Raw genomic sequence first — 144,179 nt, forward strand, 5'->3', positions numbered from 1 at the left:
TTATAATTAAATAAAAGTTATATTAAACATAGCGTAGACGTAGCTCACTTACAACAGGTTTTATAGAAAACCGAACTTCGCTTGGAGCAGCGTTTCCGAACCGAAAGACCCTTTTTCTCGGGACGCTGGGAGCCTTAGGGCTTCCTTCAGGTGCTATGGGGTTCCCTAGGGTTTAAGGGGGTTAGAATGGGTTAGAGCGAGAAAGTAGTTAGATAGAGAAGTGAGAAAGGTGTGAAAATCCGAGAAATCTCGCACCTTATTTATAGGCCGGAGGTCCTCAGAACGTTGGGCGTCGGAAGAGCAACATAGGGCGTAGCTTCAGATAAGGTCGACACGCATCGCTTCGCTGTTGGGTCATCTTGGCATGCTCCGGAACCGCGCAACCGAAGACCGTTGGGCATAACCCTCTTTGGCGCGAGGCGTACTCGTACGCGGGGTGTTCGATGCGAGCGTTGGGCATCCGAGATGCGACGTGTGAAGATCCGAAGCGAATCCGTGATCAGCAAGCGATGGCTAGGATTCGGCCACATCATCGGTTTCGCATCAGGTTTTGCAATTTTCCTTCCCGACTTCAAAAATTCGTAACTTTCACGTACGAGCTCCGTTTTCGACGTTCTTTATATCCACGCATAGGCGGGAACATACTCCACGACTTTCGTTCAGACTTTGTTGGCTAATTTTGAATTTATTTTAAATTTTATATTTTTAACAGGCCGGGACATGATTGGTCCGTTAAAAATCCATAACTTCTTCATCCGACGTTCGTTTTCGTCTGTCTTTTTACCGTTATGCTACTATTAACGACATCTTCGATTCTCGTTTAGGTTGTGTTGGCTAGAAACCGATCGATATAATGTTCGAACTTCGGGCTGTACATTGCTAAGCCGAAACTTCGAAAAACCATAACTTTCTCATACGAAGTCAGATTTGGGCGTTCTTTTCATGGACGCTCTCGGTTTAACGTATCCTACGACTTCCATTTAGATCACTAAGTCTAAAAAGTCCTCTATCGTAAATTCAATATTTACATCACACAGCGTCGTGCCGGTTTTGTCGTAAAACTTCGACAAGTCATAACTTCTTCGTTATAACTCAGATTTCGGCGTTCTTTATATGTCTGGAATCCTTGTCACGACCAATACAACTTTCTTCATCGATATTGGGTTTATCTAACACTTTATTTTTGACGCTTATTTTATCCTTTATTTATTATATCATTATAAACAAGTAATAAGCACATAAATTCACATAATTCACGTATTACTCAAATAATTCATCTTTATTACTTCAAAATAGGTTACAATGGTTGACCTGACTATTACATCACTATACTAATGCTTAGTCCAAAAACACGGGCATTACATTAATAGTCATCAAAACCTTTATCTTGTTTTAATGTCCAACCAATATCATTGGATTTAATGGAAATATCTCTTGAAGTATTTTAATTTTAAATTTCCAAACATGAAATCGATACATATTTCTATTGAAATCACTAGTAATTGTGTTCCAAACCATTATCATGTTCTTTGTATCTATATGGTTTCATTTTCCTTTTGAAACTTCATTTATAGCCTAATGGTTCGCATCATGGAGGTAAATCCACTAGATCCCTTGAAAGATAGAATCCATTTCACTTTTAAATTACCTCTTATCATTGAGGTATTTTAGATGCAGTAAATTCTTTTTGAAACTTTGAGGCTCTTTTTCAACCATATACGTGTAGAAATCATCTCCAAATGATTTCTTGACTTGTACCCTTTTACTCCATCATGATATATTTTTTTCCTTAATTTATTCTTCATGAGAAAAATTCCTTGTGCCCAGTTGTTTTGGAGCACTTGTCTTTTATTATCAAGACATGGAAATACATTTTCATAGTGTGATGCATTTGTTGATTCCATTAGTGTACAAGAAAACAATAAGCATTATTTTTTGTGCATAAGCAATAAAGATGCAACCAACAATCTAGTGTCTAATCCTTACAACCTTTGGGTTAGGTATACACCCTCTGCGAGACACTCCCACATTCGAATGTATGTGTAAGATGGTTTTATACCCGACATAACTTGTATGGTGTTTTATTCGTTTTCTTTCGGTTACCTTATTTAACATGTAATTAGATTACAAGATAGCTACCCCCACATTGACTGAGGAAACCATAACTTATAAACATGACATATCTTTTAAGATACGGTTTTTCCTTTCTGTGATACCGTTTTTATTGTGGTAAATAAGATGCAATAATCCCATGTCTTACACCATGATTTGCAAAAAATTCTTTAAATAATGATATATATATATATATATATATATATATATATATATATATATATATATATATATATTCACCTCCACAATCATCTCTTAGTACTTAAATCTTTTTGTTGAATTGAGTTTGAAATTCACGTTTATACACTTTGAACTTGTTTATCATTACTTTTAGGTAAATAGACATAGCATAGTTTAGTGCATTCGTCAATAAAAGTGATTAAGTACTTATTTCCACCTTTAGATGGATTCGATTTCATATCACACATATTTGTGTGAATTAATCCAAGGGTTTTAGGTGTCTTGTTAACAAACATGAATGATTGGCATGTTGAATTTGATTTAACACGTGTGTTGTGTCCATATTTTGACTTAAATGTATGTGATCAAATTTGATTAACCATTTTAATTAATGTGTCGAAATTAACATATATTAGTCTAGCATGCAACACACTATCAGACTCAAGCAAGTAAGCGGAAGAATTAATCATTTCATTTATTTTAGGTTTATTAGCCATTACATGGAATTTTAAACGCATAGCCCTTTTTGGTTAATACAAATTTATCGAATTAAAGCACCAAGCAAAATCCATGATTGTTCAACAACCATCCAAGGACTAAGTTCTTCCAAATCTTTGGAACATACAACACATCATTAGGTGTTTGCTCTTTTATGGGTGATACCATTTCTAGAATATTTTAAACACCAACTGTAACAACTCATCATTCTCAATTCAATAAGAGTCAAAATTACATTTCGATCCTTATGTGTAATACATCCTATATTATCCCAAGGGTTTATTCTAAGCTAATAACTAAACATAACTTAAGCCTTAAGTGAATTATGATATAATAACTTAATATATGTGGAGAGTTTAAGGTTTAAATCAATAAAATCAACCCCAAAAGGAGTTCACGGTCAAGGAGTAAACTCCAATTGGAGTTCACGGCCAAGAAACAACTCCAAATGAAGTTCACGGTCAAGATAAAGCAAAAAAAAGGGTTCACAGCCAAACATGACCGTGAACACCTCTTAATGGGCTGAAAATCCCATTCAACGTCCATTAGTGGACCGTAAACACCCCTTATATATGTATATATATATATATATATACATATATATGTATATGTATATATATATATATATATATATATATATATATATATATATATGTATGTATATATATATGTATGTGTGTGTGTGGGGGGGGGGGGTGCTTACCCGTAAATCAATTCATTTCCCCACTTTTCAACCGTGAACCACTCCCAAAATCCTCTCAATTTCCATCTATGAAACCCCCTTTTTCTCTCAATCTTCAAGAGGTTACGCCCAGATTCCTTCAAATCGTCATATTTCTACCAAGAACATTCATAATATCTTCAAATATTCAAACATTCACCCAAGAACACCAAGATCCAACCATAAACCCCTAAGATCCAATCGTAAACCCATTTTGTCAACCAAAAACACTTTGCAACATTTCCAAATAATTCCAATTAATTTTGTAAGTATTTCTTGCATAATTAATTTATTATTTAAATCATTATTTAAATTAATATAATATTAATTTAAATACGACATCGAATATAATTATTTTTAGGATAACGCATACAAACACACGAAAGACAATGTACCTATCGATTAGCAGTTTAGTTAAGGTAAGTAGGGTATCGAACACAGGGAACGATAAACAATTAAAATAAATGCTAACATTATCTAAATATATATATATATATATATATATATATATATATATATATATATATATATATATATATATATATATATATAAGGGGGTTTTCTTTACTTTTGCAAGACTAGAAACTTAAGCAAGCAAATAACAATCAAACAAAGACAATTAACAACTAAAGATAATAGAAGGTAACTAGATTCAATGATAAAAGAGACTTATGTTCAGATTTGATTCACTCATTCCTATGGTTGATTTCATGGAAAGTGCAATGGATTAATTTAATAATGGTTACCGATTTCTAATGTGATTAGGTTCATGTTCACTATTACTAATCCTTTAGCAAACAAGTTAATTCAAACAGGATCAAGTGATTAAATTAACAAGTTTCCTAATGTTTAGTTCGAATCAACTAAGACTTGTAATATTAGTTAACTAAAATTTTCAATTCAATCAACTCATATGTGGTTGTTCATCACACATGCTCACACATTAACTTATTTATTTTCTAGTTAACCCACACTAGTACTAGGCACACAGTCTTGTTTTCACAAAACTATATGATTCAAGCAATTAAGAAGATGTTCATACAACTCAATAAATTTGAGTATTAACAGAAAATAATTATCATTAACACATAAGATTCTTTAACAAGCTTAACAAAATAAATAACCAAATCATATCAATCCATGCCACTCAATCAAAGCATATTCACAAGATCATTCAGTCTAACCAGAAGTATGAAGCTTTTAGTTCATAACTACAACAAATAGCATCCTAAAATCGAAATCTAATGATTCAAAAATTGTTCACAAAAAATATTAAGATAAAAGTAATGTTTATTTGCCTTTGATCTCTTCAAAATTGACATCTAGGTTGAATTCTCAAAAACCACAACTCTAAGAAGCCTTCTACCCTCCAAAAATCGTCCAAAGCTTCTAGAATTAGTTAGAGTTTCGAATGCAAGAGATCATGTATATAAGTTCTGAAAACATATCCAACTAGACGAGTTTTTTGGAAAAACTCGTCGAGTTTTTTCATTTAAATCGCGTGTACGGCAAGTAAATGTCAAGAATCGTGAAACTTCTATTCAACTCGTCGACTTGATGGCCAACTCGCCGAGTTAATTTGGAACCAACATTTTCTCAAAACAAAAGAGTCATCCGAAATTGTATCTAGTTTTCAGAACACTTTGAATCTCATCAATCGGAGTTTCGGTTCATGAGATATGGCCAAAACACTGACGAGGGGTCAAGCTGTCCAGCAACATCCTTCTTTCTTCAAAATCCAAGATCCAGGCTTCCAATCGCCAATTCTGCTTCCTTTTCCATCTGAGCATATTGTTGCTGAAAAATGAAATTCTTAAGTAATTAAGCACATTTTTTTCATTAAAAAACAACATAAAATATTAAGATAATGCATGAATTTTATAACTAAATATGCCCTTATCAATTACACTTTCATAGTGTTTACATAGCGTAAAAATAATTATACTTTTAAATAATTATTTCTTTATCCAAAAATGGTAAAATAGTGTGAATGCCCCATAAACTATACCTATTATAGTTTAAAAAAAATTGTTTCGCTGAAATTGATGAATCATTTGTATGTACCATATATATTGACAAAACTTCAAAAATGGTCCCTGTGGTTTCCATAAATATCAAGTTTAGTCCCTAAGTTCAAAAAACCTCACAGATGGTCCCTGTGGTTTCAAAACTTTTAACAAATGGTCCCTCCGGCTCACTCCGTTAGCATTTCACCGTTAACTCATTTTTTAATAAAATATTACAGGGGTAATTTCGTCATTTCAGTTGTAACCTCCTCTCTTTAATATGAAATGATTACTTGCTTGCACATCACTACCCGTCCCTCTCCCAAGAAGATAACCAGTTACAGGTTTAGTCATCGGGTTCATTCCCATCGTAGAAGCAAGAACAGAAATTGGGATTTAGGGTTTTAAGCTGCAGAAATTGCAATGGTGCTATCAATATGGTGTTTTCGAGAAAAATTTGTAACCGTGGAGGACTTAGGAAAAACATACGGTACAATACTACAACAAAACTTGTTTTTTCTTGGTCTATTGTGTTGACGTAAGGAAATCATTGATTTTACTCTTTCTTTTTTTTGTGTTTACAGAAGGTTATGAGAACTATTTCACGTTGAAGATACACTACAGTGGTGTCTTCACCAAAGCACCTGGAAGGAAATACGTTGATGGTGTTGTAGCATATGTAGATTATGTTGACACTGATTTATTTTCAGTTCATGAGCTTGACGACATGGTTCGAGAACTAGGGTACAAAACTGAGCAAACCCTTTACTACCATTTCTGTATCCCTGAATACCCTTTGGACTATGGCTTAATGCCTTTAGGTAATGATCAAGATGTACTTAAAATGGTATCATATGTCCCTAAACACAGACTTATTAGGGTGTATATTGAAACTGGTCAGACAAGGGTAGGTAGTTATTACAAGTCTCCTTCTAAAGTTGTTATTGAAGAGTTGGAGCCTGATAGTGTGTCACCTGAAATGAATAGAAAGAAACCTTGTAGGAGAGAAGCAGGCTCATGTAGTAGAAAGCTTGATCTAAACAAGTCTATGAACCCTGATTATGAGCAGTCACAAGTGTTAGATGTTGATGAAGGCCATGATTACTCAAAGAGTATTGTACCATTTATAAGGTCACAAGGTAAACAAAGTCATGTCATTCAAAAGGAAGTGGTGAATCATGAAATTGAAACTCAAGAAGAAGTGATCACTAGTGCAGTTGAAATTGAAGAACAATTGGGAACTTACCATGTACAGGAACCAAGCTGCCAAGCTGATAATGGAGCTAATACTACAACAGTTGATGACTATGAACCATTTGTAGAGGATTACTCACTTTATGCTGATTATGATGCTGAGTTTAATGTTCAAACTTCATTTGAAAAACAACCAGAAGTGGATTATCTAGAGGGTATGGTGAGTGATGATAGTGGAGATGCTTTCTACTCTGAGAGTGGCCATGGTTCTGAGGATAGTGGAGATGATTCTGATGACAGTGAATACAATATGGATGAGTCTAACATACAATTTGATGTAGATGTAGACATGAGTGAATTCCATAATGTTGTTGATGTAGATGAACATGGAATCTTGAACAATCATTCAAAAGATGATGGGATTGGAGTGGTTGACTTTGATAATGAGTTGGAAGTTATTGCCACTGATGATTATCAATTTGCAGGATTTCATGAAGATGATAGGAAGAGACTGCTAAAAGAGTTGAGTAAGTCAAGTACATGCTCACTTGGAGAGGTTCATGTTAAACCATTTCAGATTGGTCAGGTCTTCAAAACCAAGGTTGATGTTAAAAACTACATGAACTCACATGCTGTAGCAACAAGGAGGTCTTTATACCTAGCCAAAAATGACAAAATCCGGATTAGGGTGAAATGTAAAGGTGTTGTAAGTAAGCCTTCTACAGGAGTTGATAGTGGTGGGCCCTCAACCAGAAGTAGGGCAAAGTGCAAGGGTAAAGATGTAATTGCCAATAAAGGTACATGTCCATGGGCAGTCCAAATATCGAGGGCTAATGAAAATCAGGATTGGTTGGTGAAAACAGTACAGGATGAGCATAAATGTTTGCAAACAAGGGCGGTTAAAGCTTGCACTTCCAGATACGTAGCAAACTTAATTGTTCAACAAATACAGAGTAACCCTAAAATTCCAGTGAAAGCTTTACACGAAGAGTTGTGCAAGAAACTGGAGGTAGGAATGTCATTGTAAAAGGTCGCTAGGGCAAAGTCAATGGCTGAGCGTATCATTAGTGGGGACTACCAAGTACAGTATGGATTTTTGAGGGATTATGTGTTGGAGCTACTCAACACTAATCCTGGTACAACAGTTAGGATTGATGTGTATCCAGAAACCTCCCTGTCTGTTACCACAAGAACTTTTAGAAGAATATATGTCTGTTTAGGTGCATTGAAGTTAGGATTCAAATCTGGATTAAGAGATTTTCTAGGTCTGGATGGTACTTTCATGAAGGGCCCTTACCCTGGGCAAGTGTTAACTGCTGTAGGGTTGGACTCAAACAATGGCATATACCCTGTAGCATATGCAGTGGTAGAGACAGAATCAACAAGTAGCTGGACCTGGTTCTTGGAACTGTTAGGAGAAGATCTGGATCTGGGACCAAATTCAAACTTTACCTTCATTTCAGATAGACAAAAGGTGTGTACCACCTAACTTTTTTATTACCTTTACTAAATACATTTGGTTAACTAATGTTGATTACATTGACTTTTGTTTAGGGAATAATACCAGCAATGGAGAAAGTATTCCCTAGTGCAGAACACAGGTTCTGTTTGAGGCATATCCAGGAAAACATGAAGAAGCAATGGAAAGGAAAAGACTTAAGTGACCAGCTTTGGGAGTGTGGTAGAGCAACAACAGTCAATCATTTTAACAGAGCAATGGATGAGTTGAAGGAGATCAATGCAGAGGCTCATGCTTGGGTGTCTAAGATCCCAACAAACACTTGGGCTAAATCTCACTTTAGTGGTAAGTTTCTAGAAATTTATTGAGAATTGTTAATCTTCCCTTTTGTGTGTTTACTATATGTGTAATTGTCTTCTGTTAATATATATTATTCAGGAAGGGCACATACTGATTGTTTGTTGAATAACCTTTGTGAGGTATTCAATTCAAAGCTAGATGAAGGTAGGGATAAACCTATTATCACTTGCTTAGAGTATATTAGAGAGTATCTCATGAAGAGGTTATGTGTGGTGCAAAAGGAAATAGATAAGTGTGAAGGACTTCTAACCCCTACTGCAACTACACTGTTTGAAAAGATTAAGGCTGATGCATCAAAGTATGTGGCTAAATACAATGGGGTAGGGAAGTACCAAGTGGCAAGCACATGGCAAGACCAATATGTGGTAAATTTGAATGATCACAGTTGCAGTTGTAGGTTTTGGGAGATTACAGGTTTCCCATGTAGACATGATGTTTGTGCTATATGGGACAAAATTGAAAATGGTGAAAATGCCCCACATGTTGATGAATGGGTCCATCCTTGCTATAGGTTATCAACATGGAAAGCCATGTATTTCAACAAAATTGATCCATTGAATGGACGTACAATGTGGCCTAAAAGTGACTTCCCATTCACTTTACTTCCACCAAAACATAAGACACAGGTTTGTATTTAAAGTACACAAAATATATAGTATACATGTGAACATGGAATGAATTCAATTTTAACTATAGTATATCAACATGTGTAGGTTGGGAGGCCTAAGAAGAAGAGAAGAAGGGGTGTTGATGAGCCAAACAGCCAAGCTGGTAGATTGAGCAGGAAATATTTGGCAGTCACTTGTTCAAAGTGTCATAACAAAGGGCACAATTCCAGAACATGTAAAGGGCAGGGAGGCAGTGGTGAAGTTGGAGGAGGCTGAAAATTGACTTTTTAGTGGTTATTAGGATGTTGGTGTTGTAGGTATTTAGAAACTTATTTAATGTGTACTTGTTTGAAGATGTGTTAAGAACTTGAAAACTTTGCATGTAATGGTGTGTATGCACTTTTTGGATCATGGTTGTGTTAAGAACTTTATAACTTTGAATGTAATGGTGTGTATGCACTTTTTGGTGATGAATTAATATGTTTTGTGTACTACCCTTCACTTCACAGATCAATTAATAACAATGTACATTTCAATTGCAAATGAAAACCATCTTCAAGATGCAATTACAATACACTTAACAATTACATTTCAAAAACATTCAAGAAATTGAACAATGAACTATAACAAACTACATTCCATTACCATTACCATTACCACTGCATTACACATTAATCTGATACATAAACCAAATACAACACCACCAATTCCAAAACCACCTACATAAACTGAAAGCAAAAAAACCCCTATCCGATTAAAATTAAAAAAAAAAACCCTGCAATGGTTACAAACCAAAAACCAAAACTCCATTACCATCCAAACCTTCAGAAGATATTTAGAGATTAAAATAATACCAAAAAAAAAAACCCATGAACAAAACAACATCAGCTGGTAGTTCCACAATTTTGCAGTTACAATGGCGACCCTCTCCTCCAATCGATTCATTGATCTTATCAAACCTGGAATCACCACCAATGCCCTAGCACACATAGGGGGATCAGACCATCGAATGAAACCACATCTTTTACAGTTCCAAAATTGCCTTCCAGGGTTACGATCCGTCCATGAAGTGATCTTCGTTGCTTCATTCCCACATCTGCAAGTCACCATCTTTGAATCAGAAGCGATTGGATGTCGTGAAGGGTGCAACGGTCGAGCAACAGTGGAAAGGAGGAGAGATGATCGACTGATGAAGCTAAAGGATTTGCCCAAAAATCGGACATGCAATTTCTTTTAAAGAGAGGAGGTTACAACTGAAATGACGAAATTACCCCTGCAATATTTTATTAAAAAATGAGTTAACGGTGAAATGCTAACGGAGTGAGCCGGAGGGACCATTTGTTAAAAGTTTTGAAACCACAGGGACCATCTGTGAGGTTTTTTGAACTTAGGGACTAAACTTGATATTTCTGGAAACCACAGGGACCATTTTTGAAGTTTTGTCATATATATATATATATATATATATATATATATATATATATATATATATATATATAACATAATGTATTTGTACTTTGTTTTTCGTAGCGTTGCGTCTTAGTCGAAACCTCGTATGTATTTGTTTCACAGATTAGGAAATAAAGCTATTTCATAAATCTAACATTTTGTATAACAAGTAATAAAACATTTTTAACTATTTTGTATTTTAACACAAGTTCTATTTTGTTTTAACTTGTATCCCCCCCCCCCTAAAACATTGAAAAATCTCGAAAAATATGGGGCTATGAACTCACCTCGAGTGTGTTCTTGGATGGATAACAAAGTGATGGTGATGATCTTCAAGTTAGAACACTTGAATGTGATTGGAACCTAATAGTTTTTTACACACAATAGTGTGTGTAAATTAGATGGACTAATTTTGCAAAGTAGGATATTTTTGTGTAGCCTACATAACAGCAAACATGATGCTCAAGGCCATTTTTTTTTGGGGGGGGGGGGGGGGTGGGGGGGGGGGGTGTTGAGGCGGAGTGGGTATCTAGCCCAATTTTTTTAGGGGCCCACTTTTTTATACTATAATCAGGAATCAGGCTAAAGCTTAAGGTGATTCTTTAAAATCTTTGCAAAAACATGGTATAAATAAAACATTTTTTAAAGTAGGATACTTTTGCGTAGCCTATAGAAAATCAAACACAATGCTCAAGGCCAGTTTTGAAAGGGGGGGGGGGGGGGGGAGTGAGCATCTGGCCCAATTTTTTAGGGACCCACTTTTTATACTATATTTAGGATTCAAGCCAAAGCTTAAGCGATAGTCCATATCCACTCCTACTAATCGAGTGGTCCACCACACACCTAATCGATTGGTCCACCACGCACAACAAGGTAGAAGCGACAACGGATCACCTGTTGAACATACACGAGCACTCGATTATTCATTCAGTCGATAACCTCTAATTCTATGAATAATCACTTAATCAACATCTCGGGTTCTCAATCTCAATAGTCAGTGACACTACATAAGGTTAAAGTTTTTTAATTTCCTTTTTGTTCCACTTAGCAGATTATGTTTATCAAAAACTGAATATTAAATCAGAAATCATAAATTTTGAATGTTGAATTAGAGTATACAGATTATTAGAAATTAGAATGTTGAATCAGATTATGGTTTCTAAATGTTGAATCAGATTATAGATTATCATAAACTAAATGTTGAAATTAGATTATAGACTATGTTTAATTGAATCAAAATTTTGAATGTTGAACGTAAATTAGATTATTAGAAATCAAAATATGTTAATTGTTTATCAGAAACTAAAATCAAATTATCAGATTAGGTTTATTGTTTACTTATTTATCAGAAATCAGTTAATCGGATTTACAAAGAGTTTATTTTTACCCTAATTACATATTAATATATTATATATAAATCTATTTATTAAAATAATGAATTAAAACTTATATATTATTTCAAACAAATTATTAAATTAATTAAAAACAAAAATACACTATAAAACTAACACGAAATTAAACTAAAAAATAAAAATGAAACTCCAAAAATACTCGGAATTAATAATTCTAAGTATGAATTGTCTTCGATACAAATGAATCCAAAGCAAAAAATTGTATCATTCTTCATCATAAACAATAACAAATAAATAACTACATGAACTATCAAATCAATTCTATTCAAAATAAAATTTTACATTATAAATTTGATTACCATTAATTAATTTCGTCCTTACATCACCATTTATTCTAATAATAAAGATTTTTTTGTCACGTTTCATACTTTCGTTCATTTTGTCACATGTAACTTTGTGGTTCTTTAAAAAAAAATTCACATGACATTTTATGGTTTTGTTTTTCATTTTACTAAGTTCTACATAATATTTATATGTAATAATTGTAATAAATATTAGAATAAAAGGATATCAATTTTATTAATGCTTTCCTTTCAATTCTAAAATTCCTAAATTAGTTTGATGACATAATTTACTATAATTCACTAATTACCTATGACATGATAAAATTCATTTTTGACTTTAATTTTATGTTATTTACAAATTACAAACAATTCCTGAACAATTAATTTAATGACATAATTTACTATAAATTATATCGAGCTATAACATGTTAACTTTTTTACATTTTAAGAGTTGTAAACTACCTTAATAATTTAATATTAACATGCTTTTTAGTGTGGTTTTACTTTAGATTACCTGCATCGCTCCAAATGGAAACAAACTATTAGCTTTAGATATAAATAAAATGGAAAAAGGTTAAATGTCGTTTAAAAATACTAGTTTCCAAATTTTTGTATTTAAAAAAGGATATTGAGTAAACTAACCATTATAAATGAGCATTTAAAAAAAAATCATTTTTCGGTTTTTGAAGAATGACCGATTACTCCCGAATGTCCCATTCTGGATTTGATCTTCAAACTTCGAAGTTCTTTTTTGTTTTTTCGATAGAAATCTATCTGTTTATATCCGAAATGTTCATTTTAAAGTGGTAATGCCATAATTTTTCAATATAATGTCTGATTTCATGCTGCTAATATTGTATATAGTTTACATTACTATATTTGTTTTAATTTTTGACAAATTTAAGTAAGAAATGAAAATTTTGCTGCAAATTCTAGAACTGTTCATTAGATTTAAGATTTGTTTTTGAAATTCTGGAGTTTTTGAGACAACAATGTTCACTTATGGGTAGTTATATGTTGAATTGTTTAGAGTTAAAAGTAGAAATGAATTAAAAATATTAATTTTAGATAATGACAGTAATTTAAAATATATATTCTTAAATTTAAATATTATTTTATTATTAGTAGATTTTTAAAATGATTATTATAATACGCTTATTTGTTAAATTCATAACATAAATCATATTATTAAATTAACTTATAAAAAATATATCCAAATACTAGTTTTCAAAATAGTTAAAAATGTTTAAATGTTATAAATATAGAATGAAAAGTCAAATTAAATAAAAAAGATTAAAAAAAACTATTTTTGTTATAATTCAATTTTTTTTCCAAAGAAATGGTTTTTAATTAATTAATAGAAAGAGTAACATTGTGTTAACTTACAACCAATGGTTTATACATCAATTAACCATCATGATCGAAATTAAAAAATATATCCAAATACTAGTTTTCAAAATAGTTAAAAATGTTTAAATGTTATAAATATAGAATGAAAAGTCAAATTAAATAAAAAAGATTAAAAAAAAACTATTTTTGTTATAATTCAATTTTTTTTCCAAAGAAATGGTTTTTAATTAATTAATAGAAAGAGTAACATTGTGTTAACTTACAACCAATGGTTTATACATCAATTAACCATCATGATCGAAATTAATATATATATATATATATATATATATATATATATATATATATATATATATATATATATATATATATATATATATATATATATATTAGATAAGTAATTTCTAAATAAACATTGACAACGTTAAATTGTAATATTAAATCGTTAACCATGTTTAGTTTTAGTTAAAGACAAATCGTGAGTAGATGCCATTGAATTATATGACTATATTATCTACGTATAATTTATGGTATATGATAATAATTTCTCTTATTACTTAATTGAACTATTCACTTATTTATCATTCTGATCATATTTATTTCGAATTTTTATTTTAAAAATGTTTAATCTTTAGACTTTCATATATAACTTTTTGTTTTAATGAATTCCTCTCATCAAATGTATTCTCGGTAGCATCTTTAATTTTGAGACTCTACTTCATCACTTAAGCATAAGGTACCTTTTCAACCGGTTACCACCGAGCATATATGTATGTTGGCTTACCCATTCGATCTCTTTCAACCGGTTACCACCTAGCATATATGGATGCTAGTCTACTCATTCGGTCTCTTTCAACTGGTTACGGGGTCTATTTCACCCTTACCACTACCACAGAATATTCTAGCATATAAGCACATAAATTACATACTGCCTAGCATATCTGAGTGCTGGCCTACCTATTCGGTCTCTTTCGACCGATTACACGATCTACTTCACCCCTACCACTACTATGTAATAACATAGCATAAACGTACATAAATCTCAACATATAATGGCATACCATACAATTATCACAAAGACAATCATCTCTACTGTAAACAACTACTAGTGGGCTCACCTCGAAAACTGGAAGTAGCTGAACAATCTCCGGCTCCAAATATCAATCTAACTCAATCCCCTACACATAAAAGATTTCCTTAATTACCCTCTCCGAATATCAACCTAACTCAATCCCCTACACATAAAATATTTCCTTAATTACCCTTTCATATTCATAACTGTAACAACCCGAAATTTCTATCTTAGATAGTCATTCAATTCAATAGAAAGTCAGACTCGTTTCTGCTACCTTTTGGTGTTGTAAAGGGTCTAATTGAGTGTTCAAAGCCTAGTACATTTAAGGATTTGATATTATGAAGTATTTACTAGAGTTCATGGTGCAACATTCAAGCCGGAAAACTCCATCATTTGGAGTTTACGGCCGTAAACTCTTGTTTGGCCGTGAACTCCACCCTTAGATATGATATTTCCTCATTTTTTCTTCACTTCTCACACTTCCAAGTCAAGAACACACATCTATCTCTCAAGTATCATCAAGATCTTCATCATTTCTCTTCAAAAATGTAAGTGATTCATCCTTTTCCTAGTTAATCTTCTTAACCTTATGAATCCTTTGAATCACATCTGCAAATTTCACACTTTTGTCTTTACCGGGGCTTTGGCCTCTTTCCCAAATTTCACACTTTTGGTTTATATCTTCAAGATCATAATCTTTCACTAAGAACACCAAGAACACACACTTGTTCTTAGTGACTGTGAACACCCTTTCTAGCTTCCAAATCGTAAGTCTCTTTTCCAAATACTTGATATTCAATAGAAGCTCTTGATTAGCATACAAGAAACAACCTTTTTGACATGAACATCAAGAGTTTACGGCCGTAAACCCTTGCATGGATGTAAACCCTCCTAGATTTATGTCATGGCTGTAAAACTCTAGCTACTTCATGTGTTGACCGTAAACTCTCTGGTCGTAAACACACCTAGGGTCGTAAACACTCGTAAGTGTGACCGTGAACTCCCTTTTGTCAATCATATGTGATTGATACAATCTATTATGAGTGATTCCTAGTTCCTAAGGGTGTTTTCCATACATCATTAGTTGTTATATACACTACTTATATACATATATGTGTCAATATATGCTTAATACGATCCGTTTGTGCTCGAGGCTTCACTTGACACTTAGCATCCTATATCAATTCTTCCTTTCAGACCACTCACTGCAGGTGAGTTCATACCCCTTCAATCAACATTTTACATGTTTTTAATGCTTTTAGAGGGGGGGGGGGGAGGAGGAATACAAGTTGAAACACAATAGAATTGTGTTGAGCTTTACATTTGAATTCTAACAAACATAAGGACTTTACTGTTTTCAAATACTGTTAAACTTCATTTTCAAATTCCTTTATTTTAAACTACTTATAAAACCATTTTTCTTTCAAAAACATATTCATATAGATATTTAAGTATAAATATATTTTAATGGACTTAGGACTAATGTTAACAACCTTGACTCTTGTTCCTTGTTTAATTGTGGGCGTAGGGTAGGTTTCATTATTTTGATTGTCAATTAACTTATACTTATACTTACTAAATACTTACATGAATAGTTAAACCTCATTATGATCTTGACTTTGACTTTGACCATGATCATCAACAAGGCTGTCACAGAAGAGTTGGGAAGTTGTTTCCCAGGCAAAACTTGTAACAAGAGAGAGTTTTTCTAAAACTTGAATGGAAAGATCTCGGGTAGGGTCGTGAGTTTTTTGCCTCTGCCCAAATGATTGTCTTTTGATGTGGTTACTGTATCAAGTATGTTTTGATTCTTATCAGAGAAAAAGCCTCTAAATGAAGATGAATGCAAGAGAGAGATGTTGGAAGCTCCAATGAAGACCAAGTTCTTTTGAAGAGGATCTTGAAAGTTATTCACAGGAAATACATTTGTGTCTTTTGATGATCTGAAACAAAAACAAGAATAATTTTTAAGCATATCAGATATCACACGCAACTTTTTTTAAGGAAAGAGATGAATTTTCTTGGGGTTTTAATAATGCAGCTTGAACATGAAAATGAGAGAGATGAAGAAGACACAGGCAAAACGGTCCATGTTGAAATATTTAATATCTGTGTTGTTAAAGTTGAAAACACATGGATCAAAAACTCTATGGAACCATGAAACAAGTACCAAAATTTCAAAAAATATTCTTTTTCTAGAGAATCTTTTCAAGGATTATTAGGATATAGTTATTATGCTATTTAAATGTATGACAGATAATTTTTAAAAAAAATTGATAAATTTTGTTGGGGGTAAGTTATGCTCCTTGAACATGGAAATGGAATGAGAAACTCAGCATATGGGCTGTTAAAGTTGAGAACAAGAGACCAAACACAATATTATCAAACAATGAAATGAGTGCCATATTTTCAAAAAGATTCTATTTTTAAAGATTTAGGGTTTAGTTATGCTCCTTCCGCATATATGACAATAGTTTCTAGGGAAAAGAGAAAAATTTTGTTGAAATTTCTTCATGCTCCTTGAAAATGAAAATGAAAGATGCCAGGGACAAAATGGTCATTTTCATAAAGTTAACATCTAAGGGACGACCCATGTAGCAAAAGCGGTTTAAAAACTATGAACTAAGGACCAAAATTGCAAAAATATTCCCTTTTGGACCTAAACCACCAATCTGACAATAAGAACATGTTTAACTTTAGAAAGAAGAAACTCACAGACTCCTCCACTATAGAAGTAAAGAGCATGGAATGCTAGACCAGAAATTAGTAGATCACATTTTAAAAAACCATAAATATATTTTTCCTTGTAGAATAAACAAATGCAAAACATGAAAAACTCAGAGATGTTAATGACAAATAAAAAAAAATCAAATTATAGCACAAAAGAATGTAACAATTTATCCGATGATTAAACAACAATAACATACTGCCACTGATCAACTTCAGACGCCAATTGATGGCATATTGATGAACCCTTAAACATACCAAAAGTAGGTATAACCTAAAGATAATAGATGCGGGTTTCTAAATAAATTCAATGTATAGCAACATGAACTGATTAAGTAAAATACTACTATTTGTTATTATTTATAAAGTAGCATCCAGAAAGAGCAAGAGAAAGACCACTGATTATATACCAAAAATCTATGCTCTCCAAAACCCTAACAAAAAAAAGAATCACTCAACTACGAATTTCACATCAATAACTTTTAAATTACGTTAAATTTTAACATAAAAATAGATTGAAAATAAAAGCATTTTTATCAAGTCAAACATACATAAATACAGAATATATAAGACATCATTACTCTTATATCAGAAAATATAAGGTTATGCGCCTCATATCAGGAATAATACATAGTCTGATCAAAGCTATCTTTCCAAAATTTAGTTGGATATGCAAAGATTTAAGAACCTGGATGGAAATTCATTGAGGAAAACGGTGGACTAAATCTGATAGAATTCATAAAGGAATTGTAACAGTGTCTAGTTATGGCATTTGTTCCTATGGAACTTGTTCCATTTTAATATATGTAATAATTTATGGCATGCCAGGTATCATAAAGGAATTGTAACAGTGTCTAGTTAAAATTATAAAGTTGCATTTTGTACTGTTTAAGAATTTACCATTTGATCAACTTCTTTGAGCTTCTCCTTTATCTGCTTTAACAAATAAAGAATCTCAGGTGTCTGCACATTTAACAAATCAGAACATTAGAAAGATAAAATGATATGAAGATGTATAAGGGAAAATTAGGTAAGTTCAATGAATCCAACTGTGTAACTTCTGATACAGAGATAGCAAGAGCTGCTTTAGCATTTCCTAAACTCCATTAGGTTACAAGTTAAAGTCCCTCTTTTATCAGACATAATCATCTCAATCTAACCAACTTCCTAGCATTTCATCTGTATTGGTTGGATTTCAGAGTAGCAAACTTCAACTAAAAATTTCATATGGAGGAAGCCAAAATATTTTCAACATGACAAAAATAAAAAAAAAATCAAAACCCAAAATTTACAAAACATGTGCAAGAATCTGAACAAAATCTGTGAAACACGGCAAAACATAACATAAATGACCATCAAAGTACATCTTAATAGGAAAACAAACAAAAGTACAATGCTAAAGTTGGTAACCAAAATAAAACAAGTTTAGATTTTAGAAGTATAATATAAATATCTTTAAAGGTTAACATTCAAAATAAAAAGTCATAATAGAAAGAAAATAAAAAAGGTACATTGTGTTAAGTGTGGGTTAATATGTTAGATTTTAAAGGTATAATATCATAAGGAAAAGTATCATGTTTAAAGAAACAGGGTCATAGACTCATAGCTACCTGCATATCGCTTCCATGCTTTGTCAGCTTGTAATCAGTGGATAGAAGGTGGTAATTTGATAAAGCAAGTTCATAATTTTATAAGATTCAATGATAACAACACCCACCCTTATTTGATATCCAATGGAACTAACAATGTACCTTGTTATTTCCTGTTGAACATACTCGGTTATTCATTCAGTCGATCACCTCTGATTCTATGAATAATCACTTAATCAGCGTCTTCTCAGTCTCAGTAGTTAGCGACACTACATAAGGTTAAAGTTTTTTAGTTTTTTTTGTTCCACTTATCAGATTATATTTATCAAAAACTGAGTATTAAATCAGAAATCTGAAATTATGAATGTTGAATTAGAGTATATAGATTATTAGAAATTAGAATGTTGAATCAGATTATGGTTTTCAAGTTTTCTAAATTTTGAAATTCTGAATGTTGAATCAGATTATAGATTATCATAAACTGAATGTTGAATTTAGATTATAGACTATGTTTAATTGAATCAAAATTTTGAACATTGAAAGTAAATTAGATTATTAGAAATCAAAATATGTTAATTGTTTATCAGAAACTAAAATCAAATTATCAGATTAGGTTTATTGTTTACTTGTTTATCAGAAATCAGTTAATCGGATTTACAAAGAGTTTATTTTTACCCCAATTACATATTAATATATTACATATAAATCTATTTATTAAAAGAATGAATTAAAACTTATATACTATTTCAAACAAATTATTAAATCAATTTAAAACAAAAATACACTATACAACTAACAGGAAATTAAACTAAAAAATAAAAATGAAACTCCAAAAACACTCGGAATTAATAATTCTAAGTATGAATTGTCTTGGATACAAATGAATCCAAATCAAAAAATTGTATCATTCTTCATCATAAAATATTCTTCATCATAAACAATAACAAATAAATAACTACATGAACTATCAAATCAATTCTACTCAAAATAATTTTTTACATTATAAATTTGATTATCATTAATTAATTTCGTCAAAACATCACCATCTATTCTAATAATAAAGATTTTTTTGTCACATGTCATACTTTCGTTCATTTAACTTTGTGGTTTTTTTTAAAAAAAATTCCACGTGACATTTTATGGTTTTTTTTACTAAGTTCTATATAATATTTATATGTAATAACTGTAATAAATATTAGAATAAAAAGATATCAATTTTATTATTGCTTTCCTTTTAATTCTAAAATTCATAAATTAGTTTGATGACATAATTTACTATAATTCACTAATTACCTATGACGTGATAAAATTCATTTTTTACTTTAATTTTATGTTATTTACAAACAATTCCTAAACAATTAATTTAATGATATAATTTACTATAAATTATATCGAGCATAACATGTTTACTTTTTTACATTTTAAGAGTTGTAAACCATCTTAATAATTTAATATTAACATGTTTTTTAGTGTGGTTTTACTTTTAGACTACCTACATTGCTTCAAATAGAAACAAACTATTAGCTTTAGATATAAATAAAATGGAAAAAGGTTAAATGTCGTTTAAAAATCTTAGTTTCCAAAATTTTGTATTTAAAAAAAGGATATTGAGTAAACTAACCATTATATATGAGTATTTTAAAGAAAATAATCATTTTTCGGCTTTTGAAGAATGTCCGATTACTCCCGAATGTCCCATTCTGGATTTGATCTTCAAAATTCTTTTTTGTTTTTTCGATAGAAATTTTATATCTGAAATGTTCATTTTAAAGTGTTTAATGCCATAATTTTTCAATCTAATGTTTGATTTCATGCCGCTAATATAGTATATAGTTTTCATTACTTTATTTGTTTAAATTTTTGACAGATTTAAGTAAGAAATGAAAATTTTGCTGCAACTTCTCGATCTGTTCATTAGATTTAAGATTTGTTCTTGAAATTCTGAAGTTTTTGAGACAACAATGTTCACTTTTGGGTAGTTATATGTTGCATTATCTAGAGTTAAAAGTAGAAATGAATTAAAAATATTAATTTTAGACAATGATTGGTAATTTAAAATATATTCTTAAATTTAAAATATTATTTTATTATTAGTAGATTTTTAAAATGATTATTACAATACACTTATTTGTTATTTTAAATATTATGTTAAATTCATAACGTAAATCATATTATTAACTTAACTTGTAAAAAATATATCCAAATACTATTTTTCAAAATAGTTAAAAATGTTTTAATGTTATAAATATAGAATGAAAAGTCAAATTAAATAAAAAATATCAAAAAACTATTTTTGTTATAATTCTATTTTTTTCAAAGAAGTGGATTTTAATTAATTAATAGAAAGAGTAACATTGTGTTAACTTACAAACAATGGTTTATACATCAATTAACCATCATGATCAAAATAAAAATAAAAAAAAAATCATTAGATAAGCAATTTCTAAATAAACAGTTACAACCTTAAATTGTAATATTAAATCGTTAACCATGTTTAGTTTTCTTTAAACACAAATCGTAAGTGGATGTCATTGAATTATATGAGTATATTATCTACATATAATTTTATGTTATATGAAAACAATTTCTCTTATTACTTAATTGAACTATACACTTATTTATCATTCTCATCATATTTATTTTGAACTTTTATTTTAAAAATGTTTAATCTTTAGATATTCATATATAACTTTTTGTTTTAATGAATTCCGCTCATCAAATGTATTCTCGGTAGCATCTTTAATTTGAGACTCTAATTCATCACTTAAGCATAAGGTACCTTTTCTTGTTTGAAATTTTGTATATATTTTAGTGGATCAATTATTACACACTTATCTTTTTTACATATTTATTGTTATGATTTTAAACCGTTTTATCTTAAAAGGGTAGATTTTGAAAATATATAATTTTACTATTTGGAGTATAATGTTGCATGTACTGGTTAGATTTTGAAAGTAAACTATCTTAATTATAAAAAATTTGATGCTATGATGCTATAATAGGTATCCAAAACCAAACATGTTTAGTTTTTCAAAGTGAGTTGATTTAATAGGAAAAATAACAAAATTACGATGTCTTCATAGGTTAGATTGTGTAAGTATGATGTTTTAACAGAATGTTTCATACCTTAGCCTCTAAATAGCATTCAACTACAACATACAAACTTATGAGGCAATATAAATATGGAAAAGATGATTAAACAACAATAACATACTGCCACTGATTATTATTACCTTATTAGACATTTTGCATGTACTTTAATATTAACAATCAACAAAATACGATTTGGTTGTTTACCTTGCATCATAAATTGTCATTTAGCTTTTTCTCTAGATTTCTAGTTGCTATCGATTGCTCCAATTATCCAATCAAATAACCACAAATTAGTAATTGAAATACATAAATTAAGATTGGTATGGAAGCTTTTACAATCTTCAGAAATTAACATAAAATGTGGCAGATTATGTGACCCTAATAGTAACCCGTGATGACAGTGTTTTTAATCAGCCAATATTGCAAGAAGATTTAGAAGCGAGGAAAAAGTTAATAGATAGTCAATACATAATTTAACCTCCTCATAAAGAAACCAACAAACTAGGATATTTTATACCTAATACATTCAAACCAAGACTAATCCAAGATTTTGACCAAAGTCATTATGACCTTGACTTTAACCATGATCATCAACAAGGCTATCACAGAAGAGTTGGGAAGTTGTTTCCCGGGCAAACCTTGTAACAAGAGAGAGTTTTTCTAAAACTTGAAAGGAAAGATCTCGGGTAGGGTCGTGAGTTTTTTTTGCCTCTGCCTGTTGTTTTGCTGCCCTCTGCCCAAATGAATGTCTTTTGATGTAGTTACTGTATCTAGTATGTTTTGATTCTTATTAGAGAAAGAGCCTCTGAATGAAGATGAATGCAAGAGAGAGATGTTGGAAGCTCCAATGAAGACCAAGTTCTTTTGAAGAGGATCTTAATTGAAAGTTATTCACAGGAAATACATTTGTGTCTTTTGATGATCTGAAACAAAAACAAGAATAATTTTTAAGCATATCATATATCAAACGCAACTTTTTTTAAGGAAAGATATGAATTTTCTTGGGGTTTTAATAATGCAGCTTGAACATTGAAATTAGAGAGATGAAGAAGACAAGAAAAAAACGGTCCATGTTGAAATATTTTAATATCTGTGTTGTTAAAGTTGAAAACACATGGATCAAAAACGTTAAAAACAATGAAACAAGTACCAAAATTTCAAAAAATTTTCTTTTTTTTAGAGAATCTTTTCAACGATTATTAGGATATAGTTATTATGCTATTTAAATGTATGACAGATAATTTTTAAGGAAAGTGACATGGAAATGGAATGAGATGAAGAAGACATTGGAAAAATGGTCATATCATAAATTTAACATATGGGCTGTTAAAGTTGAGACCCAGAGACCAAACAAATAAATATCACAGCATGAAATGAATACCATATTTTCAAAAAGATTCTATTTTTAAAGATTTAGGGTTTAGTTATGCTACTGCAACATATATGACAATAGTTTCTAGGGAAAAGAGAAAAATTTTGTTGAAATTTCTTCATGCTCCTTGAAAATGAAAGATGCCAGGGACAAAATGGTCATTTTCATAAAGTTAACATCTAAGGGACGACCCAGGTAGCAAAAGCGGTTGAAAAACTATGAACTAAGGACCAAAATTGCAAAAAGATTCCTTTTTGGGCCTAAACCACCAATCTGACAATAAGAACATGTTTAACTTTAGAAAGAAGAAACTCACAAACTCCACTATAGAAGTAAAGAGCAGGGAATGCTAGACCAGAAATTAGTAGATCACATTTTGAAAACCATAAATATATTTTTCCTTGTAGAATACACAAATGCAAAACATGAAAAACTCAAAGATGTTAATGACAAATAAAAAAAATTAAATTATAGCACAAAATAATGTAACAATTTGTCCGATGATTAAACAACAATAACATACTGCCACTGATCAACTTCAAACGCCAATTGATGGCATATTGATGAGCCCTTAAACATACCAAAAGTAGGTATAACCTAAAGATAATAGATGTGGGCTTCTAAATAAATTCAATGTAAAGCAACATGAACTGATTAAGTAAAATAATACTATCTTTTATTATTTATGAAGTAGCATCCAGAAAGAGTAAGAGAAAGACCACTGACTATATACCAAAGATCTATGCTCTCCAAAACCCCAACACAAAAAAGAATCACTCAACTACGAATTTCACATCAATAACATAACTTTTAAATTACGTGAACTTTTAACATAAAAATAGATTGAAAATAAAAGCATTTTTATCAAGTCAAACATACACAAATCCAGAAAATATAAGACATCATTATTCACGCAACACTTTATCAGTGCAATACGTATTGCCAAAAAAAAAAAGAAGAAGAAGAAGAAGAAGAAGAAGAAGAAGAAGAAGGCTATGTACCTCATATCAGGAACAATACATAGTCTGATCGAAGCTATCTATCCAAAATTTAGTTGTATATGCAAAGATTTAAGAACCTGGATGGAAATTCATTGAGGAAAACGGTGGACTAAAAGGTAAGGAATTAATCTGATAGAATTCTTATTTTCTTTCCATTTTACAAAAAGAGAATAAATTGAATTTCGTTCCTATGGAGTTTGTTCCATTTTAATATATATGTAATATTTTATGGCATGCCAAATATCATAAAGGAATTGTACCAGTGTCTAGGTAATATTATAAAGTTGCATTTTGTATTGTTTAAGAACATACCATTTGATCAACTTCTTTCAGCTTCTGCTTTAACAAATGAAGAATCTCAGGTGACTGCACATTTAACAAATCAGAACATTAGAAAGATAAATTGATATGAAGATGTATAAGGGAAAATTAAGTAAGTTCAATGAATCCATCTGTGTAAATTCTGATACAGAGATAGCAAAATAGCTGCTTTAGCATTTCCTAAACTCCCTTTGGTTACAAGTTAAAGTCCCTCTTTTATCAGACATAATCATCTCAACCTAACCAAGTTCCTAGCATTTCATCTGTATTGGTTGGATTTCAGAGTAGCAAACTTCAACTAAAAATTTCATATGTAGGAAGTCAAAATATTTTCAACATGACAAAAAATCAAAACCCAAAATTTACAAAACATGTGCAAGAATTTGAACAAAATCTGTGAAACACGGCAAAACATAACATAAATGATCATCAAAGTACATCTTAATAGGAAAACAAACAATAGTACAATGCTATAGTTGGTAAGCAAAATAAAACAAATTTAGATTTTAGAAGTATAATATTAATATCTTTAAAGGTTAACATTCAAAATAAAAAGTTATAATAGAAAGAAATAAAAAAGGTACATTGCGTTAAATGTGGGTTAATATGTTAGATTTTGAAGGTATAATGTCATAAGGAAAAGCATCATGTTTAAAGAAACAGGGTCATAGACTCATAGCTACCTGCATATCGCTTCCATGCTTTGTCAGCTTGTAATTAGTGGATAGAAAGGTGGTAATTTGATAAAGCAAGTTCATAATTTTGTAAGATTCAATGATAACAACACCCTTATTTAATATCCAATGGAACTAACAGTGTACCTTGTTATTTCCCACAATTTTCATTGAAAATTTAACATAAGTTGGTGATATCCATCATCATTGGTAAAGAAACTTGTTGCATCATCTCTGCCTCTTTTGTTGCCATTATTCAAAAAAGAATTAATATTTTTAATCTGAAAATAAACACAGAAAACATTACATGACTAATCATAGTAATTGCAAAATGATGGTTACCTTCTTGGATCCCTTCCAGAGGACTTTAGGATGATGATTACCCGAAAAACCATCATAAATATATTTCATTCACTTAAAAAAAAAACTGACTGAGATTTGATTCACTGGAAACATGCAACTTCCGATAAGAGATGTGAAGAATTTGAAAGTATATTTATTACTCACTAACACAATCAAAGCCTAAAAAAATTGATTGCTAATGAAATGAACTCTCTTATGAACGTCTTGTGGAAACTAAAACCAAAAACTGAACTACAATGCTACACCAACTTACCAAAGCTTTAAATTTCCTTAATCATGTCTTTTCTGAAATGAATGCTCAACATGCATAGTAAGAGACCATTTCATATTGTGGAACTTGATTCGGTTCTTCATGCCACAATGTTACACGAATTTTAGTGGAAACTTGAAAGATTAAGGCAGAAATAAAATGTTTTGTAATCCAAATAATACTCAATTGGGCCACTAACCCAAAACCAAAAGCCGACTGAGAGTTCTGACATAAGTCATCCATTTGTATCTTTAAAAAAAGCAGATAAATAAATTATAAAGTATTTCTTTTGTACCCAATCCGCCTTAAAAAATAATAAACTACTCAACATACTCTCCTCCATCTACTTGTAATCTCGGAAGGCTTCGGATGCATACCTATAGTGGAAGCAAATTATTGATGTGTTTTTTTGTCAAATATATACAGTTTTAGTGAAGAAAGTATAATGCAGATGCGTACACGAAATTATGATGTAAACTGTAAGGTACCAATTTCCTTTCTTCAATTTCTCTGGAAGAATGATATTGTACCCTTGTTCTACCACTAGCTACCACAACAACAAAATCAGTAACTATTGTGATGAAATGTAGAGGGTTTACATTAAGAATGTATATTATACATGAATATGAAATCTAGAGTTGATAAAAACAACCAAACCATGGAACAACAAAAATGTACACTGATTTAGGCAATATTAATCCCATGTATGTAAAACGTATGTATCAACTACTCACATCTTATTTGAAAATCTTCTCCTATTAAACTAATTTCATGCAGAGTTTTTAGAAAGCAGACAACATAGTCGCATTGAATCCTAGATTTGACATGCCATATAAAACTTTTAGGCGTTTAGCTAATTCCAAAATAAGCCAGATGCTAAACTAGTTTCGCACTCATAACACAAACACTGTTGCATGCATTAGAAATCCAAACCACCGACGATAAATGATTCCCTTATGGATATGCTATGCATTTGAGAGAGAGAGAGAGAGAGAGAGAGAGAGAGAGACCAGTGGAAAACTCCCCTGCTGTTTGGTTTTGTTGCACCATTGAATTAGGTGGTAGAGGTGATGTGGTGTCACACCTTTTTATTTTTCAAAGAGATCAGGCTATTAATTAAACAATGAAAAAAGAGTAGTTAGTTTAGTTACACTTGTTAAATAATGAAAAAATTACCTCGTGTCTATCAGAGTTTGTATTCATCAACTTCTTCAGTTGGATGTTGTGCATAATCCTGAAGAGCACCAGGATGTTAGTTATGTTGAATACATCATTGGACGTTGGAAAATTATACATGTCTACACAATATTAATTTTACCTTGGAAAATCATACACGTGTTGGGTCCCGGGTTGCTGCAGATAGATATACACTATTATTATGCCTTAAGTTGCTTGCCAACAAATCTAAAAAGAAAAACAATCTATCATAGTCATATCATATGTAAAACATTGACCAACAAATTTGCACTTGGCATATGATGTGTTCGCAAAAAATTGTAGTTTTTCTTGTCGTCCAGTAAAAGAATAATAAGAAGAAAAAAAAACCTGTTAGTGTTTCTTCAAGTTAAAGTTTATTTACATTGCTATTATGAGTAAATATTAAAGGAAATTATCTATTAAGTACTAACAGTAAAACAAAATTATCAACTAAAATATTTACAAAAATTGCACTACCTGCTCGCATTTCTTGTATAGATCATCAGAAAAAATGAGATAAAATCCATACTTTCTTAATATAATTGGTTTGGCTAAAAGGTAACAGCAATCCAATGTTTGTTCAAGCATCACAGCTGAACGAAGAGGTTCCTGCAAAAAAAAAAAAAAAATTGAAGTTTTTCACAAAATTCACATATTTATATTTTTATTCACAAAAGAGAATTGATTATTACCTTAAACACAAGCACCCTCGTTATATTAACCACTTGTTTCCAACATTTCAACCCACCAAAGACCACCACCATGTGTCATTTCCCTTCCCTGATGTCTCAATTTGCTTAAAAAGAAAGCACACTTTTTAGATAAATAACAATTTGAGTAAATAATAAATATAAGTTGTAAAGAACTACCAGGCATACTAAATAAGTGCTGAAGGCATTTTCCATGCAATATTTATCATCTTCTAAATAAATAAGCACATCATATCCTGAGGATATAAAATAAGCACAAGTTTTTGGAACAGAGGGATATTTCTGGAAATACACAAACAGGGTCATAGACTCATAGTTATAGCTACCTGTACACCTGCTATCGATTGCTCCAATTATCCTATCAAATAACCACAAATTAGTAATCATAATACATAAATTAAGATTGGTATGGAAGCTTTTACAATCTTTAGAATTTAATATAAAATGTGGCAGACTAGGTGATGACAGTGTTGTTAATCAGCCAATATTGCAAGAAGATTCAAAAGCGAGAAAAAAGTTAATTGATAATCAATACATAATTTAACCTCCTCATAAACAAACCAACAAACTAGGATATGTTATACCTAATACATTCAGACCAACACTAATCCAAGATTTTGACCAGAGTCATTATGACCTTGACTTTGACTTTGACCATGATCATCAACAAGGCTGTCACAAAAGAGTTGGGAAGTTGTTTCCCGGGCAAACCTTGTGACAAGAGAGAGTTTTTTCTAAAACTTGAATGGAAAGATCTCGGGTAGGGTCGTGAGTTTTTTACCTCTACCTGTTGTTTTGCTGCCCTCTACCCAAGTGATTGTATTTTGATGTAGTTACTGTATCAAGTATGTTTTGATTCTTATCAGAGAAAGAGCCTCTGAATGACGATGAATGCAAGAGAGAGATGTTGGAAGCTCCAATGAAGAACAAGTTCTTTTGAAGAGGATCTTGAAAGTTATTCACAGGAAATACATTTGTGTCTTTTGATGATCTGAAACAAAAACAAGAATAATTTTTAAGCATATCAGATATCACACACAACTTTTTTTAAGGAAAGAGATGAATTTTCTTGGGGTTTTAATAATGCAGCTTGAACATGGAAATGAGAGAGATGAAGAAGACAAGGGCAAAACGGTCCATGTTGAAATATTTAATATCTGTGTTGTTAAAGTTGAAAACACATGGATCAAAAACGCTATGGAACCATGAAATAAGTACCAAAATTTCAAAAAATATTCTTTTTTAGAGAATCTTTTCAAGGATTATTAGGATATAGTTATTATGCTATTTAAATCTATGACAGATAATTTTTAAGGAAAGTGACATGGAAATGGAATGAGATGAAGAAGACATTGGAAAAATGGTCATATCATAAATTTAACATATGGGCTGTTAAAGTTGAGACCTAGAGACCAAATGCATTATCACACCATGAAATGAGTACCATATTTTCAAAAGGATTCTATTTTAAAAGATTTAGGGTTTAGTTATGCTCCTTCAACATATATGACAATGCTTTCTAGGGAAAAGAGAAAAATTTTGTTGAAATTTCATCATGCTCCTTGAAAATGAAAGATGCCAGGGACAAAATGGGCATTTTCATAAAGTTAACATCTAAGGGACGACCCAGGTAGCAAAAGCGGTTGAAAAACTATGAACTAAGGACCAAAATTGCAAAAAGAGTCCCTTTTGGACCTAAACCACCAATCTGACAATAAGAACATGTTTAACTTTAGAAAGAAGAAACTCACAGACTCCACTATAGAAGTAACTAGCAAGGAATGCTAGACCAAAAATTAGTAGATCACATTTTGAATAAATCATGAATATATTTTTCCAAATGCAAAACATGAAAAACTCAGAGATGTTAATGACAAATAAAAAAAATCAAATTATAGCACAAAAGAATGTAACAATTTATCCGATGATTAAATAGCAATAACATACTGCCACTGATCAACTTCAAACGCCACTTGATAGCATATTGATGAACCCTTAAACATACCAAAAGTAGGTACAACCTAAAGATAATAGATGTGGGCTTCTAAATAAATTCAATGTAATGCAACATGAACTGATTAAGTAAAATACTACTATTTGTTATTATTTATGAAGTAGCATCCAGAAAGAGTAAGAGAAAGACCACTGATTATATACCAAAGATCTATGCTCTCCAAAACTCCAACACAAAAAAGAATCACTCAACTACGAATTTCACATCAATAACATAACTTTTAAATTACGTGAACTTTTAACATAAAAATAGATTGAAAGGAAAAGCATTTTTATCAAGTCAAACATACACAAATCCAGAAAATATAAGACATCATTATTCACGCAACACTTTATCAGTGCAATACGTATTGCCAAAAAAAAAAAGAAAAAAAAGAAAAGAAGAAGAAGAAGAAGAAGAAGAAGAAGAAGAAGGCTATGTACCTCATATCAGGAACAATACATAGTCCGAAAGAAGCTATATTTCCAAAATTTAGTAGGATATGCAAACATTTAAGAACATGGATGGAAATTCATTGAGGAAAACGGTGGACTAAAAGGTAAGGAATTAATCTGATAGAATTCGTATTTTCTTTCCATTTTACAAAAAGAGAATAAATTGAATTTCGCTCCTATGGAATTTGTTCCATTTTAACATATATATATATATATATATATATATATATATATATATATATATATATATATATATATATATGTAATATTTTATGGCATGCCAAATATCATAAAGGAATTGTACCAGTGTCTAGGTAATATTATAAAGTTGTATTTTGTATTGTTGAAGAACTTACCATTTGATCAACTTCTTTCAGCTTCTGCTTTAACAAATGAAGAATCTCAGGTGTCTACACATTTAACAAATCAGAACATTAGAAAGATAAACTAATATGAAGATGTATAAGGGAAAATTAGGTAAGTTCAATGAATCCAACTGTGTAACTTCTGATACAGAGATAGCAAAATAGCTGCTTTAGCATTTCCTAAACTCCATTTGGTTACAAGTTAAAGTCCCTCTTTTATCAGACATAATCATCTCAACCTAACCAACTCAACTTCCTAGCATTTCATCTGTATTGGTTGGATTTCAGAGTACCAAACTTCAACTAAAAATTTCATACGTAGGAAGCCAAAATATTTTCAACATGACAAAAAATCAAAACCCAAAATTTACAAAACATGTGCAAGAATCTGAACAAAATCTGTGAAACACCGCAAAACATAACATAAATGATCATCGAAGTACATCTTAATAGGAAAACAAACAAAAGTACAATGCTATAGTTGGTAAGCAAAATAAAACAAAATATATTTCTTTCACTTAAAAAAATTGAGTGAGATTTAATTCACAAGCCTAAAAAAACTGATTGTTAATGAAATTAACTTTTTTATAAATACAGGTGATTTGAGGTCATCGAAGATAACTCTCTTATGAACATTTTGTGGAAACTAAAACCAAAAACTGAACTACAATGCTACACCAACTTACCAAAGCTTTAAATTTCCTTAATCATGTCTTTTGTTAAATGAAAGCTCAACATGCATAGTAAGAGACCATTTCATATTGTGGAACTTGATTCGGTTCTTCATGCCACAACGTTACACGGATTTTAGTGGAAACTTGAAAGATTAAGGCAGAAATAAAATGTTTTGTAATCCGAATAATACTCAATTGGGCCACTAACCCAAAACAAAAAAGCCAACTGAGAGTTCTCGCATAAGTCATCCATTTGTATCCTTAAAAAAAGCAGATAAATAAATTATAAAGTATTTGTTTTGTACCCAATCCGCCTTAAAAAATAATAAACTACTCAACATACTCTCCTCCATCTACTTGTAATCTCGGAAGGCTTCGGATGCATAACTATAGTGGAAGCAAATTCGTGATGTGTTTTTTTTTAAATATATACAGTTTCAGTGAAGAAAGTATAATGCAGATGCGTACACAAAATTATGATGTAAACTGTAAGGTACCAATTTCCTTTCTTCAATTTCTCTGGAAGAAAGACACTGTAGCCTTGTTCTACCACTAACTACCACAACAAAATCAGTAACTACTGTGATGAAATGTAAAGGGTTTACATTAAGAATGTATATTATACATGAATATGAAATCTAGAGTTGATAAAAACAACCAAACCATGGAACAACAAAAATGTACATTGATTTAGGCAAAATTAATCCTATGTATGTGAAACGTATGTATCATCTACTCACGTCTTATTTGAAAATCTTCTCCTATTAAACTAATTTCATCCAGAGTTTTTAGAAAGCAGACTACATACTCGCATTGAATCCTAGATGCTAAAGTACTTTCCCGCTCATAACACAAACACTGTTGCATGCATTAGAAATCGAAACCACTGACATAAATAACAAAACAATTATTCCCTTATGGATATGCTATGCATTTGAGAGAGAGAGAGAGAGAGAGAGAGAGAGAGAGAGAGAGACCAGTGGAAAACTCCCCTGCTGTTTGGTTTTGTTGCACCATTGAATTAGGTGGTAGAGGTGATGTGGTGTTGCACCTTTTTATTTTTCAAAGAGATCAGGCTATTAATTAAACAATGAAAAAAGAGTAGTTAGTTTAGTTACATTTGTTAAAAAATGAAAAAATTACCTCGTGTCTATCAGAGTTTGTATTCATCAACTTCTTCAGTTGGATGTTGTGCATAATCCTGAAGAGCACCAGGAAGTTGGTTATGTTGAATACATCATTGGACCTTGGAAAATTATACATGTCTACACAATATTCGTTTTACCTTGGAAAATCACACACGTGTTGGGTCCCGGGTTGCTGGAGATATATACACTATTATTATGCCTTAAGTTGCTTGCCAACAAATGTAAAAAGAAAAACAATCTATCATAGTCATACCATACATAAAACATTGACCAACAAAATTGCACTTGGCATATGATGTGTTCGCAAAAAATTGAAATTTTTTTAGAAATACCCTTGTCATCCATTTAAAAAATAATATTAAGAAAAAAAAAACCGTCTGTGTTTCTTCAAGTTAACATTTGTTGTTTTTTGATGAAAAGCTATAAATACATTGCTATTATGAGTAAATATTAAAGAAAATTATCTATTAAATACTAATAGTAAAACAAAATTATCAACTAAAATATTTACAAAAATTGCACTACCTTCTTGCATTTCTTGTATAGATCATCAGAAAGAATGAGATGAAATCCATACTTTCTTAATATAAGTGGTTTGGCTGAAAGGTAATAGCAATTAGATGCTTGTTCAAGCATCACAGTTGAACGAAAACATTCCTACAAAAAAATTGAAGTGTTTCACAAAATTCACATATTTATATTTTCATTCACAAAAGAGAATTGATTAATACCTTAAACACCAGCACCCTCTTTATATTTATTGACCACTTGTTTCCAACATTTCAACCCACCAAAGACCACCACCATGTGTCATTTCCCTTCCCTGATGTCTCAATTTGCTGAAAGAAAGTAAACTTTTTAAATAAATAATTTTTTTTACTAAATAACAAATATAAATTGTAAAGAATTACCAGAGGGGTATTTCTGGAAATACACAAACACGGCCATAGACTCATAGCTATAGCTACATGTATATTGTTTCCATGCTTTGCCAGCTTGTAATCAATGGATTGAAGGCAGTAATTTGATAAAGCAAGGTATTTGAGAGTCAATGGAACTAAAAGTGTACCTTTAAACATTAACAGAAAAACTAAATAACAACATAAAAAACATCAAAAGTTTTATAGTGTTAGGGTAAAAACATACATGTTAACACTTTGATTCTCAGGGGCATCTTCTTTTCCTTTTCTAGACCACAACATTTGTATTTGGTTTCTAAAACCTTTTCTTGTTGCAGAGTATAAAATGGAATTTTGTCAAAGGAATCAGAATTAAGAATAGCAATTAATCTCAGAGTAATATAAGGTAACTTGTAGTTCGCAAAATACTTTTAAAATTAATGGAATTGGTCAAACAAATTGGAATATGTCATGTGTATAGTTGAAAGAAAATGGAAGGGAATTTCGATTCATTTCATGCGTTGTTTTGTGTTTGGTTTGCAAATTATTTATAAAGGATGACGATGAGAAAAAGATGACAAAATGAAGCCCAAAACAGAAACACAGATCGATAGACTGAAAAGGGACAAAATGAAGATCAAAAATGGTCAGAGGGACTGAAAGTGAGAAATATTAAAACACGTGTGGTCAATTTGTAATGAAATATAAGTAGTAAGACGAAAAAATGGACAAAAACAGGGCCTATATGGTTAAAGGGACTTAAAGTGATAAATATTAATAGATATGTGGCCAATATCTAATTACAACATACCAGGGATTAAAATTGTCAAACTAAAGAAAATATTGTGGCAAAATGTTGAAACATACAAAATAAAGAGACTTAAAGTGGAAAAAATTAAAGACATGGGCCAATCTGTAATTGCAACATGTCAGGGACTAAATTGTCAAAGTATACAAAGTATTGTGGCAAAATTTTGAAACATATAAAATATGGACTACAATTATCAAACTATAAAAGGTATTATTGCAAAATCTTAAAACATATAAAATGTATTATTACTAGTGACCATGTCTATAGCAATTATATAAACATCAAACATACATACTCTAATTTCATAAACATTAAAAGAAAAAGTAACATGCCATTAAAAATGAATTGATTTGAAAAACAATATTTGGGTTGTAAGGACAAATTTAGTCTTTTTAATGAAGAAATAAATAAAAGAATTCCAATTCTTCCCTAGGAATGATAAATTCTTTGATTACCGATTTTAGGGGATTTTAATGGAATCCAATTCCATCCATTTTGTCAACCAAATGTCTAACTTAAGGAATCTTCCATTCCAATTCCTTCAAAATTTCTATGGACCACACACGCCTTAAGTTGCTCTTAGGATTAAAATAGAAAAGGTAGGAAAGAAGAACAACATGCTGACTTAGAACAAGTCATGTTAGGAATAATATCCCTCAACTGATGCAATTGAGAAAGGTTAAAAAGTTTATATTTACGGATACTTATTCTATTATATAAAATTGTTTTTTTTTTCAAAAAGAACCTCACCCACATCCTTTTTGCTGAGCAAAAAGCCAAGATGCAGACCAGGACAAGCATTAGACATCTATCAAAAAGTCCATGTCATTCAAGTTTCACTTTTTGAAAAGATGGAAACAGATTGTATCACATGAAATGCACTAACATTCAATTCATATGGATTTGGTTCATGATCAGAAGCAGGGGTAACTGATTTATGTTAAAAAGATCCACAAACTTATTGATAGGATCAATGTCATTTAAAAAACAAAAAACAACCAAAAGGCCTGCACATTCAATGTAATTAAATCTATGTAAATTAAATGGGAGAATGAGCAACAATGCACTTTAAAAACTTACATGTAATAGATGGTTAAAGGCTTCATGGTCTGCAAAGGGTACATTGCATACAAATTCTTTATTGAAAAATTAGAACCATGTTGATACAAAATCAGGTTGAGAAGCTGCAAGGGAAAGTAACTAAAAATAATTTTAAAATGATAATATGTAAGCTCTTATGTGATGAATGTTGTGAACATGTAAACAGATAAATTTATTTATACCTCAACATTTGGTGCTTGTCTAACATCTGATGCATACAACATGCACAATTTGAAGCCTATAAACAATATAGAAAGGCTTTTTCTTTAATATTAATTAATTAGCAAAGTACAGCTTGGTTTCTTAATCTTCAGAAATGTATGCACCTTGGGGAATCAATCTATGTGGCAGATTATGTAACCTAATAATAACCCGTGATGACAATGTTTTTGTTAGCCAGAATTGGTTATTCATAAAAAGAGATTTGAGTATGTGGTCATTTAGCTTTTTCTCCAGATTTCTATGTGTTCTTTGACTGCTCCAGTTATCCTATCAAGTAACCACAAATTAGAAATTATATACATAAATTAAGCTTTACTTACAATCTTCAGAAATTTATATAACTTGTGATGACAGTGTGTTGTTGTTAGGCAGCCAACATTACAATAAGATTGGAATGGAGTAAAAATGTTAATAGACAATGACTAATCCAAGATTTTTACCAGAGTTAAACTACTTGTAATATCCAAATCAATGAAAGAGAAATGAGAAAAAACATTTCAGCCCACCAAACTAAAAACAAGTTTGATATTTTAAAAGTTAAATTCTTTTGATTGGTTAGATATTCAAAGTGAAATGTCTTAATAGGAAACAAGTAAAACTAAAAAGTCTTAATAGGTTAGTATGAAATTTATAATGCTACAATTGGTTAGAACAGGTGTTGCCATGTGACTAAACAACAAAAATATATGATTCTTAGATAATATATTGTAATAAAACATTATGTTGTAATTATGTTTTCCATAAAATTAGGAATAATTGAATATCAATGGGTGGGTCGATTCAGTGGCTTGACACCTATACGGATCTCTAATTGTATATCTTGATAATAACATGCTTATGGCTTAACCTTATCCACCTGTCACACTTTCAGACCTACTAACATGTTTATGAATTAGGAAACTTATTAAGTAACGTATTCAAACAAACTTATTAAGATTTTACAAAGTACTACTGGCAAGCAATAACTGTTTGGAGTCTGATATAAAAACCTTTATGATTGCAGAAAACTGACTCCATTTTGCTTCGCATATGTTCCCGGCATTACTGTTAAACCCTATAAAGATTGAAGAAGGTGAATAATTTAAGCAAAAGGGTAAAACAAAACATGAAAAACGAAAAATTTATTGTTAAAAACCAGAGGTTATTTTCTTGGAAAACAATATTACTGAAATGCAATGAGGTTTAGATGGGATAAGGAATCATAACAAAGGAAACTGTTAGGACATGCTATAGATGACAAATTGGAAGACTCTTTATGAACTATGTAAAAGTAAAACCACTAATACGTATTAATTAATGTCATAATAGGTAATTAAATTTAGGAATAAATAGATATTTATCTAGATCATAAATCTCTTATGTGCTTACTTCTCTAAAACCTGAGATAAATCATAATAACTTTTAACAACAAACTCGATTCTAATAGCTAAAAAATGCATGAATTACCAAAAGCATGTTGCTTATGTATCATAGTTTTCTAGATGTTCCAGGTTTGAATAATTTATTACAATAACCAAAGGAAATCATAAATTACCTCTTAGTGGTAGGCATCTACTTATTCCACATCAATGTAACCTAATTTATTAAACCAAGCATCATAACATATTTATAATTTGAAAATGGCATAAACTCTGTTTATATTTGATTTATTATATGAAGAAGTTCATAAGTGTTTAAAAAATGGAACTAATGATTCAAAAACCCAAATTTTTAAAGTCAGAAACCACATGGTCTGTAATAAATGCAAAGTGAAAGTGTCACAAAATAACTATATAACAGTAAAAAGATTAGATGTTTCAAGAGTATATGCTTTATTTCGCCTAAACTAGAAAGGGTTAAATAGCCAGAAATTTTCAATTATTTGTCTATGCTTACCTTGAGCTAATACACCTGTGAATCCAAAACATCATATGAGGCCGAAGAGTTACATGTAACTGATAATTATTCCCATAAATTGCACAAACTTGGACTCATGGTTTAGAGTCATATAAACTGTAGAAAGAGATATCCAATAAAATGCATTAAAAATAATATTTTACTGATGAAGTGGCTGTGACTTCTCATGCCAAAGCTTTCCAATTCATTGGAATGCAGCAACGACCTCCATGTCTGCAATCACATCTAAAAAGTATAATCGATATTCAAAATTATATAAAAGGTGGTAAAAAATTGAAGTTACCTGAACAAAGTAACCACGTTTCACTTTTCCATCTTCAGCATTAAAGCTATAAAATCAAGAATTGAAACTGCAACTAAGTAACAAACAATGTATCAGATTTACCTGCAGCAACCAAACCATCCAGAATTTTAGTAAAAAGAAAAATGATTTTCAAAATTTTGATAACATCATATACAAGAATTGGAAATTAAGGAAAGATCATCTACTGAAATCAACAAATTTTGAGTGTAAAATTCTTAGCTGCTTCACCAAATTCTTGAAAATTTTGAGTGGATATGACGAATGAAAGAATGTAAAAGTCCATCCGATTAAAGATTCCCCTGGTAGGGAGGGATAAGTAATCAGAAAACCAAATGGAAATAGGCAAAGGGCATCAATACTAAATAATAAAAAGGAATCACGAGGAAAGACTACAATCGATGTATTAGAATTTTAGAATTCGTCTGTTCCAATTTATACAAAGAGGAATCATAATTGAAATACACAACCAAAATATGATAACTGGAGGCATCATCGATGGCAACAGAAAAAGACAATTATTACACCCATACCCTTCCTTGTTCCTAAAGGTATTTTCCTTGAATCTGAACAAAATCAATACAAAAAAGAGAAATTAAATCTCCTCTTACTTTTCTTCCTACCCATTTGAAATAATGACAAGTGCCCAAAAATATAATTAATTTTATCAAAATATGATGCATGTCATCATTTCATATGGGTAGGAAGATATGTAGTAAGAAAAGATTGGAGGATATTCAATTTCTCCGAAAAGGATTTTGAAGCGAGTAAAAAAGTTAATAGATAGTCAATACATGATTTAAGCTCCTCATAAAGAAACCAACAAACTAGGATATGTTAAACCTAACACATTCAGACCAAATGACTTATCCAAGATTTTGACCAGAGTTATTTTGCTAGTAATATCCAAATCAATGAAAGAGATACAAGAAAGGAATTCTGTAAATACGATGTTTTTATCCATAAAGACAATGCAAGTATGTTGTTATTATGGGTTACACATAACTACCATATGAGACAATTATATGAGACAAAGCCTAATTATATGGGTTACACAGATGAAAAATAATAACTTTTTCATGACAATTATATGAGACAAAGCCTAATTAATTTTGGAAAAAAAAAAAAGTAGCTTTTCTTAATTTATTTTCTGATATAAATTTACCTCAAGAGGGTCAGAGAGTACTCAAGGACTCTTTGGGAACTATGGAAGGGAATCAATGGGGGCCATTTCAAGAGGCTGGTGGTCTTTAGAAGCCCAAAGATTTCTTCTCCTTCCATTTTGACCTTGACTTTGACCATCTACAAGGCCTCAGCCTGCTGCCCAAATGATTGTCTTCTGAAGTAGTATCTTCTGATTGTTATTAGAGGGAGAGCCTCTGAGTGAAGACGAAGGTCCAATGAATACAAAGTTCTTCTGAAAATTATTCACCGGAAATACATTTGTGTCTTCTGATGATCTGAAACAATAACAATAATTTTTAAGCATATAAGAAATCAGATGCAACTTTTTTTTTTAAGTTGGGGTGTCTTCTGATGATCTGAAACAATAACATAAATTTTTAAGCATATAAGAAATCAGATGCAACTTTTTTTTAAGTTGGGGTGTTATTTATGTTGCTTGAACATGGAAATGAGAGAGATGAAGAAGACAAGGGCAAAATGGTCATGTTGAAATATTTAATACATGTGTTGCTAAAGTTGACGACCCATGAAACACAAACGTTATGGAACCATGAAATGGGTACCGAAATTTTAATAAATATTCTTTTTCAGAGAATCTTTTCTATGACTATTAGGATATAGTTATGCTCCTTAAACATGCAAATGGAAGAGATGAAGAAGATATTGGCAAAATGGTCATTATAATAAATTTAACATATGGGCTGGTAAAGTTGAGAACAAGAGACCAAACACAATATTATCAAACAATGAAATGACTGCCATATTTTCAAAAAGATACTATTTTCAAAGATTTAGCGCTTAGTTATGCTCCTTCAACATATATGACAATACTTTCTAACCATATGTTCAAAAAGATTTTATTTTAAAGGATTTAGGGTTTAGTTATGCCCCTTCAACACATATGACAATAATTTCTAAGGAAAGAGAGAAATTTTGTTGAAATTTCATCATGCTCCTTGAAAATGGAATAGAAAGAGACGAAGACGACAGGGATAAAATGGTCATTTTCATAAATTTAACATCTATGTGACAACCCAGGTACCAAAAGCGATTGAGAAACCATGAAATAAGGACCAAAACTGCAAAAAGACTACCTTTTGGATTGGACCTAAATAATACATACCAAAAGCAGAAGAGAAGAGAGTAAGGATTATATCATCATCATACAAATATTTTCACTTCATCTTTGTAGCAGCCGCCTTGGAGCACACACCCTCATGCCACGAGGGTATGGTGAATGTTGATCATCAGATGTATATCTCATCTCAAGGACATCTACAAGCTTTACTTCTAAAACATGGGGCCTAAATGACACAAGAGGACATCCATCCTTCTCATTCATACAAGTAAGTTTTTTGAGGTGTAATGTCCTAATAAGAAAAAGAAAAAAAATTGAAAGTATGATGCTATAAAAGGGTAGGTTATTCAAAGTAAAATGTCACAAAAAGAAAATGTTATAACTGGATACAATTTTTAAAGCACAATACCCTAATAAGAAGAAGATGAAAGTACAATGCTATAAACATCTATAAAAAGTATAATGTCCTAATAAGAAAATATCTAAAAGAAATGAAAGAAATGAACTGTGTAGGATGCATAAAACTCAAATAAATGAAGTAAGTTGTTATTTATATTCTTTAAAGTATGGAACTAAAACTACAAGGGGCCTTCCCTCTCTTGAGCTGAAGAAAGTTTTGCAAATTGTTACCTTTAATTTAAAAAATGTTTTTTTTGCCTCTTCACTGCATTCATAACACTGCAATAACCAACCACACACACACATACATAACTGATTATCAATGATTGAAAAATACATAAATTGATCATTTATACCCCACCCATCATATGCTCTGTTATATAATCGTGTAACTCAGTAGGTTGAACTCAATTCTGCCATGTCATCCAACAATTTCAAGTAAGCCAAAAAGAAATATTCGTTTTTTCATGAACTTAATTTTGTTTGGAAAGGTACAAAACCAACATGCAAGGAGAACTTAGTATACAAGTGACATACATGCCTTGGCATAAGTCATCCATTTGTATCTTTAAAAAAATGCAGATAAATTATTAAGTACTTGTTTTGTACACAATCCGCCTTAAAAAATAATAAACTACTTAACATTGACCAACTTAATTGCACTTGGCATATAATGTTTTCTCAAATTTATCAGAGGTTATGTAATCTCCCTGTGCCAATTCTCTTCTTGAAATACTCTTGTCCACCAAAAAAAAAAAGATAACCTGTTAGCATTTCTTCAAGTTAAAGATTGTTGTATTTGGATAAAAAACTATAAAAACATTGCTATTATAAGTAAATAATAATGTATTTTGTACATATCGGTAAAAAAGGGCAGAGTACGTTGTAATTTCCCACAATTTTCCTTCAAAAATTTTAGCATGCATTTTAAGGCTTGTTGTTATCATATGATCAATTTCGGTTATATATATATATATATATATATATATATATATATATATATATATATATATATATATATATTCATCATTGGTAAAGACACTTGCTGCACCATCTGATATGCCTCTCTTGTTGCCATTATTCAATATAATAATAATAATAATAATAATAATAATAATAATAATAATAATAATAATAATAATCTGAAAATGAAGACAGAAACATTACATGACTAAATTTAAATCAATGAAGCTTCATAGTTCATACATACACCAACTTCTCTAATTTTGAAAAAGGAAAAATATATGTTGGCCTTTAAACATCATCTGATCAGGTGCAAAGCTATGAGAGGTTATACTTGGATCCCTTCCAGATGATGTTAGAATGATTATCACCCAAATATATGTTTCATTCACTTAACTATTTTTTTAAGTGATATTTCACAGATTTATAGAAAAAAAAAATGACATAATGGTAACTAATTTACACCAAACGTGAATAATTAATGCAACTAAGTACATGTTAAATAAAACAGACACTATTTAGCCCCAACCCTCTAATAAATACTAATCCTAATGATATAAAAAGAATCAAAAATGGAGATAAGTAAAAAAAAAAAAAAAAATTGACCTGTTTACATGATATCCTTATGGTGTGTAGACAACGGTGCCAAAAAACCCCAAGATAATACTACTCCATATACAGTTCTAAATTCAATGTGAAATGCTTTTCTTTCTTGAAACAAACCAACCTTCATTGCTTCATCCATTCCAAAATCAAGAAAAGGTTGTAATACAAGAACAACAAATATAAACAAATTTCAAATCATAAAGCAGTAAAATAAACAAATTCTACATTAATTATAAAGTCAAAGTAGTTGGCATCCAAGCAATCAATCAGGTTTAAAGAATTGGATTAACTTAAGGCAACAACAGCCTTGTTGTTGGGGTTGACTATGTTATGATCCCGCATGCAGATAGATTTTTCATTCGTTTAGGGTTCAATTAAACAATAACTACCGTCTAATAAGTGAAGCACAAAAGCATTAAAGCATCATAAGCCACTAATTTGTCAAATGCTACTATAACAAGGGATAAAATAAGATATTATTCCTAAGAGATTTTTGTAACAGAAAGATAATTATCAAGGAAAGTATAACAAATATCATTTTGGTTTTACCAGATGGCCATATGTAATCAGGAACTTGATGCAATCCAAGGATTCATGATATTCAATACAACCAAAACAGTGAAACCCTAAGGATGCGTTTGGTTGTGGAAATTTTTTTTCCAAAAAAAAAAACAGAAACTTTAAAAACGCGTTTGGTTCGTTCAGTTTTTCAAAGTTTTCTATGAAAATGAAAATTTTTCAGTTTTTCAAATTGTATGTAAATTAGAAAAGCGAGTTTTACAGTTTTCCAAATTTCTAAGATGGAAAATGAAAACTCCACCGGTTTTAACCAAACGCATTTTTTAAAATTTTCATTGAAAACAGAAAATGAAAACTCAATTCTATTTTCTAAAAAAATGAAACAATTTCAAGTTGTTAACCTACACCAATGAAAATATAGCAAGTAAGCCATAAAGAAAGAGTTGTTTTGTCATGAACTTGATTTTCTTTGAAAAGGTGCAAAACCAATAAGGATAAATTAGTATACAAGTGACATACCTTGGATAAGTCATCCATTTGTATCTTTAAAAAAATGCAGATAAATAAATTATAAAGTAATTGTTGTGTACCTAATCCGCCTTAAAAAATAATAAACTACTCAATATACTCTACTCCAATAATAACTCCATCTACTTGTAATCTCGGAAGGTTTCAGAGGCATACCTATTGTGGAAGCAAATTAGTGATGTGTTTTTTTCCAAATATATACAATTTTAGTGAAGAAAGTATTAGTACACAAAATTATGATGTACAATTGTAAGGTACCAATTTACTATCTTCAATTTCTCTGGAAGAACGACATTGTACGCTTGTTCTACCACTAACTACCACAACAACAAAATCAGTAACTATGGTGATGAAATGTAGAGGCCAGAGGGTTTACATTAAGAGTGTATATATGAACATGAAAGCTATAGTTGATAAAAATAAAAATAATAAAAACAAACGATGGAACAGCAAAAAATGTACATTGATTTAGGCAAAATTAATCCCATATGTGAGAAACATATGTATCAACTAATTAATATCAAATCCTAACCTTCATGAGGATCCTTTAAAACATAATCCCCAAAATTAATCTCATATGTGTGAAACATATGTATCTATCAACTACTCATGTCTTATTTCACAATCTTCTCCTATTAAACTAATTTCATCCAGAGTATTGAGAAAGCAGACTACATACTCACATTGAATCCAGATGGATATCCACTATTATTATGTCTTAAGTTGCTTGCCAACAAGTCTACGTATAAAAATAAAAATAAAAAAATAAAAAAGTTAAAAACCAATCTATCATACCATACATAAAGCAATGATCAACACAATTGCACTTGGCATATGATGTTTATTCAAGTTAACATTTGTTCTTTTTGGATGAAAAGCTATAAATACATTTGCTATTATGAGTAAGTATTAAAGAAAATTATCTATTAAGTACTAATAGTAAAACAAAATTATCAACTAAAATATTTACAAAAATTGTAATACCTGCTCGCATTTCTTGTATGGATCATCAGAAAGAATGAGATGAAATCCATACTTACTTAATATAACTGGTTTGGCTAAAAGGTAACAGTATTCAAATGCTTGTTCAAGCATCACAGCTAAAAGAAGAGGTTCCTGCAAAAAAAATGGAAGTTTATCACAAAATTCTCATATTTATATCTTTATTCACAACAGAGAATTGATTATTACCTTAAACACCAGCACCCTCTTTATATTGACCACTTATTCCTAACATTTTAACACACCAAAGACCACCACCATGTGTCATTTACCTTCCCTGCTATCTCAATTTGCTAATTGAAAGTACACTTTTTAGATAGATAAAAAATTTGACTAAATAATAAATATAAATTGTAAAGAACTACCATGGCGTACTAAATAAGTGCTGAAGGCATTTTCCATGCAATATTTAGTATCCTTTTAAGAAAAATAAGCATATCAATTCCTGAGGATAATAAATAAGCACAAGTTTTAGGAACGTAAGGGTATTTCTGGAAATACACAAACAGGGTCATAGTAATGGAAGGGAATTTGCGGTTCTCAAAATATTTTTGAAATGAATGAAATTTATCAAAGGAATTGGAATATGTCATGTGTATGGTTGAAAGGAAATGGAAAGGATTTCAATTCCATTCATGTTTTGTTTTGTGTTTGGTTTATAAATCTATCAAGAGATTTGAAGTGAAAATTATGTTAAATGACCAAAACACCCTTTAGTGACTTTTCTTTTTAAATCAATGGAACTGCTATTATAACTACATCCATGTAATTTAAATGGGAGAATGAGCAACAATGCAATTTAAAAACTCACACGTAATAGATGATCAAGAGACAAGAAGAGGGTGATGCACCTGAAATCATAATTGAAAGTAAGTTGTCTTTTATTTTGTTAAATGCTAATCTCCCCCATATATAATATTGGACAGATTATATATTCTTTAAAGTATTGAACGAAAACTACAAGGCACCCTCCCTCCTTGTGCTGAAGGAAGTTTTGTAAATTTTTACCTTTAAAAGATGCTTTTTTCCTCCTCATTAAAAAATGTTTGCCTCTTCACTGCATTCATAACACTACAATAACAACCACGCATATAACTAAGCATCAATATGCCTTGCTGATTGAAAGATACATAAAATAATCAATTAAAAAATGCTTTTTTCCATAATATGCTCTGTTATATAGTTATGGAACACAGTAGGCTGAACTCAATTCTGCCATGTCATCCAACAATTTCAAGTTGTTGACCTACACAAATTAAAATATAGTAAGTAAGCCAAAAAGAAAGACCAGTTTTGTCATGAACTTAATTTTCTTTGGAAAGGTACAAAACCAACATTCAAGGGTAAATTAGTATACAAGTGACATACATGCCTTGGCATAAGTCATCCATTTGTATCTTTAAGAAAAAGTAGATAAATAAATTATAAAGTATTTGTCTTGTATCCAATCCGCCTTAAAAAATGATACTAGACATACTCTCCTCCATCTACTTGTAATCTCAGAAGGTTTCAGATGCATACCTAAAGTGGAAGCAAATTAGTGATGTGTTTTTTTTCCAAATATATACAATTTCAGTAAACAAGGGTTCAGTATCGTTCAGTGAACAACAAAATCAGTAACTTGAGGATGAAATGTAGAGGCCAGAGGGTTTACATTAAGAGTCTATATATGAACATGAAATCTATAGTTGATTAAACAAATCTATCATACCATACACAAAGCATTAAACAACACAATTGTATTTGGCATATGATGTGTTCACAAAAAATTAAAGTTTTTCTTGAAATACCCTTGTTGTCCACTAAAAAATAATAATAAGGAAAAAAAAAACTGGTAGTGTTTCTTCAAGTTAAGGTTTTTCGTTTCTGGATGAAAAGATACAAATACATTGCTATTATGAGTAAATATTAAAGAAAATTATCTATTAAATACTAATAGTAAAACAAAACTATCAATTAAAATATTAACAAATTTTGCAATACCTGATCAAATTTCTTGTATAGATCATCAGAAAGAATGAGAAGAAATCCATACTTTCTTAATATAATTCATTTGGCTTTAAGGTAACAACAAGCAAATGCTTGCTCAAGCATCACAGCTTAACGAAGAGGTTCCTGCAAAAAAATTGTAGTTTTTCACAAAATTCACATATTTATATTTTTATTCACAAAAGAGAATTGATTATTAACTTAAACACCAGCACCCTCTTTATATTGACCACTTGTTTCTAACACTTCAACCCACCAAATACCACACCATATGGCATTTTCCTTCCCTGATGTCTCAATTTGCCAAAAGGAAGTAAACTTTTCAGATAAATAAAAAACTTGACTAAATAACATATATAAATTGTAAATAATTACCAGCCGTACTAAATAAGTGCTGAAGGCATTTTTCATGCAATATTTAGCATCTTTTAAATAAATAAGCACATCATTTCCTGAGGAGAATAAATAAGCACGAGTTTTAAGAACAGAGGGGTAATTCTGGAAATACATAAACAAGGTTATAGACTCATGGAAGGAAAGGTAGGAAAGAAAAACAACATGCTGATTTAGCACAGGTCATGTTAGGAATAATATCCTTCAACTGATGCAATTGAGAAATTACATGTAATAGATGATCAAAGGCTTCATGGTTTGCAAAGGAGACATTGCGTACAAATTCTTTAATGAAAAACCGGAATCATGTTGGTACAAAATCAGGTTCAGAAGCTGCAGGGGCAAGTAACTAAAAATAATTTTAAAATGATAAAATCTAAACTCTTAAAATTGTGTGTAAAAACTAACAGATGTGTACAGTTTCTACTTCTATATATAGGTGATGGATGGCTCTAAGTACAAGTCTGAATCCTCATTGTTTCCTGCATCAACAATAACAAGTTTTAAATCAAACAACTAATACTACATATGTAAATTGGCTAGTAAACAGATTACTTAATAGGAAAGCATTGTAACATGTGATAAATGTTGTGAACAAGTAAACAAATAAATTTATACCTCAACATTTGGTTGTCGAACATCTGATGCATACAACATTTGCAATTTGAAGCCTATAAACAATATGGAAAGGCTTTTCATTATTGCCCTATTAGACATTTTGCATGTAAATTCATATTAAGCAATTAACAAAGTACAATTTGGTTTCTTAATCTTCAAACATTTATGTAACATGGGGAATCAATATGTGTTGTTAAATGTGGCAGATTATGTGACCCTGACAACAACCCGTGATGACAATGTTGTGTTAGCCAGAATTGGTTATTCACAAAAAGAGATTTGAGAAAGACATTCGTGATATGATATGATAAAATTGGTTGTTCATAAGAACACATTCTGAAACAAGCGTACCAGACACGCTAAATCATATTTTACAGAGAAAAAAATCAATAAAAAGATAGAGGAGAAAACCCTAACGAGACGATCAACAAAACTATCTAATTTCCTTATGTTTTTAAGTTGCAATACAACTTGTGCAATTAGAAAACCACAGTTTATTGGAAAAAAAAAAAAAAAAAAAACGCAACTACGCTTCGATTTTTCTTTTACCCATATATACTGAGGATATTACAACATCTGAAATACAAAAAACCCTAGAGAAGTAAAATAAAAGGGAAAAGAGAAAAATGATAAGAATGAAAACTTACTGATAACTTCTTAGGAATACCGACATGGTTGTGACTTATGAGTTGTGAGTGTCCTACGAAGGGTGGGGGTGCTTGTGTCTCCGGTGAGCTGAGTTACAGAGGTTGCGACGGTGTTTAGAGAGCGGAGCGGGATGATTGAAGTGAAGAAGGAAGAGTGGAGAATGTAACGTATATTTTATGCGCCGATACACCGACCTAAACCTTTTGTCTTCCCAATTTCTAACGGTCTTTTATAAAACCTTTCCAAAACTAAAACCATGTACACGTCTCTGGATCGTGAGTTTTATAAAATGTTCGTTGTTTCCCCCAACTTCCCTTCGTATTCCAAACAATTGACATAAATGGTCCCTTGAATATTACAATATTATTTATGCTTTTATTAAATTTTATACATCTTTTTTTTATAAAATATCATTAAACTTTATGTTAGTTTTTAACAAATAATATCACAAGATTGATTCTAATAAATGCTTTCCAATTAGTACCAATGTTTAGTATAGTAACCGAATTAAATGTTTAGTACCCCATATATAAACCGTTACATGAAAAATTCGTTCACGTTGATTTATTTAAAAAATGTATGAATATAATCACAATGTTATATTCGTTAACTTAAAAATAAATAAATGAACAAACACAAACAATAAGCTATGCAATTTTTTTTGGACACGTTTCGTATATACCTTTTTAAATTACACATTTTCGGATTGTATACAGGGCATTGGTCACGATATAATTTCTTTTTATTTATTTATTTATTATTGTTGTTGTTATTTTCACATCGGAGGTTTTTTATGAAAGTAGTATCGAATTTTACGGTTTAGGGTGTCGACCATTTTATGCCCCTACCCTATTTGTATAGAACTGAGATTGAGATAATATTATTGTTGTAATAAATTACACCTTGTAAAACCAACATATTAAATCATTTACTTTTTGTAATTTATAAAACTTAGATACATATCAATTTGTTTGATTTGTATTCTTTTCATAAATTATATGATTATTTATCAGTCATTTACATTAATGTTTTAGCTTGAAATTATATATACAATTAATTTTGAGTGCGGCTTACGAACAGTGCTCGGCTTATGAACAGTGCTGGTATTTAACTGAGGGCTTGTACGATTTGGCTCGGCTTCAATACCATTGTTGTTTTCGAGCGCTTTGGAATTGGAGTACCGTCACCGCCTTCTCACTCTTCTCTTAATTCAATCACTCTTCCTTTTTCGTTTCCCAAACTGTCATCCATCAACTTCTTCTTCTTCACATCTAATTCCCACCGTCTACTTTCTGATAAATCGATCGTAGCGTCCACTCCATCTCTATCTTCTCTGTTACAGATCTGGATGGGACCGAGTCTTTCTGTAATTGATTTCTTTTTTGCAATCATCGACATCTTTGAACTGTTACACCTGTCTTCTACATATCTCTTCATAATAATCAATATTCCCAACCCCTAAATCGATTTGAATGGTTCAAACAAATGTGAAGAACACGGACCATGGACACCCTCTTACCACCGCCATCACTGGGACATGCATTCAAGATTCAAATATGATTTTGAGAAATTACAAGAACAAGTTCGATTAAAAGTGGGAGTAAGTTCAAATGGGTAAAACTTGAAGATACAGGCGACACAAACCTTTTGACACATTCTTGCCACTATTATCATCGTGTCTTCAATTGTCGATGACTACTGCCCAAGTTAGATGTTATTTTTTGGAGAACCCACTTCAATTTGTGAATAAGTTTATCCGGTTGATGGTGTTTCGGTCATGGTTGTTAATGACTCATCTTCTTTACCTAGCTTCCGTGAGCTTGACGATGTCTCCATGTAATGTTTGTTTTACCTTTTTTCCGCCCACCAAGTGTTTGTGTAATTACATGTCCTTAGGAGAGTAGTTAATTTTCGAGTTTAACTATGTGAGCCCTAAGACTAGAGGGAGTGGTGTCACCAAAACCGCACTCCCTTCATTGCCACATAAGCGCCACATCATGTTTTACCACAAAAGTATGGTTCCTTGCTATCACACCCCCGAACCAGACGACGGAAACGTCTGGGGGCTTGTGCATGACTTCATCTCGTAATATCATCACAATATATATAATTGAAAGAAGACAACAACATCATCATACATATCAAAATACAACCAACATTGTTTACATCAAGTATAGTATCATAAGTTACATGCCAAAGTATTCAACGTATGATGATAACAAAATTCAACAAATCTCACATGTTCTTGTAGACCCTTCCGCTTAAAGATTCCCTGAGAGAACAAGTTCTTTTAAAAACGTCAACATATATAATGTTGGTGAGTTCATAAGCATGTTCGAATGAAAAGTTTTGTATTGTTAGTAAAACACCAGAAAATCCGATATTTTCTGAAAAATAGTTTGAACGTGATGTATCAAAATCAAGTATTAATGTATGTATGTTTTCTGTTTTTGGAAGGAATATAAAGATGCAATCCGGTTAAAGATCTTGCATTTCCTATTGTAAGTAAATGGTATTGTTTAACTGTGTATTTCCCCAGAAAATCCTATATTTTTTGTTTATAAGAGTTTTGTGGTCTCAACCCTAAGATCGAATATCAGTGCATGTATGTTTTCCTATCAACAAGATTTTACAAGTTTTACATAAAATTATGTTGGAGAGGATCTCTAGGTGAGCCGTTTTAACCATACTTGATTATGCGAATTCGTCTGTCGTGGCGTTTTCAGGCGCCGACTTGATTAAGGTAAGGTTTGTCACCCTATATTGGCCTAGTCTAACTGTAGCGAACAGCTCAGGTGTGGGGCGTCACCCCGTATAGATCTATACACAAACTATCCCTCTCCCTCCAGGAGACTCTGTTTATAACTACAGGCTACGATCATACACTCTAGAGGTCTCAACCGACATGTCTCATTAGATCCTTAACTGTGTTTACGCGAATATGATATTATGTTATGTATAATGTTTTTCCAAGTACGTTTTATGTTTGAAAAGTCTAACGAGTATGTATGTGAATGTACGAGGCCCAACGGACATGTAGAAGGACAACTAAGGCCAACTAAACATGTAAGTTATTTCCAAGCCCAATAAGCATGTAAATGGATCACTAAGGCCCGATAAACATGTAATGTATAATCCATGCACAATAAGCATGTAAATGGACCACGAAGGCCCAATAAACATGTAATGTATAATCCATGCCCAATAAGCATGTAAATGGACCACTAAGGCCCAATAAACATGTTATGTGTCACTTACTAGATTAATCTCCTTTTATTTTTTCTTTTTTTGTTAACTGGGCTGAGAATGGGCTAAAGAAAAATGGAGATGAAATGGTTTGGGCCCTTCCTTGGATTAGTTCGAATTTATGGATCCCAATAATATTTTGTCGGCCCATTGGGCCCTTATAAGGGTTCATGGCCCAATGAAGCCATTTAAAATGGTTTACGGCAAATGAAATCATTTATAGCGCAACATCGCTCACTAGAGATAAAATGAATTATTCTAGGCCCACATGGCCCAAAATACCTTAGTTTCATGAATGTGGGACTAATTTGGGCCCAAATAGGTTTCCTTGGCCCAAAAATGACCAAATTGAAAGTTTATTAGTCCATTAGGCCCAATAAGAGGATCCTAGTCCATAATAATCTTGAACCAAGATTTTTAGGGTTTTTAAATCTGTAGTTGAACATATGAGATGTTTTGTATTAGGTTTTGAACGTCAATCAAGAGTTTGGGTTCAATTGGATGATTTTGATTAAGCATTAGGTATGATATTCACTTAAAGTACCTCCCTTACAATAGATGATGTTTGCATACGAATTGAACATATGGATGATTTTGTTTAGGACATTAATTTCGTTGTTAGGGGTTTTTAACAATTATATTATTTCTTAATCATTTCTATTTTTTAAAATGATCCAAAAGGTTTTCACTACATATTTCTTTGAGCTGTTTTTTAACAATTTCTTTTGCTAATGTTAGTAATATTTGTAATTGAAAACCAACTTTTTATTTTATTATTTTAATAAGATCATAATGTTTGATAATAATAGTTTTTATAGCACCTTTAATAGGGTGATTAAGACTTATATAATCGTTTGTTTGTATAAATGGTTGGTATAATTTAAGGAAATTATTTATTATTACTAAATTTATTCATGAATGATGTTGACATATTGTTAGAGGTTTAAATGGTGTTTTTTTTTCAATTATTATGTCTATGTTTCTTCCTACGAACCAAATTTTGTGTATTGATTTGTCAGCGATTGTAATTTTTAACGGTTTTTCTATTTTTTCCCAATGTTTAGTATCTTTTTTTCTTCCAAAATATAAAGTAGCTCATGTATCTATATATGAGATTAATTCTTTATTTTGTATTTTAGTTATAATATATGTGATATTAGGATTAATATCCGTTTTTCTTTTATTCATTTGTCTGTATCTGTTTCAGTATTAGAGTCAGTTGTGTATGCATAGATTTCTATATCTGAGTCTACATCTGAATCATCTATAGGTTCATATCCTAGATCATACACTATTTTTAATAAATTAGTTACCTGTTCCTTTTTATTCTTTGTTGGGTATTCAAAAGCTTTATGTCCGTCTTCTTGACATATTAAACATTTACAATTTTTCTTTTTAGACAGGCAATAATTTGTTTTAGGATTATATTTTTGCTTATACTGTTTTCTATTGCGAAAATATTTTTGTTCAACATGTTTGTAATATTGTTTATATTTAGGTTTATAGGTTTGTTTTTTTTTTTCCAAATCTTCTTTTTATATCCTTGTCGCTTACTGTATTTTAATAGTAAGTGGCTATTCTTTGTTAGTTTTTATTATTAGATATTTTGCTAGTAATTTTTTCTGTTGAGTAATATTTTGTAATAATTATGAATTTGTTTGAGCAAAAGTAAACTATCCATTTCTGTAATATTGTTTAGTTTTTGACTAATTATATTTAATTTATCTTTTATTGGTTTATTTTCTTCAGAACAAAGAACGATATTATATAATTTTCCTTGTGGTAAATTTTGTGGTATTTCTATAATCATTTCTTTATCTGGTATACATGGTTTCGAATTTTGATATAGACATTCGAGTGTTTTAAAATATTTTAAGAAATTACTAGACGATTCTGTTAGAATATGTTGAGGGTTGGGTTTCCGAGATGAAAGTTTTGCCTATTATGGTAGAAATTAGAGGTTCTATAATTAGATTTCTTTTTATTAGAGGAGTGATTTCTATTGGTTGAAAATTAGCTTTATTAAATATTCGATTATTTGTTATTTTTAGTGATTCAAGGGATAATAAATTATCAATATAGATTACCTTTTATTTGATATGTAATAGTAAACAAATTATTACCTTTTAGCAATATATGATGAGAATTTGTTAATCCATAATTTATTTGATATGTAATAGTAAACAAATGATTACCTTTTAGCATAAAATATTGTCATAATAATTTTTATCGTATAGTAATATTGTTACTTAAATTTTTATCTTTAAGACTTAATCCTAATTGAATATTAATATTAATTTTATTTTTCCTTCGATTAAATTACCTTTTACTTTTAAAATAATAATTTATTGATTATTAATTATACGATCGTATTTTATTTCTAATTCTAGTAGAGTATCTAAATCACTAAAAGTACTTTTTAAAATTATTTGACTTGTTGATATATGAATATAAGCGATTTTTAATTTTTCTATTTACTTAATATTATATAATCGATTCCTTGTTTGTTGTTTATGTATTATACGTATAATAATATTTCATTGAGTTGATTCTATATGTATATATTTTTTTCTCCTATAATTTTTCTATAATATATAATAATTTTTTAGAAAAGAAGTTTTTTAAAGTGTGATATTTAAATTAATGTTTTTCTAACAATGTAAAATTTGTTTTTTCGTATAGCATCTTTATTAATATTGTTTTTATTAATGAGGGCATTGAAAGTATATCCAGATTCATTTTCTTCGTTGTTAATAAGTATTGATGAATTTTCTATTTCCTGAGACATATTTAACAAATTAATTTTGTTATTTTATCATCAAGACTTTTTATTTGTTCTTGTTGCCAATTTATACTATTGTTTACTGTATATATTGCTTCAATATTATATTTACTATTAGGTATTGATGTGTTATAATTTGTTTTTTTAAAGAAGATTTTTAGCTTCTTTTATTGTTTTACAAAAAAAAAAAATTATTCTTTACATATTTCTAGACTAGAAAAACTCATAACTCTCTCATACCAAAATGAAATCGGTATAAATTATGTAAATTAAACAAAATGAAATCAGTATAAAATATGTAAATTAATAATAATAATAATAATAATAATAATAATAATAATAATAAGATGATATTAGATAGAATGTCTAAACCGAATGTTGCGTTTATAATTGATGATATGAATTTGAATACAAACTCTATTATTCTGAAATATAAATTTCAACAGACGAAAGCTTTGAAAATACTTAAGTCTTATACAAAATAGCTCTATCTATTCATAATGGGTAACACTGTATATATATATATATATATATATATATATATATATATATATATATATATATATATATATATATATATATATATATATATATATAGATCCGGTAAGAAATTTTTTTTGGAAGGAAGGTAAGAAGATTTTTTTTCTACATATTTTTTAGATGAACAAAATAAATGAATCACTAGATGATTCATTTGTAATATGATTCACAAGAAAAAAATTTCAAAAAAACATCTTTATGATTCATTTTTAAGTAAATTAAGAAAAAAATTCATTTTTATGATATTTTTAGTGAATAACAACAAAATCATTGTATAAATGAATCATCGAGATGTTTTTTTGAGAATTTTTTCTTTTGAATCATCTTACAAATGAATCATCTAATTATTCATTTTGTTTGTTCGCGAAAAAAATATGTAGAAAAGAAACTTCTTACATTCCTACAAAAAATTTCCTTCTTATTTGATCTTGACTATATATATATATATATATATATATATATATATATATATATATATATATATATATATATATATATATATATATAGATTCTGCAAGAGTGTGACACACAATATGATTACAAATGACAAACGACAAACTTACATTATTACAATCTATTATTGTAAAATTTCTAAGATGACAGACATAATTATTCTTCTCACGTATTAAGACAAAAAAGGACTCACATTGACAATAGGTATTTTCATGTATTTTATGATTGTCTTTGTGTGAGAAAAGGGGGGGGGGGGGGGGAGGAGGCTAGCTAGGGTAGGATTTTTTTTTTCTAAATATTTTAATATTGAAACTAATAGAAAAATAAATAAAACAAATGAAAAAAGATAAAAGAGTCAATTTCAAATTGGTGATGGACCAAATCCACCAAAAATTTGTAATTTTAAACCAAGTTAAGATTTTGAACTCCTTAGCACTTTTTTCTAACCCACCAAATTTGCAGTTTAGTACTCATTTTACAAAACTCACGATCCTGAGATGTGTAAATGGTTTATCTTTGGGACAAAATTGCAAAAATGGTCCCTGTGGTTGGCAAAATTATGTGACTTTGGTCCAAAAAAGTTTGATGGTGCGTCAGTGGTCCAATTTTGGATCTTTTTATTGTTTTTGGTCCCTATACACTTAAAAAGACAATTATGCCCTTACAATTTATATTTTTCATTTTCTTTAATTCTGGAAATGCATAAATTAATTTAATTTATATTTTTCATTTATATTTCATTTGTCTCATCTCTCTCAACAAAAGAAACACACACACACACACACACACTGAAGAAACATATCACCCCTAATGGATGCCACCATTACCACCGACTGCAACCACCAACAACTACCACCGTCCGCCACCATCACCATTGGCTGCCATCACTATCCATTACAAACAACTAATCCCATCCTCGCCCATCTTTCTTTCCTCAGACCTGGATGAAATTTCCCCACCAGAACCACCCTTCTGATTGGTGTTGTCCCTACCAAAATACCACCACTTCCATTTTTCAATGATTAGGGGTTTCAGCCACCACCACCACCACCACCATAGAAGATGAAGACATCGTCATTCACCACCATTGTCTTTCTCAACCACTATTCGCCACCAACCACCATCATCTCCCCCACCCTCACCTCCTCGCCGTTAACCAGATGACCTTCACTGTTGACCACCAAACCACCGTTCATCGATTTTTTCCAAATGCCTCTCAATCCTATAAGACTTGAAACATAAGAAAATCAGGGGGTGATTGATTTGAAAGGGGTTGAAAAGAACCTCAAATGTTTCATCAAAAGTACAGAGAAATGAAAAATCTTCTACCTAGCTAGATAGAGCAAAAATTGAACCTCGTATAAAATCTTTAAAGACATGTCAACTACGAGAGTCTTAGAGAGAAAAACACTAACTTGTTTCTATCAGATTCTTAGTTTTGGCGATATACAGGTCCGATTCATAGTTTTATTTACATATCTGAATTCTAGAATTTATGCTCCTTGATGATGGTCAGATGATTTTGTATTGCCCAGATGTATTTGAACTTACCCCTCTTGGTGCAAATCGAAAACCCAGAAGATGATCCTATCTGATTTGCGTTTTTTTATTCTTTGGTTTGGGTTTTTTTTAAGGTATTGGATGTGTGTAACGGTCTAGTTTGTAGATCTGGAAATGAACATTTTGAGCTATCGGAGAAGACGAAGGGGCAGTGGTAGATGGGTCGCATCATTGGAATTTTCATCTGGGTCACAAGCTACCATCACCGGAGTTTGCTAGGGGTGGGTGGTGTTGCACAAGTAAGGGGCTGCAATGGTGGTGTAGGTGGTGGTTTTCGAGAATCTGTAGAATACAGGGAGAGGATAGACCAAGTACCAATTTTGGTGTTATTAAGAGAAAGAGAGAGAGAGAGAGAGAGAGAGAGAGAGAGAGAGAGAGAGAGAGAGAGAGGTGGGTTATAGTGGGTGATAATTTAATTTTCTTTTTATTTTAAATAATATAATAGGAAATTTAATAAAATAAATTAAAAATGAAATATTTCAGGGCATATTGGTCATTTTATGTTGGGTGTGGATCAAAACCACACAAAAATGACAATAAAGGGACCAAAACCGTAGAAAGTATCCAAAATTGGACCACTGGTACACCGTCAAACTTTTTTGGATCAAAGTTACATAATTTTGCCAACCACTGGACCATTTTTGCAATTTTGTCTATCTTTGGAAAGGTTTTATAAAAGACCGTTGGAATTGGGAAGCAAAAGGTTTGGGTCGGTGTATCGGCGCATAAAATATACGTTACGTTCTCCACTCTTCCTTCTTCACTTCACTCATCCCGCTCCGCTCTCCAAACACCGTCGGAGACGACTCGTCGCAACCTCTGTAACTCAGCTCACCGGAGACACAAGCACCCCCACCCTTCGTAGGACACTCACAACTCATAAGTCACAACCATGTCGGTATTCCTAAGAAGTTATCTATAAGTTTTCGTTCTTATCATTTTTCTCTTTTCCCTTTTATTTTACTTCTCTAGGGTTTTCTGTATTTCAGATGTTGTAATCTCCTCGGTATGTATGGATAAAAAGAAAAATCGAAGCATAGTTGCGTTTTTTTTTCTCAATAAACTCTGGTTTTCTAATTGCACAAGTTGTATTGCAACTTAAAAACATAAGGAAACTAGATAGTTTTGTTGATCGTCTCATTAGGGTTTTCTCCTCTATCTTTTTATTGATTTTTTCTCTGTAAACTCTGATTTAGCGTGTTTCGTACGCTTGTTTCAGAACGTGTTCTTATGAACGACCAAATTTATTAGATCAGATCACGAATGTCTTTCTCAAATCTCTTTTTGTGAATAACCAATTCTGGCTAACGACAACACTGTCACCACCGGTTGTTATTAGGGTCACATAATCTGCCACATTTATCAACACATATTGATTCCCCATGTTAATTTCTTAATTTTAATATACATGCAAAATGTCTAATAGGGTAATAATGAAAAGCCTTTCCATATTGTTTATTGGCTTCAAATTGCAAATGTTGTATACATCAGATGTTCGACAACCAAATGTTGAGGTATAAATTTCTTTCTTTACTTGTTCACAACATTCATCACATGTTACAATGCTTTCCTATTAGGTAACTTGTTTACTAGCCAATTTACCCTTGTAGTATTAGTTGTTTGATTTAAAACTGGTTATTGCTGATGTAGGAAACAATGAGGATTCAAACTTTTACTTAGAGCCATCCATCACCTATATATAGAAGTAGAAACTATACCCATCTGTAAGTTTTTACACATAATTCTAAGAGTTTAGATTTTATCATTTTAAAATTATTTTTAGTTACTTGCTCTGCAGCTTCTCAACCTGATTTTGTATCAACACGGTTCTAATTTTTCAATAAAGAATTTGTACGCAATGTATCCTTTGCAGACCATGGAGCCTTTGATCATCTATTACATATAAGTTTTTAAAGTGCATTGTTGCTTATTCTCCAATTTAAATTACATGGCTTTAACTATAATGAATGTGCAGACCTTTTGGTTGTTTATTTCAAATGACACAGATCTTATTAATAAGTATGTGGATCTTTTATAACATGAACCAGTTACTCCTGCTTCTTAATTATGGTGCAATGGATCCAAAGATTCCATTTTTTTTTGGTCCACGACAACCAAGATGGATCACCAGAGTGGTTTTTTCACTCCTTAAATATCAACTTTATTATGATGTAAAAAGGATTGAATATATACGTGTGAATTTCATTATTGCATGTAATAAAGTGAAACTTGAATGACATGGATTTTTTTGACAGATGTCTAATGCTTCTTCTGGTCAGCATCTTGGCTTTTTGCTCAGCCTAAAAGGATGTAGGTGAGGTTCTTTCTGAAAAAAAAACAAATTTATATAATAGAATAACTATCCGTAAATATAAACTCTTAAACCTTTCTCAATTGCATCAGTTGAAGGATATTATTCCTAACATGACCTGTTATAAATCAACATGTTGTTTTTCTTTCCTACCGTTCCTACCATGAGTCTGTAACCTTGTTTGTGTATTTCCAGAAATACCCCTCTGTTCCTAAAACTCGTCCTTATTTATTCTCCTTAGGAAATGATGTGCTTATCTATTTAAAAGATGCTCAATGTTGCATGGAAAATGCCTTCAGCACTTATTTAGTATGCCTGGTAATTACTTACAATTTGTATATGTTATTTAGTTAAGTTTTTTATTTATCTAAAAAGTTTACTTTCTTTTGGCAAATTGAGACATCAAGGAAGGGAAATGACACATGGTGGTGGCCTTTGGTAGGTTGAAATGTTTGAAACAAGTGGTCAATATAAAGAGGGTGCTGGTGTTTAAGTTAATAATCAATTCTCTTTTGCGTATAAAAATATAAATATGTGAATTTTGTGAAAAACTTCAATATTTTTTGCAGGAACCTCTTCGTTCAGCTGTGATGCTTAAACAAGCATTTGACAATGGTGTTTTTTTCTTATTATTATTTTTTTATGGCTGACAAGGGTATTTCAAGAAAAACTTCAATTTTGTGAACACATCGTATGCCTAGTGCAATTATGTTGGTCAATGCTTTGTGTATGGTATGATAGATTTTTTTTTTTTTTTTTAATTTTTTTATCAACTATAGATTTGGAAAAAAAACACATCACTAATTTGCTTCCACTTTAGGTATGCATCTGAAACCTTCCAAGATTACAAGTAGATGGAGGAGAGTATGTCGAGTATTATTTTTTAAGGTGGATTGGATACAAAACAAATACTTTATAATTTATTTATCTACTTTTTTTTTTAAAGATACAAATGGATGACTTATGCCAAGGCATGTATGTCACTTGTATACTATTTTACCCTTGCATGTTGGTTTTGTACCTTCCCAAAGAAAATTAAGTTCATGACAAAACTGCTCTTTCTTTTTGGCTTATTTACTATATTTTCATTTGTGTAGGTCGACAACTTGAAATTGTTGGATGACATGGCAGAATTGAGTTCAGCCTACTGTGTCCTACATCTATATAACAGAGTATATGATGGATGGGGTATAAATGATTATTTTATGTATCTTTGAATCAAAAAGGCATATTGATGCACAGTTACATGCATGGTTATTGTAGTGTTATGAATGCAGTGAAGTGGCAAGCATTTTTTAATGAGGAGGAAAAAAGCATTTTTCAAAGGTAAAAATTTACAAAACTTCCATCAGCACAAGGGACGGAGGGTGCCTTGTAGTTTTCGTTCCATACTTCAAAGAATATATAATCTGTCCAATACTATATCTGGGGGAGATTAGTATTTAACAAAATAAAAGACAACTTACCTTCATTTATGATTTCAGGCGCATCACCCTCCCCTTATCTCCTAATGTCATGGGTTTACTTAAGGTGTAAGTTATTTTTAGGGCTAAATGCTATATATAACAACTTTCTTTCCTTCATTTGTGTTTTATTTCAGCATCCTAGTTTCATTTCTTACTATCTATTACAGTATTCTACTTTCAACTTTTCATATCAAGACACTGGACTTTGAAAAATATTCCGAATCATATAGCATACTACTTTTAGCTATTTTATTATTAGGACGTTATACTTTTATAGATGTTTATAGCATTGAAAGTGATGTTTACAGCATTGTACTTTCATCTTTCTTTTTTTATTAGGGCATTCTGCTCTGAAAAATATACCCAACTGTATTTTTTTCTTATTGTGAAATTTTAGTATTGTCCTTCCATTTCTTTTTGTTGTTGCACCGATGTAATTTTAACTTTTTTTTATTATTATAAAGGGGTTGCATTATGAAAGTTCAATGCATTTTATAGCGTTGTACTTGTAATATTTCTTGTTAGGACATCATACTTTAAAAAATCTATCCAATCATAGCAATGAAAATTGCTTTGCTATGTATTTTGATGGCATTGGTATAATTGGGTGGATTTTTACAAGTGTAATGCTATATATATGTATATATATATATATATATATATATATATATATATATATATATATGTATGTATGTATGTATAAAGAAATAAATGAAAGTAGGATGCTACAATACACAAATCAATGAAAGTACACATTTTTATTTCTTGCATTTAAACAGATATTGATGTGTGTGTGTGTGTTTTAGAAGTAAAGTTTGTAGATGTCCATGAGATATTAATAGTTACTTAAGTAATTCTTGAAGCATACCTTTATTATTGAAGAAAGAGATTGCAATTAATGTTTTTTCTTGTTTCTCTTTCATTGATTTGCGTCTTACTAGCAAAATAACTATGGTTAAAATCTTGGATTAGTCATTTGGTGTGAATGTGTTAGGTTTAACATATTTTTGTTGGTTAAATCATGTATTGATTGTCTATTAATATTTTTACTCCATTCTAATCTTATTGTAATGTTGGCTGGCTGACAACAACAGGTTATTATTAAGGTCACATAATTTGCCTGCCACACACTTATCAACACATAGATTGATTCCCCATGAAGATTGTAAGTGAAGCTTAACTTATGTATTTAATTTCTAAATTGTGGTTATTTGATAGGAAAAGCTGGAGAAAAAGCTAAATGACCATATACAATGCCATGGTAAATAACCAAAACCTACTTTACTGAATACTTAATATTAATATACATGCAAAATGTCTAATACGATAATAATAAAAAAAATCCTTCCCATATATATTGTCTTATACGTTTGTATGTTGTAGTTGAATGTTATTTAGATGCTAAGCTATAAAACCTTATATTAAAATATTATACTTTCATAATCTAACCTATGATATGAGGACATTGTCATTTTATTATATTTCCTATTAAGTCACTGTACTTTGAAAAACTAAACATGTTTGGTTTTGGATACCATTTATATTATAACTTTAAAATTTTTATTATTAAATAGTTTACTATAATACTATCAAAATCTAACCAATTGCATGCAACATTATACTCCAAATCGTAAAATTATATTTTCAAAATCCACCCTTTTAAGACATCGTAAATATATATTATTGTAGTTTTAATACATTCTACTTTAGAATGATAGAATCTAAACTTGTTTAACCATGGTTACCAATTATAAAATTATACGTTATATTTATTTTATTTTTTATATTAAGACACCATAGGTATTAATTAACGATCATTTTTTTTGGTTTTTAACAGGCTTTGAGTAATTATATAGTTCTCGAGTGTTAGTGAGAAATAATTACACTGTCAAATTCTTCATTTCTATTATTGGAAGTTGCATGTTTCCACAGAATTGAATCTCACTCAAAAAAATGTTGAAGTGAATGAAATATATTTACGATGGTTTTTTTTGGGTAATTATCATTAGTGATCCCTTCTTGTAATTACTATGAAGCTTCATTGATTTAAATTTAGTCGTGTAATGTTTTCTATGTTGATTTTCATATTAAAAATCTTAGTTCTTGTTTGAATAATGGCAACAAGAGATGCAGCGATGAATCATAAGATGATGCAGCAAGTCTCTTTACCAATGATGAGAAATAACAAATAAGGGTGATAACAACAAGGCTTATGTTAAATTTTTAAGGGAAATTGTGGGAAATAACAAATAAGGGTGTTGTTATCATTGAATCTCAAATAAGGTTAATTATTCCTTCATGTTAGGAAATTATGAACTTGCTTTATCAAATTGCCACCTTCAACCATATTAAGACATTGTTTTAATTTCCTTTTTCTAGTAAGACCATGTAATTCTAATTTCTTTACCATTAAGATTTTTTTTGAAAATCTAACTGCTTATAATATTATACTTTCAAAATTCAACTTATTTAGAAGTTGTTTATTATCCTGTTAATCTGAAGGCTAAAGTTGATTAGCATAATACCTTCACTTATTTTCTATAGAGATTGTACTCTTATGACATTATACCTTCGAAATCTAACATATTAACACACACTTGACACAATGTACCTTTTTTTTATCTTCTATTATGGCTTTTTATTTTAAATGTTAACCTTTTAAAGATATTATACAGTACTTCTAAAGTATAAATTTGTTTTATTTTGGTTACTAACTATAGCATTATACTCTTGTTTGTTTTCCTATTAAAATGTAATTTGATGGTAATTACTGTTACGTTTTACCCTGTTTCAAAGGTTTTGTTCAGATTCTTATGCATGTTTTGTAAGTTTTAGCTTTTGATTTTTTGAGTTTTTGTCATGTTGAAAATATTTTGGCTTCCTACATATGAAATTTTTAGTTGAAGTTTGGTACTCTGAAATCCAACCAATACAGATGAAATGCTAGGAACTTGGTTAGGTTGAGATGATTATGTCTGATAAAAGAGGGACTTTAACTTGTAACCAAATGGAGTTTAGGAAATGCTAAAGCAGCTTTTTTGCTATCTCTGTATCAGAAGTTACACAGATGGATTCATTGAACTTACTTAATTTTCCCTTATACATCTTCATATCAATTTATCTCTCTAATGTTCTGATTTGTTAAATGTGCAGACACCTGAGATTCTTTATTTGTTAAAGCAAATCAAGGAGAAGCTGAAAGAAGTTGATCAAATGGTAAGTTCTTTTGGTAGCAATATTTAATAGTTTTAAACAGTACAAACTGCAACTCTATAATTTAAAGTTTTAAACTAAGACAAATAGTACAGTTCCTTTATGATATTTGGTATGCCGTAAAATATTACATATATTAAAATGGAAAAAATACCATAGGAACGAAGTTTATTTTATTCTGTTTTTGTAAATTGCAAAGAAAATAAGAATTCTATCGGATTGAATCATTAGTTTTTAGTCCAACTTTTTCCTCTATGGATTTCTATCCAGGTTCTTGAATCTTTACTTTTAAGTCCAACTGAATTTTGGAAAAAAAAAAAAGAAGGCTATGTCAGATTGTGTATTGTTCCTGATATGACGCACATAACCTTTTTTTCTCAAGAAGTGTTGCACTGATGATGTGCTACCTAGATTAAAATGTCTTATATTTTCTGGATTTGTGTCTTATCATCTGGTATGTTGCTACATTCTTTTGTGTTTGATCTTGTTTATTTTTTATTATAATCTCTGAGGTTTTCATGTTTTGCATTCGTGTATTCCACAAGGCAAAATATATTTATGAGTGGGAGTTTCTTGCTACAGTTAAACAACATATCCTTATTGTCAGGTTGCTAGTTTAGGTCCAAAAGGGAATCTTTTTGCAATTTTGGTCTTTATTTCATGGTTTCTGAACCACTTTTTGAACCGGGGTCATCACCTAGATGTTAAATTTATGAAAATGACCATTTTGTCCCTATCATCTTCGTTTCTTTCTTTTCCATTTTCAAGGAGCATGATGAAATTTCAACAAAAATTCTCTCTTTCCTTAGAAACTATTGTCATATATGTTGAAGGGGCATAACGAAACCCTAAATCCTTAAAAGTAGAATCTTTTTGAAAATATGGTTCTCATTTCATGCTGTGATATTTATGTGTTTGGTCTCTGGGTCTCAACTTTAGCAGCCCGTCTGGTAAATCTATGATAATGACCATTTTGCCAATGTCTTCTTCATGTCTTCTATTTCCATGTTCAAGGAGCATAACTTACCCCAACAAAATTCTTCAGTTTTCTTAAAAAGTATATGTCATGTTTAAGGAGCGTAACTATATCATATAATCCCTGAAAAGTCTTTCTATAAAAGAATATTTTTTGAAATTTTGGTACCCATGTACGTTTTTGTTCCATGGGTCGTCAACGTTAACAACACTGGTATTAAATATTTCAACATGACCATTTTGCCCTTGTCTTCTTCATCTCTCTCATTTCCATGTTCAAGCAACATAAACAACACCCCCAACAAAAGTCATCTCTTTCCTTAAAAAAAAAGTTGCATCTGATATCTGATATGCTTAAAAACTATTGTTATTGTTTCAGATCATCAGAAGCACAAATGTATTTCCGGTGAATAATTTTCAGAAGAACTTTGTCTTCATTGGAGCTTCCAACAAACATCTCTCTCTTGCAAATGGAACACCTTCATCTTCATTCAGAGGCTCACCCTCTGATAACAATCAGAAGATACAATTACTACTTCAGAAGACAATCATTCGGGCAGCAAGCAGAGGCCTTGTAGACGGTCAAAGTCAAGGTCAAAATGAAGGAGGAGAAATATTTAGGCTTCCAAAGACCACCAGCCTATTGAAATGGCCCCCATTGATTCCCCACCATAGTTCCCAAAGAGTCCCTGAGTACCCTCTGACCTTCTTGAGGTAACTTATATGAGAAAATAAATTAAGAAAAGCTACTTTTCTTTACCAAAAATAATCAGGCTTTGTCTCATATAATTATTACTCTATCATGACAAACTTATTATTTTTCATTTTTATTTGGCAGTTCGATTAATTATCAATGGTCTTATGAAAGCCATGACAATATCCTTTGGGGTTTGAAGACGTAACACATTTGTTTTTTATTTTTTATACGGGAAATTTCAGGAAATAGCAATACACTTTATTCTTTTTATCAATGTAGGCAATATACTTTATGTTATACCCATGTTAGAGATGTGTAACCCATAATAGCTACATACTTGCATTTCTTTATAGATAAAAGCATTGCACTTACAATTATTGCAACATACTTAGATTTATTTAACAATAATTGCAATATGCCAATATGTAACAAATAAAGTACATTGCTAATTTTAGTAGGGAAATGAAAATGTGTTGCTATTACAGGTGACAGTATAAGTATGCTTTGCTAATATGGATAAAGAATAATGTACATTGCTTCGATTGATAAAAAAAACTAGTGTACATTACCTATATTGGTAAAAAGAGTAAAGTAAGTTATAATTTTGTCCTTGTGATATTTCAAAATACAGATATTTCATTTGTTGGACAAGTGGTCGTTAAAGTATAGCTTTAGTGCAAGGTTTGTCCCCGGTACTAGTATTGATGGTGTTACGAATGTCCTTGAAGTCCAAGTAAAATAACTACAAACTCCTCAATTTCCATCAAAAACTCTTATCAAACCAAAACTAAAACAAAGTTTGATGCAAACAAAAATATTATTAGGTTGGATTTTTTTTAACATTGCAACAAAATTATGTTTATTGTAGTTTTTCCTAAAAGTTGTGGAATTTTAGTTTGGGTTTAATAAATCTAGTTTAAAAGAATTAGATGTCATTTTTAAACATGTTTGAACTTTCAATTTTATTCTTGTTTATACATTTAAATTGAATTGGCCATTTAGATTAAGATATTTTCAAGGAATGTTAGTAAGATTTTTAATTACTTAATTAGTTTTACCAAGTAAAAAATGATGTTTCATGTTTGTGAATATGGAGTTTTTGGTGTTGTAGTACAATGAAGTTTGGTAACTTTGCACATTTAGTTATTCATGTTTGTTTTATGTTCAATTAGTCCTTATTGTTAGGAAATACTAGCTATTTACACCCTTGGAAACCCGGTAAACGGAACAACCAGTTGTCTTTATTACGTGACATTAAAATAAATAAGATATTTACCTTACCTTATCCACGTAAGAAATCAAAGTCAAAATAGTCACATTTATTCACACACAACAGTACATTCCTTCGTTCTTCATTTTTCTCATCTATCAGTGGCCAAGAACGGAAAAACTATGGTTCCACATGTTTTCCTTCGATAAAACTCAATGACCAGGCAACCAACCAACAAATTCAACCTCGATATCAAACCCTGATGGAATCTACCCTGTAGTGGAGCTCAAGTTCAAAGGTGTTTTTCTTTGAGATCCTTTCTATAACCATGTTATCAAATTCACATTCAAAGATCATGATTTTTCTGGAATGACATACTTTGAGTGTATCACCTTTCTCGAACAATTCATTCAACAAAGTATCAAGAAGCTATACTATTGTGAGCCAGGTAAGTCCTTATTATCTGGGATAACTGCTATTCGTAACGATAGAGATTATGCTACTTTCATTTTTGATGCATTTGGAGTTGATGGTTTTATTTCCATACATGTGGACCATGATGTTCAAGGAATTGATGATTGGTTTGGCTCTGGGATAGAAGAAGAAGATGGTGACAATTCATGCATTGATGGTGGTGAAAATGAAAACGAAATTGATAACCTTAAAGATATGGAGGTGGAATTTAATGATGATATAGTCTCTATGAACAAAACACAGGGTGATAAGTTTCTTAATAAATTATATGCTAAAGAGAAAGAGGGAAATGATAACAAAATAGATGATGATAGGGGTGAATATGAGGAAAATGTAACACAACACATTCGATGTTTAATGAGTCAACTCCAAGGAAAAAATAGTATCCTATACTTGGTATGAGATTCAAAGATCTAGCTTAATTAAAATCTATGTTATGCAACTATGTTGTTGCTAGTGGGTACCAACTTTGCTTTGAAAAAATGATAGAAAAAAATTGTTGGTTAAGTATTGCTAGGGTGAGTGCACATTCAGGTTGTGGGCATCTTGGATGAGTGATGATACAAGCTTCCAAATCAAGTCTTTAAAGTCAGATCACAAATGTGCAAGAAACTACAAGTTAGGCTTAATGGTTACTGGTGATGCAAGAGAGTTCTTAATTTGGTAAAAGATAAGTGTAAGAAAGCTTAGAACAGTTGTGTCACATAAGTTTGGTATTCATGTAAGTGTTGGTCAATGCAGGAGAACTAAGAAATATGCATTGAAACTAGTAGATGGTACCCTTGTTGAACATTACGCACAGTTTTGGTCATATGCAGAAGAGATTAGGATCAAATCCAAGTAGCACTGTGAAGCTTGATGTGACTTATATGCCAGATGGAAAGAACTACTTTAGTAAGTTCTATGTTTGCTTTGATGCATTGAAGAAGGGGTGGAAGGAAGGATGCAAAAAGATAAAATGTTTAGATGGTTGTTTTCTTAAAGGGATATGTAAAAGGGAGTTGTTATGTGATGTTGGAAGGGATGCAAACAATGGAATTTATCCCATTGCATGGGAAGTAGTGTGTGTGTGGAGAATAAGGATGTAACATCCATAAAATTTCCAATAAATTTAAACTTTTCAAAAACAACCCAAATTCATTAATTATTAAAAAAAGGTTTTCAGTTTGTTTATTATCAGAGTATCCCAGAAACATCATTGTAAAAATGAGGAGCGGTACGATCACGCCTTCGCCTTGCCACGATCTCCTGAAGTACCTGAAACCAAAACACTAAAACTGTAAGCCCGAAAGCTTAGTGATTTACCCCTAAAATACCAACCACGTATAACCATACTCATATCATATCTTAATACAGAACAACCATGCATATCGAGTCTACAGTGTGACTGGTCTTCCCGCATCGGGCCTTCAATCCACCTGGTCTACTCTCCGAGTCTACAGTATGACTGGTTCGCCCGCACCGGGCCTTCAGTCGGTTTGGTCCACTCTCCGAGCCTCGGTACATCTGGACCACCGTCTTGGGGCCTTCATCCTATCCGGACCGCCCTGGGTATGTTGGCCTACAGCATAAAGCAAGACCTGCCTCAACCCAACCCCAATCAATAACCATGTGCACATAAAATAGTTAATCACATAACAATCCTCATCCAAACAAACGGTTCAATCAGACCATACAGCATAACAACATCCTAACCGATCACTAACATAAAATTACCTTACATACCAGGATACCGACCTTCACCAGGTCACTAACATAACATTACCCTACATACCAGGATACCGACCTTAACCAGGTCACTAACATAATACCATCCTAATACCAGGATGCAGATCTAGCAACTCAAAAGCATATCAAACAAATACCCAGATTCCCATCCGATAAAGGGTTGGCCTTGGTGCCTTAGACCCTGTTGATAAAGTGAGGATAACTCACCTTGCAACTGTTGAACTGAACCACAAAAGCACAATCCCGAAGCTCTGCCCCAAACTCCAACGCCTATAGCCATCAATGATCCATTGATATAAATATCTGAATTACCATAATATCCCCGAAGGTCAAACTAGTCAAAGTCAACCTTTCTGATTGACCCTACTCGCTAAGTCAACCCACTGACTCGCCGAGATCCTAAACTCAGGAAACTCTCATATCACGACTCAATTCATCGAGTCACCCCATGACTCATCGAGCTCAATAATCTCCGAGTCCTTATCTTGTCAAACTCACTGTGTCACCACTCAACTCACTGATCTGAGTCTTAACCAGAAGAGGTTGGGGGGGTTTGCGCCATGACTCACCGAGTCCAAGAACAGACTTGTTGGGTCCACGACAATCTTCATCAAACTCGTCGAGTTGTTCTTCCAACTCGCCGAGTCCAAGCTTATCTTCATCTAACTCACCGAGTCCACCCATGCGACTCGCCGAGTCTCTTCAATCCTTTATCCATACAGAGGCTTTTCGAGCCATGCAGGGGCTCCAAACTGTAGATCCATTCTTCTAGGGAAGAACTCTCACGTAAAGTTGCAAACTTTACGTGAAAACAAAGAGCTAAAGGCCCAAATCAATCTAAGGCTAAGGTTTTAAGACAAGAATGTTCACAAGCATGCCAAGGGATGATACTTTCCGACTATATGGACCAAAAAAAGCCTAGATCTGAAGTTGCAACCTTAGATCTAGTCCCAAAACCCGAAATGGATTCCAAACACGCTAAAAGGCCCCAAATCATCACCCAAGAATAGATCTATAAGGGAAAAGCTCAAGGTAACAACTTGTTACCTCAGAAAATGTGCCCAAGATGGAGTAGATTCCAGATCTCCACGAATCCATTGATGCTTGACACTTGATCTACAAGTCTCCTTTGCTAGAACCTCGTTCCAAAGCTTCCAAGCTCACAACAAAGGCTCACACTCAATTTTAGGGGTTACTAGCTCTCAAGTCTCCTTTAAATTGGGTGTAAACCCTAAGATTAGGGTTTTCTCTTCCCAGCACCAACTCATTGAGTCCAGCTACCGACTCGACGAGTTGGTCACTTAACTCGCGACCAAATTCCACTCCGACTTGACGAGTAACCGCACCTACTCGCCGAGTCCACCCTCCTAGTAACACTTTACACCCCTGCACTCTTGCTTTTGAACTTGGGATGTTACAAAGGAAAATTGGAAGTGGTTTTTTTATCTACTCATTTATGACTTGGAACTTAATTTAGGATATGGATACAATGTTATATTTGAGCAATACAAGGTAATTTACTTATTTATCCTTCATTTCCCATTCTAGTTGCATAATTATTTTGACATAATTTACAATTTTTAACAGGGTCTGATTAAGGCTGTCAAAGAACTCCTTCCATATGTAAAGCACAAGAATATTAGCCAAAACTTGAGAAAAAGGTATAATGGTGCCCAATATGAAACCATATTTTGGAAGACTTGTAGAGCAACAACTGAGGCAGAATTTAAGATTGTCATGCAAGACCTTAAAGATCTAGACCCAAGTGCTCATAAGTATCTGATGGACAGACCCCCAAACAGGGTCAAGAGCCTACTATGAAACTGGTAGATGTTATGGAGAATGGAATATCTGAAAGTTTCAATGTTGTGATTGTTGATGCTAGGAAGAAACTAATTATCACCATGTTGGAGGAGTTGAGGTTATATATGATGGATAGAATGTTCAACATGAAAGCCAAAGGCAAAGGATGGGGCAATCAAATTTTCCCAACAATTAAAGAGTTATTGAATGAGGTTAAGAAATTCCACAGACATTACCAAGTATTACCTAGTGGGTTAAATCAGTTTGAAGTAAGAGGAACTAGGGATGGTTATGAGGTAGATCTTGAAAGGAAAACTTGCTCATGCAGACTATGGCAGCTTAATGAAATTGGGTGTGTTCATTATTTTGTAGCAATTAGTTTTATGAATAGGGATGTGGAGTCTTATGTTGATAAAATGTTTAATAGCATTAATTACATGAAAGCATACAAGCATAGGTTAGCACCACCTTTACCCCTTGTTCATAGAAAAATGTTTTGGAAACCTGCAACTAAAAGGAGAAGAGATGCAGCCGAAAACTAGTCAAATAACAAACCAAAGAAGAGTACCCAAACACAAGCCAATGATCTGCAACAGAGGGTATCCAAGGCTGTTAAGAAACAAAAATGTATCCTTTGTAAGGTTGAAGTACACAAAAAAAGAGCTTGTCTTGCAGGTGAATAAATAATTACATCATTTGTTGTGTTTATTATTATTATTTTTGCTAATGTTCTATCACATAGGTGAATGAGGGTAGCATTGAATTCAATGATGGTGGTGAAGGAGGTCATAATGATAGACAAGACAATGATGAGGTGGAACTCACACCTATGGATTTTGATGCTTCTAGAAATGGAGATGCAGTCAATGATGTTGATGATATAGTCAATGGTGTTGATGATGCAAGCAATGGTGTTGATGTCAATGATGGTGATGCTTAGAATGTTAATGTTAATGAGGTGCATGTGCAAAATGAGGTGATGGAAGGACCAATTAGATCCCTTTTGAATAAAATCAGAAGGAAAAAGTATGAAAGGATTATCAAGTTGAAGCTTTCCAAAAGAGTTGGTGATGAAGATGTACCTGGGAATTCAAAATCAAGATGCACTTTAATTGTTATTGATGTTAATCTAGAACTTGGTTTTTGTATGAACTATGTTATGTGAATTTGGTTGTATGTTAGTAAGTTTGTTGTTATTTTTAGTTATTTGTTGTGTTTTTATTAAGCTGGTTGTTTGTTATTAGGTTGCATGCATGGCAAGGGAATATGAGGTTAATATTCATGGCAAGGACAAATATGGCCAATTATAAAATGCCGACCACATGATGCATATAAGGGACCACCACTATACAGAACTCAATTCAATTTAAAATGGACCAAGTGTGCTCCATATGCCCGGCAATGTGGTTCCTATAATTCAATTTTAAATGGAGCACATAAATATCATTAAGTACAGACATGGATATAAGTCTTATAACCATTATCTTTGTCCTTCATTCATTCATGGGATCTTTTATACATACACATACAAAAGTTGTTAAAAATACAACCATCTAAAATCTATATATACCTTACATTCACATATACTGATCATGTACTCATCCATCCAAACCTAAACAAAATTCTACTGTGATGACCATCTACACATATACTACATAAAAGACTGGTTGGAATTATAAATCATCAACTATCATAAATCATAAATCATCAACCATCATAAATCATAAATCATCAACCATGAACTGCACTTCAAGCACACTTCAACCACATCCCAATGATTCCAATGAAACACTTAGCACTTCCTAGGTAAGACTTCATCAGACTGTTTTTCTCCTTCACCTCCATCAACTCCGTGTCGAAAGCTTCTTTCTCAGCTTCCATTTCTTTCTGCAACTTAACCAATTTCTTCTGTACCTTCACAACCTCATTGTGGTCTTCCTTTATGCATAACTCAAACCTCATCTTACGAAGCTGGTCTTTGTAATACCCCTCCTCTAGTTCGTTGTCTTTCCATAGAAAAAAAATTACATTTTGGACCTTCAGCTGACTAATTAAAAAGGAAGAACAAAACCAGGGTTATGAATAGGGATTAATTAGCTTCTCCTTATCATCAGTGAGATGATTTGAACAACCTGAATCTACATTCCAATCATTGAGATGATTTTCAAATTGATTAGTTGTTGTTACTGTCAGCACAGAGTCTTCTTCTTTTATGACTTCATCGTCTGTAAGTTTCTAGGGCTTGTACATCCCACTATTCTTCTTCTCTTACAGTTGTTGTGTTTCCTTGTTCTAGTTGAGGTGTGCGACAATCCTTGGCCATATGGCCCCTCCGACCACACGAATGGCAATTGTATGGAAAACGTTTCGCATACCTTTTAGGTTTTCTATTCCCATTTCCATTTCCACTCACTTCACCTTTTTCTGACTCATTCCCCCTCTTAGACGAGGCTTCTTATTTGTTGGGCCTATTTGAGTTACTAGACGAGCCCGTATTCCAGTTTTTATCTTTGTGCTTATTGTTAGCATAAAGGGCTTCCGCATTTGTCTTTGGCGTTGAACTGATGGACATATCTCCAAGCTGCTTAGCGAGAGTTTCTTGGGAAGCTAGTAAATTCTCGAATTTAGCTAGGGTTGGCTGTGTAAGCCACCCAGGTTGCAACAAAACTTTTGTAATCTTGTTTTAGCCAATGTATTATGATTCGTTTCATTTGTGCCTCACCAATCATGGATTGTGTATTGAGCTCTCCTATCTCCTAGCACAACGTTTTGATCTTATGAAAGTATTAGGGGATTGTTAAATCCCGTTGAGATACCAACAACAATTCATTCTCTAAGAGTTGCAGCTTCGAATTGTTTTTCTTAGGGAACAAGGTAACTAAGGTATCCCAAGCCTCCTTGGGTGTCACAGAGTAGGGATGTCAACGGGGGCAAACGGGGCGGGGAGTGCATCTCCCGCCCCCGCCCCCAAAATTTTCCCGTTCCCCCACCCCTACCCCCGCCCCGTTTGCCCCCATAGATCTTGGCCTTGCAAATACGACTTCAGGTATGTAGACCAAGTGTTGTAGTTATTGTTCAACTTCTTCGCACCACCGACTCAATGGAGTTCAACCATAGGAAGAACAAAGTTGCTTCAAATTTTCTGAATATTTTCATTAACATAGCTAACAAACTTAAATACTAAAAAAAACAAGGACCACATGCACATGCACTATTACCATGATACCAACTAACAAACCAGAAAAACTAGAAAGACCAAATCAATACCTAGACTTATTCACGATAAATAACCGTAAAATAAATGTGCAAAAATAGATTGCTATGTAGACTACTAGGACATTGACTTTCAACAATGGTAAGGTACGTCCACGTATGTTAAGACACATCAACATGTAACCCGTTAATCGGATACAGTTTCCAGCAAATGTGTAATTAGCCGGTATTACCTAATTATAAGGACTAATTGAGTATAAAACATACATGAGTGTAAATGTGCAAACTTCGTTAGTGCCAAAAACCCAAACTTTTATTTTCATCATAAAATATATTAAATTTCAGAACTCTCTCAACTTGCAAGAGAGGGACAACGTGGTCCGAAAACATGTTTTCTTTTAATACAATCTTTCAGTCAACTTTCAAAAACTTGAAATTAATTTGTTAGGGTCTCTATAACCAACACCTAGGAATAATGATACCCCATACCTCATCAAGAATTTGAATAAAAAACCCATACAAATATCCATGGTCATAAAGTGGTTGCTAATTGATAGAATAATGATCCATTGCGACAACAAGACCAGCATCAGAATTCAGAAACATCTACCCTAAGAATTTGATGAATTCTCACAAAATAAAGATACAAAATATATGCAAAATCGAGCCCGACCTACAACGATTCTGGAATCAATTCTAAAAACTCCGCTCTTGCAGCCGGGTCATGCGAAAACCGACCCAACACTGCAATCGTACCCGTATTACTACCAAACTTTTCAATCCCTCTTGAGATCATACAAGTATGATTCGCTTCCACTACAACAATTATATTTCCACCCAACAATCGAGAAACAGTCTCAGCAATCTGCCTCGTGAGTCGTTCTTGAACTTGGAGCTTAAAACCATGAAAATGTACAACCGATTGTAGAATAGATTTCAAAATCGGACTCACTTCTTCACTCGATACATACCCAATATGAACCGACCCGTAAAACGGAAGTAAATGGTGCTCACAAAGCGACCATAGTGATAAGTTCAACTCCGATCTAATCTTGCAATTCGTTGGGCTTGTGGTTGTCAACGGGCCGAAACCAAGCCCGTTAATTTTCATCTCCAATTTTGAATCTTTAAAGTTAGATAGCCATTTTACAAACCGGGTTGGGGTTCCCGTGAGTTCTTTCCGACCCGGGTCTTGACCCAATGACCGTATAATCGAGGTGACCGCGGTATCCATGGGTGAGACACCGGGACCGGTTTTGACCCGCGACGGGCACCAAGAATCTTTATTGGTGGTTCTTGAATGCATGTTATCTAAGGTTATGTCCCGGCGGCGTAAAAGACCGAAAAAATCGATCCAATTGGCGGAATCTGGTTTCCCGAAAGAGCCGGAACCGGAATTGACTATTACGTCGACCCATCTTTTTTGGTTGGAATCGAGAAAAGCGGAATGGGAATCGGGGAAGCGGATGTGTGAGCAGTGGAGAACAACAGCAACACCGGTTGGGTTGATTTCGTGTTGTAAACCGTTGCAAATCTCGTCTGCTAACCGTTGTGGATCTTGGAGGCGTTTGGTGAAGATATCGGCTACACGGGAAAGTTTACTAAGGCCCACAACTCGTTGACCAGATGGAATGTAACCTATGTGACATTTGACCTGGAATGGGACCAAACATGACTCACAGTATGAGTAGAGATCGAGATCTCTAACAAGAACAAGTCCACCGGCTCCTCCGGCATGGCCAATTCCGGTTTCTAATCCCAATTCCGGGAATAACGCACCTTGGACTATGTCTTTCACGTTTTGTTTATAGCCTGGATAAGAGCAAGCATACACAAAAAAAAACATTACAACCATTTTTGATTTTCCCTATTCAAAAAGGAAACATTCAAACCACAGTAATTCAACATATATCTTCGCAATAAGAAAAGAGCTAACCTCTAGTTCCTTCACGAAGGGCTTTAGCAACACGAAGAGGGGTCTTCCTAAGACCTTCTCTGTTGATGTCTTCACCCAAACCCTGTAACAAAACCTTCACAGCATCTTCAATGGCTACAGTCTCTGGTTCTTGCTCGAAACCACAACCACCAAGCTTCACTCCATTTTCTAGCACCGCATTGTAGTGACCCTCATCCAAGGCTCCCATTGAAAGAGAAGCCTTAAAAACCCAAATCGGATCTAATCTAAAATCTAAATCTAATCAAAACCCTTTCTTGATTTATCAATAAAGATTGTATCTTTGAGTAAAAAGATCCAAAAATCGAAAACCCAGATCGAAAATCAGAAACGTCAAGACAAGAAATAAACCAGCCAAATAGAAGCACTTTTTGAAAGATTAAGATAAAGAAAGGTGGCCACTGGTTAGGGATATGGAGGATGGGGTTGTGAAAATTACGAGAGAAATGATAAACAAGTTGGGGAGAATAAGAGTCAAAGATGTGCGTTTTGTGAATGTAAATTGTGTGAATTATATAGAGATGAAGGGTATGTATGACGTTGATTTTGTAATGTTTTTTATTCGTTTATTAAATTGAATAATAAAAGATCAAGAAATAGATCGAATCCCAACCTTGGATCTTCTAACTCCTTGGTGAATTAATGAGGGTTATCGACTGTTGCGTCTTTTTTCACGAGTCTTGAAGTGGGACCCTTGTGCATGATCTGGGGTTGGTAATCCATCGTTTTCAATCTGTTACACACTTGCATGGTGTTTGTGCCTGTGGAATATATAGATACATAGATGTATATGTATATGTATATGTCAGAGAAATAGAGGGAGGAGATAGGGGGTGGTGGGAGGTCAAAAGTTGGACGTGTGCTGGAGTGGGGTTTATACTTTATAGGACTCACCCACCGCCTGATGGGAACCGGGTCGAATAAACGCGTCGGGTCAAAGAGATGATGACATGATGACCATGATCTTGATGATGGAGGCCACCAACCCACCATAGAAATGGAAATGGACTTTAACATTTGGAATATATATTTTTTTCATTCCCATAGATTCCGGATCAGAGAACAGTAAATACTCCAATAATATTTTATTTTATTATTTTTATGGTGGTTGATTTAGAATATTTACATAAATCATATTATATTTAAATAGGGATACACTATTATATCTAAATAGGGATATACAAAGCAATTTGAGGGATATATATAAAAATATTCTCTTAAGAAAACGAGTAAAAATGGATTTTGATTAAAAGCCTATATTGTACTTTTTAACGTTTATGTGGTATCTTTACCGTTAATTTGTTAATACTTTGGATAAAATATGGTTGATTTGTTAATATTTTGACTAGTGTGCAAATTTAGTCCATGTGGTTGTTAAATTTTTGGGGTTTAAGTCCCTTGAACTTTAGTTTTTGTATATAATGGCTTTTTGGGTAAGTTTCATTGTAAATATAAAAGTTGAAATGTATATTTTGTTCTTTTACTTTATTTTGTTCGTTTCTTTTAACCAGATTATTTTTTTTAAATATTAAAAAAGATAAACCAGGCTACCAAGTCTCTGTCATATGAAAAAATAAATCCCAATAAAGATAGAAAAAGTTAGAACTAAGAGAAGATTGTCTCTGAAATAAAAAGATATGAAGAAAAAAATATGAGTAAATTCGAGAAATGACCAAAAAGATATGAAGAAAAAAATGTGAGTAAATTTGAGAAATGATCAAAAAAGGGTTGTTTGAAGAAAATAACCAAAGGAATAACACATTTCAGAAAATGACCAAAGGATCCGCAGAGCATCTTCTGCGGATCTATTAAGTCCTCTGCGGATTTGCTACACCTTTGCGGAATTGAGTTTTTTTTTTTTTAATTTTTTTTTCATTTTTTTGCGTTAATTTTAGTTTATTAATATTAATTTTTTTTAGATATACTAACACGTTATGTGATTATTATGTAAAAAAATTGAGAAAAAAAAAAGTTTTTTTTTTTGTTTTTTTTTTGCGTTAATTTTAGTATATTAATATAATTTTTTTTAAATACACTAATATAATTTTTTTTGAATGAGGGATCCATTAAAGGTTAAAAATAATAAACTTATGTTTAATCCGCAGATCACCCTTTGTGGATCCATTGAAGGCTCTGCAGATCCTCTATAGCTCTGCGTAATCTTTGTTTTCTTATTTTTTTTAATTTTTTTTCTTTGTTTTTTCGTTTTCTTTGCGTTCATTTTCGTTTATGAACATTAATTTTTTTTTAAATACACTAATACCTAATGTGATTATGTAAAATTTTTGATAAAAACAAGTTAAAAATAATAAACTTATGTTTAATATCAGTCCACAGAACTGGTTGAGAATCCACATAACTATTATCAGCGGATCAATGTACATACGTATTCTCTTCTTGGAATCACCTCTACGGATTAGTGTACACATCTGCATAAGGGAATACGCAGAACTGTTAGAGAATAAAAAATGACTAACAAACAGCTTTGCGGATTACCAAACAATTTTGCGGAATAAGTAATATAAAATCACTTTACCATGCATATCCTTTCATCGATTTTGTACCATTTCTTCTTCATTTCATTTTTTTTGAAAAATTAACCCTCATATTTTCCGTCATAATGGCTTCCATACCATGGAGCGCTGAGGATAACCTCCAACTCGTGCATATATTAATATCCACAAGACCACCAGGGTGAATGATCCAAGTTATTGGACCCGTTTAACTTATGCCTTTAACGCTGCCCCTCAAATAATATGGAATATTTGTATAATTTTAATTAGGTTATTTATATGCACCGATTTGTATTACATTATTATGTATTTGGTTTGTATTATGTTATTTACGAAACAGTTGAGTTAACTTCTATTTTATTTCATAGAACATAAAATACAAAACAGTACAAATACATTGAAAACATACATCATTAGCAACATATTACATAAAAAAATTCATTATTTTTAACATTTTTTATCAAATTTTTTATATAATAATCACATAACATATTAGTGTATTTTAAAAATATATATATTTTTAACCTTTTTTTTGTCAAATTTTTTACATAATAATCACATAACGTATTACTATATTTAAAAAAATTATATTAATAAAAAAAAAACTTTTTTTTCTCAAAATTTTGACATAATAATCACATAACGTATTAATATATTTAAAAAAAATTAATATTAATAAACTAAAATTAACGCAAAAAAAAATTAAAAAAACTTAAAAAAAACTCAATTCCACAAAGGTGTAGCAAATCCGCAGAGGACTCAATAGATCCGCAGAGGGTGCTCTGCGGATCCTTTGGTCATTTTATGAAATGTTTTTTCGTTGGTTATTTTCTTCAAACCACTCCCACTTTTTGGTCAAGAATATTTATATAAATCATATTATATTTAAATAGGGATATACAAAACAATTTGAGGGACATATATAAAAAAATTCTCTTAAGAAAACGAGTAAAAATGGATTTTGGTTAAAAGTCTGTATTGTACTTTTTAACGTTGGGAAAATGTCACTGTAACCCCACTAACTTACAAGTTTTGGTGTAAAAGGTCCCTTATTTTATTTTTTGGCTTTAGAAGGGCATAAACTAATATTTAACCGGCTAATTAGATCATTTTTATAAAGTGAAGGGTGACCCCAATCCGAATCAGCATTATTTCTTGGACATGTCATTAAAAGAAAATCAGGTCATTAAACTAAATCATATGCCATGTGTTAGTGTATTGATAAATGGCACCAACCCTTCCTCTCCAAGTAATTTTCGTCTTTAATCGGTTTCATCTACCAATATCTCCTTTTTCTTCTACTGTTCATCAAAAAATAAAACCTGGATTTTTTCTATGGCCGTCTACATGCAGATAGATCTTCATTTTGTTGGTTTGTTTACGAGGTATCCAGTGATCAGTTACTCAGATGGAGTGGAGCAAAGGTTTGAGGATGTGGATTTTGGTGGAATGGACAAAAACGAATTTCTAGTGTTTATTCAGAGATTCGCAAACGAGACATGTGTTGATGTGTACTTTTGCATGCCCGATATTGAGTTCCCTGAAGGACTGAGGATAATAGCAACTAAGAAAGACTACCAGGAGTTTATCGAAGTAGGGTACGATTCCGGTTGTGTAATTTATGTGTACATGGATCATGTTGGTGTTCATGTTCATCAATGGATTATTGATGAGATGGCTAAAGTATGCACCCCCGAAGACAAGTTTTCTGGTGTAGGTGAAGTAGTCGAAGAGTTGCATGTTGAGACAGAAGGAGGCATTGACCTAGATGAAGTACAAGTGCAAGGTGATGTGGACGATAACATTGAAGATGGAGATTGCATCCCCATGAACAAGACCTTGAATGATGTATTTTTGAAAAAGCTCTGCCCCAAGGAGCAGCCAACTCCAGACACTCCACCTCAAGAGGATCCATCTCATGAAGATCCATTTGATCAGATGGATGAACACGACCCAATTCATGAGGAGGTAACAACTTTTAATGAAAATGTTTATTGGAAAAACCAAAAACCTGTGTTAGGAATGAGATTTGAAAATCCTAAACAATTAAAACTTATGTTGTGTAATTATGTTGTTGCTAAAGGATATCAATTGTGCTACAAAAAAATGATAGTAGGAGGCATTTAGTTAAATGTTGTTCACGGCAATGCAAGTTTAGATTGTGGGCTTCATGGATGAGAGAGGAAAAATCTTTCCAGATTAAGTCTCTTATAGACGATCATAATTGTGCTAGAAATTTTAAAATGGGGTCAATTATAAGCTATGCATGGATTGGTAGCCATTTCACATCCAAAATTTTAAAAAAACAAAAAATGAGTGTTAGGCTAAAGGAAGAAGTAAAACAAAATTTTGGAATTGATGTTAGTATGGGACAGTGTAGAAGACCAAAGAAATATGCAATTGAACTTATTGAAGGTACACTAGTTGAGCATTATGCCAAGCTTTGGTTATATGGTGAAGAGATAAGAAGATCCAATCCAAGATCAACTGTCAAATTGGATGTCAACAGTATGCCTGATGGGAAGACATATTTTAGTAAGTTTTACATATGCTTTGAGGGGCTGAAACAAGGTTGGAAAGGAAGTTGTAGAAGAGTAATAAATGAAAGGACCTTAGATCAATTGATTTATCAAACAATGACTAATAATAAGAACAGAACAACGAAGTATCACAAAGAGCTTTCACTAAGAATGATAATCTCACAAAGAGATTATTGTTCGCACAAAGCGGCTATTAGGGTTTGTGAAAGACAACCCCTTCACAAACCCGTACAAAAGATTATATAGAAATATTATAGACAATCCCTACAAATCAGGGATGTTCCAGCTAACTAATATATGATAACTATGGAAACAAGATAAATACTAAATTTGTTACATTAAATAAATTACATATACTGAATAGTTTATACGCTGACGCTGATGCTGACGTTGAAATATATGCTGATGCTGAGTGATCAGTTTCAAACATCATCATATTATAAGGTTCGACCTTACAATCTCCCCCGATATGATGATGTTCAAAACTGGTTGAGAAACTGAAAGCAAAGAACTTGGAACATAAAGACTGATGAGGAGTCATCAGATGATGAAGTTAAGTGTCTGATGGTCAAGATAGAAGACACTGATGAATGTAAAGTCAGCAATAGTTCATTTGATGTTGATATGTCTGATGCAGTGGAAAACTCCAGGAAGCACAACACTGATTCTCCTTCAATGTATCAGGTTCAAAACTTTGTTTCATATTCAATGAATTAAAAAATCAAAATGTTTGAGTATTTGGGTGTTCTTAATTCTAAGAAGAATCAAACCATAAGAGATATGCAAAATCAAATTGATCTTCTTAAAACTGAACTATCCTTAAAAAATAACATCATCGACACTACTCAGGAAAATCTAAGAGTTACTAGTTTATCAAATTCCTCACTATCTGCTGAAATTGATAAAGTTAAAGACCTCTTGAACAAAGAACAAACTGTTTTAAAACTTTGGGCTAAATCTCACAAAAATGCTAATTATGTTATTTCTGCTCAAATACCTCACTCATGTGAGAAAATCCTTGGGGGAAATTTTGCTGAAGCAGAAAAGGTTTTTAAATCTCAAGAAAAGGAATCTGAATTTTATTCCATAAATGAATTAAAAGATAGTTTCAAAAACACATTTATCAGCAACACCTTTATTAATCAGAGTCTCGTTGATGAACAATGTGTTACTGACTCTAATGGTGTTACTGAGTGTAATATTGAAATTACTGGAATTGATCCTACTTCTTATCCTGCACGTCTTGTGAGACCAACTCCTCTCACTAAAAATATTATCGCATTTCCTGCCTCAAACGGAGTGTTTCATGCTGTTCATGAATAACTTGAACAATATCCTGATTGCAGTGTTTCAGTACATAAGTCTAAATCTGATATTGATGTCAGCTCCTCATCCATCACTGATTGTAGTTCTTCTGACACTGAATTCTTTAGTAATTCAATGTTAAATAAAAGGACTCAAAGTTCACTTGGTGAATCTTTCAAATATAAATGTGTTAAATCTAAAAATGCATTTACCAAGAAAAACTTTGGTACTAGAATTTGCTACAGGTGTGGTGACTCAACTCACAAAATCAGTGAATGCAAGTTTGATAAAACATCATTAAGAGTTGATAACATCAAAGTTAGAAATGAAAAATGGACTCTTAAATCAAATTCTTTAAACTGTCTTCTTAAAGAGTGCTATAATATATTGTCAAATAACTTTGTGAATGACCCATCTTCCAATGGGTCAGTGTGTTCTAACTAGGTTCTCAGCACTGCAGGGCCAGGAGCATCTATGGTACTTAGATAGTGGTTGCTCTAGACATATGACAGGATCCAAGTCTCTCCTGGAACTCTGGAAAACTATGTCAAGAAAACTGGTCCTGCAGTAACATACGGAGACAATGGAAAGGGGCTCACTAAAGGATATGGAAATATCAAGTGCAATAACGTGGTGTTTCAGAACGTTTCATATGTAAAGGGTCTCAAACACAATCTTATCTCAATCAGCCAATTGTGTGATGCTGATTATGAAGTTCACTTCACAAAGAAGGAAGGAAGAGTTGTTAACACTGACAAGAACATCGTACTTTCAGCAAGCAGAAAAGATGATATATATATATATATATATATATATATATATATATATATATATATATATGTTCTTGACATGTTCTCAAGTGACAAGGTGCTGATGCAATGTTTCTTTACAAAGTCTCAAACCAATCTCAGCTGGATTTGGCACAAAAGATTCTCTCATTTGAACTTTAAAAATCTATCCAAAATTTCCAATCAAGATCTAGTTAGAGGTCTCCCAAAACTCAGCTTTGTCAAAGACAAGATGTGCTCAGCGTGTGAACAAGGAAAACAAACCATGTCATCATTCAAACCCAAGTCATGTTCTAGCATATCTGTTCCTCTTCATTTATTACACATGGACCTGTTTGGACCTATTCCTGATCGTTCCCAAGGAGGAAACAAGTATACTCTAGTGGTTGTGGATGAGTTTACTCGATTTACATGGGTGGTTTTCTTGAAGAAGAAAAGCCATGTTGCACAGGAAATTATCTTGCTGATTCGTAAAAATAAGACACTGACTGGTCTCAAAGTTAAGCAGCTAAGAAGTGATCATGGAATTGAGTTCCGAAATTCAACTCTTGAAGAATTTTGTAAGTATAAAGGCATTGGGCATAAATTTTTAGCTCCTCGCACTCCTCAACAAAATGGAGTTGTTGAACGAAGAAATGGAAAACCGATTGAGGCAGGAAGGACCTTAATGATTCATGTTGGTCTTCCCATGTCGTTTTGGGCTGAAGTTGTTAATACAACATGTTTTACTCAGAACCGATCTCTAATTCACATGATTCACAAGAAGACACCATATGAGATGCTGAAAGGTCGACAGCCGGACGTATCCTTCTTTCACGTGTTTGGATGCATTTGTTATATTCTTAATCAGCGTGATCCAAGATCAAAATTTAAGCCTAAGGCTGACAAAGGTATTTTTGTTGGATACTCATCTATTTCAAAAGCTTTTCATGTTTTTCATATGAACAGGCAGTGCATTGAAGAATCTATTCATGTGAAGTTTGATGAGGAATCATACACTGATGAAAAAGTAGCTCATTCTTCCTCTATTTTTCAAGAGCTTCTCTCTTGTCCATATGATGAAGTTTCTCACACTGAAGAAGAAGCTACAATTCCTAATCCTATCGTTCCAGATCCAAATTCCTTGAATCAAGATACTGCGGTCAACTCAACAACTCATTTGTCTGATGCTGATGAAACTCTTGAGAATGAAGACTCTCATGCAACTGATGTTCCCTTCAGCAATAACACTTCAACGTCAAATCCAGTGGAATCAGCTTCTGGACATCAAGATCACCCTGTTGATCAAATTATTGGGAATCTTCATGATGGTGTCTGAACCAGATCTCGTGTATCTAATAATTTTTGCATGTACGTGAATTTCGTTTCAATGATTTTACCTGACAAGATACACTCGGCTCTTCAAGATGCTGACTGGATTAAGGCCATGCAAGATGAGCTGAACGAGTTCGAACGGCACAAGGTTTAGACGCTTGTTCCCAGACCATCAGGAAAGACCATCACCGGAACACGCTGGGTCTACCGCAACAAGGTTGATAAATATGGTATTATTACTCGCAACAAAGCAAGACTTGTTGCTCAGGGGTTCACTCAAATTGAATCCATCGACTACGGGGAGACTTTTGCTCCAGTTGCCCGCATTGAAGCAATCAGACTGTTTCTCGCATACGCTTCATACATGAACTTCATTGTCTACCAAATGGATGTCAAAATGGCATTTCTTCATGGTGAGTTACAAGAAGAGGTATTTCTCAAATAGCCCCTAGGCTTTGAAGACATAGAGCACCCTGACTATGTGTACCGACTAGATAAAGCTGTATATGGACTGAAGCAAGCTCCTAGGGCCTGGTATGAGACACTGACATCATATCTTTTTGAAAATGGCTACAGAAGAGGAGCAATTGACAATACTCTCTTCATCAAACAGAAAGGCTCGGAAATGATTCTTGTTCAAATCTATGTCGATGACATCATCTTTGGATCTCCAAATGAGAAGCTGAGCAAAGAATTCGCTGAGATCATGTCTCAAAGGTTCGAAATGAGCATGATGGGGAAGATGAGTTTCTTCTTAGGTCTTGAGGTTCAGCAACAAAAATCAGGTATTTCAATTTGTCAAAGTAAATACATTGCTGACATGCTAGTTAAGTATTCTCTCAGCAACTGCAAACCAGCTTCTACTCCGGTGTCCAAAACTGATAAGCTACACGCTGATCCAACTGGCGCTGATGTTAATAACTCTCTTTATCGAGGAATGATCGGATCCCTTCTCTACCTCAGTGCAAGTCGTCCTGATATCATGTTTGGAACCATTCTTTGTGCTAGATTCCAAGCTAATCCAAAGGAGTCTCATCTCATTGCAGTCAAACGCATCTTTCGATACTTAAAGGCCACTTAGAACTTGGCACTGTGGTACCCTCGTGACTCAGCGCTTGAACTCTTTGGATACACTGATTCCGACTATGCAGGTTGCAACTTAGACAAGAAGAGCACGTCAGGCGGATGTCATTTCCTTGGAAATCGACTAATCAGCTGGTCCAACAAGAAACAAACCTCAGTAGCTATCTCCACTGCAGAAGCTGAGTATGTTGCCGCTGGAAGATGTTGTGCTCAAATCTTATGGATTCAAAATCAACTTTTAGACTATGGGCTTAAATTCACAAAGACTCCTATATTCTGTGATAACACCAATGCCATTCAGATCACACAGAATCCGGTTCAGCACTCAAAGACAAAGCATATAGAGATCATACATCACTTCATCAGAGACAATGTTGAGAAGGGCAAGGTTGTTTTAAAGCATGTCAAGACTTCCGATCAACTAGCTGACATTTTCACCAAGGCCCTGGATACTCAAACTAATGTTCACATCATTGGCAAACTTGGAATAATCACTCTCGATTGAAAAATTGTTTTACTAATGTTTGCTATTGTCTTATACACTAATGTTTTTTTTGTACTGATGATGATGTGCTGATGATGTTTAGCATGCCGAGTTAATTGTATGATCTCTTATCTCTCTCTCTCTTCTACAAATCTTCTAAACTAAAGTTGAATGATTCACTGTATTAAACCATACACTGATAACAACTTGAAACTCTTTGCCGATGGTTAGACAAAACACCAAGTTCTACCACACGCAACTATCCACTCTTACCAATCTTACACTGATTCTTTGATTCAGTGTGACAAAACACATGCTGATGAGAATCTAACAGTCTTTGCCGATGGTTAGACAAAACACCAAGTTCTATCACACGCAACTATCCACTCTTACCAATCTTACACTGATTCTATGATTCGGTGTGACAAAACACATGCTGATGAGAATCTAACAATCTTTGCCGATGGTTAGACCAAAACACCAGTGTCTATCACACACAACAATCCTCTCTTCACCTTCTTCTCACTCAGTGTCTAATGATTCAGTAAGAAATACCACTCACTGATAAAGACTCGACACTCTGTGCCGATGGTTAGATAATTAAACTAGTATCTATCACACGCACCAATCACCTTGCTAACCCTAAACAAGCAAGTTGTACCTTGAATTGACGACAAACTATCTTTCAGCATATAACTTTCTGTGACAACAATCTCAGCGCTTCCGTAGTCACTGATTGTCGTTTCCTCTTTGGTACAACGACTCTATTTACCCAACGACTATTTTTTTTATTTGACAGTCTGTCAAGATACGCAGTTATTTTCGCTAAAGATAATCATTACTTTTTACCCTTTCATTCCTATTTAAACCTTTTCACCTCTTCCCAAACCTTTTTACCTTCCTCCAATATTCTCTCTCTTTTAACAACAAAAAGAAAAAAAAAACGTAGAATCCTAAACTTCTTCAATGTCGGCATCACTGTTCACCTTCTCCTCCACTTTAAGAAGAGTCGTCCCAGCTCCAAACTCTCCTCCTCTTCCTATATACATCAAAGCCACCAACGTAGTTTTCAACCCTGATATTCCAGATGTTCATCGAGGTCTTGGACTTGATGATTTTCTCAATTTCTTAGTCTCTTGCCGACTCCGATACGCAATCAGTGACGTTCCATCAGAGTTATTTCCCGAACAAGTATGTGAGTTCTACTACACTGCAAAAATTAATGATGAAAACAACGTCATCTCCGGGACTATTGGCCGTGGAAAACACTCTTTATTACCGCTGACCTCCTCAGTGCTGCGCTCAGGTTACCAATCTTTGAACCCTTCTCTGAGCTTCCACCTATTGAACGCTGTCGACGTCTCTTTCATCAACTGCGATATGATCACTCAAAGGCTGGTACTCGATCAGCTCTCATTCTACGTCAATGTATGACTCCAGGATGGAAGTTCTTCAACGGTGCTCTGTGCAAATGTGTAGGTCACAAATCTCGCAGTGGTGATCAACTGAGCACTTATGAGCAACAAGTCGTCTGTTCCCTTCTTCTCAACAAACGACTTGATTATGGGGCTTTCTTCTTTGATCAGCTTGTTCAACTTCTTCGTGCAAATATACGCGCTGATCATGTCCCCTTTCCATGCTGGATTGCTCTTGTGCTAGATAAATTTTTCGCTGAAGCTTACTACTCACACTCTGGAAACCCCATCCAATGCCCACGCATGTCAATGCGAATGTATCAGGATGATCCATTGGAAACTGACATCGGCATCTCTGATCGGATGAGAGAATGGATTGCAAATCCATATACCGTTCCTTCACTAACCGCTGATATTGATGAAGGAGCTGATGGTAACAACGACGATCATGCTGATCAAGAAGCTGAATCACAGGATGGTGGTCATCTCTCCCCTCAACTTTCTCATCATACTCTTTCTGTCACTAAGAAAGTTCACTCAGCTCAAGGGGAGCAACCATTTCAGGGGGAACAACCATCTCAGGGGGAGCAACCATCCCAGGGGGAGCACCCTTCTCCGGGGGAGCAACCTTTCTCCCAACAAGTTCCAGGTACTCAATTCCTTCATATACCGGCCTCAACATTCAATGAGCTACTTACACTGACTCGGGACATGAGTCAGCGTCTTTTACGAATTGAGGCCGATGTCCATCAACTGAAGGGAGTTCTTTTGACAACTCCTTCCCCTGGCCCACAACATGATGATGATCAAAAAGGGGGAGAAAATGACGATGATGATGATCCAAAAGAGGGAGACACTGAATCTGTTGAGCTCGGATCTGAGGATAACACCTTAAACCAGACTGAGCCACCACAGTCTGTGCACGAGTCTGATAGACCAGTTGCTGAGGAGCCTATTAGACTAGCAGATACTGAAAAGCTTGCTGAAGATAATGAGCATGATTATGAACATGATGATGAGTGTCAGATGTTGGACATGAACTTCATTGATCCCACTATTCTAGTTCAAGGGGAAGCCTCAGATGATGATGAAGATGAACATGATGATGAATGTCAAATGCTAGATATGAAATTCATTGATCCCATTATGCCAGTCCAAGGAGAAGATTCTGATGTAGCTAGTGAGGATACTCAACCTCTATCTCGCAAGCGCAAGGCAGCAAATACTGAATTGGCTTCTTTACACACTGATACTTCTCTGCCTAGCAAGAAACCTAAGTCCACCGTCAGCATATCCAACTTGGCAGCTGAATGGAACATGTCTCCTGATCAAGTTAAGCAAATTCTTAATGAAGCCAATCAAGCTCAGCTTCTAAAGAATATTGCTCAAGCTGATGAATCTCTCATTCAGCATAAACTTCAGGCCAAAGGATCTTTTGAAGCTCAGATGCAAAAGTTCGTAGAATATCAGTCCAAATCCAAATCTTCTCAGCCTCCTCCCAGCGGCAGCAAGTCAAGGACTGAAAATGTTCTCAACCGGATTGATCGTAAGAGATTTCAAGATGTTCTTAAACAACGAGTGAGCAGTGATAACATCATCAAGGTTAAAGCCTCTAAACCTCGTAACGAGAAAATTCTTACTTTGTTGATCACTCGTCAAGGTCCTCAACATCCATACACTGAAGTTGTCAAGAGGGATGAGCTGATCAGATACAGATATTCTGAATGGATGGAATTGCTTGAATTGGCATCCAAGCAAACTTCGGCTCTCTCTTCAGAACTGACCTGTACCCTCTATTTACTGATCAAGAAAGTTCAGCGTCTGGATCTTGTTCCTATGCAGCGTTCTCAGCAGTAAGGTCAAAGTTCTTCAGTTCCAAGAATCAGAAGGACCAGATTTCAAGTTAATAGTGAAGATGTGCTGGTTTTAAATTTTGGTGCTAAAGGAATAAACAACTCTCTTCCTATCGGTGTTGAGCCGGTTCAACATAAGTTCATCTCTGTTCCTGAACATGGAATGTTTTATCTCGATAAAAACAGAAAAAATGTGCTTTCAGCGCACCACATAAATTCCAAGAGCTCCAACAGCACATCTTGTTGGCTTAAGACAAATGTGCACGAGTCATCAAGATCTATCTGGAGAGTTTCACATACTAATTGCTATGGAGTAGCTGAATAGAAGACAGGAGTTGCTGGATAGTCCTTACTGGCCTGTAAAAATAGAAGCTGAAGCTGAGTATGAAGATTTTTTTTGTCAAGATGTGTTCTTGTATAGCTGTTGTTTTGAACATCATCATATTATAAGGTTCGACCTTACAATAAACCTGGATGGTTGTTTCTTAAAGGGATTATGTAGTGGAGAATTGATATGTGCCGTAGGAAGAGATGCTAACAATCATATTTTTCCAATAGCATGGGCAGTTGTGTGTGTGGAAAATAAAGAAAATTGGAAATGGTTTTTGGAGAATCTTCAAGATGATCTAGAAGTTGATGATGGTAGTGGTATCACCCTGATGTCAAATCAACATAAGGTAAATCACTTATTATACTTCATATTTGTTGTTAATAAATTTCCATTTTCTTAACATATGAATTTAAATTGTATAGGGGCTATTAGAGGCTGTAAAGGAAGTAATGCATAATGCTGAACACAGACAGTGTGCAAGGCATATTGCTACCAACTTTAGGAAAAGGTTCAGTGGTGTGCATTATGAGAGGATGTTTTGGAAAGCTTGCAAAGCATCAAATGAACCTTTATTCAATGCAACAATGAAGGAAATACAAGTACTAAATCCTGCAACATTTGACTACCTTATGGAAAAGAACCCAAAATCATTGTGTAAAGCTTTCTTTAGAGAGGGGAGGATGTGTGATGCAGTTGAAAATGGATTATCTTCAAAAATGTCATTAGAGATGCAAGGAAAAAGCCAATAATCACAATGTTAGAAGAAATTAGGTTGTATGTTATGGAGATGCAATTCAATCTCACCATCAAAGGTTGTTCATGGCCTGATTATAAACCATGCCCAACCATTACAATCCTATTGAATCAATTGAAAAGAGCTCAAAGGTTTTTTATTTTCTATTAATACTTTATTTAGTTTTTCCACTATACACCCTAACTTTTATACCATTACATCAGGTATTGACATGTTTTATCTACTGGTTTAAACCAGTTTGAAACAAGGAATTTGGCAGAGTCTTACGTTGTGGATGTAGATAAGAAGACTTGTTCATGTAGAGTGTGGCAACTAAATGGGTATGGATGTGTGCATTCAGTTGCAACAATCTCATACCTTAACAGTGATGTTGGTAATTATGTGGATCCAATGTACTATGGAGCAATTTATAAGAACACCTACAAGTATCTTATGTGTAGGATGAATGGTAGCAACATGTGGCCACCTACTGAATTCATTCCACTTTTGCCACCATTGAAAAGAAAAATGCCAGGTAGACCTAAAGTTAATAGAAGAAAGGATTCAAGTGAAAAGGGTGCTAGACATACTGTATCAAAAGGTTGGGAAAAAGATTATGTGTAGTGTATGCAAACAAGCAGGACATAACAAGGTTACATGTTCTAAATCTGAAAAGCCAACAAAACTAAAGGTAAGGAAAAGGAAGAGATCATATGTTATTGATGGGGAGGGAAGCAATGCTAAGAAGGAAAAAGGTATGACAGATAAGGAAGGAGGGAGGGGTAATAATGGTATTAATGGAAAAGTTGGGGAAGGAAGCAGTGGTAAGAAGGAAAATGATGTTATAGATGATAAAGGGGGGAGGGGTAATAAGGGCAATAATGGAAAAGTTAGGGAAGGAAGCAGTGGTAAGAAGGCAAATGATGTTATAAATGATAAAGGGGGAGGGGTAAAAAGGGCAGTAATGGTAATGTTTGGGAAAGAAGCAATGGTAGGAAGACAAAGGATGGTAAACATGATATATGAGGGAGGGGTAAAAAGGTAATTGTCAAGACAAGAACGAAGTCGGAAAATTTTTTGAAGAAAAAACTTGGTACACGGGTTGAGGGTAAAAATGGGGAAGGCCACACTATTGACAAGCCAATGGAACTAGAATAGGTTAAGTGTGGTCAATGGCGTTATGTAGTCAATGTATTTATGACAACTGATTTCGGGTTAAGTGTTTTAATTTGATGTTTTGTACTCACTTTGGTCATGCTAAACAATGTTGGATTAAGTGTTTCAATTTTATGTTATGTACTCACTGTGGTGTTATGTAGTCACTTTGGTTATGCTAAACAATGTTGGATTAAGTGTTTTGATTTTATGTTATGTATTATTTTTGTTTAATTTTAATCTGATATAAATTATTATGTTATGAACTCACTGTTGGATTAATGTCTAAGTCCATAACTATAATTGGTAAGACTTGACCCGACCCGGCATGGTCCATTTGGGTTGCATGGCATCATGCACTTGGATAGACTATAATGAGAGAAATAAGACACTTATGGTTATTAATATATTATAAGTTCTAGTATATTAATAATAAGAATAATAAGATTATTTAATTAGTATTGATCAAGAATTAATCTAGGATTAATTAAGTGATCAAAAGAAGACTAATTAAATATATGGGTTGATTGTGTAAATCATCCATACTTATATAGTGGGCTAATGCTCCATGGATTATCTAGTTGGGCCAAAACCCATATGATGCTCCATGGATGCTCCATGGTGTATTTGAACCCATGGATCCAAGGAAATGGAAAGTCATGACAATTAGGGTTTACCCTAATTGTAACACTATATAAAGATATTATTCTTCCCAAAATCGGACACTAGATTATTCTAGAGAGGGCTAACCGATTTCATGAAGTGTTCTAGTTTCTCTCAAGTTATTCCAAGTGTATTTGGTGTTGTGTGAACCATTTGAGGTGTCACACTTGGGGCACTAAGCACTCAAGCTTCATGAAGACAAGCACTATCAAAGAGGTATGTATTCTATCTTGTTATATTCATTATTTTGTATGCTAGATTAGGATAATACCTTGGATGTTCATATTTGCATGTATAATAGAGAAAACATAGATCCAAGGTATTTAGGGTTGCATGTACACTTAGGAGTGTTAGAATGCTCATAACCCAACAGTGGTATCAGAGCCTAGGCTTGTTTTCTTGTTATACCTGCAATGGAAGCTGAAAAATCGAGTTTTGATGCTGTCAGCCCAGCTGACTCGCCGAGTCCATGAAGGGACTCGACGAGTCCAAGGCAAAATGCATCCAACTCGCCGAGTTGTGTTCATGCACTCGACGAGTTGGACCCCAGACAGCATATCTTCGAGGTTTTTGGCTAGAAATGGACTAGGAACATTACCCTAAGTTGTTTTGAACTTATAAACTTGTTTTTAAATGTGGTAATGTTCATGCTAATCCATTTTTAAGATAATTGTCAATAGATTCATGTTTTGTATTAGTTTAAAGGTTAGACTAATTACATGAAAAAGTTTGATTTGAATTATCTTGTTCTTATGAGTTGCTTAGATTAATAGAAAAGTTGAGTGAAAAAGTTGTTTTCAATCCAAATTAATCTAAGAGTTGAGTATAAAATGTGTTTGTGTAACTTATCCTTAAGTTACATGAAGAGTCACATTAAAGACTCATAAAACTCATAAAGTTGGCAAAGGTTACAAAAGATGAAGAGTCTTGTCCTTCAGTTATGGAGGTTCAAGAGTCACTTCATTAAAAAATAAATAAATAAAATATGTAACCTTAATTAATTCCATAAGTTATAAAATAAAGAAAAGATTAATTCTTTATTAATTTAAAGTCTTCCATAATTTGTCCACAAGTTATGGAACTTGAAGAGTTTTTGGATTAAAACTACTTTAAATACATAAGTTATGGAATTAATTAGTTTTGAATAGTTTCAAAACTTGCCCTCAAGTTTTGGAATTTGTAAAGTTTTCTCTTATGAATACTTTAATTCCAAGTTAGCCCTTAGAATTTTAAAAGTTAAAATTCAACCCTTATACTTTATAATATTATAAGTTAATAATATTTATATGTATAAGAGTAAAGTCGGTCTTACCGCTAGTACGCCTCATTCACGAAGCCGGTCTATAAGGTGGGTATAAGGTTGTTGCCTATAAAATGGCAACTTAATGGGTGTTCACTCTCACCCACCGCTCGCTTGACTGGTGGAGGGTCGTTAGCCGAACGGGTTTGACATGACTATAATTCTCCCTTCATTAAAAGTATTAATGATAAATACTAAGTAACTAAACTTTTAATAATACCCAATCTTAGTTACTTAGAAAAATGTGAATAAGGTGCTAATCCACGAAATTACACTTTGCACTTTGTTTGAGTCGGTTAGTGGAGCGCGTGTGGTTAACCGGCACACTAACTCGTATTTAACAAGGTAGGCAAAGGGTAACTTAATGTTTATCATAGTATCGATGGAGCGTGTGTGGTTAACCGGCACATCGATTGAGGGATAAACACTTAAGGGTACCCAGTAATTTGCATGGTTACTTCACACCTTGTTGTGTGATCCTCGGCATCCCAGTCACAAAACCTGAAGGGCACACTCGAGATTGAAACATGCCATTGAACAGTTCAATGAATCTCAAAAGATCTAGGAGTTTCAAAACCAATTAAAACCTAATAATACATTTCGTTTATCTTGGTGGAAATTGGTGAATCGTCATTCACCTACCTTCAAATTGTTTTATAGCTTGGATTACGGCATACCTCTTCTAAGTTATAAAATAGTTTGTTGGGTCCTAGCCTTAATATTTTCATATTGGGTGTCATATTAAGGACTTTAGATCAACTATCTTGAATATCTCCCATAACATGTCTGGATTAGACATTTATGATCTTCCCAAATCTCTTGAAACAAGCTTTCCTAAATAAAGATGATGTCCCATGGATATCATACTTCTCTCTCCTCTTCCAATTATTCTCCCTAACCCACAAGTTCTTGAAAAATTTAAGGTCACTCGAACCCTATTGGCAAGACAAGGTCTAGGTGTGATCACATCTTGGAGATGTAGTCACATATTGACAAGCCGGGAGAGTTGGGTGTCAAAGTCTTGAGAAAGTTGGTAGTTCAATCACTTTCTAAGTCACATAGTGAGTTCCTTTGGGACACCTATGAAATAGACTATGACAAGACCCTTAATGATCTTATCTAAGATCAACTTCCTGAAACTTTATGGACATTGACAATGGTGACACTGGAAATACAGAAAAAGCATTCTCTTCCCAATGGAAAGGGATCGGCCATAGTCAATTCGGTTGAACAAATGGTAAAGAGAAAAGCTAAGTCTGTAATAGTCCTGTGTACCATTATCAAAGGGTCCATATGTTTATATTGCCAAAGTAAGGGTCATTAGTTGCGAAGCTGCCTAATTTACCTAAGGATGTTAAAGTCAATAAGATTGACTCTACTTCAGGTAAAAGTCCACAAATCTAACTCTGTTAAGTTTCTATTCTGAGATTCTTGATACATGTTGTGACTGGGTCACATGGTAATGTTTTAAGAATCAAAGAAAAGTAAAGGAACTTAAAGAAAGAATATGCTGAATCTGATGGCATAGATGGATTTCTATCGCGTAGTTTGAAAAATCGGATTCTTGAGCTACTTCTTAGGAGTTATGAGATATTGCTAAGGAATAGATAACAACAAGTTTTCATATGGATTGTAAGGATAAGTTTTTCCGCATAGTTTTGAAAATAAAAGAAAATTTTGATTTTATTTATTTTAAAAATATCCTTACAATGGCATTTGAGGAAAAATTGTTGCTTATATGATTCCATTAATAGCAAGAGTGGAAGTATGAAATTGATTCTTTCATTTGTGGTAATGTCTAAATTTACCAAATAAGGAAAGATTCTCATCATCCAAAGTCTCAATTGGACCGGGACTTGGAATCATGCAAGTTCTATAGCATGATGAATGAGAACTTTCAAGTATTGGAAAAATTAAGACTAATTACTTATTCACATGGATGTGTGAGTCAAGTAATGGACTAAGGGATCGAGTACATTGTCATGTGCACTGATTAAGTCCACCACAAAAGATATAAGGCTATTCGTCATAGTTTACTAAAGCTCAGTAAATATGATTATACTTACAAGCTTAAGTGTAACTCTGAGACATTGGAAAAGGTTCCAAATGTAAGGCAGAGCGAATAAGAAGAATCAAATTAGGCAGAAGGATAAAAGTTTCTCAAATCTGAAAAGATGGGAGAGTACTTTAGTATCAGTTTTGTGATCATCTTAATGATTAAGAAACCATATCAAAATTAGTTCTCTAAGGAAGTCTTAGTGCATTCTTATGACTAAGAAGAAGGGATCTTGAATTGTTGAAATGGTTAAATCAAGAAGATGAGTCATACTTCGTTCCAATACAAGTCTTAGAGTCATACTCCAAGATTGTAATTTGAGTGACATGTCTTTAAGAAGGTTTAAAACACTTATCAAATGTAAGAGTAAAAGTTTTCTACTCTTGTACATTTGAAATTGGTAAGTTGTGATGTTTTGGATAAAACAAAGACCAACTAAGGCCAATTGTATGAAGTGTTTGTCTTGATTAGAATCCACACTATCTCTTGAATATCTGACAAGAGAGTCTTATATGTCAAGAGGACAGTGGGAGTCTTAAAGGTCTTGAAAGTCTCAAGAACTAATCAAGAATGAAACCTAAAGTTCTTCACTAGCACACGACTTAAGGTTTATAACCTATCGTGTTGACATATTCTGTGCCCATTCCAGTTAAAGTTGACTTTGCATATGAGTTCTTAGAGTTCTCAATGTGTTGCACAACAACTTGGAAGCAATGGTAGGCCCTTGAGCTACCAGGTGGCAAGAAATTAAGATTGAGTTCAATCCATATGGTTTTGGATTTGTCATTATCCTTGTCTTGTGATTATGGTTTTGACAAATTCATATGGGTAGGAACTCATACACCAATAAATCTAAGTGTCATAAGGTTTCTCTCTGATTCATGAAAATGATGGTGAGGAAACACTTCCACTAAGTAGATTTTAGTTAGATAGCAATTGTGATATTTGCATTCTCAAAGTCGTTAGTGGAGCGTGTGTGGTTTACCGGCACACTAACTTGGACTTGTGAGAAATGGCAAAGGTCAAAACGGTCAAGACTATGATTACGGCATCCATTTTCATAGTTCTTAAAATTGTTTTGACACACCCATGAGCTATCTAAGGGAAGGTGTATGTTTTTGATAAAGTCTTATCAAAACAATCTAGTATCAGAAATCTGAACTTTGGTCAGAAAATCAATAAAGTATTGATTTCTAGAAGTCGAGCTTTCTGAGTACATGTCAAAGCTAGTGGGAGCATAAGTGTTATGCTAATAATCATCATGTTAGTGGGAGCATGATAATTATGATAAGTATTGCAAGCTAGCAATGTTAATTATAGAAAACAAAAGGTTTCAATTGGGAAAAAGTTGTTTTGCTATAATTAAGGGAGAGGAAATTATACTTCATCTCAAATCTATAAGCTTAGATCATGAGGTTTTAATCATTTAGTCAAGGATATATATGAATTTCATGTTGGAATGGCTCAACATAAGGAAATTCTGTATATGGGTCCATTATTTGCGTTCTTAAATTCGATTATGATTACGGCATCCCTTTTCATAATCTGAATTATGAGAACTTGGCAAATTGAAATGGAAATGTTATAGCAAAAGACTGGTTTAGTCTTTATGTGAGACATCATGAATCGTGTCCCATATGCTTCGGATATAGGATCGATTACATGTGCTATATTCATCCTTTCTAAAATTTTCCAAATGCCTAGGGCAATAAGAAAGGAAAAGGTTTAGAACTGGATATGACTAAAAGGATTAAACAATTGTCGAGGAAAATCTAAGGTTTACCAAAGATTGGTTGCTCAAGGACAGTTGGAAGTATAGTGATAATTCTGGAAGGACCATATTGACATAATCTGTAAGGAGGCAACTCTTGTTCAGAAGTGATAGTCGAAATGGAATCTGGAAATGTTTCAAAGTTAGAATTTTCAATCTGTGTAAGATTAAGGAAACTTAATGCAAGAAGGATGGTTCCAAGGACTTGATCTCCTTTGGAATGCTCTGTAATGATTGTTGTTAAGTCTTTCTGACTTTGTGCATAATCATTACAAGAGGATCGATGCATATAAGTTTAGAATCTAACAGATTTCAGTAAATGACATGAATTTGGAATTCTTGCATTTGCAGTAAGGATTTGGGAGTGTGAAAAGAGAATCATTGAAGTTATGTTCATTTGATCTAGTTCACAAAATAAAGATCATAGACAAACATATTATGCATACTTGGTGTATGGCATGACTAGTGTTTAGAAAACATAGTGTGCATGCTTGGAGCATGGGACAACTATTGTTTTAAATTCAAGAATAATGTTGATAGCTGAAACAATATACAATAAATAATGTGTAATCATATGGTGATAAATAAAAAGTGTTTTATTTATATTCATAAGTTCTGAGACCATATTGGATTCAATTATTATTGTGTTTCACTTTGCATGTTTTGACTTCCCGAATAAACTAGGTTATTCTTCCGGAATGACTAAGTTATTCAAACCATCCACAGTCGGTCATATGTTGGAAGTAGATATGAATTAAGACTGTCATGGGTTGGCTTGTAGAGGTCTAAGATGTTGGACAAAGGGCTACAACACTCATGAGTGCTCATAAGTTCTGAGTATTGGATTCAACCCGCGCTCATTGGAATCACTTCATGGATTTTATCACGAGTGATCATGAGACGATAATATCTTATATTCTTCAAACCTAGAGATATGAGTTGTTACTATGAGTTGGTTGTACATTGATTGCACGAAACTGCATTTGGTAACTCGGTGCTATAAAACGTGTCTTTGTGTATGATTCAACAAGTAGTAGAACAAGCCATATGAGTCGAAGTTTATCCATTCCTTTTACCTTTGGGATAAAAGCGATATCTGTGGGCCCCTCGATGATTTGATGATGACAAATGGAAGTGCTCGGCCGGGCCAGGACTGATTTGATTTGTTCAATTAGTCAGTCGTCATAAATCGAAAATCGGGAAACAACTAATGGACAGAGAGAATGATTATAATCCATGTCTCAGTCCATATGATATCTAGAATGGAGGAATATATGATCCCTTATCTAATGGACAAGTCGTTGACAAAGATCAGAGTTCATCTACAAGGTCAGAGTTCGACAGAAGCTTTTGAGAGCTACGATTGCTAGTTGGTTCCTGAAGTCATACGCAATAATAGTTTTAGACTTATCCAAGTGGGAGACTGTTGGATTAATGTCTAAGTCCATAACTATAATTGGTAAGACTTGACCCGACCCGGCATGGTCCATTTGGGTTGCATGGCATCATGCACTTGGATAGACTATAATGAGAGAAATAAGACACTTATGGTTATTAATATATTATAAGTTCTAGTATATTAATAATAAGAATAATAAGATTATTTAATTAGTATTGATCAAGAATTAATCTAGGATTAATTAAGTGATCAAAAGAAGACTAATTAAATATATGGGTTGATTGTGTAAATCATCCATACTTATATAGTGGGCTAATGCTCCATGGATTATCTAGTTGGGCCAAAACCCATATGATGCTCCATGGATGCTCCATGGTGTATTTGAACCCATGGATCCAAGGAAATGGAAAGTCATGACAATTAGGGTTTACCCTAATTGTAACACTATATAAAGATATTATTCTTCCCAAAATCGGACACTAGATTATTCTAGAGAGGGCTAACCGATTTCATGAAGTGTTCTAGTTTCTCTCAAGTTATTCCAAGTGTATTTGGTGTTGTGTGAACCATTTGAGGTGTCACACTTGGGGCACTAAGCACTCAAGCTTCATGAAGACAAGCACTATCAAAGAGGTATGTATTCTATCTTGTTATATCCATTATTTTGTATGCTAGATTAGGATAATACCTTGGATGTTCATATTTGCATGTATAATAGAGAAAACATAGATCCAAGGTATTTAGGGTTGCATGTAAACTTAGGAGTGTTAGAATGCTCATAACCCAACACTCACTATGGTGTTATGTATGCAAAAGGTTTTAGTCCTTATGATGGTGTGTTGTGTTTATGGACATGCATGGTATTGGGGTCCATTATTTACATTAGTGTTGGATATATATGGTCCCATTTACTCTAGGTGAACATGGAATTGGTGTCTATTATTGACATTAGTGATTGAAAGTCATTACAAGGATAATATAAATAACCATAACAATTTCCCTAACAAGGACATAAAAAACTGCTATCTACGAATTACAACTTGTACACAATTATGCCAAAGAAAATAATCCAACTTAGAACTAAAGACATCTTCAGTTTCCAAATCTTTGATTCAAGTTTCTTCTTTTACCTAGCCAATCCTGCAATCATAACTGCTTCAACACTCATATTCTTAGTGTCTGCTTCTTCTACCCAACAAATAAAACCATTACGAGGTCCCTAACAAAATCAATTTAGAAGTTAGAAGTGTAGAATGCAAAGATAAAAACAAATAAATTAGGGCTACAGTGACCTGATAAAGAAAGTCAAACAAACCTTAGTGGGGCAAGCATAGAATGGTCTTCCAGGGTTTGATGGAGTGGAAGGCATTCTGATTATGGCCAAACATCCACATGAGCATTTCACCATTTTTGCTTCATTATTTCCGAGAGCTACTAACTTCAAAATTCAAACAAGAACATGTACAAAGAAATGGGATGTACTGCCGAGTAAAGGAGGTAAAGTACCTATAAAGAGAAAATAACGAAAATACCCCAGCCGAGTAAGGAAGTAAGTTCTTAAAAATTGTAAATTCCAAAAATACTCCTTGATGAAATTACCCCAATATTTGACCTCATTAACATCTGTCACAGTTGGTGTACCAACAATAATTAAATTTTATTAATTAAGCCAACCAAGTGTCCAAATCGTTAGTCTTAATCAAGAACATTAATCCCAACAAATCAAAACGCATTCAAGGTCTTTACATTTCATTAAGATAATATCAAAATGCCTGTTACATGTTCCCATGACTTCAAAAAACATCCGTAAACAACCACCACTAGATTGACACAAACATCATAGATGATTACCACAAACACAAACGAACACACACAATCCTAATACCATATATTACAATAAAAACCTTAAACATAATAGACGATTACGACGAACACTAGATTATCATACCACTATTATTCACCTCCTTGAGAATCACTTGCTGACTATCAAGTGAATAATGAAAATCATTAGCAAGAGTATCACTATGACAAGACCCACAACCAACAATGCAATAGCTTTAATCTGCTTCTCAACCTTCCCGAACCTTTGCTACATGTTCAGGACATCAACCCCGGAATGAAGGTAATTGCGACCCATCTCCTCCTTCATGCGCTCCACCTCACCTTTTTTCTCGGCTATTTTATCACCACAGTTGCAGAAAATCGTGTGCAAATCATTCAAGTATAGCCTGTCTCTTGATCTAATCGAGTTGTTGGAGTTTATAGTATCTGGTTATGGTGGTGGGGTAGGCTCCATGGAAGACAGTGAAAGGGAACACGAGTATTCTATCTTCATTTGTCGGGTTGTGTTTGGCTGGAAGTGGTAACAAAGTCTTAGGGTTTTCTCCAAGAGACCATCCATTTATATAGTACGGGACCACCTAACCCTTAGTGCCCAAGTAAGTGAACTCGGTGGTGAGTCGATGACGTGTAAACCGACTCGTCTGAGTTGACTCAGTAGGTTACTTGGATGATGACATGGCAAGCAAACCGGTTGAACTGTGTCAAAATCCCAAATTAGCTGGTTAAATGTTAGTTTATGCCCTTCTAAAGCCAAAAAATAAAATAAGGGATCTTTTAAAACAAAACTTGTAAGTTAGTGGGGATACAGTGACATTTTCCCTTTAACGTTTATGTGGTATCTTTATCATTAATTTGTTAAATTTTTGGGGTTGAAGTCCCTTGAAATTTCATTTTTGTATAGAATGGTTTTTGGGTAAGTTTCATTGTCAGTTTTGGTCCATGTAAAAGTTCAAATGTATATTTTGTTCTTTTACTTTATTTTTTTTCATTTCTTTTAACCAGATTATTTTTTTAATATTAAAAAAGGGAGACCAAGCTACCAACTCTCTGTCATATGAAGAAATAAATACCAATCCCAAAAAATATAGAAAAAGTTAGGACTAAGAGAAGATTGAAAATAATAATGTATGAGGAAAAAAATGTAGTTCCAGCAACCTTCAACTATTGTCTTTTACCACTCAAAGCACATACCTACAATGTAAGTGCCCTTATATGAACTAACTGGCATTATTAATCAAAGGTGGGATTTGGATTAGAGATGCATATCTGAGTTGGTGGTAGAAGGAGAGGGGAGGTTTTTCAAAAGGTTAATCAGACATGTGATTTTTAATCATTGGTGCAACTTTTTCAGGTTTAATCAAAGGTGTGTTACGGACAAGTTAATCGAAGGTATGTGTTTTTTTTTTTTGAGAAAACAACAAAAATAGCCAAATGCACTAATTACCTAACAAATTTAGCCAAAAAAATCGAAATTGCAAAAAATAACCAGTGATTTCACAGATGGAAAAGCCCCATCTACGATTTTGGCTTTCCATTTGCGAATGTACAAGTGCCTAAAGCACAGTTGTGCTTTAGGCACTTGTACATTGGTAGATGATTTTTTTTCAATTTTTTTTGTGTATATATAGTGTTTTAGCAGGCTTAAATCGCAGATGGACACAGTCCATCTACGATTTCCTCTCCAGTTCATCTGCGAAATTATGGAATATTTTTTAATTTTTTTTTCAATTTTGACTATGAAATCAATTGGTTTGACTACGAAATAATCTTACTATATATAAACTTTTGTAGAAAATTATCAGTTTAGTTGGAATTTCTTTGGGAAATTTCTTTAAAATCTCTCTAAAAAAATGATTGAATATCTGGTTTATCTTGTAATCGATGGGAGATGGCAAGTAACCAAACACTCAAATCTGGAATATGTATGTCCACCGGGAGGTATTTTTGAATTCGCGTTCATATTTTCTGAGTATATTAGTTATAGTGAATTTGTATCTTTGGTGAGAAGCAAAATTGGTTTGTTAGACAACTATATAATTCGTCTTCGTTTCAATCATCCTGAATTGAACTATTATATAGCTATAGTTAAAGATATGGATGTTAGAATGTTGATAAATGTAATCAAATGTAGCAGAGGAAGGGCTATGAAAGTGTTTGTGGTGGTTGATGAAGGAGATGAGGTTAATGAGGCTGGTCAATTTCATAGTGTTGATAAGGTTAATGAGGTTGGTAATCTATGCAGTTATAAATGGAGCAACGATTCGATAGGTACTTTCAATACTCCAAGTGTACCTCAATTTCGTAGTGTTGCTGAAAATGTTAATGTTAGTTATTCACCTATTAACTATGTGGATCCTGAGAATTACAAGTATGTTGGTGATGATGATGTTGGTACATATCTTAATGACATGGGTGGTTGTTGTGTTGATGTTCCCGAACAAGAAGTTAAAGTTATGAATAGGCGTGTAGTAGATAAAAGTAAAAAGAAAAATATTATGCGTCAAAAAGATGAAAAAAAGCATGTTTATGGGGATTATGTTGATGTTGCTGATGTAGGTTTAGATATAACCGACATAAAAAAAACAATTCAGATGGAGATGAGTTGGGTGATGAAGTCAAAGCTAAGTTTCCTGATAACCTTTTTTACGGTATGCCCCCTCTACCAGAATGTCCAGTTGATATTAATAAAGATATCCCAACACAGATGGTAGACATCAATGTTCAAAAGATTGAATGTGAGAGTATATTTAAGAACAAATAACTTTTAAAGTGATGTATTGGTAAAAAATGTCTTCGAGAAGGTTTTCAAACGAGGACAAGTAGATCCGTCAAATCAAGGTATGAGGCTGTGTGTGTTTCGAAAAATTATTCTTGGTTACTAAGAGAAAAAGCAATTAAAAATTCTGATGGATTTTTGCAAGTGAATCAATTTGTTGATGTACACACATGTTCTTCAACAATTTTGCAACCTAATCATCAACAAGCAAACAAATATGTTTTGGGTGGATATCTTGTTGATGTTTTGGTTGAGGATTATAGTAGTGTTTATCGGGGAAAAGATAATGTTAATGATATGAATGCTCAATTGAATATCAATATCTCATACCATCAGGCATGGCGTGCGAAGCAATATGCATTGTTGTCGTTAAGGGGTACGAAAGAGGATTCTTTTACCAAACTTCCGGCTTATTTCCACAACTTGGTCAAACATAATCCGGGTACGGTGACACATATTAAAACAGATGGTGATGATCGCTTTGAGTTTTTGTACGTCGCACTTGGTTGTTCGGTTAGTATTTAAATATTCTATTATTTTTTTTTAGTGTATTTGAATAGATTTACAATGTATTGTAGGTATGCGCTTTTGTCAATTTCTGTAAACCGACCCTTGTAGTAGATGGAGCTCACCTAAAGGGCGAGTTCAAAGGAATCATGTTACTTGAAGTTACCAAGGACAGACAAAACCAAATATTACCGATTGCATATGGTATCAGCAAAAATGAGTGTACAGATTCGTGGACATGGTTTTTTCAAAAACTACGTGATTGCATAGGCAATATGCAGGAGCTTACAATTATATATGATAGGTCTCCATCTATAGCAACATCCGTTGCTAACATTTTTCCTCGTGCTCATCATGGAATATGTGGTGTCCATTTTTATTTTAACATAGTATCTAGATTCGGGAAGAGTAACACAGTTAAAGGAATTTCTCTGGTAGGCTTGTAGGGCGTACACCGTTGATGCTTTTAACGCTGCCATGGATGTTATGAAAAAGACAAAAGAACCAGTATGGGAGTACTTAAAAAGTATAAATCCAGAAACTTGGTCTAGGGCACATTTTAGAGGGAACCGATACAATCTAATGTCGTCCAACAGTGCGGAGTCTATAAATGCATTATCTAGACACGCACGTAAGGTGTCGATACTTATGTTGATCAATTTTTTTCATGCAACAATGCAACAATGGTGGTTTCAAAGACGTAACTTTGCATGTATTAACTTAATTTTTAATTTTAATGTTTTAATACATGTTATTGATCTTAACTTCTTTATTTTGTGTGTTTTTTAAGCGGAAGCAACGACAACACTTACCCCTTGGGCCGATGAAATTGTTAAAAAAGCAAAAAAAACCTTTAGTAAGTGGGATGTTTGCATGATCTCAAATACAAAATGCGAGGTCGAAAAGGGGGCACAAAACGTGATAGTTGATTTCCAACAAATGACATGTACATGTAGGCCTTGGCAACTTGATGGGATACCTTGTGGTCATGTCATAAGATGTTTAACAGTCAACAATTACCAAGACTGAGGAAAACATATGATGAATCAATAAACCCTCTACCAAAGCCATCCGAATGGGAGATCCCCGATGATTTGATGATTGTTAAGCCACATGTAATGGAAAAACGTCAGCTAGACAATCCAAGAAACACAGACCGCATTCCATCCCAAGGCGAGGGTCCAATTAGAAAAGAGTGTTCTACATGTGGTCAAGTAGGACACACGAGAAACAATTGTACTAGAATGACGCCCGATAGTGGAGCATGTCGCACGAATTTTTCTACTACAGAAATGACATTTAATATTGGTGGTTCAACGAGTTGCTCACAAACCTATGACGCTGATTTTGACATAAAACAACCTTGAAATGAAGAGTTGGTAGCTTTTTATGTATTGTAATTTTTTATTAAATCTTACAAAACATTGTTATGCTTTCATATTTTACTTTATTTTGCAGATTATAACAATTAATGAAGCTTTTATATTATAATATTTAGTTTGCGGATTATAACAAGAAATGAAGCTTAACGGTAAAAAAAGTTATTTAAAAAAAACAAAAAACTGAACTAAACTCATGATAATGTTACAACATTTTTGTAACTAATTATTAAACTCAGGGAACTGCAATGGATACTTCTCTTTCTCGATTGTTATATAGTCATCCCTAATTCTAATTTTATCTTCCAAACAATCCTTTTGCACCCTAAGGTGTATCATCTGCTCGTCCTTCTCAGCAAGCCATTTTTTGGTCGTTTTGATTGTCTTGTTAGTCTTTTTATCCATTCTTCATGCTCTTTGATTTCGTTTTTTGAGGTCTATCCATTATTGAGCTTGTTTGCATTCAGATTCAATTTCATTACCACTTTGAGTGAGAAGTCGGGATGACTCTTTGTCATGTTCTTGTTGTTCTTCAACCTTTTTCAATTCTTCAAAATTTTCATCAGACATATATGGGCCTGTTGAAGAGGGTGTAAAAAAAGGGTCGATTGAATCATAGTAGTAACAATCTACTTCATTGCATGAGCAAATTTTGAAATTTTTTGAGGAAATCATAATAAGGTCGCGATTATAATAAACTGGTGTTATAAGTGGATTTTTGTACATACTACTCCATCTGCAACATCATAGCCTAAATGTAACCATTTCGTAGTCAGAGTTGTAATTCATAGTCAAACTTTGAAATGACTACACATTAATGACAAGTCACTATAGTAACCTGCAAATCGTAGTCAAACTCTTAAGTGACAAGACATAAATGACTGTTTGACATGAAAAGTCACTGCAATAACCTGCAAATCATAGTCCTGTATTTGTTAATATAAATAAATGTTTAAGCTCTACTAACCAAACACACATATCATCTAAACAAAATCAACTCCTATATTTAGAAATGCCGTCGAATGCAGCAACTTCTTCGAATGAAGTACCTGGCTCCAAATCTGAACGACCATGGACGACAAACAAGGTGTTGGTTCTAACACGATGTTGGCTAAGTGTTAAGGAGGGTGTACCGTTACTTGTTCCCCCGCACTTCCTAGTAGGTGATGAATGGACCCGCATAACAGCTTTGTTCAACCATGAGATGGGAGAAGGACAACAACGACAACAATCAGATGTTGTTAGTAAATGGATGGATGTAAAGGAAGAAGTCACATGGTTTAATCGAGCATGTAGTTATGCGAAAAGTACCAGAGTTCATTGTAGAGATGAGGAAGAGTTCTTGGAAGTTGTTAATGATTTTTACATCTTGGAGCGTGAAGGCAGAGACTTCGAATATGAAGATGTTTGGAAGGTTGTTAAAAATAATCAGTATTTCATGTAGTCCGCTCTATTTTCCGTTATAAATAACCCATGGACCTGTTTTTTATTTAATTGATTTGTTTGTAGTAATGTTTTGAGTTTAATGTTTCATCTAATGGTTTTTAGTTTAATGTTTTAAGTTTTAGGTGTAGAGTTGGAATATTTGTAATGTTGTAAGTTTAATGGTTCATGGAATTGTTGTTAGTAATGTATTCTATAGTGTCGTTAACACTAATGCAACCAACATGTATTTATTAAAAGTAAACAGAGGAGGTGCTTCCAATACAGACGTAATACACGAAAGTAAACTAGTACACACCTATTAAATAGAAATAGATATTAAATAAACGGGACATATTTCAAAATATTCCAAGGGGCTTCAAACTGGAATTCGGATCCATCACTTAATGACTTGTACTCCTCCTTAGCAGCTTCCAAGATGACATCCTCAGTAGCATTTAAAAGGGCATCGTCAATTTTGGTATAAATATCGTTGAATAATAGAACTTCGGTTTTCATTTCATACCATCTTGCTAAGATGTCCAGCTGGTCACAATCTTTTGCTGTGGTCATTCAGTTTTCAGCATTGAAGATATTGGTTAAACGAGTCCAAAACATAGGATCGTTCAACTTGCTGGTCTCGTACACATGAATATATGCACATGTAAGAACCAAGAACTCCTCATTGCTCCATGGTATTGAACTCATATTTAGTGAAACAAACAGAGTAAATTTTCAAAAATAATATATGAATACTTGTAACATCGGTTAGTAAATTATTTTTTTTAACTACAATTCTATTTATAGTAGTTTATACACAATATCGCAGTCTAATCTTCTAATTATGTCTGTAATTCATAGTCCAACTTAACCGAAGAACGCAGTGTACTAACAGAGAACACAAGAGCCCACTGTTTTAGTTGACAACACATTGCACCGGGATGACAACACAATACACTGCTACTTGAGTTGATAAGCCATTGCATCGAATGACAACACAATACACTGCTACTTGAGTTGACAAGCCATTGCACTGGGAAAATAACGAGTCGCTATAAATAGTTGTTCATATCCTTTTTAATTGTATCGCATTAATTTTTCCCCTTGCAACTATTGACTCACCTGTACCACTTAGATGGAGCAACGAAGAGGAGATCGCTTTGGTTCAAGCTTGGATTGTAACTGTAGAGGACGATTTTCCAACGGGTCTGCCAGAAGTTCGTGCTAGATCATTTTGGTTTCGTGTCTGCCATTTGCTTCACCATCAAATGGGACGTACTCAATATCGAAGAAGAAGAGATGTGAAAGTGAAGTTTTTGGATTTGAAAAAAAAGGTCAAGCATTTTCAACGTATTTATAACGACCTGGATAATGAACATGCGAATATGGATGAAGACATTCTCATACAGGTGGCTTTGGAACTATACCGTTTCGAATCTGATGGTAGAGAGTTTACCCATGGAGATGCAAGGAATCTTTTAAAGAATGTCCATCACTTTTAATATGCATGTTGATTAAGTAGTTTGTTTTTTGTTAGTTTCGTTGCTTGTTTTTGTACGTGTGTTTTGTCAGTACTTAATAAATCTCCCTTACTTTTAATGTATGTTGTTTCTTCAATGGAAATTAAAAACGAATTAAGATAACACGACAAATAATCAATTCATTAAAACATTAACCCATAACTAGTACATAACATGACATAAAATGCAACGTTGTACATAAATAACTAATACATAATAGGACATAAAATGCAAACGGGGTACATGAATAACTACTTCTTTTATAGAGGTAACCTGACCACCCTTTCATTTGGAATTTCCCAGTGCACATGTGATGGTACATAATTCACCGACTCAGATCCAAATGCAACAGGTACACGACAGCAGAAAACTTATAATTAACCATTTCGTGAATGGATTCAGACGTACGGGTTCTTAGACATGTTATAGCGTGGCCACATGGTATACCACTTTTTTGCCATTTCCAACAACTACATACCCTACGATCAAATTCTACTTTGTTGGTGGCAAAATTGTCGTCGACTTCAAATGTATCCGCATACAAACGTCTTGCCACCCAATTATACGACTTGTTGACACGCTTTTGAACCTTAATCTCAACATAAGAGGTCACCCCACGAGACAACCTTCCTGCAATATTTGTTAATTTTAAAACAATAATACAAGAAAAAAATAAGTATAAAGTTACTTGCCACTTCAGCCCGTTCAACATACGTTGATTGTATCGACGTATTGATTCACTAAATCATCGTTGTTATAGGAAACTCACGTTTGGACGTGGATGTAAGTTTCAACATTTCAAGGACATCAATCGATTTAACATTGTAACGTACTTTTGGGAAAAATGCTCGTGTCCATTTTGAAATTGCTATATTGTCAAGCCAGAAAATTAGACTCCTAAGAAAGGTGCAAAAAGGTGGTTCCCTACATGCATTTTGAAACCTTTCCAGATACAAATAAAAAACATGAACACTATATGAATTGCATGACTTCCAAAACAACGTTTCGACTTCAGTATCATTATGTCCGACAGAATCTCGTATTTTTCTGGCTATATCTTTAGGACAATATCCATGATACGAATCTGGTAGACACTCTGAACAACAAAGTCTCTTTTATCACATAGGTTGCTTATGAAATCTATAACGTCTAAAATTTTCAACCAATTTAAACTTTTTCAAAAACAACTCATATTCATTAATTCATTACAAAAAGGTTTTCAATTCATTTATTATCAGAGTATTTCCCAGAACCACATCATAAATACATAAAACACGAGGAGTGGTATGATCATGCCTTCGCCTTGCCACAATCTCCTGAAGTACCTGAAACAATACACTGAAAACTGTAAGCCCGAAAGCTTAGTGAGTTACCCCCAAAATACCAACCACATATACCATACACATAACATATCATATCATAAACAGAACAGCCATGCACTTCGGGTCTACTGTATGACTGGTCCACTGCACCGAGCCTTCAGTCCACCTGGTCGACCCTCCGAGTCTAGCCATATACATCGAGTCTGAAGTGTGGTTGGTCCACCCGCACCGGGCCTTCAACCCACCTGGTCCACTCTCTGAGTCAACACCTTCAGTCGGCCTGGTCCACTATCTGAGCCTCGGCACGTCTGGTCCTCTCTCATGGGGCCTACAGCCTATTCAGACCGCTCGCTGGGCCTTCGGGATATCCGATCCGCCCTGGGTATATTGGCCATCAGCACAAAGCAGGACCCGCCTCAACCCAACCCCAATCAACCATGTGCACATAAACATATAATCATATAGCAATTCCTCACTAATCAATCGATCTAGCAGCTCACATATATAGCACACTCTAACCAGGATACCGACCTAACCGGTCACTAACATAGCATCATCCTATATACCAGGATTCCGACCTTAACCAGGTCTCTAACATATATCATTCTAACTACCAGGATGCAAACATATAGCAAAGCAATAACATACCCGGATTTCCATCCGATAAAGGGCCGGACTTGGTGCCTTAGACCCTATCGCTATAGTGAGGATAACTCACCTGCAACTGTCGACTTGAAGATATAAGACCACGCTGCTCCAACCACCAGCACGAACTCCACCACTGATCATTACCAAATATCCAAAACCAATAAACACCATTAACTACCAACATACCCTTGGAAGTCAAACTGGTCAACCCTTGGTCCAATTCAAAGTCCTCAATCAAAGTCAACCCGTTGACTCGTCGAGTTCCTATGCTCAAAAACTCCCATGCCACGACTCAACTCGCCGAGTTGCTCCAAGACTCATCGAGTCCAACAAACAGTCCAACAAACTCAAAGTCCCTTCCTGCTCAACTCACCAAGTCATCCCCCCCCCCCTTTCTGACTCACCGATTCACAACTCAACCAAATAGGTTAGGACTTCACGACCAGACTCACCGACTCCAAGGAAATATTCAACAGACTCGCCGAGTTGTTCTTCCAACTCGTTGAGTTCCTGCCCATCTGCATACAACTCGACGAGTCTACATATGTGACTCGTCGAGTTACTATGCGACTCAAGACTGATATCAAGCTCGACTCGCTGAGTCATCTCCCAGACTCGCTGAGTCCATACGTAATATCTTCATTCAGACGATCTCAGGCCATTATATTGCTTCCAATACATAGATCTGGACTCCTAGGACCAGATTCACACGTAAAGTTTCAAAATTTACGTGCATGCAAGGCTCAACAAGCTCTAATCAAACTAAAATGGAGGTTTAAGGCAAGGACACTCTAAATCAAGCCCCAAAGCTAGGGCTGTAAACGAACTGAACGTTCGGCAAACCGTTCGTAAACTGTTCGGCGGGAAGTTCGTTTATGTTCGTTTATTTAATAAATGAACGGACATGAACAAAAATTATCGTTTGTTTAGTTAAATGAACGAACATGAACAATGGTCTCGTTCGTTCATTTATGTTCGTGAACGTTCGTTTATGATGTGTTTTTACGTTCATTTATGTTTGTTCGTTTAAGTTTATTTATCTTCATCTATATTCAATTATTTTTTATTATATAACTATATTATATGTTCGTTTATGTTCATATATGTTCATATATGTTCAATTGTGTTTTTTTTATCTGTGTTCGTTTATGTTTGTTCGTTTATGTTCGTTTAGCATGTTCACGAACATAAATGAACGAACATGAACAAAGTAATTTGTTAAACGAACGAACATGAACAAGAAAATCTCGTTCGTGTTCGTTTGTTGTTCGACTAACTTAAATGAACGAACATGAACAAGATCTTATTCGTGTTCGTTTGGTTCGTTTACAGGCCTACCCAAAGCTATCACTTCCCAGGTTCATGAGTCAAGACTAATCTAGATCTGTAATAGCAACCACATATATGAGCCCAAAACTCGAAAAGAGACTCATATATGACAATTTGACCCTAAACTTCATCTATGAACAATCTAATCACAACAAGGTCAAGGTAACAACTTTTTACCTTCAATCTGATGCCAACAAGTAAGGAAATCAGGTCCACTTCGCTCCTCTATGATTCCACCAACTCTTGTTTCAAGTATCCTTCTTCTCCAAGCTTCAATCACACTTAGATCCTTCTCACTCTCAAATTAGGGTTTGAAATCGATGGGGAAAGCTTCTGGATGTCAAAGGGAGTGCAAAAGAGGCTGGGGTGGGTTATAAGGTGCTTTATATAGGGCACAACCCCTGGATTAGGGTTTTCTTCCATCAGTACCAACTTGCCGAGTCCAGCCGCCGATTCGCCAAGTCGGTCACTTAACACCTGACCAGAATCATGAATCGACTCACCGATTTTATCTATCGACTCGTTAAGTCGACCTTCCTCATTTACACTAAGAACCCTGAACTTGCACTTCTGAATTCGGGGTGTTATAATTCTCCCCCACTTAAATTAGGCTTCATCCTCGAAGCCTGCTGCGACACAAAATTCCAGATAAGACTCCCACAATGCACCTCCTAGTATCAATCGACTCGGGTTCTTCCGAACACTGCTATCAAACCTCTATAAAGTCCAACTCTTCCCTCACAGAGTTACGACAACCAATTCAAGTCGGCCACCTGCGTCTTTCACGGATAACAACCCTTATTAACCAATGGTCACCCGATGATACTTTCATCACCCCAAATCACAAGAATCACTTAACCCTTACAAAGCTAGACATCACCCTGAACCACCGGGTCCTGACCCGGTACCAAGCTGCTACCCCTTTCCTTGACTAGCATATCCTTTATCGAATTCACTTCTGGAACTTATCCCGCTTTCCTTTCTGAAATCAACTTGTTTCTTTATGAGCTGACAGGATGGCACATCCTTCAGCTCCTGAGAAACTCCCATGAGCTCTTCTTTGCGATCACATACACATGTTGTACCCGATCCCACACCCTCGGGCTGGAAAACCTGACACACTAATGATACCTCCAGACATCCCCAGTATGAATTTTCGCTTCATACATAACCTCCTGATCACAACCATACTGGAAAATCCAAGGCTCCCTCCTTGCATCCACCCCGAACTCCTCTGGTTCCACTCTATCGGAAATCCCTCCGCAACCTCAACAGACACCCAATCTAGATGTGCTTACATACCACTAGTACAATCCCAATACTCACTACCCATAGCTGAAGCACTATCGATAATCCACTTACTCCACTTCCTCCTCTTTTTGGAGTACCCACACTCCTTCCGGAGCTACATGCCTTTCCTTTCCAAGAAATCCACTCAAGAACCCTTATTGCACCTGCACGTGCCACTGAGCTACACTTCACTCTACATTATCCATATATAGAGCAATTGCTATTCTCGAACTTCCATATACCCCGAATCTGCTTGCAAGGACTCTCGAGTCCATGCACTGCTTTCCACTAACATGATCAATACTTGGGGCCAGACCATATCAATTATCATCCCCTGGTGATGCTTTTCCTCATTTTCCTTGTACCAATCCACTAACACATACAGAGTCTTCTGCATGACTGAACCGCCTTAACAGGCCTTCAGCCTATCTGGACCACTATCGGAACCTTCAACATATCTGGACCGCCATCCTGGGCCTTCAGCCTGTTTGGACCGTTCCCTGAGCCTTCGGTCTGACTGGTACGCCTTCCGGCCTTCAGTATGTCCGAACCCCTCAAAACTGTCTTACGTCACCCTAAACCATTCTTTTCGGGAATCTTTCCTGTACATACTGTTCTAGCCCTCTTGGGGGTCCGAACTCTAACTCCATTCTATATACTCAAATCCTGGCCTAACTCTAAACCCAACCTTGGTCTGTATCTCGCCCCACTCATCTGACCTACTCATACCAGCCCACGCTCTTGGCTGACTGAAACACTGTTGAAACCCACACAACTAATTGACCTCTAATGCTGTCGATCCTCCTGAGAATTTTCCAATTCTCCCCACTTAGTGCACTGACTAAAAACCATTAGTGACCCAACCGGCATCACTTACACAATAATACTCAATAAATTCTATTATACTTGATCTGATTATGAAATGAGCAACCTCCACAAAATCACTTTCCGACATCGCACATCTCGAACTCTAAGGGAGTTCGACCCCCAGCTGAGTATTCCTCAAATTGCAAATGCTAAACATGACACGCAGACCAAAAAGACTAATTCCCCACCAATAACTCCCATGGATGATAACCAACTAAGACTCCCAATACCAAAACCCTTGATCATACGATAAACCCGAAGAAAAGACGAACGAATACCATACCATGAATCATGCAACGTGACTAGCAGATATAAATACTCCACAACAACCATAAGATAACAAGATATCAAGAAGGAAAACATATCCACAGCTGTATCTGGCTCTGCCCTGACCTCCTCTGTTGTAAGCTGAAAAGCATGTCCCTGAGCCCTCGGGGGCTTTGCTCCACCCTGACCTCCACCTGTAATCCTCAAAGTGGCAGGTGCTGGAGCCTGCACTGGTCCGACAATAAGCTGTGGACAGTTGGCCCTCATGTGACCAACCTGATGACACTGATAACGAATCCTCATATCCTGAACTGGGGCTGACTGACGGCAATCCCTCGCATAATGCTCCTCTCTTCCGCACTTACGACACGCACCACTGGACCTGCAAACTCCGGTATGACTCTTCTCGAACTTCCCACAAGTGCTGGTGCCCTGATCACCCAACCTAGAATCAACGGTCTTGGACCGTTTCGGCGCCGGGTGCGACTGCATCGGGGCCTGCCTCTGCTCTCTCAACTGCAACTTAATCTCAAATTCACGCCGCCTGGTGGCCTCCTGCAACTCTAACAAGGTATCACATATCTGTGTGGACTCAAACTGCATGATGTACCTCTTGAGCATACTCAGATATCGGGACATCTAAGCCTGCTCTAAAGCAAACTCCAGACAAAACATCGCCCTCTCAGAAAACATCCTGGTGATCTCCATCACTGACTTTGTATCCTGCTTCAGCTCCAGGAACTCCTGAGCCAACCTCTCTCTCTCTCTCTCTCTCAACTCGTGGAACATAACGAGTGCCGAACATCTCCCGAAACTGATCCCTTATAACCGCAACCCATTGCGCATCAGAATAAGACCCCGTAGTCTGTTGGATTAGTGTCTAAGTCCGTAACCATATTTGGTAAGTACTTGACCCGATTATGCATGGTCCTTTTGGGTTGCCTTCACCAAAGCAACTTGACTGTAGAAATAACAGAGAGAGAGGTTATTATGATTTATTAATATGTTATAATATATTAAAGGGTAAATCATATTTGTTTAATTAATATTGGTCAATAATTAATTAGGAATTAATCTTGTGATCAAGTGTAATTAATTAAACTAGAGGGGCTGAATTGTAATTATGCGATAGTTACAAAGTAGGGTAAGGTTTACCCAACATATGGGTTGGACGAAATCAAGTGGATGAGGGTCCTTGAAATCGTCCAAAGATAAGGGCTTTTAGAGCTTATCTTATTGTTACTTGGTGGGCAAGCAACTAGATAAGGATAAGGACTGAAACCCTAATCTTAACCCTATATAAAGACCCATAGGCCTCATGAATTCGTACACTTGATTCAAAGAGATCATAGGGCCGATTTCTACCTCCTTCTTCTCTCTCTATATCCTCTCCAATTGCTTGTGGTGTTTGTGAGACATTAGAGGCACTACATTTGTGGTGCTTGCTTTCAAGAGTTAGGGTTTGAAGATTTAAGTTGTTATTTCAATATAACAACAAGAGGTATGTAATCTAACCTTCTTGGTGAATTTCGAAAATAGTAAGCCATATTAGGGTTTCTTTATGTTTTCATAATGTTGCATATCTAATAGTGAAAACATAGATCCAATTCTAGGGTTGCATGCGCACATAGGATTGTTTGTATAAATCCCATCAATGGTATTAGAGCCTTTTGTTAACTTGTTTTTAATTAGTATTATTCAATTGTATGAACTTGACATATTAGGGTTTATAGACAACAAACCCTAGGAGGCTAGGATTTTCGAGATTAGGGTTTGCAAACCCTAATTTGCAAAAGCTTGAAAAAGATTTTCAAATCCTTTCCTTAATCCTTTAAATTGCGAAATCTAGGGTTTGTCATAACCCCTTGATTTTCGAAATTGGCCTCCTCCCCAAGAAAAGATCTTGAATTTTAGGGATTTGGATTATCCCATATCTTGTAATTATCCTTTAGTTGTTATATATGGTAATTAAGGATTTTGGAATATCTCATCCTTGTTTTCGACATATATGAGGATTTTAAGGGATTAGGATATCTTAAATGTATAAATGGTAATTATCCTCATGATTTAGATAATCCCTTATGATTTAATAATTAAAATTAATAGTCTAATTCAAGATAATTATTAAATCAAGAGTTTTAATATTTAAAATTTTAATTTAAATGTCATAAATTCGAAAATTTTAAGTGAGATTAAAACTTAATTGTTTTGAAAAGTTTCAAAGCCTGCCCTAAAGTTTTGGAATTTAAATTGTTGATTAAAAGTTTAATTTTGAAAGTCTAAATTCTAAAACCCTAATTTTGAAAAAGTTCACATTAAACCCTTATGGTTTTATTAAATTAATTAAGTGTATAATTAAAAGAGAGTTAATAAATCCATAATAATATTGGTTAATAAAAAGTGTAACTTAAACCAACTAGTATTTTAAAAAGTGTAAAATACACCCTTATACTATGTATAACTTTAAAAGTTTAATATTATATATGTATAACTAAAATGCTAGTCTTACCGTTATTAGGCCTCATTCGCGAAGCCGATCTATAAGGGGGGTATAAGGTTATGGCCTATAAAATGGCCGTTTAATGGATATCCACTCTTACCCACCGCTTCCTTGATTGGTGGAGGGTCGTTAGCCGAACGGGTCGGATAGGGCAATACTTTCCTCATTAATAAGTATAATGAACCCATGCAAAGTAACTAAACACTTTTATAAATCCCCAATCCTAGTTACTTTACGCAAAAGTGAAATTGATGCAATCCCATGAAATTACACTTTGTACCCTTGCTAAAACGTTAGTGGAGCGTGTGTGGTTAACCGGCACACTAATTGGGCTCTAAGAAAAGGTGGAAAAAGGTGACTCACTGTTTGTCATAGTTCGATGAAGCGTGCGTGGTTTACCGGCACATCAAATAGGTGACTGTAACAATGAGGGCACCATGTAGATTTGCATGGTTATTCACACCCACTTTGTGATCCTCGGCATCCCAGTCACAAACGAGAGGGGTTTATCGAGATTTAAACATGCCATTGAAGAGTTCAATGAATCTCAAAAGAAATCTAGGAATTCTTAATACATTTAAAACTTAAGCCTTTATGTTTTTCATGGTGAAGAATTAGTGAATCGTCATTCACTTACCTCCAAATTATTTTCATGTTGGATTACGGCATCCCTCTTCTAATGTGTAAATAATGTTGTTGGATCCTAGCCTTAATGTTTCATTTGGGTGTTTCATTAAGGACTCAATCAACTAACTTGAAATTTCTCCCGTTTTGTAGATGTCTGACTCTAATCGTGGTCTTCCCCAATCCCAAGGAAAAGGTATTCCTGTTGAAAGTAAAAGCTTGTTCCAAAGTGAAGGATCAACATGGACTAGCTTAATTTCACTCCCTCCTCCTCCTCTCGTTGTTCTCCCCGACCCACAAGATCGAATAATTGAAAGGTTCAAGATCACCAAAACCCTATTGGCAATGGAACATGAAGATTGTAAGCCCGTGTGTGCTCACATCCAAGGGATGAAATCACACATCGATAGGTCGATTATGTTGGGTGCGTCTTTCCCCAATAAGTTGGTTGTAGACTGGGTTCTTCAGTCACTCCCTGAATCATATGATAAGTTCGTAAGAGAGTATTATATGATGGGTATTGACGCGACCCTTGTTGACTTAACTTACATGCTTATTGCTGTTGAATCAGAAATGATATGGCGAAGTAATGGAGCATATTTGTCTAGTAATTTAACCAACCATGCTTCCGTGGATACTTTAGAAGAACCCACCTGTTTCTGCTGCCAAGGGAAAGGGAAATGGATACGAAGCTGCCTAAAGGAACTGAAGAGTCTAAGAGATGAGAGAGTCAAGAAGTATGGCTCTACGTCAGGTATAAAATCCACTATCTAATTCCTTTAAATTCCTATTCTTTATACATAATGTGATAAGATTACATTGACATGTTTTGCAGGATTAGAGAAAAGAGAGGAAGTTTGATGGAAGAGCAAGATAACTCTAATCACGAAGAAATGGATTACGATAGCATGGATTCGAAGATCAGATTTTGAGCTTAGGAAGTCATGATAGATTTGTTAGGAGTATTTGATTACATAGTTTTTCAATTGAATTTTTGCATTGTAAGGACATGTTTTTCCGCTGCTTTTATGAATAAAATAAATTTTGGTTTTATCTTATTGTTTATCCTTAAAATGGAGTATATGAAAAATTGATGTTTGTGTACTTCTAATATTAGAAAAATGGATTTGATTCTTAATTAAGTTGTTTTTGGTAGTGTCAAGAGTTTACCAAATAGGGAGAGTTTATCATCGCCTAAGTTTCAAGTGGATAGGAACTTGGAATCGTGCAACAAGTATTGCATGATGAATGAAAACTATCACATTTGGGAAATTTAGACTATTCTTTGACAAAGTGTCAAGTGAAGGACTATGAGATCAAGTGCACAAAGTCATGTATTGATCAAGTCCACCACAAGAGCGATAAAGATATTCATCATGATTCACTAAAGTTTAGTGAATATGGTTATACTTATAAGATTGAGTATAATTCTGGATTGGTTAAAAGAGTTTCAATCAATAGCAAAACGAATAAGAAGAATCAGGTAGGCAGAAAGATAAAAGGTTTCTCTATTCTAAGAAGGAGAGAGAGTACATTTTGTTGTGTTTTATTATAGGACTTAATGATTAAGAACCATATCTCAATTGATCTTCTAAGTGAATCTTAGTACAATTTGTATGTCTAAGAAAAAGGAATCGATAATTGTGGAAATGGTTAAATCAAGAAGTCAATCATACTTCGTTCCAATGTCAAGTCTTAGAGTTATACTCCAAGATTGTGAATTAAGTGATAAAACATTCAAATGTGGAATTTGGAAAAACGATTTTCTTATTCTTGCACATCTGAAATTGGTAAGTTGCTGTGATGTCTTGGGTAAGACAAAGACCAACTAGGACCAATCATGTGAAATGTTTTGTAAAACTACACTAACTCTTGAATATTTGTTTGTCAAGAAATGTTTCTTGACAAGAGAACCTTATATGTCAAGGAGTCAGTGGGAGTCTTGATGGTCTTGAAAGGTTTCAAGAACCAATCTAGAATAGACCTTATCATTCATCACTAGCACACGACTTAAAGTTTACGACCTATCTTGTTGACACTATTTCGCTTCTATGCTATTCCGAAGTGAGTTAATTATGCAAGTGAGTTCTACGAGTTCTCAATGGACTGTATAGGGGCAAGGCACCTTGTTCAATGGAAAGTATATTGAAATGAAGGGGTGAGCTGCTAAATAACTTGGAAGCAATGGTGGGACCCTTGATGGCAACAAATTAAGAAGAACAAGTTCTACCCATAAGAGTTTGGATTTGTCACTAACATTATCTTGAGATTATGGATGGAAATGTATACACCAAAAAATCTAAGTGTCATAAGGTTTCTCTCCTTCATGAAAATGGTTGTGAGGAAACGGTTTCACTAAAATAGATTTTGAAGATAGCATTATGTGATTTGGGTTTCTCAAATTCAACTATGATTACGGCATACCTCTTCATATTTTGAATTGTGGGAAATGGAAAATGGGTCTGAACATCTTAGACTTATTGATATGAGTCCTAGAATCGTTTACACATATACATATGAGTTATCCAAGAAAAGGTGTATGAGTTTAAGAAGCTTAGATAGAGTCTTATCAAAGCATCTAGTATTAGAAATATGAACTTAAAAAATTGTTTTCTAGAAGTTCAGCTGATTTCTGAATACATGTTGAAGCTAGTGGGAGCATAAGTGTTATGCTGGTAAAGAAATAATCATCATGTAAGCGGGAGCATGATTATTATGACAAGTATTGCAAGTTAGCAATATTAATTATAGAAAATAAGAATTATACTTTGCAAAGTTGTAAGAGTTGAAAAATTGTTTTGCTATAATTAAGGGAGAGAATATTGTACTTCGTTTCATAATCTAAAGCTTATATTGAAAATTTTTAATAAATTTAGTCAAAAGATACATAGTGAATTCTTAAATTTCGATTATGATTATGGCGTCCCTTTTCATAGATCGAATTGTAAGAACGTGACACATAAAATATTATGGCAGAAGATTGATAGAGTATCGTATCTTTATGTAAGACATTATGCATCGCGTCCCATACGCTTCGGGTATATGACCGATTGCAAATGCTATAATATTTGACCATTTTGAATTCTTCCAAATGTCTAGCGCATTAAGAGGGAAAAAGGACAAGAATCCGTTTTGACTAAGATAATTAAACAACTGTCAAAGGACAATCCAAAGTTCGCTGAGGATTGGTTGCATATGAGTAGTTGCAAGTATGGCATTGAATGGACCATATCGACATTATTATGAATAGATAGGAATGAGTTGCCATATGGTAAATATGGAAATGTTTCCATAATTGGGAGTTGGAAATTAACAATTTATGTCTATATTAGAAAATTTTATGCAAAAGGATGTTCAAAGGAATGTACTTTGAGTAAGAGACATCACATCTTTAGAATTGTTTTGTAACAATTTTGATAGAGTACCTTGTGATTTCGATGGCCGAGTCATTGTGAATTTTATGCCGTAACTTCACAAGAGGATTATTGCATAAAATATTAGAATTTGACATATTCTATAAGTGGCAAGAATTTGATGTTCTTGTACATATGATAAGAACTGGGAATTGTGAAATGAGTATAATTGAAAAATGTGTTCATTTGATCTAGACCATAGGAAACCAAAGTGTGCATGCTTGGAGCATAGGACAATTGTGGTTATAATTCAAGTTATAAAGTTGATTGTTTGAAACGTTAAACAATGGATAATAAGTAATCAATATGGTGATTAAACAAAGGTGTTTTATTTATACTCAAAATTTTGGGACCATATAGGATTAGTATTATTCTTGTGTTTCACTTTGCATGTTTTGATTTCCAGAATAATTAATTATTTCAGAATAATTAATTATTTCAGAATAATTGAATTATTCGAAACGGTCCACGGTCAGTCATACGTTGGAAGTAAATATGAATGAAGACTGTCTTGAATTGGCTGTAGATTGTCTAAAAGCGTATTAGACATAGCAAAGGTTTGTTGCAACGCTCATGAGTGCTTATGAATATGATTTTGAGCATTGGATTAAACCCACGCTCACTTGGATTGCTTCATGGATTTTATCACGAGCGATTGGTGAGACGATAATATATTGTATTCTTGAAACAAAGATGTGTGAATTGTAACTTGCAAATCAGTTACACATTGATAATATGTAAACGCACCAATAACTTGGTGTTATAAAACTTATTGTTGTGTGTGATTTGGTGAGTGAGTGCAAGCGAGCATTGAGTCGAAGTTTATCCGTTCCTTTTACCCAGAGTGGGATAAAATCGATATCTGTGGGCCCCTCGATGATTTAGTGATGACAAACGTAAATGCTCGGCTGAGCTAGGGCTAATTTGATTTGTTCTATTAGTCAGTCGTCGTAAATCGGAAATCGGGAAACAACACATAGACTGAGAAAATGATTTCAATCCATGTCTCATGTCTATACGATATCTAGAATGGAGGAATATATGATCCCTTATCTGAAGGACAAGTTACTGATAAGATCAGAGTTTGACAGCGTCTTTGAGAGCTACGATTGCAAATCGAGTTGTACTTACATTAGTGGTTACTAGACTTATTCAAGTGGGAGACTGTTGGATTAGTGTCTAAGTCCGTAACCATATTTGGTAAGTACTTGACCCGATTATGCATGGTCCTTTTGTTGGATTAGTGTCTAAGTCCATAACTATTTTGGTATGTACTTGACCCGATGGTGCATGGTCCTTTTAGGTTGCCTTCACCAAAGCAACTTGATTGGAGAAATAAATAGAGAGAGAGGTTATTATGATTTATTAATATGTTATAAGAATAATATATTAATAGGAGAAATCATATTTGTTTAATTAATATTGGTCAATAATTAATTAAGAATTAATTTTGTGATCAAATGTAATTAATTAAACTAGAGGGGCTGAATTGTAATTATGTGATAGTTACAAAATAAGGTAAGGATTATCCTAAGTATAGGATGGACGAATTTAAGGTGATAATGCCTTAGAATTCGACTATGATAAGGATTCAAGGATTATCTTATGGGTTGCTTGGTAAGCAAGCAACTAGATAAGGATAATGACTGAAACCCTATCTGTACACCTATATAAACCCCCATTGGCACATTATGTGTAAGACCTTCCCTAAGGGTTCTAGGGAAGAATTTGATACCTCCTCTCTCTCCTTATATCTTCTCCATTTGCTCTTGGTGTTTGTAAGCCATTAGAGGAGTGACACTTGTGACTCTAAGCCTTCCAAAGTCAATTCAAGGAGATTTGGGATTGTTATTGCTACATAACAATCAAGGTAACATTATAAACCTATTCTCATGTTAATATGATTATTTGATTGCTAGAATTAGGGTTTACAGTCTTGAATAATTTGCATGTACAATAGATAAACCTAGATCCGAGCATTAGGGTGTGTATGAGCACATATGATGTTCTTAGGACCAAAACCCATCACCTTTTGGGTAGCCTTCACCAAAGCAACTTGACTGGAGAAAAAACAGAGAGAGAGGTTATTATAATTAATTAATATGTTATACTATATTAAAAGGTAAATCATATTTGTTTAATTAATATTGGTCAATAATTAATTAGAAATTAATTTTGTGATCAAGTGTAATTAATTAAACTAGAGGGGCTGAATTGTAATTATGTGATAGTTACAAAGTAGGGTAAGGTTTACCCTACATACGGGTTGGACGAAATCAAGAGGATGAGGGTCCTTGAAATCGTCCAAAGATAAGGGCTTTTAGAGCTTATCTTATTGTTACTTGGTGGGCAAGCAACTAGATAAGGATAAGGACTGAAACCCTAATCTTAACCCTATATAAAGACCCCTAGGCCTCATGAATTCATACACTTGATTCTAAGAGATCATAGGGCTGATTTCTACCTCCCTCTTCTCTCTCTATATCCTCTCCAATTGTTTGTGGTGTTTGTGAGCCATTAGACGCACTACATTTGTGGTGCTTGCTTTCAAGAGTTAGGGTTTGAAGATTTAAGTTGTTATTTCAATATAACAACAAGAGGTATGTAATCTAACCTTCTTAGTGAATTTCGAAAATAGTAATCCATATTAGGGTTTCTTTATGTGTTCATAATGTTGCATATCTAATAGTGAAAACATAGATCCAATTCTAGGGTTGCATGCACACATAGTATTGTTTGTATAAATCCCATCATAGTCAACCTCCACTAATCCTTCGCCCCGAGCCTCAACAGGTTCAGAGCACACCTCACCCTCTGATCAGCAGGGCATCAACATGTGAAGAAACATCCCTCCACATCCGACAACCATCGCATAGCAACAATTGGATCCTGAACCCCATCAAAAGTAAGGGGCTTCATATTATCGAAGTCCCGATACTAAAAACCTCTACCGGCTCCTCCTCCTGCAGCTGCTACAACCGCTGTATCTACCGCGGCAACCGTCTCCGTAAGAGTTGCATAGCGCTCATCAAAGTACTCAATCATGGCGGTCTTGATCGAACCAAATAGTTCCGGCAACTCAGTCCAAAACATAGCAGCAACCTCATCAAGCAGGATCTCACGAATCCTGGCATCCAAATCATGCGTACTCATCTAGCCAACGACCTCGAGTGGTGCTGACCCCTCTTGACCACCCTCACCCGCTCCTGATCTCGAACCGGATCCTACCTCAAAACGACTCGAAATTGCCATTCTGCAATACACCATTAGATCCTCAGAAACCTCGCATAACCACCCATAATGACTTTCTAATCAACCGCCCAGGGGTTGTGACTTCCTTGAAACGCGTATGGGTCCTGTGCTTTCAGTAGTACGAACCTATACTACCTTCCACACCTACCCATATTTTTCTCAAATATCATCACAACGCCCCAAGAACTAACGAACATGGCAAGAACTCTATCCTCACTCCTAGAGGAACACTGAAACTCTCATAAAAGAAGACCCTAGGCTAGTAGGCATCACCAATCAGGCAACTCTATCATGCAATTCCTGAAGATCCCTAACCTAACACTAGCATGTTGTTCTACTGGCTCTAACCGATCGTACCCTCTACGTCCTCTTTTACTTATTTTTGAAAACCATTTTTAATTTCTCTTTGAAAACCCTCATTGATTTGAGACTGGATTCACACGAATGTTCCTCCAATTCACTCAAACCAAGGCTCTGATACCAACTTGTAACGTCCAAAATTTTCAACCAATTTAAACTTTTTCAAAAACAACCCATATTCATTAATTCATTACAAAAGGGTTTTCAAATCATTTATTATCAGAGTACTTCCCAAAACCATATCATAAATACATAAAACATGAGGAGCGGTATGATCACGCCTTCGCCTTGCCACGATCTCCTGAAGTACCTGAAACAATACACTGAAAACTGTAAGCCAGAAAACTTAGTGAGTTACCCCCAAAATACCAACCACATATACCATACACATACCATATCATATCATAAACAGAACAGCCATGCACTTCGGGTCTACTGTATGACTGGTCCGCCGTACCGAGCCTTCAGTCCACCTGGTCCACCCTCCGAGTCTAGCTATATACATCGAGTCTGAAGTGTGGTTGGTCCGCCCACATCGGGCCTTCAACCCACCTGGTCCACTCTTTGAGTCAACAGTATGAATGGTCCGCCCGCACCGGGCCTTCAGTCGGCCTGGTCCACCCTCTGAGCCTCGGCACGTCTGGTCCTCCCTCATGGGGCCTACATCCTATTCGGACCGCTCGCTAGGCCTTCGGGATATCCGATCCGCCCTGGGTATATTGGCCATCAGCACAAAGCAGGACCCGCCTCAACCCAACCCCAGTCAACCATGTGCACATAAACATATAATCATATAGCAATTCCTCACTAATCAACCGATCTAGCATCTCACATATATAACACACTCTAACCAGGATACCGACCTAACCGGTCACTAACACAGCATCATCCTATATACCAGGATTCCGACCTTAACCAGGTCTCTAACATATATCATCCTAACTACCAGGATGCAAACATATATCAAAGCAATAACATAACAACTACCCGGATTTCCATCCGATAAAGGGCCGACCTTGGTGCCTTAGACCTTGTCGATATAGTGAGGATAACTCACCTACAACCGCCGACTTGAAGAAATAAGACCACGCTGCTCCGACCACCAGCACAAAATCCACCACCGATCATTACCAAATATCCAAAACCAATAAACACCGTTAATTACCAACATACCCTTGGAAGTCAAAGTGGTCAACCCTTGGTCCAAGTCAAAGTCCTCAGTCAAATTCAACCTTCCTGGTTGACCCTACTCACCGATTCAACCTGTTGACTCGTCGAGTTCCTATGCTCAGAAACTCCCATGCCACGACTCAACTCGCTGAGTCACTCCAAGACTCGTCGAATCCAACAAACTTGGAGTCCTTTCCTGCTCAACTCACCAAGTCATCCCCCCCCCCCCCCGACTCACCGATTCACAGCTTAACCAAAGAGGTTAGGACTTCACGACCAGACTCGCCGAGTCCAAGGCAATATTCAACAGACTTGCTGAGTTGTTCATCCAACTCGTCGAGTTCCTGTTCCTGTCCATCTGCATACAACTCGTCGAGTCTACCTATGTGACTTCCCAGGTTCATGAGTCAAGACCAATCTAAATCAATCCCCAAAGCTATCACTTCCCAGGTTCATGAGTCAAGACCAATCTAGATCTGTAGTAGCAACCACATATCTGAGCCCAAAACTCGAAAAGAGACTCATATATGACAATTTGGCCCTAAACTTCATCCATGAACAATCTAAGCACAACAAGGTCAAGGCATCAGCTTTTTACCTTCAATCTGATGCCAACAAGCAAGGAAATCAGGTCCACTTCGCTCCTCTATGATTCCACCAACTCTTGCTTCATGTATCCTTCTTCTCCAAGCTCCAAACACACTTAGATCCTTCTCATTCTCAAATTAGGGTTTGAAATCGATGGGGAAAGCTTATGGACGTCAAAGGGAGTGCAAAAGAGGTTGGGGTGGGTTATAAGGTGCTTTATATAGGGCACAACCCCCGGATTAGGGTTTTCTTCCTTCAGCACCAACTTGCCGAGTCTAGTCACCGACTCGCCGAGTCGGTCACTTGACACCTGTCCAGAATCGCGACTCGACTCGCGAGTCTATCCATCGACTCGTCGAGTCGACCTTCCTCATTTACACTAAGAACCCTGAACTTGCACTTTTGAACTCGAGGTGTTACAAAATCAACCTCTGTATCCTCACCTAAACACTCTTTTAACTTCATCATGAACGATCTCCATGATTCTTCACACTCTAAGGTCCCCAAACCAATTGCTAAGAGTAGGGGTTCATGGTTTCCATCCAAAGCTAATGTGAAGTACATTGTTGTCAGATAGCTGCCAATTAGGGGTAAATAACCCACATATATTAACGGTATCATGCACCTAAGGAAGGTACGAATCTACATAAAAAACAAACATATATTAGTGATAAGTAAAGAGTAAACAAGATACATTACCAAGAAATATTATATAACTCAATAAAAAATATGTAATACCACGCAACCTAAAGCCACAAAACAGAATTGAAAGCCGTTGGTATCCGTTTTCTTAATGGCTGTGAAGGTATTAGGATTTGTTCTTTGAAGATTATGCAAGAATATTGGTAGCTGAGAAAAGATTCTTTCGGTGTCAGTACTCATTTTCACAAGCTATGAAAGTGTTTTACAATCATCACACAAATCCAATTATTATTATATTAAAATTAGAGTTTCTCTACAGTTCATACTTCATAGTTAAACTTTTTAAATTCATAGTCAAACCAGTTCATTTCATAGTCAAAAATCACTGACCGACAAGACAAGACAAGACAATGTACTTGTATGCAGTTCATAGTTCAACTTTTTGAATTCATAGTCAAACCAATTCATTTCATAATCAAACATCATTGATCGACAAGACAAGACAAGACAAGACAATGTACTTGTCTGCAATTCATAGTTCAAATTTTTGAATTCATAGTCAAACAAGTTCATTTCATAGTCAAACATAATTGTCTGTAATATAATTTCTTCTATAAATGGGTGTAAAGTCATTTTGAGAAATTTATCTGAGAAAGTAACTCCTATTTAATAGAAAAAATATGGCTAATGGCATACTGTAATTACAAAAGTGAATGTATCATTAGGATTTCGGGTACAGCTAAAAAACCAGGAAGATTGTTTTACACTTGCCCATATTTGGTATCATGTTCTTAATGTCATTCATATTTACACCCTCATGTTTACATGGCAAGAATTCTTACTGTCAATGTTTAAATTTATAGGGACCAAAATGCGGGTTTATCAGTTGGGTTGACGAAGAGAGGGACCAATCATCTATGATAATAGCTAAAGTAGCTAACTCTAATAAGTTCTTTCAATTAAAAAATAAGAAGTTAAAGATAGCGTTGGTTTGTAGTTGGGTGTTTTTCTTGGCAGTTCTTGTTTACAAGTTGTAAGCTTTTTAATATTGTTTTGATAGTTTTAAAGTTGTTAGGTCAATAAATTGTTGTATTTGTTGTTATGTTTAGAACAGTGTACTTGTAACGTTAAAACAAATGTTGGTGTCGTTCTATTGTTGTAAGTATTGAGAAGTTATTAGTAGGTCATTAATTTGTTGTAATTTTTGTTATGTTTAAACTTTTGTATTTGTAACGTTAAAACTAAAAATAGACTAATGGTGTACTCATTTGTACTTGTAACGTTAAAACTAAAAATAAACTAATAATCAAATCCAACATTAATTTACATATACAAAAATATAATCCAACTACATAGGACCAAGACTCAACCCCCAACAAATTTTTGTCATCCGTTCGCGAAACTCTAAAGCTGCGCTCCTTGGGTCAATAAGTTCACGTATTGGTTGACGTGAAACTAATTGTTCCATAAACATACAAACAAAACACCGCAATTTCCCAAATGACTACATTGTTGGGGAATATTTTTTTCATAAATGAATTGCATATTCAATGAAATCCTTTGGATGTTCCTCCGGATCCAATAGTTAATCTTGTGTAAATAATTGGCCACCCGAGATTCAAATTTGGTAAAGGTTCCATCAGATTTGAATTTTTCATAAGTCACTCTACCGAGACTGTCATAAATATGGACTTCCATTGATGCCAATCGTAGTTCCCCAAATAACCAGTTATTAGGGGATAAATAAATCGACAATAGGACCTGTATAAGGTTCAGAAAATAAACTTATGTTTTTTATATCATAATACAAAACATAACGATAATATTTTCAATATATAAACAATTAAGTTTACCGTATCGATATCCCACCAAGTAACGATGAAGTTGGTGTACATAGCAATACCAGCCATAAATGCCCTCCAATCCTACCCTTCTTCCAAAGCATGGCAAAAAAAAAAAAAAAATTGGAGGCATTATTGCATGTCGGTCACCATCAAACTGTCTCTCCATCAATAGTGTATACCAAATGGTTATATGCTGTACAAAATTATGATACTTTTGTTATTGACTAAAAAACAAATTACTTTTAAAATAATAAATTAACAATTATTTTACCGATGACTCCAACCATCCGTCGTGTAAGTATAAGAACCTCTTTAGCTTCATTATAATCATTTACATCAAACACATCATCATCAAATTTGTTCTCCGCATTGTCATTCCTCTCCTCCAACTCCTACATTAAAAATAACACATTATACTTATTAACGAAAGACACATTAAAAGTTAATTATCAAAATCGTAAATGTAATATGTATAACAACCTTGTCGTCTTCAATATCACCAAAAATATTTCTAGTTGTATTATTTTTATTCATCACTTCATCTTGTACAACCGACATTTTCAAATATAAAATATGAACACAAATATTCATATATGTTAATAAAATAAAATAAATAATGTAGCGTATAACTAACTCGTTCATCAAATTTTGTTTGGAATACTGCAGGCTCCTCAAAACTGATGTTATCCCATAAATCTTCATTATTCACTTCTTCAACAAAAACCTCTTTAGGTTCTCGGTTCGTAAACACATGCTCCTCCAGTGCATGTGGTTGTTTCAACTCATCCTCTAGGTTGTGTTTCCCACTGCACCTACCTCTACCATGAGAGTGACCACTAGACGACATACTAGACGAAGATTCGTCTTATCTCCTAAAATGGTCCAGTACTGGGGATGGAACTGATTTCCGATCACCATATACATACTCTTGAAATGACATATAATAACAAGATGTCATCTGACCATCACTCGGTAACATGTTTTGTCTTGGTGGTTGTCCCTCCTAAAAAATTGAACATATTAAAAATGCATATAAAAGTATAATAATGAAGTTTATTAATAATAAAAAATACTTATAAACTTGTATCTTTGCAAAAATCTTTTTCACATCAACCCATTTCAATTTTTTTTGTCTCACTCATTGTTTCATCCGAGGCATGTCTCTATGTTTTCTCAATACAAATCAACATACACGAACAGCCGGAAGCATCTCATATATCCATATTTACAATTTTTACAATTATTATAAAAAATGTTAAAATAAAAATAACAAACATAACAATAAAACCATTTAAATATAAGTAAATTTTTATACCCTAATTGGAGCAGTAAATCCTGAGATGGGGTATTTTAAAGTTTGACGACACTTAGAAAGTGATAAATATTTATTTATCTTATTCCATGTATCTTCAAGATCATCATACGTAAAATCTCAAAGCTAGCTACCCCAAACAAAACTAACAAAACAAATTTTTTTTAGTTATAATATAAATTAACATTAATAATATAAAACTTTCAAAGTAAACAAAAAATACATGTTCCATACATCCAAATTCCTAGCTAAAAAAAAAACCAAAAAAAAAAAAAAACAATCTTGTGGCACCCGATCATTTATTTCTTTTCTCAAAAAACCTTCACATAAAATGTATATCAAACATACTCTAATTGCATTTGCGTCGTCAACTTCTAAGAATGGTTGATTTAAAATAAAACTTTTCAGGTCGCCGATTTTCATCGAACTAATTGTATAGTTCAGAAATAGCCGTTCACGCAATAAACATATTTTTTTACTAGTAACTATTTTTTCTGACATTTTTTTCCCGATGTTTTTTTGATACTCCCCAAAATTGAAGTCGGTTATCAAACAAAACTCTTCCGGTCCATATACCATTTTCGTATCGTTTACTCTAAAATATAACCGTTTTATTCCATCCGGAGATAAAACAGTATCTGATGAAGGAAGATTTTGTGGAACAGCAATCCGTCCCCATGTAAACGAGGGACGTCCAATAAGTAACAAAATACGATATCTCTAAATATATCGCGCCTAACACCATCTAATATTTCTAATACTTCTCATATATTACACCCCGATCATTTTAAGCTTACAATTGCTTTCACATTGAAATTATTATAATCATGTTGCACAAAACACAAATAACATATTAGAGAACTAAACAAATATTTCATTTTAAAATATATGATTATTAAGTGCAATAATAACATAAACAATAATAACAATTCAAATACAAATATTTAATAAATAATTTATATATTTACGCTAAAAAACAATAACATACACATACTATAATCATTTTTCAACCTTAAGCGACAAATATATAAACAATTTTCTAAGTTATACGATAAATATAGAAATCATTTTTATCTTTCTAATTATGTAAAATAACATTTTCTAACCATATAAACAAACAATTTTTCAACTAAAACGACAACTAGAATAACAATTTTTCAAATTATACGATAAATATACAAACAATTTTTAACTTTCATATTATATAAAATAACATTTTCTAACCATACTATGAAATCTTTTCTACTAAAACGACTACTGTACACATATTATAAAATTTTCTAACTATACTATAAAAAAATTTATACTTCAACAACAAATATATATACAAATTTTCAAATTATACGACAAATATATATACAAATGACTATTGTACACATACTGTAATTTAATCATTTTTCAATTTATAAAAACAATTACACGATAACAATATACAATTTTTCAAGTTATACAATAACTATACAAACGACAAATAACATATTCTAACTATGCTATATCAAATTATCAACTTAAACCACTAACCAAAACATATTCTAAACATTATTCTAACAATTTATTTAACTAATAACTTAAAAAATGAGCATATTCTAACCATTTTACTAAATGTACAACCATCCGATGCACACTCTACGCAGTCTCTACTTGTATATTCATACAACCACTAACAAAATAGTATTTAAATTTCAAATTTACTAATAACAAATATTAAAACTATCAAATACAACAAAATTACCCTATCACAAACAATATAATTTTATTTTTTGCACTAACTAATACAATAAATAATAAAATAATAAAGACATATACTAAATAAATGTTAATTAAAACATAAAAAGAGTTAAAATCTAACCATATTTGCGGGATTGTTGAAATAATCCTCCATTTTCTTTAAAAATTCGTCAAAAGGAATCCCCAAGAGAGAGAGAGAGAGAGAGAGAGAGAGAGAGAGAGAGAGAGTTTTTCTGTATTGAAGGGTGAAAAATGAAGAAAAAAACGTTTTATAGACTTTTGTGCGGAAAATCGTAGATGGGGACATGAAATCGTAGATGGACTATTCCATATGCGAATGTACAAGTGCCTAAAGCACAATTATGTTTTAGGTACTTGTACATTTGCAGATGGAAAACCAAAATCGCAGATTGGGCTTTTCCATCTGCAAAATCACTGATTATTTTTGCAATTTTGATTTTTTTTGTTTTTGGCTAAATTTGTAAAGTAATTAGTATATTTAACTAATTTTGTTATTTTCTATTTTATTTTTAGGTTTAATCAAAGACAAATATTTGATATTTATTTATGGTCTCAAAACCCAAAGAAAACATGTGATGAAGTCTTGTATGTGTATGAGAGATGGTGTTGGGACCATCTTCCTTTTTACTTAATATTTAAAAGAATAAACCAATTAAAAGAAATTGAAAAATGAAAAAGCAAAACACACACATCAAGTTTTTATATCTACAACAAAATTGTCAAAGATATTTTATGTAAAAATAAAAGTGTTGATGATTGAACCTTGAAATTTTAACAAGGAGATCAAATTTACAATTTCTTAGATATTTTTTTCTAAAATAGGTATGGTTGATTTGTTAATATTTTTTTCTAAAAAAATTCTATAATTGATAATTAATCGTGTATACTAAGAGAACAAAATTAATTATTAAAGATAATATATTAAAGGTCATTTAAGCATTAAAACTTTAAAAGTAACAAAAAGATCACTAAATTATTAGAAATGTAGCAAAAATGTCAAAACATAACTCTTACGTATTACCAAAAATAGCAAATAAGAAAAAAAGGATGGAAATTGGAAATGCACTTATTTTGTGCGCATACACAAAAATATGAAATTTTTTGGTAAAAAATAAAATAAAATAAAACTTTGTTCTCATTTTAGGAATGAGCCATTAAGTGTCTCCTTATCCAACTCCAACCACAAACACTAAAAAACACAAAATGATGTTCTTTTAACACCAAAATATAATTTATATTCCAACCAAAATAATGCATTTATATTGAAAAAAATATAATTTATATTCCAACCACGCACTAAAAGTTTACACCAAAAAAACATTTTCGTATTATTATAATAAATAACATATTTAAATAATACTAAAAACAATACATATATAATAAAATAATGCATTTATATTGAAAAAATAATTTGGTGATGGAAGAATGTTCCGCTAAATATAGGGGCCAACAAATCTTCCCACAACTCAACCCAATCTTTTTATAAAAAATTAATTTTTTTTCTTCGCATCTATACAAATCAACTCAATCCAATTATTCACACCAATTAGCAATCCAAACCAATCCAATTTTTATTAAAAAATATATAAAATAAATTTATTAATATTGGTCTTGTTTTGTAATTATATATTTCAGTATATTTTATTTGATTTTTTACCAAATATAAAATGTAGTTATTAACTAATTTAAATTTAAATACAAAAGTTAATTTAAGTCCATCTATCTAAAAGGGACACTTGGCAATACAAAAAAATAAAAATGCACGAACGTTTTAAATTATACCCATTAACAACACAATCAAACCCATTTATCTGTTAAAAAATTAATTTCTCTATCTTCCGCATATACAATCTAACCAAACACAATCCTTTACACCTATTAGCAATCCAATCCAATCTAATTTTATATTAAAAAAATATATAACAAATTATATCAATATTGGTCTTATTTTGTAGAGAAAAATAAATTACATCTTTTAGTATATTTTATTTTATTGTTTACCAAAGATAAAATAAAGTTATTAACTATATTAGTTTTAAATATAAAAATTAATTTAAATCAACCTATCTCAAGAGAACGAGACATCTGGTGAGCCGGATTGTTGTGCCAGCCTAGTTCACATAATATATCATTTTTTTAAGAGAAATTAAATTGATTCCTACTTTTTATACCTACAAATATTCCTACCCAATAAAATTATGACAAGTATCATCTTTCCATATTTTTTAAACTAAATTATTAAGACTATATTAGGAATATATCAAATACAATTAAATTGAATGGTGATTTGTCATAATTTTAGTGGGTAGGAATAATTGTAGGAATAAAAGGTAGGAGGCAATTTAATTTCTCTTTTTTTAAACTTTTTTTTGGTGACCCATCCCCAAAATATCACCAATGGGGATAGCTTTAGTGAAGCTTTTGGTGATCAACTCGTTGGGGGCAGCCTAGATTACCAAATATGTTTCATTTTTCATTTTTCTTTTTCTTAATTTTTTTTTGATGAGCCAATCTTAAAAGATTATCAATGTGGATAATTTTAAACTTCTGGGGGCTTTTTGCGAGCCGCTCACATAGAAAAAAATATTAAAACAATAACAATGAGATAATCTTTGATGAATGAGCCTCCCTAGCTCATCTTAGGTTGTGTTTGGTTTTTGTTTGTAAATCTTCTTGGCCTCTTTTGTCTGTACAGTGCAGACCACGTGCAGACATTAATCTTCGCAGACTATTTGTATTTCTGAAGACTGTAGACTTAAAAATGTATGCGTGTCCTCTTCTTAGCGCAGATGTGGATCATAGTCTTCTAACATCTTCCGATATCTTCTAGCATAAAAAAACACATATATCTTTATTTTTTTATAGGTTTTTAAATTTATATTTATTCCAACTTTATTAGTGATAAACAATTTGAAAAAAAAAGAGATACAATACTATAAAAAAAGTTTGACAACACAAACATGATATTTCTAACAAATTTATTAATAAAAATATATTACAATAATGGTCGTAGAATATATATATATATATATATATATATATATATATATATATATATATATATATATATATATATATATATATATATAGGGTCACGTTCATGTGAGACGCCCTAATTTTGTGAGACCGTGAGACACATTTTTTAATTTTTTTAAAATTTTTTTTAGTTAATTCAAGTTCCGAAAATAATATTTAAAAAAAGAATTTTTTGATTTTTCCATTTATTTTGCATTTTAAAATTATTTTTAGAATATGTACAGTGTAATATTCTATTTAGAATATTTCACGTATTTTTTTTAAAAAAATAGGATTTTATTTTATTTATTTTTTATTTTTTTTAGTTATATCAAGTTCCGAAAATAATATTAAAAAAAAAAAGAATTTTTAGATTTTTCCATTTATTTTGCATTTTAAAACTATTTTTTAGAATATGTCAGTGTAATATTCTATTTAGAATATTTCACGTATTTTTTCAAAAAAAAAAAACGAGATTTTTTTTTATTTTTTTTATTTTTTTAATTTTTTTTAGTTAATTCAAGTTCCGAAAATAATATTTAAAAAAAGAATTTTTGGATTTTTTCATTTATTTTGCATTTTAAAATTATTTTTAGATTTGGTCTCACGGTCTCACAAAATTAGAATGGTCTCAAATAAACCTGAACCTATATATATATATATATATATATATATATATATATATATATATATATATATATATATATATATATATATATATATATATATATATATATATATATATATATATATATATTGTACAAGGTTTTATAAAACATTATTTAATATAATATCGTCAAATTTTTGAAAAATATTTATGACATGTTTTTGATAGATTAATGGAAAAAATCAAAATTTATTTCCATCTATTTATGTATCAAAAATTTTGATTCCTAATTACAATGTTTAGATATAAATATAAATTTGCAACGAAAATTATTGGTTTTTATCAAATATATATGTTAATTTGTATCATTTTTATTTTTATTTTTTATACAATAATACATAAAAGTTGATTTAGATTTGTTAATTCTTTATAACAAAGTCATAAATATATTAAAAAATCACTTTGTTGTTAAAAAAATCAGTTTATTTAGATTTTAGTTTATTTTAACAGTCTGCAGATGTTAAAAAATAAACAGTTTTGTTTTTTCAGACTGCATATGTTTGATCCACCTCTTCTGTTGCAGAGGTCTAAAGATGTGGTCTGCAGACTGAAGACATTTTGCCTTGTAAAAAACAAACAACACCTTAGATTGGATTTATAGTCCATAGCCACGTGTACAAATTGGTTAGAGAAACCAATTAATTTTTATACCAAAAGCTATTTTTTATTTATAAGTAAACTTTATATTTAATAAAAAATAAAAAAATAAATCAAAACACCTAATTCATTTTTCTCTACAAAATACGACCAATATTGATTTAGTTTTATAAATATAAAATTTTAATATAAAATAGATTGGGTTGGTTTACTAATGAGTGTAAATAATTGGATTAGATTAGCTTGTATATATAAGAAGAAATAAATTATTTTTTTGTAGCACCTGGTTCCTGGTACGTAAAATTTATCTACGTATTTTGCAATTTTAGCCTTGGACTTGGCGAGTTGTAGGCCCGACTCGCCGAGTAGAGACGGGATATGGAACATGTTTAAGTTGGTGACTCGGCGAGTCCCCGCTGACTGATGAAACCCTAAATTTCAAGGGTTTGCACCCTATTTAAACCAACCTTATGCGCCCCAACCTAGCCCCCTTCACCCTCAGAGCTCCCAACACCGTCCAAACCCTTATTTCTTGAGAGATTGAAGTGCTTTGGTGTGTTTCTTGAAGATTTTGAGAGAAAAGAAGAGTAGATCAAGAGGAGAAGAAGGAGGCCAGACATCCTTGTGTTATTTCAGTGATTTCCTTGAGGTATAACTTAGTTTCCCTCTGTTTTCATGCTTATATTCCTTTATAGCTCCATTAAAGTCCTTCTTGAGCCATTTCCAAGCTTGTTTTCAAGTTAGGGTTTGTAATAAGTTGATTAACCCTTAGATCTAGGCATGATTGAGCTCCAGGAGCTCAGATCTAATGCCTTTATGGAGCCATATTGCATGAAAGCCCTAAATCTACTCTTTTGGTGCATTTTGACTCCTAGAACCTTCATTGGTGTTTATTTACACGTAAAGTTGGAAACTTTACGTGCTACTCAAGCCCTAGGAACCCAGATCTATGTATGGCATGAGCTGGTTTCAAGCAAAATCAAGTATATAGTATTTGCATGAGAAAGACTCGGTATTTCGTTTATCGGACTCGGCGAGTCGAGTCGTGAGTCCCCGAGTTTTCCCTTTTTCGTGTTTGCTGGGTGGAGTAGTGAGTCATGGGATGTGACTCAGTGGGTCGGAAGCCAGATTCACTAATGAAGGAACTCGGCGAGTCAATGCCCTGACTCGGCGAGTTTAAGGCAATTTCTTGCCTCAAGAACAGACTCGGCGAGTTGTTCATACAACTCGGCGAGTCTCAGCATAGATTGTTATTCGGATGAAGATGAACTCGACGAGTTGTTCATACAACTCGGCGAGCAGGATGAAGGACTATTGGACATCAATTTTAGAAGGAAAACTCGTCGAGTCAATGCCTAACTCGACGAGTAGAGAGGAGATTATGGCCAATCGAATGGATAGGGACTCGATGAGTTGGTGAGCCAACTCGGCGAGTCGGGTCAACTGGAAGTTGGCTTTAACTTTGACTCTTGGTTTGGTTAGGGGTAAATGGTCATTTTACCCTGAGGTCGATTAGCCGTATTTGACTAAGTGTTTTGTGGGAATTACAGCCGGAAGATTTCCGGGGCAGCAGCAGAAGAAGACAGTCAATTCCCACGCAGATCAACAGCTACTTTGAGGTGAGTTACCTTCCAGTAGCGGTGGGTCTAAGGCTACAATGCCAGCCCACCAGTAGGAGACGTATGATAGATGATTGTCTTTGTGATATCATCTAGGTTTGCTACTACCTGATATGTTATATGCTAGCATGATATGTTGTATGTGATAGTAGTAGAGTTCGATTGTTAGGACCGAAGGGTAGTCAGACACCCCAGATATGTCTGACAGTATGTGATGATATGCTTGCATGTTGGCTTGTTCTGTTATATGCGATAGAGGTAGTAGGAGGGGACCAGTCCCCGAGTTCGGTTGATAGGACCGAAGGGTAGTTCAGGCACCCCAGTTATGTCTGATAATATGTTATGTTATGATATATGTGATAGTAGCAGTAGGGGGTGAAATAGTCCCCGAGGATCGGTTCTTAGGGCCGATGGGTAGTCAGCACCCCAGAATGGCTTGACATGGGTAATCAACACCCCAGAACGACTTGACACGGGTAGGTCGGCACCCCAGAATGGCCGTACCGGGTAAGTCGGGCACCCCAGAATTGCCCGGCAGTATGTATGATATGTGATTGTATGGTATGTAGTATGATGGAGGAACTCACTAAGCTTCGTGCTTACAGTTTTCAGTTTTGGTTTCAGGTACCTCTTCTTCGAAGGGGAAGGAGCTGGCGCGGTAGCAGCACATCACACACACGCTTTGTATTCCGCACTATGAGATCTTCCTGGGGATTTGTACTCTGACATTGTTATGTTTTTATAAACTGGTTTCCAAACACGCACATCTTTTATGAAATGATATGATCAGTGAATGTTTTATTTCTAATGTTTTGCTAAGTATGTGTTTTAAAAATGAAATTTTTGGCTCGTATTTTTGGGACGTTACATTTTTATAGAAAAATTAGGTTGGGTTGGATTTTAATGGGGATAGCCTAAGTGATTAGGGGTGGAAATCGTTGTACATTACCAATGTTTTAAAAATCGGTTTGAACAGACAGGTTGAACCGGTGCTGGACCAGGAACCGAGTGAGGGAGCGGTTCAACTATCTCCTGTTTTATGTCGATTTCTAAACTGGATTGAATCGGCCGGTTTTTAGAAAAACCCGGTTGAATCGGTCAAAATAAACCGGTTGAATCAATTAACCCAAATAAAAACACATGAAAAAGAATCAATTATATAATAAACTTTGGTGATTTTTTTTTTCAAATCTATTTAGTTTTTTCTAAATAAAAACATATGATAAATGTTATTAAGTTTTTTGATTTGTTTGTATTAATCTAAAACTATATTTTGTTTCGCTATTATATTTTATTTTGTTTTTAACGTATATGGATTGATGTAAAACACTAAAACTTATGGTTATGTGTTATTTTAATGTATTTGGATTCATCTCCAACTTATTTTTATGTTTATTTTTAATATTTGAACTTGTAAACATCAAATTCATGATTTATGTATGTATATATGTGTAGAAAAATATGAAAAAAAAAACATGAAAAATATTGAAACCGGTTGATCCGGCGGTCGAACCGGTTAAACCGGTTGAACCGAGAAACGCTCACCATACCGGTTCAACTAAAAACCTGATTTTGAAAATTTCAACATTATGGAGGCAAGGGAGGTGGGGTGTACTATGTTTTCAACTTGCAAGTTGCATCATATTTTTTTAATATACAAAAAGGTCCTTAATCTTATATAAAATTTCATTTCGTAGTTTTTAAATTTAAAGTTAAAATCAATAGCATAACAAATATTTTATACATAGTTCGGTGTAAATGAAATCTATTTGATACTTTGATGGTTTGTTTTGATGTGTTAATAGTTGGGTTTCAATTTTGTTAAATTAGTAACACTTTGATCATCCTAAAACTAAGAACATTATAGTACATGTCTCGGCAACTACAATTACTCATGAGTTTCTTTCTGCAACTACATGCCTTAGCATATTTGTTTCATACATTTTACATACTTTCAGAAAAAATGGTGAAAGTAGTTCACCCATTAAGTGAAAGTTGAGACATAACATTAAAGTTTAGAAAGCATAACAAAAAATAAAATTACAAGCATTTGTTAATGCAAAACACTATGTGTAAGTAGCATAGGAATTCGTTATTCATGACAATGGGCATAAATAGGTGTTATTTTTTTGACACAGTCTTATTTGGTTTATTCATTTAAATGATTATAATGAAGATCTTTGGGTATTCATAGCAAGGTATGGTTCCAAATCTTGTGTTTGTATCATTTTCTAGAATTATCAGAAAGTTAGGCTCGAGTTAAGGTTTTTTAGACTTGAAGAAATAATAATGTAAGTTTTTATATAATGTGTTATACTTTTATTTTGAATAAGAAGTGTTATGAGGACTTTTTTTGAAACAACATTGTTGGGTATGTTTAAGAAATTAGGTCATTAAGCATTAAGTTTATTATGTAGGTTTGATTCAAGGTTTATGTAAAAATTGAGGTTTATGTTTGATGCCATATACTTTTCACACAATCATGTTATATGTGGATTTTGAAGTTGATTGATGTGTTTGATTTTTTATATGAAGTTTTAATGTGTAAATACACATAATGATTTTACCATTTAAGATATAAAGGATGTTGCATGATTAAACAAATATTTAGAGTAAATTACATGTTTGGTCCATGTGATTTTTTTTTTCAAATTCATACTATTGAGTATCCGATCTGTTTAGCCTTTGGTTGCCTTCATTACTCTTCTATGGATCTGGAACTAGTATCTAACGCCTTGTTCCCGAGTTTAACAAAAGAAAAGAAAAGAAAAGAAAAGAAAGTCATGAGAGAAAAGAATAGAAAAGAAAGGAAAATAAAATTTTCTTTTGTTTTCCTGAGTTGAAGAGAAGTGGAAGGAAAATGAACCATTTTGTTCTTTCCAAATCGGAAGGAATGTTAGGAGGGATCACTGATCCTCTCATATCCCTTCACTTCCTTCCACTTCTCTCCTTTAATGAAACTCGGAAACACCAATTTCTTTTATTTTCTTCTCATTTCTACCCATTTCCTTTCATTTCTCTCGTTAAATTGAACTTGGGAACGGGGTGTAAATGATAAAATGAAGTAATTAAGTTTACAAACCTTGATTTTGATAATTAGGAGTTAATTAGTGATTAATTACTTAGTTAATTATGATCTTATAGATAATCTTTAAGCATCCGTACATCTAAGAAAAGTGATAGAATCTAACATAAACGCTTGAGGTGAGTATATTACCCTAGAGCAGATGTCCCCTTTTATGAAATAATACTTTGATATGTTTTCCAATTGTTGCAATACAATATGCATTGCAATACCATATGTATTTTATGGTGCAATTCATACATTCTACGTGTTGAGAATGAGTATTTGAATTGGACACATTTTACTTTGTGTTTTCAAAAAGAACTTTGAATTTGAAAAATCATAATCATGTGCATATATTTTCATTGGGTAGATTTTGAGACTTTATGGTTTGGACATTACGATGACCTAGATATCCAGTATGGGTAACTATAAGGGTTATTGTCACTGTAGTCCAACAATGTTTTGTATATTGGTTTAAATGGTTCTTCGTGACTTTTTTTTTGCCTTTTAGGGGTATGTACTTATGTTTTACCGTTTTAAAATGTCATTATCAAAAATATGAAGGGGTCACCCAGTGAACCCCTTCTTAATCATCAATTTTGATTTGCCGCTTGGCATTCACTCAACTAAAAAAGTCAACAAACCCTAACAAGCATTACATATTCGAACCCAACAGACCTGTTCTTCGTTGTGGCGTCTTTTTTGATGCGCAGTGAGTGCGGAGCATAACGGTGTTGGTTTCCGACGTCGTTTCGCAGGATGAAGAAGTAGTCGACACGTAATTCTCTCTTCGTTTTGGATGTTTCAGAGGTCGGAGTGGTAGGAGTGGTAAGTACCGGTGGTTTTGATGTCTAGTTGTTATTTGGTGGTGCTCTGGTTCTCTTACTGCTTGATCTACTGTGAAATGACCTGTTCTGTGGTCAGAAGTTTATAGTTTCGACTATGAGATTAAGCTTCACAATGATGCACGTGAACAAAATCCCCAAAATAAAACTCAAGACAAAAGCACAAAGTTTAAGCTGGTTTTGCCATTGCGGAACCTTCCTACTCGCGAATAACCTCGCAACTGACTCCAACTCTGTCTCTTCCATGCTTTTCTTCTCTTCGTTTCCGTTCTATAAGTCATCTTCCAGTGAAATGTTTAAAGAAGTTCATTCCATCTTCATAACTGATTTTTGAGTTCTGATTTTGAAATTGATGACTCTAGAGATGAAATTGAAATCTTTAAGTGTGAAGTTTAGGTCTAATTAATAGTTTTGTGGCTTTGAATCTATGTATTGTTACAGGGGCATTTGAATCGGTGGGAAGGCGACGAGATTGTTCGTTATGTTGCCAGTGATTTGCAGACAATAGGAAAGATGTAAGAGATGTGGGTCATTAACATGAAAGAAGCTAGAGAACAAAAGTCGACTCAAGGATTCCGAGATTGTGTTTTTGAAGGAGAAATTTGAGGAAGCTGAAAGGGACAACAAATTGATCGAGAGTCGATTGAATTCGAGTGACCCTTTATCGCATCACGAAAGCCTTCATTTCTCAAAATTGACTCTAACCAATTTCGTATTAGCTCTCAAGCACACCATGAAACCGATTCGAAGTCTGTGAAGCTCATGACTACTGAAATGAAATATTCAAATTGGGATCTGGATGCAGTGGCTTAATTATTCTTGGCTTTGAATATTGTCTGGGAACAGTTTCTCAGCGAGATCTTTAGTCTCGAGTGATGGGTACATGGATGGAGCTAAAGAATTTGATGATGAAAATAAGGAATATGAATACGGGTTTGATTGATCGACTTGTGGGTATAGATTTTTAGAGGAGTGTGACACCATCTTTAATTGTAGTTGTTGTAGGTTTTATAGATTCTGGGGATATTGTTGACTCACATGTTTACTTGGCACTTGACAAAGCAATGTTACCTTCTAATGTGGGTAAAAGTACCAAAATGACCGGTAAAATACAATTGGATACCCTTTAAAGGCTAAAAAAACTTATGAAGGACCATTTAAACCATTATACTAAAGATTGTTGGGCTACAGTGACAATAACTCTAACTATAAAAGGTGTTCAATGTGGTTTACTCATTATGTATGGTATTTCATTTGTTAGAATTGCATATAATTAATGTTATTCTAATCGTCTGTGTCCAAATTATTACTATCTAATCCCCCCACCCTTCCTAATAACGACAAAAGGGGCGAATAATTGATTCAAATAGGAGTCACAAGTTAAGGGTGAGCCATCATTCTCTAAAACCAAATGAAAGAAAAATATATTGTTGGAGATGAAGGAGATTATTGTAAAACTTGGCACTTGGCTTTTCGTTAAAAGATGATGATGCTAAAGATCTATTTTGTTTGTCTTTTTCATTGTTTGATATTTTAGTGAAATCTGAAAACAAAAACGCTTTATTCATCCTTGATTTCAGATGAAAACGTATATTTTGACATAAACGATAGCATGTTCAACTCTGTTTTCATCAATGTTCAATCGGCTAATTCATTGGATAGCATTTGACATCATTTGGTTTGAGCTCTTAGCTTTTCATTCTTACAGAGAAAACCTAAATCTGCATTAAAAATATAGTTTCACATCATTCTTTTTGTTCGAATCATGATTGTCTCTCTTAAAACAAGTTGAATAAAAGCCTATAATTCACAACCAACAAGAGGGTTTACTAAAGATCGTTTCAAAAGGTGAAAAGAGAAAAACATAGAAACTTACAATAAATGATGCTCTTGAATTTAGTATAAAATGAGAGGAATGTATACTAGTTCAAATATAGTTAACCATTTTAATGGAATGTCACAAATAAAAAATTAAAAAAAAAAAAAAATAAAAAAAAATCAAGCTGACCTTTTTAAGTTCTTATAGTGAGCTTATGCATTGCAGCATTCACTCTATCATCAGTTATCATTTTATGGGCATCATAGAAATCAAGTATTTCCATTGCTATGTTCTTCACCTATCAAACAAAAATAACTCAATAAAGACTTTCAAAACATTCATAAACATCACCAAAAGAAATGTGAATTCAAAGCTTTTACCACATTCATGTCAACTCTTAGATCTTCAAACCAAGCAGTGTTCTCTTTTTCCCTGAGCACACTTGCCACATAAATGCAGGCTAATCCAATCAGATGTGGTGGATGCACCAGAATTAGATCTGTCTTATAAGTGTCATTCACAAGTCCCCTAATCAACAATTTCATAAAAGTAAAAACAAAATCAAGATTCATGTAAAGATAGTCAAATTTCAAAACATGTTCAAAAAAAGTCAATACCAAGTCAACTGAGTTGCATCACTCATCCCAGCATCTTGAACCAACCTGTTTAAGACAAAACTCAAATCTTTCTCAAAATATATATATTTTTTTTAAAAAAGAAAAAAAAAAATGGGGTCTTACTGAGATAATGCACGATAAGGATGGAAGACAACAAGATAATAATTGAGAGCTTCCAAGATTTTCATTTCCATTTCAAGTATTTCTTTTATTTCACATCGGTACTTTTCATCTGCATCTACAAAGAAATGACATATTGCTCAACACCACCATTTTCCAAAGTTGAATATATTTATTAAGAGAAAGTTCTAAAAAAAAAAATTATTACAGAATTTTTTTATGTAGAATACAAGAAGTCTTGCTTGCACAGTGCTTTCTTCAGATTTTGCTGCCAAATACAAGCAAGATGGAGCTAGTAAACGAGGGTCATATTCGGTCATACTTTTCCTGTGAAGATTGAAAAAAAAAAGATGAGGAGGGTATTAACGTCTTTTGTAAAGAGAAAGTGAGACAAATATTCTTATATAACAAAAGGGGCATCTAAGAAAGTAGAAATAAATACCTTGTATAAACACGTCTCATATATGTTACAGCAGTTGCAACAACCCTGAAAGAGTAAACCAATGAAATGATCATATACACTAATGCAACATAATAAATAATTTGAGAAAAAATTGTGAACTACATGATAACATGCCTAGACTAAAGATCATGATCAAATGGGTTTTATGGATGGATTACAAGAAGATGTATATTGATGGATGCATTAAAGCTAATGACTTGACACGAAAGAGAGAAGTTAATACAGTGAAAAAAAGATATTTATAGCAACAAAAACTTTGAGGCTAACCTTTGCCTCACTTTCACATTTTGAGCCAATCTCGCAATGTCTGGAAGGAAAAACAAAAAAGAGAAGAAATACAAAGATTAAGAGACTGAAGACTAAATATTAGACGTAAACAAGAGCATTGTATATCAATCGAGAATACAGTTCTTGATATTATCTTAATAATCAGTCTTCTTAGTGAAAATCGTAATCACGAGCAGTTTTTTTCAAACGCTCTGCATCCAAATCCATCTTATACGAGCTTAAGAATAATCAACTTTTCTTACTCGATCGGATATGTACACAACAATGCAAAGTTATATCCAAAAACCCCAAATTGGATTTGGCAAAATCCGCA

The 144,179-nt window shown here is 33.4% G+C and overlaps 5 protein-coding genes across 27 annotated transcripts in view; 2 read left to right on the forward strand and 3 right to left on the reverse strand.

The window, feature by feature from the left end:
* Positions 1-7,743: 7,743 nt before the first annotated feature.
* On the forward strand, positions 7,744-9,629 carry LOC145046991 (protein FAR1-RELATED SEQUENCE 12-like). The gene is made up of 4 exons (XM_078995245.1): positions 7,744-8,185; positions 8,266-8,515; positions 8,609-9,156; positions 9,244-9,629. Exons 1-4 carry the CDS (start codon positions 7,760-7,762, stop codon positions 9,412-9,414), a joined length of 1,395 nt encoding a protein of 464 aa, XP_078851371.1. The 5' UTR covers positions 7,744-7,759; the 3' UTR covers positions 9,415-9,629.
* Positions 9,630-22,418: 12,789 nt separating this feature from the next.
* On the reverse strand, positions 22,419-48,035 carry LOC145048458 (uncharacterized). 2 transcript variants are annotated; one of them, XM_078996938.1, is made up of 44 exons: positions 47,798-48,035; positions 47,151-47,203; positions 46,951-47,014; positions 46,762-46,865; positions 46,515-46,591; positions 46,341-46,426; positions 46,134-46,265; positions 45,159-45,396; positions 44,962-45,001; positions 44,516-44,595; positions 44,340-44,443; positions 42,102-44,264; positions 40,894-41,296; positions 40,764-40,811; positions 39,036-40,425; positions 37,853-37,925; positions 37,713-37,782; positions 37,549-37,563; positions 36,663-36,727; positions 35,778-35,940; positions 35,634-35,689; positions 35,431-35,534; positions 33,552-33,709; positions 33,372-33,479; positions 33,166-33,297; positions 32,778-32,839; positions 32,636-32,693; positions 32,470-32,543; positions 30,810-30,863; positions 28,787-28,996; positions 28,332-28,363; positions 28,165-28,241; positions 27,988-28,091; positions 27,773-27,904; positions 27,417-27,502; positions 27,275-27,332; positions 27,109-27,182; positions 26,558-26,645; positions 26,432-26,475; positions 26,298-26,347; positions 25,633-26,196; positions 24,803-24,856; positions 24,491-24,567; positions 22,419-23,040 (listed from the first exon to the last, which is right to left on the reverse strand). In XM_078996938.1, the coding sequence occupies exons 17-23, from the start codon at positions 37,735-37,737 to the stop codon at positions 33,643-33,645; spliced, it is 495 nt and encodes a 164-aa protein (XP_078853064.1). In that variant the 5' UTR covers positions 37,738-37,782; positions 37,853-37,925; positions 39,036-40,425; positions 40,764-40,811; positions 40,894-41,296; positions 42,102-44,264; positions 44,340-44,443; positions 44,516-44,595; positions 44,962-45,001; positions 45,159-45,396; positions 46,134-46,265; positions 46,341-46,426; positions 46,515-46,591; positions 46,762-46,865; positions 46,951-47,014; positions 47,151-47,203; positions 47,798-48,035; the 3' UTR covers positions 22,419-23,040; positions 24,491-24,567; positions 24,803-24,856; positions 25,633-26,196; positions 26,298-26,347; positions 26,432-26,475; positions 26,558-26,645; positions 27,109-27,182; positions 27,275-27,332; positions 27,417-27,502; positions 27,773-27,904; positions 27,988-28,091; positions 28,165-28,241; positions 28,332-28,363; positions 28,787-28,996; positions 30,810-30,863; positions 32,470-32,543; positions 32,636-32,693; positions 32,778-32,839; positions 33,166-33,297; positions 33,372-33,479; positions 33,552-33,642. The 2 variants fall into 2 exon arrangements, with proteins under 2 accessions (XP_078853064.1, XP_078853065.1); XM_078996939.1 differs by lacking the exons at positions 28,165-28,241; positions 28,332-28,363; positions 28,787-28,996; ... (27 more) ...; positions 47,151-47,203; positions 47,798-48,035 and having other exon boundaries at positions 22,420-23,040; positions 25,633-26,475; positions 27,109-27,207; positions 27,417-27,451; positions 27,988-28,157.
* A 9,047-nt stretch (positions 48,036-57,082) lies between these two features.
* LOC145048459 (uncharacterized) lies at positions 57,083-65,415 on the forward strand. Of its 20 annotated transcripts, none has more exons than XM_078996944.1 (16): positions 57,083-57,273; positions 57,806-57,893; positions 58,030-58,103; positions 58,163-58,550; positions 58,635-58,693; positions 58,932-59,008; positions 59,090-59,183; positions 59,260-59,422; positions 59,511-59,578; positions 59,788-59,878; positions 59,954-60,016; positions 60,175-60,220; positions 61,375-61,417; positions 63,310-63,372; positions 64,724-65,058; positions 65,183-65,415. In XM_078996944.1, the coding sequence occupies exons 13-16, from the start codon at positions 61,397-61,399 to the stop codon at positions 65,244-65,246; spliced, it is 483 nt and encodes a 160-aa protein (XP_078853070.1). In that variant the 5' UTR covers positions 57,083-57,273; positions 57,806-57,893; positions 58,030-58,103; positions 58,163-58,550; positions 58,635-58,693; positions 58,932-59,008; positions 59,090-59,183; positions 59,260-59,422; positions 59,511-59,578; positions 59,788-59,878; positions 59,954-60,016; positions 60,175-60,220; positions 61,375-61,396; the 3' UTR covers positions 65,247-65,415. The 20 variants fall into 20 exon arrangements, 19 of the variants coding, with proteins under 19 accessions (XP_078853070.1, XP_078853071.1, XP_078853081.1 ...); XM_078996945.1 differs by having other exon boundaries at positions 58,178-58,550; XR_013682879.1 differs by lacking the exons at positions 58,163-58,550; positions 61,375-61,417 and adding an exon at positions 61,251-61,321 and having other exon boundaries at positions 59,345-59,422; positions 59,968-60,016; positions 60,175-60,222.
* An 8,554-nt stretch (positions 65,416-73,969) lies between these two features.
* On the reverse strand, positions 73,970-76,258 carry LOC145048462 (GTP cyclohydrolase 1-like). The gene is made up of 2 exons (XM_078996959.1): positions 75,406-76,258; positions 73,970-75,281 (listed from the first exon to the last, which is right to left on the reverse strand). The coding sequence occupies exons 1-2, from the start codon at positions 75,611-75,613 to the stop codon at positions 74,143-74,145; spliced, it is 1,347 nt and encodes a 448-aa protein (XP_078853085.1). The 5' UTR covers positions 75,614-76,258; the 3' UTR covers positions 73,970-74,142.
* Positions 76,259-142,118: 65,860 nt separating this feature from the next.
* LOC145048463 (cyclin-C1-2-like) overlaps positions 142,119-144,179 on the reverse strand; it is a 2,690-nt gene continuing 629 nt past the window's right edge. Inside the window, exons 3-10 of one of the 3 annotated variants that reach the window (XM_078996961.1) lie at positions 143,846-143,885; positions 143,558-143,602; positions 143,324-143,442; positions 143,119-143,227; positions 142,996-143,040; positions 142,759-142,906; positions 142,568-142,676; positions 142,119-142,280 (exon numbers count right to left, since the gene is read on the reverse strand). In XM_078996961.1, coding sequence (XP_078853087.1) covers positions 142,572-142,676; positions 142,759-142,906; positions 142,996-143,040; positions 143,119-143,227; positions 143,324-143,442; positions 143,558-143,602; positions 143,846-143,885 — 611 coding nt within the window. In that variant the 3' untranslated portion in view covers positions 142,119-142,280; positions 142,568-142,571. Of the gene's footprint in view, positions 142,281-142,567; positions 142,677-142,758; positions 142,907-142,995; positions 143,041-143,118; positions 143,234-143,323; positions 143,443-143,557; positions 143,603-143,845; positions 143,886-144,179 lie in introns of all 3 variants that reach the window. The other 2 variants (XM_078996960.1, XM_078996962.1) reach the window with 2 other exon arrangements.

Source organism: Lactuca saligna, chromosome 5 (genome assembly GCF_052625555.1).
Source record: "Lactuca saligna cultivar CGN05327 chromosome 5, ASM5262555v1, whole genome shotgun sequence".
Classification (NCBI taxonomy): Eukaryota; Viridiplantae; Streptophyta; class Magnoliopsida; order Asterales; family Asteraceae; genus Lactuca; species Lactuca saligna.

Coding starts and splice junctions, on each gene's coding strand:
- LOC145046991 (XM_078995245.1), top strand. CDS start 7,760: ATGGCTGAGCGTATCATTAGTGGGGACTACCAAGTACAGTATGGATTT. Junction 8,516..8,608: donor GGCTAAATCTCACTTTAGTG/GTAAGTTTCTAG, acceptor TATATTATTCAG/GAAGGGCACATACTGATTGT. Junction 9,157..9,243: donor CACCAAAACATAAGACACAG/GTTTGTATTTAA, acceptor CAACATGTGTAG/GTTGGGAGGCCTAAGAAGAA.
- LOC145048458 (XM_078996938.1), bottom strand. CDS start 37,737: ATGAGAAGTCACAGCCACTTCATCA. Junction 35,690..35,777: donor ACATAGATTGATTCCCCAAG/GTGCATACATTT, acceptor TATTGTTTATAG/GCTTCAAATTGTGCATGTTG. Junction 35,535..35,633: donor GACAAGCACCAAATGTTGAG/GTATAAATAAAT, acceptor TTTCCCTTGCAG/CTTCTCAACCTGATTTTGTA.
- LOC145048459 (XM_078996944.1), top strand. CDS start 61,397: ATGACCATATACAATGCCATG. Junction 63,373..64,723: donor TGAAAGAAGTTGATCAAATG/GTAAGTTCTTTT, acceptor TTATTGTTTCAG/ATCATCAGAAGCACAAATGT. Junction 65,059..65,182: donor TACCCTCTGACCTTCTTGAG/GTAACTTATATG, acceptor TTTATTTGGCAG/TTCGATTAATTATCAATGGT.
- LOC145048462 (XM_078996959.1), bottom strand. CDS start 75,613: ATGGGAGCCTTGGATGAGGGTCACTACAATGCGGTGCTAGAAAATGGA. Junction 75,282..75,405: donor CCTTCGTGAAGGAACTAGAG/GTTAGCTCTTTT, acceptor GCTCTTATCCAG/GCTATAAACAAAACGTGAAA.